The sequence below is a fragment of the Papio anubis genome, chromosome 12 (assembly GCF_008728515.1).
Source record: "Papio anubis isolate 15944 chromosome 12, Panubis1.0, whole genome shotgun sequence".
Taxonomy (NCBI): Eukaryota; Metazoa; Chordata; class Mammalia; order Primates; family Cercopithecidae; genus Papio; species Papio anubis.
The window spans coordinates 109,199,352-109,343,530 of NC_044987.1; the positions used below are offsets into that span (position 1 = coordinate 109,199,352).

General features: G+C 42.7%; 4 protein-coding genes across 15 annotated transcripts in view; 3 read left to right on the forward strand and 1 right to left on the reverse strand.

The window, feature by feature from the left end:
• FAM111B (family with sequence similarity 111 member B) overlaps positions 1–3,652 on the forward strand; it is a 21,274-nt gene extending 17,622 nt beyond the window's left edge. For all 4 annotated transcript variants that reach the window (XM_017948347.3, XM_009185964.3, XM_003909793.4 and 1 more), the window contains one exon: positions 1–3,652. This exon is cut by the window's left edge and continues 534 nt beyond it. In XM_017948347.3, coding sequence (XP_017803836.1) covers positions 1–1,584 — 1,584 coding nt within the window. In that variant the 3' untranslated portion in view covers positions 1,585–3,652.
• A 13,980-nt stretch (positions 3,653–17,632) lies between these two features.
• On the forward strand, positions 17,633–28,557 carry FAM111A (family with sequence similarity 111 member A). 7 transcript variants are annotated; one of them, XM_031653597.1, is made up of 3 exons: positions 17,633–17,740; positions 22,321–22,477; positions 25,265–28,557. In XM_031653597.1, the coding sequence occupies exons 2-3, from the start codon at positions 22,397–22,399 to the stop codon at positions 27,017–27,019; spliced, it is 1,836 nt and encodes a 611-aa protein (XP_031509457.1). In that variant the 5' UTR covers positions 17,633–17,740; positions 22,321–22,396; the 3' UTR covers positions 27,020–28,557. The 7 variants fall into 7 exon arrangements, with proteins under 7 accessions (XP_031509457.1, XP_031509461.1, XP_031509458.1 ...); XM_031653598.1 differs by having other exon boundaries at positions 17,639–17,740; positions 22,360–22,477; XM_021925712.2 differs by lacking the exon at positions 17,633–17,740 and adding an exon at positions 18,139–18,250.
• Positions 28,558–44,141: 15,584 nt separating this feature from the next.
• On the forward strand, positions 44,142–80,191 carry DTX4 (deltex E3 ubiquitin ligase 4). Of its 3 annotated transcripts, XR_004177562.1 has the most exons (10): positions 44,303–44,808; positions 53,760–54,483; positions 60,759–60,820; positions 61,185–61,346; positions 63,130–63,191; positions 64,137–64,289; positions 67,261–67,422; positions 71,699–71,788; positions 72,443–73,738; positions 76,709–76,810. XR_004177562.1 is itself a non-coding variant. In XM_003909789.5 (9 exons), the coding sequence occupies exons 1-9, from the start codon at positions 44,598–44,600 to the stop codon at positions 76,940–76,942; spliced, it is 1,860 nt and encodes a 619-aa protein (XP_003909838.1). In that variant the 5' UTR covers positions 44,142–44,597; the 3' UTR covers positions 76,943–80,191. The 3 variants fall into 3 exon arrangements, 2 of the variants coding, with proteins under 2 accessions (XP_003909838.1, XP_021781402.1); XM_003909789.5 differs by lacking the exon at positions 72,443–73,738 and having other exon boundaries at positions 44,142–44,808; positions 76,709–80,191; XM_021925710.2 differs by having other exon boundaries at positions 72,443–80,191.
• Positions 80,192–80,849: 658 nt separating this feature from the next.
• Positions 80,850–85,201, reverse strand: MPEG1 (macrophage expressed 1). The gene is made up of 2 exons (XM_009185963.4): positions 85,083–85,201; positions 80,850–84,992 (listed from the first exon to the last, which is right to left on the reverse strand). Exon 2 carries the CDS (start codon positions 84,930–84,932, stop codon positions 82,782–82,784), a length of 2,151 nt encoding a protein of 716 aa, XP_009184227.1. The 5' UTR covers positions 84,933–84,992; positions 85,083–85,201; the 3' UTR covers positions 80,850–82,781.
• Positions 85,202–144,179: the final 58,978 nt, after the last annotated feature.

The window sequence follows — 144,179 nt, forward strand, 5'->3', positions numbered from 1 at the left end:
GAAAAAGGAAGTAAACTTTGTATTTATGCCTTGAAGGGTGAGACTATTGAAGGAGCCTTATGCAAGGATGGCCGTTTTCGGTCTGACATAGGTGAATTTGAATGGAAACTAAAGGAAGGTCATAAGAAAATTTATGGAAAACAGTCCATGGTGGATGAAGTATCTGGAAAAGTCTTAGAAATGGACATTTCAAAAAAAAAGTTACAACGGAAAGATATCCATAAAAAAATTAAACAGAATGAAAATGCTACCGATGAAGTTAATCACCAGAGTCTGATACAGCCTAAGAAAAAAGTCCATGAACCAGAGAAAGATGGAGAGACCAAAGATGGAGAACACAGCAGAGAGCAAATTCTCCTACCTCAGGATCTAAGCCATTATATTAAAGGTGAAACTCGCCAGACAATTCCCAGGATTAGAAATTATTACATTCATAGTTTGATCCGAAAATATTGGCAAATAAACTCACAAGTTAGGCGGAGACTGCATCTGGGTAGGCAGTATGCTATTAATCTGGATGTCCAAAAGGAGGCAACTAACCTCTTAAAGAATTTTCAAATGTTGAATGAAGCCATAATGCATCATTATCCGAATTTTAAGGAGGAGGCACAGTGGATAAGAAAATATTTTCAGGAAGAACAAAAGAGAATGGATCTTTCACCATCTAAGCAATTCAAAATATATAAAAAGGACTTTGGAAAAATGACTCCAAATTCTATTCCAGTTGCAACCTGTGAACGGCTTACATATCATAGCAAGTCAGTTGGGTTCATGGAATGGGACAATAATGGAAACACAGGCAATGCTACTTGCTTTGTCTTCAATGGTGGTTATATTTTCACCTGTCGACATGTTGTACATCTTATGGCAGGTGAAAACACACATGAAAGTTTGTGGCCAGATATAATTAGCAAATGTGCTAAGGTAACTTTCACTTATAAAGAGTTCTGCCCTACTCCTGATGATTGGTTTTCCATTGAGCCATGGCTTTTGTCCAATAAAACTCTAGATTATGCCATTTTAAAACTAAAAGAAAATGGAAATGCATTTCCTCCAGGACTATGGCGACAGATTTCTCCTCAACCATCTACTGGTTTGATTTATTTAATTGGTCATCCCCAAGGCCAGACCAAGGGAATAGATGGTTGTACTGTGATTCCTCTAAATGAACGATTTAAAAAATATCCAAACGATTGTAAAGATGGGCTGGTAGATCTCCATGATACCACCAGTAATGTATACGCTATGTTTACCCAAAGAAGTTTCCTATCAGAGGTTTGGAACACGCACACGCTTAGTTATGATACTTGTTTCTCTGATGGGTCTTCAGGCTCTCCAGTGTTTAATGCATCTGGCAAATTGGTTGCTTTGCATACCTTTGGTCATTTTTATCAACGTGGATGTAATGTGCATGCCCTTATTGAATATGGTTATTCTATCGATTCTATTCTTTGTAATATTAAAGAGACAAACGAGAGCTTGTATAAATTATTAAATGATGAGAAACTTGAGACCTACAATGAAGAGAAAGGTAAACAAGAGTCATTACTTCAAGATCATCAGATTGAACCCATGGAATGTTAGAAAAAAGATACTGTCTTCAAGAAAATATGCCAATAATTACTGGCAAAGATTTCATGACAAAGATACCCAAAGCAATTGCAACAAAACCAAAAATTGGCAAATGGGACCTAATTAAAGCTTCTGCACAGCAAAAGAACCTATCAACATGGTAAACACAACCTACAGAATGGGAGAAAATATTTGCAAACTATGCATCCGGCAAAGATTGAATATTCAGAATCCATTAGGAACTTAAACAGATTAACAAGCAAAAAACAAGCAACCCCATTAAAAAGTGGGCAAATGACATGAACAAACCCTTTTCAAAAGAAGATGTACATGTGGCCAACAAGGATATGAAAAAATACCCAATATCACTAATCATTAGAGAAATGCAAATCCAAAAAAATGCCATCACACTAGTCAGAATGGCTGTTATTAAAATGTCAAAAAATAACAGATGCTGGCGAGTTTGCAGAGAAAAGGGAATGCCTACACACTGCTAGTGGGAATGTAAATTAGTTCAACCATTGTGGAAAGCAGTTTGAGGATTTCTAAAAGAACTTAAAACAGCTACCATTCAACCCAGCATATATATCCAAAGGAAAAAACTACCATAAAGACACATGCATATATATGTTCATTGCAGCACTATTCACAAAAGCAAAACATGGAATCAACCTCAATGCCCATCAATGGTAGACTGGATAAAGAAAATGTGACACATATACACCATAGCATACTACACAGCCATGAAAAAGAACAAGATCGTGTCCTTTGCAGCAACATGGATGGAGCTGGAGGTCATTATCCTAAGTGAACTAATGCAGGAACAGAAAGCCAAGTACCACATTTTCTTTCATAAGTGGAAGCTAAATATTGAGTACACATGGACACAAAGAAGAAAACAACAGATATGGGGCTTACTGGAGGGTGGAGGGTGGGAGGAGGGTGAAGACTGAAAAACTGCCTATGGGATACTATGCTTATTACCTGGGTGATGAAATAATCTGAACACAAAACCCTGGTGACATGCAGTTCACCTATATAACAAAACCACACATGGACTTTTGAACCTAAATAAAAGTTTATATATAATGCCAATAATTGAGAGTATTGGAGGCTGTTTCTTTAAATGAAATTTCCTACTTAGAAAACTTTGAGAATTATGTGGACATGCAAAACATATATTAGAGCTCAAATACTGATTTTGTTTATCTCAGCTTTTTAAAAATTTGGAAAACTCTCAAGCCTCACTTAAAATGTTTAGCTCACTTTTACACTTAAAAATAATTTGTTCTTTGTTATTCTAAATGCCTAGGGTGGTACACCTTCATTACTGGCAAGGTGGTTCTTGTTCTCTGCCTAACTAGATAGTGGTAAATACACTTTTAAATAAGGGAAAAATACATATAGTTCCTCTACAACCCCAAATCATTTGGTAAACATAATTTATTTCCTTCCATGCCACCTATGACATCAACCTCCATTGCAAATGGCAGTAGAAAATTCCAATTTTTCAGTTCTTTCTTCTAATTCAGCAATAGCTAACTCTTTTCTGGCAGATGAGAAGAGTACCTTGCTCAGTCTCCATCCCCATCCTCTTATGTTCAGAGTCTAGAAAGCTAGAAGCTATATATTTCAGACTAATTTGCAAGTAAGATTCTGAATACAAATGAGATTCTTCCAAATAGATACTGTTCATAAGATAAAAGTAAAGTGGGGATCCTCTTCCACTCCATCTTTTGGGAAGCTGGGTCATAGAAAAGTGAGTGTCTATAAAGAGTAGTGCTACTGACTACATTCAGTGTCAGTATCCAGTCATCAGCTTCATGGGTATCCACAAGTGGTTTCAGCAGTCGCAACAACCAGAAACAGTGTTGCAGTGTCCATTCATTTTGATGGAGTGGAGAGGTATTTCTGATGGTAATAGTTTCCTAATTCAGTTTTCTGATTTCTGGATTGCAGTTAAGAGAGTATGTTCATAAACCTAATAATTCCAGTATTGGCCTCCTGATTTTCACTGCTGTTATCATCCTAAAGATTTCCAGCACTTGATCCTAGTGTTCAATCTCTGTAACTTGCACTGAATCCTGACTGGTGTACCCTCCTTGATAACTTGCAATTGGTTGGACTTTCCAAATATGTGATAGTCTCAGTGGTGCAAAACCTATAAATCTGACCTACAGAAATTTTTCATTCAGAGATGCTAATCTTTATTCAAAAGAATACTGAATTTCAAAAACAACAACAACAAAAAGAACTTAGAAATTTATTTCTCACATAATAGTCCAAATGCACAGTCCTTTGTGGTCGTGGGAATTCCAACCAGTGAAGGTATTGTTTCTTCAATGAGGCTATACTACAGTCCACAACATGCAACATGGCCAGAACAGCTGCTAAACTAGCCAACACTACTACAGACAGGAGTAATTAGGAAGAAGGAGACAGCACCTCTTTCTATTAAAAACACCATCTGAATATGGCATATACCATGGCTGCTCACACCCAGTGTTCACAGTTCAGTTACAAGGCTCAGTTCACTGGAAAGGAGGCTGTGGAAGGTAATGCTTTTTCCAGATGACCAGATGCCCAGCCTAAATTCTATAACTGGAATAACGGGAAAATGGACATTGGGCAAACTCAGTCTCCCAAGAGAAGTAACCAGGAGTTACTCGCTACCCATCTCACCCCTCTAGTATATGTATGTCCTCTCCTTTCCACATATGAAGTGTACTTATCCACTTGCCAAGATGATCCAGATTTTCCGGGCAATGTATATTTCTCTTCAGCACATCTGAATGCAGCTCCTCATGGTGCAGAGACTTATCTCCATTCCCCCTGCTCCACCCACATACCCAATATACTATAGTGGAGTATGAACATAATCCAATAAGTTACATTTTTATTCAGGAAAAAAAGGAGAAATGGGAAATATAGCAGCCACAATCCTATGGCAATGACCAAATTCTGTTGTGCAGGAATTTACAGGATGTCCAGCTCTGGCAGGGGAGTACAATTTTTGGTTAGCTCATACTGCAAGTCCTGGCTACTTCTCTTTGGAGTTGCAATGTCCTTGACTATTGTCCTTCAATGCCCCCAGACTTTGTCCTGCAAGGTGTTCTCTTGTGTCTGTTTATAGTGGCCATTTCTTTTTTAAGTCTAGTTATACTGATCTAGTATTTATGTGCAGGAAAATTCATTCTTTTGGTGTACAGGTCTATGAATTCTGACACAGACATGTAGTTGAATAACTACTACTACAGTCAAAAAATAGTACTTTTTATAAAATAAAACTATAGTGCCGTCAACATGCTTACAAAAGTTTAATAACTTAAGTGTTTATCTTTCCCTAACTTCTAGATTTGTTCATTTTTGTTTTACATATGGATTGTTCCAGTCAGAATCCAAAAAGTCTATACATTATATTTGGTTGTGTGAGTCTCTAAAGTCACAATTTAATGTGTATATTTCCCTGTTTTATTTTTTCTAATATTTGCTTATTGAAGAAAGTCATGTTTTTTCTATGAAGCATTCCACATTCTGCACTTTACCATTCATCCATGTGATGTCATTTAATGTGTAGCCGTAAACCCTGTATTTCTTGTAAACTGGTAGTTAGATCTAGAGGTCTGATAATATTCAGTTTTGACTTTTTCCCAAGAAAACTTCCTAGGCGATGCCAAGAGATGTCCATCCTCCTACTTGCATTTACTGTGGGCCAATATCTGATTCACATTTGCATGAGCAACATTTATTATAAATACTACTGGCTTCCCAGGACTGAGTGTTGAATACAAAATCTCTGGAGAGTGCACCACTTCAAAAACTAAACCAAAGTCATGTTTCATCTTCTTTCATTAAGAAATTTTAAAATCCATTCCAAGTGTTTTTTGATGACAGAGTTTAGCAATTTCTGACAATGATCTCTACATACAACTTGTCTTTTCCACCTAACCATGTAACCAGGCTTGTGATGGAAGGGGCTGCCACTAAGGTCTCTGATATGCCCTAGAGACATTTTCCCCATTGTCTTGGCAATTAACTTTTGGCTCCTCATTACTTTTGCAAAGTTCTGTAGCCAGCTTGAGTTTCTTCCCAGAAAATGGATTTTTCTTTTCTAGCATATGGTCAGGCTGCAAATTTTCCAGACTTTTACATTCTCCTCCCCTTTAAACATATGTTCCCATTTCAAATCTTCTCTCTCAAGAGGTTCTGATATGGTTTGGTTGTGTCCCCACCCAAATCTCATCTTGAACTGTAGCTCCCATAATCCCCACATGTCCTCGGAGGGACCCAGTTGGAGGTAATTGAATCACAGGAATTGGTTTTTTCCATGCTGTTCTCATGATAGTGAATAAATTTCACAAGATCTGATAGTTATATGAAGGAGAGTTCCCCTACACATGCTACCTCTTCCCTGCTGCCACATAAGATGTGCCTTTGCTTCTGTTTCATCTTCCACCATGATTGTGAGGCCTCCCCACCCACGTGGAACTCTGAGTCCATTAAACCCCTTTTTATAAATTACCCGGTCTCAGGTATTTCTTCACAGTAGTATGAAAATGGACTAATACAGTAAATTGGTATCACAGAGAGTGGGGTGCTGCTGTAAACATACCTGAAAATGTGGAAGCAACTTTGGAACTGGGTGACAGGCTGAGGTTGGAAAAGGTTAGAGGGCTCAGAAGAAGACAGGAAAATGTGGGAAAGTTTGGAACTTCATAGAGACTTGTTGAATGCCTTTGCCCAAAATGCTGCTAGTGATAGTAATATGGATGATGAATTCCAGGCTGATGTGGTCTCAGACAGAGATGAGGAACTTACTGGGCATTGGAGCAAAGGTCATTCTTGCTACATTTTAGCAAAGAGACTGGGCATTTTTGCCCCTGCCCTAAAGATCTGTGGAACTTTGAACTTGAAAGAGATGATTTAGGGTATCTAGCACAAGAAATTTCTAAGCACTAAAGTGTTCAATATGTGACTTGGGTACTCTTAAAAGCATTCAGTTTTAGTCATTCACAGAGATATGGTTTGGAATTGGAACTTATGTTTAAAAGGGAAGCAGAGCATAAAAGTTCAGAAAATTTGCAGCCCATCGATGTGATAGAAAATAAAACCTCATTTTCTGAGGATAAATTTAAGCCAGCTGCAGAAATCTGTATAAGTAACAAGGAGCCAAATGTTAATCACCAAGACAATGGGTAAAATGTCTCCAGAGCATGCTAGAGGTCTGCATGGCATCCCCTCCCATCACAGGCCCAGAGGACTAGAAGGAAAAAAATCGTTTCATGGGCTAAACCCCAGGTCTTCCTGCTTTGTGCAGTCTTGGAACTTGGTGCCCTGTATCCCAGCTGTGGCTAAAAGGGGCTGAGATATAGCTCAGGCCATTGACTCAGAGGGTGCAAGCCCCAAGCCTTGGTGCCTTACACATGGTGTTGGGCCTGCAGGTGAACAGAATTAAAGAATTGGGGTGCCGGGTGCGGTAGCTCAAGCCTGTAATCCCAGCACTTTGGGAGGCCGAGACGGGCGGATCACAAGGTCAGGAGATCGAGACCATCCTGGCGAACCCGGTGAAACCCCATCTCTACTAAAAAATACAAAAAACTAGCCGGGCGAGGTGGCGGGCGCCTGTAGTCCCAGCTAATCGGGAGGCTGAGGCAGGAGAATGGCGTGAACCCGGGAGGCGGAGCTTGCAGTGAGCTGAGATCCGGCCACTGCACTCCAGCCTGGGTGACAGAGTGAGACCCCGTCTCAAAAAAAAAACAAAAAAAAAAAAAACAAGAATTGGGGTTTGGGAACCTTCACCTAGATTTCACAGTATGTATGGAAATGCCTGGATGTGCAGGCAGAAGTTTGCTGCAGGGGTGGAGCCATCATGGAGAACCTCTGCTAGGGCAGTGCAGAAGGGAAATGTGGGGTGTGAGGCCCCCACAGAGAGTCCCCCGTGAGACACTGCCTAGTGTAGCTATGAGAAGAGGGCCACCATCCTCCAAACGCCAGAATGGTAAATCCACCAACAGCTTGCACCATGCTCCTAGAAAGGCTTCATACCAGATTATAAGTTTGCCCAATGTCCATTTTCATGCCAGCCCATGAAAGCAGCCAGGAGGGGGACTGTACCCTGCGAAGCCACAGGGGCAGACCTGCCCAGGACCATGGGAACCCAACTCTTGCATCAGTGTGACCTGGATGTGAGACATGTAGTCAAAGCTCATTTTGGAGCTTTAAGATTTGACTGCCCTGCTGGATTTTGGACTTCCATGGGGCCTGTAGCCCCTTTGTTTTGGCAATTTATCCCATTTGGAATGGGTATATTTTCCCAAAGCCTGTACCCCTATTATATCTAGTAAGTAACTGACTTGCTTTTGATTTTACAGGCTCATAGGTGGAAGGGACTTGCCTTGTCTCAGATGAGACTCTGGACTTGGACTTTTGTGTTATGCTGCAATTAGTTAAGACTTTGGGAGACCGTTGGAAGGGGATGATTATGTTTCAAATTTTAAGAACACGAGATTTGAGAGGGACCAGGGGTGGAATGATATGGTTTGGCTGTGTCCCCACCCAAATCTCATCTTGAATTGTAGCTCCCATAATCCCCATGTGTCCTGGGAGGGACCCAGTGGGAGGTAATTGAATCACGGGGTGGGGGGAATGTGCTGTTCTTTTGATAGTGAATAAGTCTCACAAGATCTGATGGTTTTATAAAGGGCAGTTCCCCTGCACATGCTCTGTTGACTGCCACCATGTAAGACATGGCTTTGCTCCTCCTTCACCTTCCACCATGATTGTGAGGCCTCCCCAGCCATGTGGAACTGTGAGTACATTAAACCTCTTTTTCTTTATAAATTACTCAGTCTCATGTACTTCCTCGTAGCAGTATGAAAATGGACTAATAAAAGTTCAAAATTCCACAGATCTCTAGTTCAGGGGTAAAATGCCTCCAGTCTCTTTGCTAAAGCATAGCAAGAGTGACCTTTGCTCCAGTTTCAAATAAGTTCCTCATCTCCACATGAGAACACCTCAGCCTGTACTTCATTGTCCATATCACTCTCAGTATCTTGATCAAAACCATTCAGCAAAACCATTCTCTAGGAAGTTCCACACTTTCCCACATCTTCCTATCTTCTGAGACCTCCAAACTGTTCCAACCTCTTCCTGTTATTCAGTTCCAAAGTGGTTTCCACATTTTTAAGTATCTTTGTGGCAGTGCCCCAAACTCCTGGTACCAATTTCCTGTATTAGTCTGTTTTTACACTGCTACAAAGAAATACATGAAACTGGGTAATTTATAAAGGAAAGGTTTAATTCATTCACAGTTCCGCATGACTGGGGGGCCTCAGGAAACTTACGATCATGGAATTAGGGGAAGAAAATATGTCCTACCTCACAGGGTGGCAGGAGAGATAAAAGTGTAGTGGGAATAGCTCCTTATAAAACCATCAGATCTTCTGAGAACTCACTCACTATCACGAGAACAGCATGGGCCAAACTGCCCCCATGATCCAATCACCTCCCACCAGATTCCTCCCTCGACACTTGGGGGTTATGGGGATTAAAATTCAAGATGAGATTTGGGTGGGGACACAGAGCCAAACCATATCAGTGTGGCTCTTACTTTAGGGAAACCTGACAGCTTGGAAGAGATGGCTGAGTAGCTGACCAGACATTTGAGTTCGAATCATGAAGCTGAGGGAGGAAAAAGTTAGAGTTTAAAGCCTGTCAAGTAGTAGGAAACCTAGTAAATACCACAGGATTTTGGATGGGTAAAAAGTTGCAGTACCCAAAGAACAAAAATGTTCCAGAAATATCTCAGCCTTCACAGGGACACAAGTCAATTTTAAGTCACCTCAATCGTGATTAGGTTAATGTAATCTAGGACTATGAGTGACCCCCACCCAGTCGCTTGCAAAAATTAATGGTAAAGTCTCTTTGGAGAAAGGTTATATTATCCTGGGCTTCTAATTTTTTCTACAAGACAAAATTTGCTACAGAAAAATGAATGTCAATCTTTGACTTTTAGAAAAAGGTAAGGAACTTTTATTGGCAAAATCAATCAAGAAAGATGGTAGAAATGTAGATTTAATGACAAAAATGTGACAGTATTCTATCCAATACTAAAATGGAAGTTAAATATTTTAACTATAAGTATTTGCCTATAAGCCTATTCAAGGGCTTACAGAGCTCATTGAAGTGATCACCCTTCTTTCTTCATTACTACCTGAATAGTAGAGCATTAGAGTCATTCTTTCTCTACCAGACCACGTGAATTGACATTTCCTGTTTTAGATTGTATTGTAACTAAAAGAAACAACTGTACAACCAAAAGTGAGGTATAACTTTAACCAAAATAATACCTTCAGATATTTTCATAAAACCATGGGTCCTCTTATTAAATGCTGGAACCCAATACTACTCCTGCTACAACCACACACACTAAAGATTTCATATCACCTGATCCTACTATTGCAAATAAATCTCCACTGAGTTATTCATGTAAGTGTTTTACAGGATAAATCAGTTTTGAAAACTTGTTTTTAAATAGCATGCAAATAAAGCCTGCTCTTCACCGCCCCAATTCTGAAAGCCCTGTCATATATCACTGCTTGAGCTTACCTGCTGTATGACCTCTGCCTCCATCCCTCTGAACCAACGATGGGTTTCACAAGACGAACCAGAAACACAGTGGTTCCGAGTGGTTATAATACGATTCATTTGCCACCTAAATTTTAGGTAAAAATTATCACTGGAATGTTCAGGAACTGGGCACATAGACCCTGGAATTTTGCAACAGCAAACACATCTGAATTTGGAATCTATATCTCAAATGTTACCACCTCTGTGACAGCATCCCTGAAGCCCTCTCTGTGCTACCACTGCAGCCTGTTCACTTCGGTATTATGTTTATAACTCTGTTTTTAAATTTTTTTACTTTTACTCATCTACTAGATTGTGACTTAATGGATGGTGAGGACAATGTTAGATTCATCTTGGCAATCCCAATGCTTAACACTATATCTGGCATGCACGAAAATTTCCTCCAAAAAGACTGAATTAAATTTTTTTTTTTTTTTTTTTTTTTTGAGAGGAGGTCTCGCTCTGTCGCCCAGGCTGGAGTGCAGTGGCCGGATCTCAGCTCACTGCAAGCTCCGCCTCCCGGATTCACGCCATTCTCCTGCCTCAGCCTCCCGAGTAGCTGGGACTACAGGTGCCCGCCACCTCGCCCGGCTAGTTTTTTGTATTTTTTAGTAGGCCATTCTTTGTGAACAGAACTCACTGGTTTCTGCAGTTTTTTGTTTTGTTTTTGCTTTTGGTAAAGGTTGGTTACAGTGTTGAAGAAGTAAAAGACATCCACTCAAAATGAACTCTGGCTAATGATTCTGGACAGTCCAATCCTGTGGTTCAATTTCTTCAATGGCCAGCTAAGGGAAAAGGGACTGAGCATATAAATTAATTCCCAGGCTTCAAGGAACAGAAACGCCTGCAATTGGTTTAGAAATTGCAGTGTGCTTTTGCTCTTGTTGGCTATAAAAAGGCTAGGGAGAAAAACGAAAGTTAAGGAATTAAACTTCCTACTGTATATTGGTTTATAAGAAAAAATTTATATATATATATAAAGTTATTTATATTTAAACCTATATATTTTATATTTTAATCCTTAAGCCTTCCCCAGGAATCCCTATACATTTTCACAATAATCCAGGATACCACAAGGGACGGAGAGAAAACGTTTGAGATCTTGTTAGCCCTTGAGGTGGCCCCAAGGGGCTCACCAGCCTCAGTTCTAGCATCTTTAGACCAACAGATGGTTCTCAGAGGAGCACAAGGAAGTGAACGTTCAGCTTCCCAACCTGACACCCCCACTAACCACTCCAGCTTCCCCAACACTCAGTCGGGGAAATGCGGTTTCCCAGAAGGCTCAAGCTCTGTCCTACAGAACTGAGGACTGGGTAAACCAGGTCCACGCCGTGCTGCCGTTGGCATGAGGGATGTCGGTCCTCGCCTCGGCTCCGCCTTCCCCTTACCAGCTTTCCGCAGGCTCATCCTCTGTCGCCATCTGCTGGCAGCGCGCGGCACTCTCAACCCCGGTTAGGAAGAAATGCTTTTCCTGCTTGAGTTTTAGGGGCTGCTCTCACCTCTCACGGGAGCTGTCCTGAAGGGGAGCTGCCACGCTGGTCTCATTCTGTGGAGCTGCGAATTAAGGAGCACTGCGGGCGCCTCGAGGGGGTCTTGGAGGGTCTTTCGGGCGGTGAGGTCTGGAGGAAAGCGGGGCGGGTTTCTGCGTCCTGCGGTACAAGGAAGACGGAGGCCACTACAGATCGCGCGCCCCTACTAGTCCCTGCAGCCCGGGCGCTTGAACCTCCGGCCACAGCTAGGACGGGCGCGGTGGTTATTTCCTTTTCTGGAAGGAGGAAGGCTAGCAGCCTCTGGAGTTTTGATGGGGCGGACACCCCCTTAAGAGTCCAAACGGAGAGTCCTTATGAGGGCATTACCCTCGTAGAGGTTCTTTGCCTTCCAGGTCTTGGACTGAGCTGGAGTCTATGACCTGGCTCCTAGGAATCCCGATCTCGCAACACTTTTGACCTCAAGTTGAAATGAACATCACCTTTTCCTGCTAGTGGTTGAGTAATTTGGTAATATTTATCCAAAACCTAAAAATCATGCACAACCATCTAGACAAGTATACATCAAAACAGAGTAACATGGTAGTAGTAACAGAAGTAATAATGGCAAAGGCGCCATGCCATTTCCGGAGCATTCGTGCCAGGTACATCTCTACGACCATCCCATAGGCTACCTCATTTAGCCTCATGCCCTCTATGAGACAGTATTAGCGGGGGCATGTTCTTTACACGCAATGACAGAACCAGAACAGAGGCAAACAGAAAGATGAAGTGGCTTCCAATGTCGAGCTCAGCACAGTGTTAGTTCTGTCTACACTCTACTGCCCAAAGCCCAACATTGATGGGGTGGGGAGGAACTGCAAACTCACCAGGCAACCGGTGTGTGTACAGGGAAGGGGGAAGATCTGAGAACAATTTTCCACACTCGGCGACTGGTTCTTCCAATTCTTCAAGTACTTCAAACTAGATTAAACAGCAAACACGTGTATTTAACGTAGAATGTGTGTGCATTTTAATATATTGGATAGGCTATGAGATGTGACCTGGTAAAGCACTAGGCTTAGATACAATATTGCATTAAACTGCTCTGGGTCCACGAATGTGAGAATCATATTCATTCACCTCTGTTCCCCAATATTCAGTACAACACCTGGCACAAAGTAGTAATTAACATGTCTCTTAAATGAATGAAACCACTGTGGAAATGATATTATTTGTGTACCTTCTCTGTCTTCCCTATTTGAGGGCAGGACTCAACATTTTACCCTTCATAGAATCTGGCACCAGATCTTGTAAATTGCCACCAGAAATTTATACCTTGAATAGATGATTGGATGAATGAAAAAGCAGTAAAGTAGGAAGGAGTAAGCAACTGTGCCTTTTTGCAGTTAGATATGAGAGGCAGTCATCATTCAATAGAATAAGTTTGGCTTCTAGTTTCAGATGGGAGTACAAACGCTCATAAGGATGTTTCTGCACAATTATTTGCTAAAGCTTGTTGTGAAATGGTGAAGATAACCTCACCTTCCCCACAGGGTTACTGAGAGTATTAAATGAAACAGACACATGTAAATGCCAAACTCAGAGAGGAACTCAAAGCAGTATGGCAGCAGAGGTCATTTCCCTCTACACACTACCTGCTCCTTCCCTGGGCAGACGTAAGTGTTAGCCAGGCCAGTGAAAGCAGTCAAGCAGCCAAGTTGGACTTTGCCAAGGTATCCCACACCACCACCACCCCTTTTAAAAGTTACTACAAAAGTAATGATAAGAAAGTTTTATATATAATAACTATGGCATTTTTACCTTGATCACGCATCTTGATTTATCAAACAGGTATTGATTTTCAGTGCTTTCAATGATTAAGAATAAGTTAGGGCAACAAAAAAGGAAATCTGTGTAGAACATGATGAACCTGGAATTTTTGGTTTCATACATATGCGTGTGTATATATATGTATATGTATACATATATGTATACATATATACACACACATATATACAGAGCAGTAATGGCTTTTAAAATAAATTCAAATAATAATAGAAAACAAAACATCTTCATGCGTGATGTAATATTTTTCCTACAAGAAGGCCTTGCTTTAAAAATGTGCATAAGGTTATGCTTTTACATATTTTATATAATTTCTTAAAGGTACATTATCAAATTAATATTTTCCAGCCAGGGTATCATATTTAAGGGTGATAGCAAATACTCCAAACACACCAGCTGTCACAAAATTATTAGGCCTACGTCTATTATTATCTGTTTCTTGTAATAAAATTAATCATAAATGATATGAATTATTGATTAAAATTAGTGTTTATAGACTATAAACCTATGAAAAGTCAAAAGAGCATTATTTTTACATATTTTTCAAGAATTCAGATAACAGTGTAACCTTTGATTATAACAGAATTCATTTCTAGCAGAATTACAAATACAGCAATTATAAATATAAATGATACTCCGTTAAGTCCATTCTGCTTTTAACTGTGCAACTATTTACAGCAAGAGGCAGGAATAAAAAGGTGTGTATAGGTGTGGAAGAAAAATCACCCCATGCTGTTTTTGACCTCACATTGTAAAAAGTAATTTCTTACTATCAAAAAAGGCGTTTTCCCAAATAAAAGCAAACAAACAAGGAAACAAAAATACAGGAAAAAAAAAAAAAAAACCAGAAACAAAAACAAAAACAAAAAACTACTAACTGACTGTGACTTAAGTGTGAAGGAAAAAAACCCTTTGCAGCTAATGTTGGAAGAAGTGTGTCCCCTGTAGATTTAGTCTAAGAATTAAGAAATTGGCTGGGTGCGGTGGTTCAGGCCTGTAATCCTAGCACTTTGGGAGGCCAAGGTGGGTGGGCTGCCTGAGCTCAGGAGTTCGAGACCAGCCTGGGCAATATGGCGAAATCCTGTAGTCCCAGCTACTCAAGTGGCTGAGGCATGAGAATCACCTGAACTTGAGAGATGGAGGTGAAAGCCAAGATTGTGCCACTTCACTCCAGCCTGGGCGACATAGTGAGACTCTGTCTCCCAAAAAAAAAAAGAAAGAAAAAATAGCCCGTTTAATGAAGCACTGACAACGAACCCAGGCTATGATTATAGAATAGGAGCACAGTAATTGTAAGAACTCTGGTCCTTAGAAGACGAAAGTTAAATTTAATAAATAAGTTTAATGGCCAAAGTACCTTTTTAAAACTTGTTTGTAGACTTTAGAATGTGAATTTTATTTGGTTTAGATCTTACTAAGCTATATTTTGTAACTGAAATTAATACTTCATGTTTGCCGGAAATTAGTACAAAAAACAATAGCCAAAGTTTGCTACAGAGAAATAAATGTCAATATTAGACTTGTTTTTGGAAATGTAGGGAACTGTAATTAGTAATATACGTTAAGAAAATGACAAAGATGTCAGATAATGAAGAAAAAATGTGACAATAATCTTTTATCCAAAAAAAGGTTATGTTCCTATTGCCTAAAGCCAAAATGTATTTCATTGCAAATATATATAAAGTTTACGAATTGTTATTTTATGCCCTTTCCGCAGTAAGCCAACACATAACTTATCATGCCATAAACGTTTCTAAAAGAAATATGATTAAAATTATACAAAATGACAAAAATTTCAGAAAGAATGTTGATAAATATCTTGGTACATAGTAGGTTTAGTTGCACAGATATTAGGTAGAGGAACATGTTTTATATCTTCTATAATAATAACTTTTTATTATTTCCTTGTGCACTAATATTTTAATATATCAAAATCATTTGAATAACCTTTCTAGTAAATCTCAACTTCGTAGATTGAAAACTTTTTTAAAAACTTTACTTTTAAGTTTAGGGGTACATGTGCAGGTCTGTTATATAGGTAAACTCATGTCATGGGGGTTTGATGTACAGATTATTTCACCACCAAGGTATGAAGCCTAGTACCCGTTAGTTATTTTTCCTGATCCTCTCCCTCCTCCCATCCTCCACCCTCCGATAGGCCCCAGCATCTGTTGTTCCCCTCTGTGTGTCCATGTGTTCTCATCATTTAGCTCCCACTTATAAGTGATACTATGCAGTATTTGATTTCTGTTCCTGCATTAGTTTGCCAAGAATAATGGCCTCTAGCTCCATCCATGTCCCTGTATAGGACATGATCTCATTATTTGTTATGGCTGTGTAGTATTCAATGGTATACTGAGTTTTCTTTATCCAGTCTACCATTGACAGGCATTTAGGTTGATTCTTTGCTATTGTGAACAGTGCTGCAAGGAACATATGTGTTCATGTGTTGAAAGAATTATTTATATTCCTTTGGGTGCATACCCAGTCATGGGATTGCTGGGTTGAATGGTAGTTCTCTTTTTAAATCTTTGAGGAATTGCCACACTGTTTTCCACAATGGTTGAACTAATTTACACTCTCACCTAGTATATAACCCTTCCTTTTGGAAACAAATTTTATCAGTATATTCAATTGTTAACACCCTTGTTTTAGAATATTTTAAGCCTATTTTCCTTTAATCACCATTTGCTTACACATTGAAATGTAAAACAGGCAAAAGAGAAAGAAGGAAGAAAGGAAGGAAGGAGGGAGGGAGAAAATTGAGAGAGAAACAGAAAAGAAAAAAGAGAAGAAAGAAGGAAGGAAGGGAGAGAAAGAGAGAAAGAGAGAAAGAAAGAAAGAAAGAAAGAAAGAAAGAAAGAAAGAAAGAAAGAAAGAAAGAAAGAGAGAGAGAAAGAAAAAGAAAGAGAAGAAGGATGGAAGGAAGGAAGAATAAAAGAAAAAAGAGAAAGAGAAAGAAGGAAGGAATGAAAGAAGGAAAGAAAGAAAGAACGAAAATTGTCTCCAGAGTAGAACTCTTGGCTGCCATTGTTTGGATGCTGGGTACTAGCTGTGATTACCCTTTCTGAATGTAGGAATGCACAGATTCCAAAAGTGAGTATCACAGAAAAAGTCAGCATTCAAATGTTTTAAGTTTACTCTATCCAAACCCCAAAGAACCCACAGGAGATGAAGCAGTAATTTTAGCTTCCCTTGGTGTATTGTGCATGCATTTAACGCCAGTTCCTTCCTCCAAATTCCCACGCGTTTTGTAGTTACCAACACACCACTCAACCCTATCTGTTTATATACATCATATAGTCCTCTGTCGATTGCATAAAAGTCGTCCCCTTTGTGACTGTAGTCACCTTCTCCAAAACACATCTACCCAGAATGCAGGTTCTTAAATAGCACGCTGCCTTGAAAACCCTCTCCAGTCTTCTTTGATCATCAGCTTTCAGATGCATATTCCTAGAGCCCATATCATCTTCTTCATCACTATCATAAACGTCTCCACATATTGATGAACGTTTAGAGAATCGATTTATGACAAGGACGTTTACTCTTCCTGCATCCGCGGCTTCTTAGTGATTTTGTCCGAGTGTCCAGGCCTATCCCATCTGCTGGGGATGCCGCCCCCTGGGAAACCTGAATGTCCCCACTTACCCAACTAGTCTCAGCGCCTCCTGTGGGCTGCAGCAGATGGCGCGCTGCAGACCCCAGCCTGGTGCCTCCGCGCCTCCTCCCCAGCCATGATGTACAGGCGAGGACAGGCACATTCTTGCGCGCCGACTTCCACCTCCGCTTCCCGCGCGCGCGAGACTCAAGCTGCTACAGTGGCTCTGCCGCCAACGTCCCAGCTCCTCCCACATCTGAGTTTTCATTTCCTGCTCCCTCTGCAGCCCCGCCCAGGCCAACCTACCCGCGACTAGGACGCGTTCGCTTTCGTTCACGCTTTCCAATACTCGGGACTGGGGAAACCCGGAGAATAGAAGGAGGCAAGGACCGCCGTGGGCAGCGAGGTCAGTGAGACAGGGTCCTGCTTGCGGCGTCAAGGAGGGGCGCTGTGGATGCGTAGGATGGGCGCGCTCCCTCGGCCTTGCCTTTCCAACCACTCTTTTTTTGCATGCCACCAGGTATCCCCACCGCAGCCAATCGGCTTCCGAAGTAGGTGAGTTGCTGTCTAAAGAGAAAGACAAACTCCAGTATCTTTCAGTCCATCGGCCAGACAAGCCATTTCCCAGGTGAGTTGTTTTTTGTTGTACTCGTGGAAAAGAAAAGTTCAAGGGAAGAGAACAGGCTCAAGTCTGCTTCTCACGCTGGCTCTGGGGATTAGGAAGTTCAGAAAGTTTTGTTTCAGACTGGCAGTGCTGGCTGATATAAACACAGCGTCAAGTACTGCACGCTGCAGCTACCTGAGGCCCCCGAACGGCCAGTCTCCCCGCTTTTCCAGTGGTCCATAGAAGCAAAAGAAAGGAGAGACAGAAGAGGGGAGAGGTGCGTGGGAGGTTTAGGCGGAAGAGGCACGGCTGATTTAAAAGTGAAAGAAAGTAACCAATTGGTTCGCAGACAACCTTAAAAGGCTGGCGATTCAAACCCCTAGTCCCACCTGCTCCGTTTCCCGCCGAGCTGGAGCTCTGGAGTCTTTGCTTCCTCAAATGCGAGCGGGACGTGCACTGAGCGCTGGATTCCAGGCCCAGTGCTGGCGAGGCGCGCAGTGAGAGAGCACATAGAGCGCTGGGGTGCTCCACGGGGTACGGCGCGGCCGCAGCGGGCTCGAGTCCCGACTGGGAGGGGAGGGAGCTGGGTGCCCGGAAGTCAGGGACTGACAGCGCCACCCATCTGGGGAGCCGGGAGGACACAAGTTTTATTTTGGTGGTGCTGTAAGTCCCCTTGTGTGCGGGGTCGGGGGGAGGGAGCGGGGCGGCGTGGTAAGATTGGAAGAGGCTTAGAGTTGGCCTCGACTCCTGCCCTTGCCCCTGGAAAGGCAGAAAGTGGGGGTTGGGGTGGGGAGAAGCAGGAAGAGAGGGAGAGTGAAGGAGGGGAGGAGAGGGAGGGCGGCAGAGAGGGGGAAGAAGAGAGGGAAGGAAGGAGAGATTGAGAGAGAAATTCCTAAGGGGAGCTGTCAGGTGGGCTGGACATGGGCCCCAGGCCGCACTGCTTTATCCCTTTGCTGTAGGAAGCCAAGCAAGTCATTTAGGTAAGTAGAACCCTGACCTCAAGTATAAAACAAGGGTTGGTATAGGATAGCTAAGAGTTCTTTATATTTTGATATAATCTGATTCATCCTGGATACTGGAAACAATGTAGGAAAGAGAGGATATTGGAGTGTTTTCTTAACCTCTTGCCCCTTTCCACTGTGATTGCTCATGTACATGCAAAATTCATGTTTCTTTCTGCCCATTTTATTTTCTTTTTAGTCTGTGTCTATTAATCACTCCTAAAGCAGCTGGATCCTCTCTCAGACTTCATAAGATGAGACTTCATAAACAGACACAGTGAATCCCTAGATTTTCTTAATAGTTGGGCAACAAGTTCTTGCATTTAAGGATGTTGCAACATAGACCAGTTCCGCAATTATATATTTTCTATTTTTGTTTTCCTAGGTTCTCTGCTGTTTAAAAAGTACCCCTGTAGTGAGTGTATTGATATTGATAACATTTACATCACCTTTTTATTGATTATTTACTGGGCAACCTATTACAGGCAGCGTTTTAAAGGCTTTGCATGCTCTCTCTTTATATACATATATACACACACATACTATGTATAGATAGATTGCATATATATATGTGTATATATATATAGTGTGTATGTGAGAGAGAGAGAGAGAGAGAGATGGCATCTTGCTCTGTTGGTCAGGCTGGAGGGCAGTGGTATGATCTCAGCCCACTGCAACCTCTGCCCCCCAGGTACAAGCCATTCTCCTGCCTCAGCCTCCCAAGTAGCTGGGATTACAGGCACCCACCACCATGCCCAGCTAGTTTTAAATTCTTAGTGGAGACAGGTTTTCACCAGGTTGGCCAACCTGGTCTCAAACTCCTGACCTCAAGTGATTCATCAGCCTTGGCCTCCCAAAGTGCTGGGATTATAGGCATGAGCTACCGTGCCCAGACCACAATGTATTTCTTAATCTTCATAACAAGGTTGATTCCCATCTTAGGGTGAGGAAAATGAAGGAAGAATAGTTAATTAATATGCCCAAGGTCATGCAGCTAGGAAGTGGCTACCTGATATTTGAACTCAGACGGTCTTATAAGGTCTAACATTATTTTAGCACTTCCATATTCATTATCTCATTTAGAATCATTGCTTCTTTTTACAAACAAGAAATTGAGGCACAGAAAGGCTAAATGAATTTCCTTAGTCATTGATTGACAGTAAACTAGAAAGCCAGGACTCTTGCTCCGTAGTGGAATGGTTACGAGAGTAAACGTAGCCTTTAGATAACTTCCATTTGACAAGAAATACAGGGGCTAGATGAACAATGACATGAGGAAGCAACCCAGGAGGTGAACATTCTCTAGAGATAATTTCTCTGTTCTCTTCAACAAATCAATGCTTTTTCTAGAACAAAAGAGCTGTATAAGACATATAAAGGAAATTGTGTACTTCAGTTAGATCCTAGTATGAATAAATCAGTATTGTGATTATATAAGAAAAAGTACGTAATTTTTAGAGATGGGAAGTGACCATTAGCGTTTAAATGTCATGATGTTTCTAGCTGTAACATAAATCATCTAGTAAAATAAAAGGATGGTGTAAGGGTAGCCAAACCCAAGTTCAGCAACTCACACCTCAAAGCCAAACATCAGAGATGAGAGTTGGTGGGAGGAAAAGCAGGTTCCATCAGAGAGCCAGCAAACTGAAAAGTTGGCAGACTAGCATCCCAAAGTACCCTCTTAAGTGAGTACAAGTTTCAGGCTCTTTATGTTAAGGGCATGGGGAAGAGAAGGGATTTACAATCAAGAAGTGACCATTGACTGCAGACATCTGAGCACCGTCAGGGGTCCAAGAAGGTTGGGAATGTCTTTGTCCTGATGTTCCAGTGAGCCCAAGCATTCATTTGTTGAAGAGAACAGATAAGTTGTCTCTATAGCATGTTGATTTCCTGAGCTGCTTCTACATGTTGTTGTTTATGTTCTAGCCCCTGTATTTCTTGTCAAATGGAAGTTATCTAAAGATTATATTTATTCTCCACATCACAACCCTCCCATAAATTTTTAACGATGTGTAGTTGTTTACATACTTTCCCTTTAATCCCAGAGTTAGTTTTTAAAACTACGTGTTTTTGCATATTATCTCACTGCTCTAAAATTAACCTCCCCTCCATGCATGAATGGGTAAAGGCCCCGTGAACAAAAATAGAGTTAGTTATGTTAGTTCTTTTACTGTTTCACTGTTATATAAGTTGGCAAAAATGAACAATTGTTAACTATGTGATAGGTATGTACAGGTTCATTATACCATTCTCTCATTTTTTTCTCTAATAAATTTTTCATAATAAAAAGTCTTGAAAGTATATTCTCTGAGTTGTATGACCTTGAGTAGAAGTTTAAGCTCCCTGGGTGTTCCAGCTCTTTGCCAGTAAAATGAGATGATAGTACCTATCTCATAGGGTTGTAAGAATTACATGAGGTAGTTGATGAAAAGCATTTAGAAAAGGGCATAGTACACTGTATGCCTATTCCATTTGTTTATTGAATGTACCTTTAGAAATGTATCTTTTTCAAGGGCCTGACATGTCTCAGACATAGTTTTTAGATATTGAGGTACTAAGGACAGACACGGCTGCTGCCCTCAATGGTATTTGTTTTTCTAGCGGTATTTATTACTATTGAAGATGTCACTATTTTATTTAAAGTTTGTTCATCCTCTTCTAGGGAGACATCAGAGGAGAGATAGAAGGAAAAATACCTCTTTAAACAAAAAATCTAAAGCAGCAACCTAAGGTTTCTGACTATCATACCTGGCACAATTTCCAGATTTCTTTTTTTTTTTTTTTTTTTTTGAGACAGAGTCTCGCTCTGTCCAGGCTGGAGTGCAGTGGTACGATCTCCACTCACTGCAAGCTCCGCCTCCCAGGTTCAAGCCATTCTCCTGCCTCAGCCTCCGGTATAACTGGGACTACAGGCGCCCGCCACTGCGCCCGGCTAATTTTTGTACTTTTTTTTTTTAGTAGACATGGGGTTTCACGGTGTTAGCCAGCATGGTCTCAATCTCCTGACCTCGTGATCCGCCCGTCTCGGCCTCCCAAAGTGCTGGGATTACAGGCGTGAGCCACCGCGCCCGGCCCCAGATTTCTTTTTAAAATCTCATTCCAAGTTTCTTTCATCAGCTCTTTCCTCACCACTTCCCTGTAATTTTATCTTCCCTTGCCGTCTTCATCTTAAATGGAGACCAGATTTTAACATCAATGTAAGTAGAACACCTTTTTGAAATTTCCAACTGAAAATTATTATTTTATTTATACCTGCATTTGAATTCCATCTCTGCCACATAGCTCTGGCCTTGGGCAGCTCATCTACCTTCTCTAAGCTATACTTTCCTCATCAGCAAAGTGTAAATATACCTAATTTGCATAGTATCTATAGGAATTTGCAACTAGAGATAATTTTCATAAAGTGTTTAATATAATTTTCATGAAGTGCCTGACACGCAGTATTCTGGAAAAGGGAGCTTTTATTGTTGAGGTGATTATAGTTGGTGAATAAACTATCTATTTGCTAAGGTACCATCTCCAGGGAGAGCAAGGCTGGAGCTCAAGGGGAAAGATGGGACATAGGACACCAGCTAATCTTTTCCTCTGTACAATTAATGACAGCTTTGAAGATACTGCTCCAACTTGAAAATTTGAAATTAGTATTTCAGCTGAACCATCCATTCATCTTCAAGCCATCATGAGCTGTAAGAAGCAGAGGTCACAGAAGCACTCAGTCAATGAAAAATGTAATATGAAAATCGATCACTATTTTTCTCCGGTATGTCTGTAAATTCTACTTATGTAATCTAGTCATCCCTTGGTATCCATGTGGGATTTGTTCCAGGATCTCCCTTGGATACCAAAATCCATGAATGCTCAAATTATTCACATACCATGTCATAGTATTGGCATATAATGTATCATATCCTCCTGTATACTTTAAATCATCTCTGGATTATTTATATTACCTAATAAGAGGTAAATGCTATGTAAAATGTTGATATACTATATTGCTTAGGGAATAATGACAAGAAAAAAAGTCATGCATGTTTAATTCAGGCACACTAGTTTTTATTCCCAAAATATTTTCAATCTGCAGTTGGTTGAACCCATAGATACAGAACCCACGGATACTAAAGCCTGTTTACCAATATTAGACTTACCTATCCTTGGCATTGGGTTTTATAGTTCTTCTTGCCAAGAAATTACCTTGAGTGTTGGAAATGTTAAATAACTAAAATTGTCCTTACTTATTTTATCCTTTCTATTTTGGGGGTAGCAAGGGGAAGGGAGTTGTAATACAAATCTTAGCTATATCAAAGCAGTCTTTAATGAAAAACTATTTTAATATTTCTTGAATAACAAAAACTTCAATACAGTATGTTACAGTAAACTATGTAATAAACCAAAATTAATGCAATTTCATAGCATGAAAACATATACCATTCCAAATGTGGCTGATCTATTCAATCGTAATTATAACCCACGTTTGAATACAGTTTATAAAACAATTTTTTGATATATTTGTTCTTACCATAACCTTGTTAGGAAGTCAGGAAGGATTCTGACAAATCTTCAATTTGTTTATTGGAGAAGAGGGAGCAAGTGAGTTGTTGCTTAAGACAGGGATGAAGTGAAGACTTGGAGTTAAGTTTAATGACATGTAATTGGGCCTGTTTCTACTGATTGGGCTCTGTTATCATATCAAACCACTGTATCTTTCCCTGAGTCTAAAATGCTCCTTGAATTTATCAAGAAAAAAGTTGAAGAATGATAAACATTTGAGTATGCAGCTTACAATTTCTCAACTTGTTTTGTTTTGTCCTGGTTCTGGAAAACTAGAATATCCAAGTATCTAAAAAGTCTAAGGCAAACTTAGTTATGTTTTTCTCTATCCTATTCCATGACAGAGCTAATTACTATATCCTATTCCTCTTCCCCTTTCAGAGGTGTCTATGTCTGCCCAAGAGTCACTTTAATAAATAGGAAATTTATCATAGTACTCCAATAGGGTGTATGAAAAGATGTTTCTGATAGCCTTAGGCTGAAGGGATGCTCTTTGAGAGTTCATATGTGTGCCCAAGGAAATCTGTATTACCTTAAGTCCCTTTTATTTATTTATTTTTGATCTGGAATATTAGTATAAAGAAGAGAAACAAATGTTAACATGTGCTAGTCATTGTGCTAGGCATTGTCATACAATGATGCTACACTTAATCTTTACAATATTCCTGGCATTGTTATTCCCAGTAGCAGTAAGGGCCATTGCTGGCATATGGACCCATATCTGCTGGTACCCATGCCATGATGAATATGACTTGGGAAAAATGTGTTTTTTAGACATAAGAAACAGACACTCTAATTTTTCATCGAGTTTCTACTATTTGATTAATCCTCTTTATTTAATTCCACTCCCCACCTTCACCCCTGTTTCTTAAGATAATGCCCTACAAAAATGACAATCATAAATGCAAAGTTTACCAAAAAGAATATATACACTAGTCCAATGGAAAAAATAATTGGATTAGGAATTGCAATTTTGATACTCTATTTATTGGTTATCATGTGACCCTAGAAAAGACGTCTACAAGAAAAACTTTCAGTGCCTTAGTTTCTCCATCAAAAGGACAGATAAGTCATGTTTGTTCCTCCTTATTTTATAAAATTTGGGGATTAGTTGATGTAATAGAGAAAATAATTTGAGTTCTTTTCATGCTATATGCTGGGTGAATCAAAGTATTTATGTCACAAATAACTATATTATAACCAAATGATTAGTTAAATAATGATGATTTTGTTTAATATGTCATGCTTATAATAAATTGTAGTAGCCTATTGCTGAATTCAGTATTTCAAGAACAATTTTTTTGCTGTAATTTATCATTGTCCTCAGGAAATATAAAAATTATACAGCTGAAGATAATAAACAAGTCCTGAAATAAAACTATTTCAAATACTAGTGGACTTTTTTTGGGGGGGGGTTGATGGAGCAACTCTTGTTGCCCAGGCTAGAGCGCAATGGCTCAATCTTGGCTCACTGCAACCTGCACCTCCCAGGTTCAAGCAATTCTTCAGCCTCAGCCTCCCGAGTATCTGAGACTACAGGCGCATGCCACCATACCCGGCTAATTTCTGTATTTTTAGTGGAGACGGGATTTCACCATGTTGGTCAGGCTGGTCTCGAACTCCTGACCTCAGGTGATCCACCTGCCTTGGCCTGCCAAAATGCTGGAATTGCAGGCGTGAGCCACCATGCCCGGCCGCTAGTGAGCTTTTAAGAATCTCTGTTTTAGAGGCACCTGGGAAAAAAATTTGTTTCTTCCCTCATATTTTTCAGAAAAATAACACTAGTGTAGTAGTATCGAGAGTTCATCTGACAGATGTTATAGGAAGCTAAGCTTTCATTTTGGATCCCATGTCAAGCAGTGATTTAATTCTATTCACTGGCCCTTTTAGATTAGTTCCAAGTTTCTCATAGGAATTTTGTGAATTGCATACCTGAAAAGAGAAACAAAAGACGAGGGTTGCATTCAGAGTTTTAAAGTATCTTAACATTTATTTTTAGGTCTCTAAAAAGCAACAGAATAATTCCAGTACTTCTCAAATGAGGATGGAGTCTAGAAGAGGCCCAAGAGACGTAACTAATACCCAGGCTCAAGAATTCCATTCACTTAAGAAAAATCCAGAAGACCAGACTATGCCCAAAAATAGGATAATACTTGTTACCTTGGATGTAAACTACAGGAAAAACCAAAATATGAAACATGAGCTCACACATAGTGAGAATGGTAGCTTATATATGGCTGTCAACACTCTCCAGGCTCTCAGAAAAGAGATAGAAACTCACCAAGGCCAAGAAATGCTTGTGCGTGGCACAGAAGGAATCCAAGGGTACATAAACCTGGGAATGCCCCTCAGTTGTTTCCCTGAAAGCTGCCATGTGGTCATTACGTTTTCCCAAAGTAAAAATAAGCAGAAGGAAGATAACCACGTATTTGGCCGGCATGACAAAGCATCGACTGAATGTGTCAAATTTTACATTCATGCAGTTGGAATTGGGAAGTACAAAAGAAGGATTGTTAAATGTGGGAAGCTTCACAAAAAAGGGTGCAAACTCTGTGTTTATGCTTTCAAAGGAGAAACCATCAAGGACGCTCTGTGCAAGGATGGCAGATTTCTTTCCTTTCTGGAGAATGATGATTGGAAACTCATTGAAAACAATGACTCCATTTTAGAAAGCACCCAGCCAGTCGATGAATTAGAAGGCAAACACTTTCAGGTTGAGGTTGAGAAAAGAGTGGTCCCCAGTGCAGCAGCTTCTCGGAATCCTGAATCAGAGAAAAGAAACACCTGTGTGTTGAGAGAACAAATCGTGGCTCAGTACCCCAGTCTGAAAAGAGAAAGTGAAAAAATCAAGGAAAACTTCAAGAAAAAAATGAAAGTAAAAAATGGGGAAACATTATTTAAATTGCATAGAGTAAAGTTTGGGAAAGTAACAAAAAACTCTTCTTCGATTAAAGTAGTGAAACTTCTTGCACATCGCAGTGACTCAGTTGGGTACTTATTCTGGGACAGTGCAACTACGGGTTGCGCCACCTGCTTTGTTTTTAAAGGATTGTTCATTTTAACTTGTCGGCATGTAATAGATTACATTGTGGGAGATGGAATAGAGCCAAGTAAGTGGGCAGCCATAATTGGTCAATGTGTAAGGGTGACATTTGGTTATGAAGAGCCAGAAGGAAAGGAAACAAACTACTTTTTCGTTGAACCTTGGTTTGAGATACATAATGAAGAGCTTGACTATGCTGTCCTGAAACTGAAGGAAAATGGACAACAAGTACCTATGGAACTATACAATGGAATTACTCCTGTGCCACTTAGTGGGTTGATACATATTATTGGCCATCCATATGGAGACAAAAAGCATATTGATGCTTGTGCTGTGATCCCCCAGGGTCAGCGAGCAAAGAAATGTCAGGAACATATTCAGTCTAAAGAAGCAGAAAGTCCAGAGTATGTCCATATGTATACTCAAAGCAGTTTCCAGGAAATAGTTCACAATCCTGATGTGATTACCTATGACACTGAGTTTTTCTTCGGGGCTTCCGGCTCCCCTGTGTTTGATTCAAAAGGTTCATTGGTGGCCATGCATGTTGCTGGCTTTACTTATAACTACCAAAATGAGACTCGTAGTATCATTGAGTTTGGCTCTACTATGGAATCCATCCTCCTTGATATTAAGCAAAGATATAAGCCATGGTATGAAGAAGTATTTGTAAGTCAGCAGGATGTAGAAATGATAAGTGGTGAGGACTTGTGAGAATTCAGTCTGTTAGATTTAAGGGAATGACTTAATGGAGTTATTTCATAGGCATTGATAATGGTTCTCGAAATTCCAAAATGGTCATCTTATCAATAATAATAATAATGACCATTTTCTATCTGCCAGGCATTTTTCTAAGCACATGAAGAAATTAGTCCTAAAAACACTCTGAGATGGACTATAACTTGCCCAGTTTTTTGTTTGTTTCTGTTTTGTTTTGTTTGAGACTGAGTCTCACTCTGTCGCCTGGGCTGGAGTGCAGTGGTGCAATCTCAGCTCACTGCAACTTCCACCTCCCAGGTTCAAGCGATTCTTATGCCTCAGCCTCTTGAGTAGCTGGGATTACAGGCAAACGCAACCACACCCAGCTAATTTTTTTTTTTTGCATTTTTAGTAGAGACAGTTTCACCATGTTGGTCAGGCTGGTCTCGAACTCCCGACCTCGTGATCTGCCTGCCTCAGCCTTCCAAAGTGCTGGGATTACAGGTGTGAGCCACCACGCCTGGCCAACTTGCCCTATTTTAAAGTCAAGCAATGTGAAGAATAACAAGATTAAATAATAATCAGTTTCATGACACTAAAAGTCTTATAATCATTGGGTTTTTTCATCTTTCATATCTTTGCCTAAATTCATTTGCTACAGTGCAGGAACTAAAACTTGTTCATCTCATGATTCCCTACATCTGACATAAGGAAAATAAGTGCTCAGAAAAATGTGCAGGTCAATCAGTTGCAAAAGTTGGGGCTGCAGTTAATGCTTACGTAAGAGCTAAATGCTTGATTAGAAATGATCTCAAAATCTTTTAGAATTTTCAAAATCCTCATATTACTGAAACTGTCAGAATATATGGGTCCTGAAATTCAGATGATAGTCACTCTTCCCATATTTATAGGCTATTGAGGCAAGAGATATCGTAAACATCATATTACTTTATTTAGATTTCTACTATTTTGATTATTAATGTTATGTTTTTCTCATTGTTTTACTTCTTCATGGTATTATGAAGACTGTATAGATGATTCAACCAAGCCTGCAAATCTCCCTTATTTGGAATTCCACTGGACCCAATCTGTTTTCCATTGCCATTGCAATGCTACTAAAGCCATGCAATATCAAGCACCCTCCCTCTAGGTCCAGGGACTATAACAGAAGGTGGGCATGTAGGATTTTAACGGCTGGTTTCAAGGGGTGGAGTGTAGGAAAACAGCCTGTTTTATTGCAAGAGTGATGTCATCTTGAAGTGTAGCCGGCACGATGACTGCTGTTTGACTCCTGCATACCAAGATATTCTGCAGCAATGTCTTTAAACAATGCTGATAGTGCAGATAACCCCTCATAAAGATGCTTATCTAACCTCCCCAGTGGTCAAGTGTTTCACAAGAAAGTCTGCGATATGACCAGCTACACATGTTTTGCCAAAAATGCTTGCTATATAAAGGGTACTTTTGGGAGGGTGAGTGCCACCATTTAGTGGCTGCTAGAAACATTGCTTCTGTTTGTAAGTTCCTATTAAATGTTTCTTTCTGAGAAACCATATTTGTCAGCCTCTTTGTTTGGCCTCTCAGCTTCTTTGGTCTTTGGGGATAGGTTTGCACAGACCTGCTCACCGTGAAACACCTGGTGACTTTTAATGAAGAATGGTATTAGAAACCAAGATCTAGGCACTAGATATGCTCATCGCTGGTGGGGTGTTGTTTCTTTTAGGCCCCCTTAGCTGACAGGGCAAAGAAATATTTGTGTGTATATTTACCCATATATGTATATGTATACATATGTATATATGCCTTCCTTATCTGTAAATTCCAGCTCCAAACAGTGAGAAGCATGAGATGCCTGCCATCCCTCACACATTCACTTAATTGCTTAATCCAAGTATACATATATAGCAGTGTCAGAATTGTTAACCTCTACCTCAATGGGAAATAATTTTATCAACTAGAATACAGTGCCAACATGCAATTTCCTTGCTTTTAGTCTTACATATTCCATTCATTCCCAAAGTTATTTCAGTCACCCTCTTGTTTCTCACCTCCTTCAGTGACGTTTTATATGCTTATAATACAGTCATACATACATATAATAGTTAGATTTTCTTGTCATAGTTTGAATTCTTTCCTTTGACCCCTTGACCTCCTAAATGATATTTTAATGTGTATCCATTGATTCACTCTGTGCTGTAAAGTTCTATGGGTTTTATCATACAGAATAGTTACATTACCCTAGAAATGTGTGCTTCACCTATGTATCCCTCATATCCCTCCCCTCTCCCCTGAACCCCAGCCAAAAAAAAAAAAAACGGATCTTTTTACTATATGGTTTTACATCTTCTAGAATGCTATATAATCAGATTCTGTTTATATATTTAGTACATTTTCCACATTTTTCTTTTTTGTTGTTGGTGGTGACTTTTCTGCTTAAATGGGCCCCATTCATAAAACTGAGGTTCTGTCGAGTGTTCCCTAGCAACAGATGGCTCCGATATGCCTTATAAAGAAAATGTATGTATTAGATAAGCTTTTCAGACATGAGTTACAGCATTTTTGGCTGTGAGTTCAATGTTAAGAAATCAACAATATATATTAAATAAGATGTCTTTTTAACAGAAACACACATAAAGCAAGTTTATGTACTGACTTTGATGAAAATGAAGATAATAGGAATTTAACACTGTGTTACTCCTAAAGGCAATGCTTCAGTATTTGCTAATTCAGTATTTGCGGCATCTTTATAACTACCACAATAATGAGAATTGACTGTATCATTTCAAATATGGTTTCAAGCCTAGTGCCTCTCTAATCATCACAGAGACTTAAACTTATGTGACTTTACTGTTTATTAAACAATTTCTGACATATTTTCTCAATACCCATTAGAGCAGATATTATTATACCTGTTTCCTGTGTGAGAAGGAAGTTTAACTAAATTTTTGCCCAAATTGGTGGTACCTTGGAAAAGACTGGGACTTAATCTTGAAATGTAGCTTATTGTTCTTTCTCCTAACAGCTGGTTCATCAGATCCAGACACTACTATGGCCATTCTTGCATCTGAAGTACACCCACCTTGGATCACTTAAGAAATATTATAAGCATTTCAGAATGTAGCAAATACCTTTTTCTGATTTTCTCTTGTCCTAGCTCTACAGACCAGGTAGCTAGAAAATACAGCTTAGGCCTGGATTTATCACCACTCACTCATCCAATTCCTGGTTACAGAGCTAACCCACTATCACATTCTACTCCAGATCTCTCTTTGAAATGGTATAGTGGACTGAACAAAGTTGTAGTGAGTTTAACTGTGCCTGCCCAGGGCAGGCACTATCCTCACCCTATAGATCTGTAAATGTTACCTTATTTAGACAAAAATGCTTTGCAGATGTAATTAAATCAAGATTCAAGAGATGAGATCATCCTACACTTACTGGGTGAGCCCTAAATCCAGTAACGAGCATCCTGATAAGTAAAGAAGAAACACAGAGGAGAGACCCAGAAAGAAAGACCACATGAAGATGGAGACAGAGATTGGAGAGATACGTCTACAAGCCAGGGGTTGCCAGGGATTGCCAGAGGCCACCAAATGCTAGGAGAGAGGCATGGGACAGGTTCTCCTCAAAACCTCCAGAAGGAACCAACCCTGATAACATCTTGATTTCAGACTTCTGGTCTCCAGAACTGTGCTGTAAGAGAGTAGATTTCTATAGTTTTAAGCCACCAAGTTTGAGGTAATTTGTTATGAACTTGGTGGCTTAAAACAATTTATTCTCTCACAGTCATGAGAGGACAAAAATGTATAACCTGAAGTCAAGGTGCTGGCAGGGCTGTTCTTTCTCCAGAAGGTGCAGTGGGGGTAAGGGTGAGGGAATTAAGGGTCTCCCATTGACCTACCTGTTAATGAGTCTGTGTGGCCAGAGGTAGAATTGAAATAAGCCACCCAAATGATTCTTTGGTTGTTACTCATGTGACTTAGTCTCCTCTGGGCAGGACAGGAAGAGATGCTCTCATGACAATGGAGCAGCAAGCCCCATAGCCCAGCAGAAAAGCAATGTGGTTGTGACTACTGAGTGAAGAATCCCTGAAGTTGAAATACATGGTGTAAGCAATAAGGACCTTGCTATTTGGTATATAGCTTCAGGTGAACAAAAACGTTTGAAATGTATTTGACTGAATCCAAACTAGTCGTTCAAAACTAAAAATGGACGTAGCCGATTTCCTTTCCCTTTGCTCCCCTTTAACCTATCCCTTCCCTTCCCCCTCAACCTCAGCTGCTTTTAGAGACAGATAATTAGAATGCAACTGAGATCTCTGTCCCTAAATGGGATGGAGGCCATGCACACCTGTGTGCATATACTGGGGAACTTCAGGGAGGGAAAGGCTCAAGCTTATGGCTCTGTTGGATTCAGGTGCCCAAGTCACCATCCTATCCTGTCCTGTAAGAGAACAAGATGTTGGGCACAGGAATGGACAAAGGCACCAAGGACTAAAGGATGGAGCTGAGGCAGTGTACATAGGGGTAGAAAGGGATCTCTGGGCCTGGGTGTTCACCAAATACTGAGAGATGCATGGAAAAGAACTGACACTTGTGCTTAGATTCTGACCCTGGAGCAAGGAGCTAAAGGAGGGAAAAGGCTAGCAACCAAGTTTTCTTCCCTCTCTCTCTACTGTCTTCCATTTGCCACCCTAGCTGTCCTTTCCCTGTCACCCTGAACCTCCCTGGGCTCCTAGACAGGCACAATTCTTGGATCCTGATTTTCATTATGCTCCTATAGGAGGAAAAGCAAATGAATTCAACTGATGGAGTTTAGGTATGATTTGCTGTGGGAGAAAGAAAGCTAAAGTAACGTTATGGATGGAGCTCCTTGGGCGGATTTAAGATACCGTTGTTGCGGAATGATGTTGCGTGCCTTCACTTCCTCATCTCGTGTCAGAGAGAATCACCCTGTTCAGCAACTGCTTTCTGTGGGACATGTAGATCATCCTCTCGGTTTGTTTCCCCGTCGCCTCTCAGTAGTCTAGCAACAATATAGACTCTTCAAAAGAATGGGAAATCCCAGCTTTGCTTAAATACAGAAGCGCTCACAGGTCATTTTCTAGGACAATATTGCCACCTACTGGAGGCAGCCACAAATGCACACCAATAAAGGCAGCCACCACTTAACCGGCTGCCAAACCCTTGAGATCCACTGCCTGACTCAAGGAGGCCTCTTCCATCTGGCATCCCTTTTTGGAGATGGGTCAACTAAGACTCATTGACTAACAAAGGGAGAATCCAACAGTCAAAAAAAGCAGTTAAATGAAAATGATATATTCAAGAGCTCAGCTGGGGTGGTCTTGGCATCATATTGGTTTTACAAGAAAAGAAAATGTCAGATGCCTTTCTGGGTGAAGTGTTATCTCCTACTTTGTCACCTGAATTGTGTTATTTTCCTCCGATGAGGGTTTACTGTATCCTCCTGACACAGAGTGAAATCAGATCATTAAGATGTAATTGATAATCAGACCTCTTAATGATCAGATTTCAGTCATGGATAAAATCAACTTGAGACTCAGTTGCAGAACGTCAAGGCTCTGTCTACCTCTGGTTGGCTTCGCTTCTAGACTGTAGCCTGGAAGGGCCCCAGCCGAGGCCTTGGGATGTTTACTAGTGTCCTCCCACTTCCTGCCTTATCAAATTCAGAACTCCAATTTTTATCTCCTCAGCACTGTAAGTCTTTAGGGCACTCTGCTCCACTTTTCATTGGATTACTCCAATGGGCACAAGGCATGAAACTTAGTGCCATCTTTAAGGATGTAAAGGGTACAGAAATGATGCTCCCTGTCATGTATGCATTTAGTTCATCAGTTGTGGAGAATGACCGTTCACTATCACAACTAATTGGTGGGCCCAATTGCAGCCACCGCGCCAGATGTGGAATCTTTGCTAGAGCAAATGCACATTGACTCAGGTACATGGTATGTGGCCATCAATTGAATTAATCCATTCTCTTCTATCTCTATCAGAAAAAGGGATCATAAATAGTTCCACTCATATGGAATAGACAACAGTATACATGTGTATTTTTGCCCTAGGACTATATTAAATATAGTGTTCCTTTTGTTATAATATAGATAGAAAAGGTGTGGACTACTTGTACATCCTTCAGACCATCACACCTGTCTACTATATCGATGTTAACATGCTAATTAGACCAGATGGCAAGAAGTAATCAACACCTTGGAGGTGCCAGTACATGTGCATTTCAGGTGACAGGAAGTAAATCCTATGAGGAATCAGAGGCCCCCTAAATCAGGGGCATGCTAAGACAACCCATCCAAAGAAAAGGATGAATTATTGAATCTTGCATACCCCATGGAGAAAAAGAAAGTACACTGCCTGATAAACCTCTTTGGGTTCTAAAGGTAGCATATTCTACACATGGGTATACTGTTTCAGTCAATTTACAGGGGACACTATAGCCTACCAACCTTGAGTGGGGTCTGGATTAGGAAAGGGTCCCAGAAGATCCAAGCTATAGCGAAAACAGTACGGCTACTTGGACCGTGTGCCCTGGCTGACCCTCTGGTATCAGAAGTATCAGATGTGGGAAAAGATAGCATGTGGAGTTGATAGCAAGCCCAAGTGGGAAAAGTACAAGGCAAAGTTTTGGGGTTCTGGAGAAATGCCATGTTTTTGCAGTGGATAATTATATATCTTTTCAATAACAACTCCTTTTGAATTATATACTGTTTGAATATACCTTTTGGCCCCTGGTAGGAGCACCTAACCATGAGACATTAAGTGACTCTGCATCCAAATCTCCCCATTTTGTAATGAGTTCTATCAGATTTATCAAGTCATAATGTCAAGTGTGGCCAAAAAAACCAGTCTCTCATATAATGGAGTTGGAATACCTAGCATTGAGCAGCATGAGTAAGAAAGGAGACCACAAGTGAGTTGTATGAGAAATGTGAGGAGCAGGCTCCCAAAGATGTTCACAGCCTAATCCCTGGAATATGACTATGTAGGTTATATGGAAAAAGGGAATTAATGTTGCAGAGGGAATTAAGACTGCTAATCATCTAAGTTTAAGATAGCAAGGTTATCTTGGATATCTGGATGGCCTGATGTAACCACAATGATTCTTAAAAATGAGAAAAGGGAGAATCAGAGATTCAGAGGGAAATGTGACCATGAAAGAGGCATAGAGAGATGCAACACTGCTGGCTTTGAAGATGGAGGAAGGGGCCGTGAACCAAGAAATGTGAGTGAGCTCTAGGAGAAAGAAGAGGCAAGGAAATAGATTCTCTTCTAAATCCTCCAAAGAGAACTTCATTTTAGTCCAGCAAGACACGTCAGATGTCTGACCTATACAGGCGTATACTTGGGCCTGGGAAACAAAGGGTAGAGGCAGGAAGGGCCCTGCTTACCTTTATCTGTATTCCCAATAATACACTTAGGGAATTTGTGCTTCCTGTCTCTCTGTCTGCCATTCATGGCCCTGCCAGCCCCCAAGTCAGGACTCTGTAGGATGAAAGGTCCTGATTCCCTATGGGGGCACACTTCTGCCAGGGGACATGGAAAGAGTCCCGCTGAACTCTAAGCCATAGCTTCTGCCTGTCACTGCAAAGACTTTGTATCCAGAGACCATTATGCAAGAAGAGTCACTGTCTGGGCTCAGGCAATTAACCTAGTTCTTCAGGAGGAGGAAGTGCTTATGTGACCCAGTAAGGGCAGGGAGAAATATGTTTGCCACTCACATGATCCATTTGGACCCTACTTGACCAAATTTGATAGTAAACAGACAATTGCACCACCCTAGCTTGAAAATGGCATGGGAGCCAGGGTCTCAGACCCCTCAGAAATGAAGATTTGGGTCATGCCACCAGGTAAGACACCAATACTAGAAGAAGCATTACAGGAGACTGAGGGTAACTTAGAATGGACACCAGAAAAGGGAGACAGTAAAAATCAGTCACATCCCCTAAATCAATTGCTGTGAGAAAAAGGAGAATTCTCTCTGAAATTCCAAATAAAATAAATTCTCCCTTTTATTTATTATTTTATTTGAGAGAATTCTCTCTCAAATTCCAGCTGTGCATTGTACCAACTAGAATTTGAAACCAAAAACAATACCATTTGTTTGAGCAATTCCCCTCCTTCCCATCCAAACTAACTTGCTGAGATTTTGATTGCAGTTGCAATGAATCTATAGAACAAGTTGGGAAGAACTGAAAATGTGACAATATTGAATCTTTCTATAAAGGTACATTGAATATCTCTCCATTTATTTAGTCATTCTTTGATTTCATTCATCAGAATTTTGTAGTTTTCTTTATAAAGAGCTTGTTTTGTCTTTTTAGATTTATGCCGCAGCTGTCCCTTCCCAGTGGAGTTGTATAGATAGTGCTATTTCTCCCAGCCACAATGTGTGACAATACACATGAAGTATCGTCAACCAGGGAAGCTCATCTGAGCTTCAGTGTCAGGGTTTTTACTGGGGGCTAGTGATGTAGATATGGCTGACCTTAGTCTCCAGATCCTCCAGAAGTGGTGCTGATAATGTGTGGCCCAAGGCCACCACTATCAATATTAAATAAAATAGACTTCAGATCAGAGAAAATTACCAGAGACAGAGAGTGCTATTATATAATAATAAAAGGATCGATCACCAAAAAGACATAGTAATTACAGATATGCAAGCACAAAACAACGAAGTGACACAATATGTGAAGCAAATCCTGATATAATTAAAAGGAGAAATAGGCAAATCCACAATTATAGTTGGAGAACTCAACACCCTTCTCTCTCAACAACTTATGGAATAACTACACAGAAAAACAGCCTGGATATGGAAGAACTGAACAACATGATAAATCAATAGGATCTACTGGTCATTTATAGAACACTCCATCCAACAGTAGAGTACACATTCTTTTCAAGCACCCACAGAATGAATACAAAGATAGATCATATCCTAGGCCATGACACAAACCTCAACAAAGTTGAAAGAGCTGAAATCATATTGAATGTGTCCTCTGGGCTACAATGGAATCAAAACTAGAAATCAATAACCTAACAATAACAGAAAAACCTCCAAACATTTGGAAGCCAAACAGCACACTTCTCACTTCTTCTTCTCTTTTTTTTTTTTTTTTGAGATGGAGTCTCACTGTGTTGCCCAGGCTGGAGTACAGTGGCGCAATATCAGCTCACTGCAAGCTCTGCCTCCCAGGTTCAAGCCATTCTCCTGCCTCAGCCTCCCAAGTAGCTGGGACTACAGGCTCCCGCCACCACACCCGGCTTTTTTTTTTTTTTTTTTTTGTATTTTTAGTAGAGACGGGGTTTCACCTTGTTAGCCGGGATGGTCTCGATCTCCTGACCTCGTGATCCGCCTGCCTCGGATAATGCACAGGTTAAAGAAGAAGTCTCAAGGGAAATTTTAAAAGACATTGAACCGAATAAAGGTGAAAATAAAGCATCTCAAAATTTGTAGAACACAGCCAAAGCCATGCTGAGAGGAAAATCAATAGCACTAAATGCTTATGTTAGGAAAGAGGAAAAGTCTCAAACCAATAATATCAGCTTTTACTATAATAATCTAAAAAAACAGCAAAATAGGTAGCCAAATGAAGACAATAATAAAGATAAGAGCCAAAATAAACACTGAGTTGGTTCTTTTGAAAAAAAAAAAAATATATATATATATATATATATATAAAATTGACATAGTGCTTAGCAAGACTGGCAGGGAAGGAGGGAAGGAGAAAGGGAGAGGTGCGGGGAGAAAACCAACTTGACAATAACATCAAGAATGAAGCCATGTTATCACAACAGCCCTTGAAGATATCAGAAGTATAATAAGCACACATTATGAACAACTCCACACATAAATTTGACAACTTGTATAAAATGGACCAATTCCTTAAAAAATACAAATAACCACAACTCATCTGATATGAAATAGATAATTTGAATAGCGCTCTATTAAGGAAATTGAATTTGTAATTTAAAATCTTCTGAAAAAGAAATCTCCAGGGCCAGATGCTTTTACTGGACAATTCTATCAAACTCTTAAAGAAGAATTAACACCAATTCTATACAGTCTGTTTCAGAAAATAGAAGAGGGTAGAAAACTTCCCAATTCATTTTTATGAAGCTAGTATTATTCTGATGCCACCCCTCCCAAAATGAAAGAAAGTATTGAAAGACAAACTTTAGACAAATTTAATTTAACAGAATTTTACAGAGCAAAGAACAATTCTAGAATCAGTCAGCTCCCCAGAACTAGAATAGATTTGGAGACACTCCAACGCTGCCATTTAGTTGAAGATAATTTATGGACAGAGAAAGAAAAGCAGCTTAGAGAAAATGAAAGTGAGGTACAGAAACAGTAGCCTTGGCTGTAGTTCACAATGAGAGAGCAACTCACACATCTAGGATGATGTTAAATGTTCCCAAAAAAGGAAATGATAAATGTTTGAGGTGGACAGATATGCTAGTTACCCTGATCTGATCACTATATGTTATGTGTATCAAAACATCACTATGTACCCCATAGATATGTACAATTATGTGTCAATTTAAAAATACAATTTTTAAAAGTATTTTGCAATAAAAAGTTTTAAAAAGAAGAAGAAGAAAAAAGAAAAGTAACAGTTGCCTTGGCTACAGCTCAGCATTTACCTTGTTTGAACACTATTGGAACAGCTGGCCGCCTGTGAGTGGTTGAGGTATTGCTACTGTGATTGCCTGAGACTCAGGTACTTACTACAAAAGTAGGCTAGTCTGTTTCCACGTTCAGTTAGGTTATAGTTCACTATGTATTGAGAAAAGTTTAGGTCAAACTTAAATACGTAAGGAGGTAGCTTTAGGCTAAGCTTAATTTAACAAAAGAAAGAGAAAAGAAAATTATACACCAAGATTCTTTATAAATATAGACCACCCCCAATTTTTTTTTTTTTTTTTTTTTTTTTTGAGACAGGCTCTTCCTCTGTCACCCAGGCTGGAGTGCAGTGGCTCATGATAGCTCACTGTAACTTTGAAATCCTGGACTCAAGTTACCCTTGTGACTTAGCCTCTCAAGTAAGTAGAACTACAGGTATGCACTACCATGCCCAGCCCCCTGAAACCTTTAACAAAAAAAATACAGCAATATTTTAAAAGAATTATACACTATGACTAGGTGGGGTTTATTCCAGGGATGCAAATCTCATTAAATATTTGAAAATCAATCAATACAATCCACCATATTAGCAGTCTAAAGAAAAAAAATTATGATCATATCAATTGATACCAAAAAAGCATTTAATAAAACTCAATATCTATTCATGACAAAAAAAAGCTCTCAGGAAAATAAGAATAGAGGGAAACTTCCTCAACTTGATGAAGAACATCTAAAATAAACACCTACAGTTAATATCATAGTTAATAGTGAAAAACCAGATGTTATCTAAAATTAGAAACAAGGCAAGAATGTCTAGTCTCATGACTGTATTAAACATAGTACTGGAAATTACAGGTAATACAATTCTAAGTAAGGCAAGAAAGGAAATGAAAAGTGTAAAGATCAGAAATGAAGAAACAAAATTGTCCCTATCTGGAGATGACAAGTAAAATCCCAAGGAATCTATAAAAAAAACTCTTAGACCCAGATTTGGACTCCCTAGCAAGTTTACAAAATACTAAATAAACATACAAAAATCCATTGTATTTATATGTACCAGCAATAAGTATGTGGAAACCAATATTAAAAATAGAATGCCATTTATTAATATAATCACTCTGAAAAAATGAACTACTTAAGTGTACATTGAGCAAAAAATGAACTGGACAGGTATGCTTAAAAGTAGAAAACACATAAAACAAAGAATATCTAAATAAATAGGGAAGCATATCCATATCATGTTTATGGATTGGAAGACTTAACACAGTAAAAATATGTCAGTTCTCTTCAAATTGATATACAGCTTCAATGCAATTCCTATCAAAATCCCAGAGAGAATTTTTGCACATATAGACAAGATTATTCTAGTATTTATGTGGAAATCAAAGGATCCAGAATAGCTAAAACAATTTTGAAAAAGAATAAAGTGAGATGAATCAATCTACCCAATTTACAATATAAGACATTACATAGCTTATTAATACAGCTTATTAATTAACACTGTGCAGTACTGGCGAAGGGATAAACATACAGGTCAATGGAACAGACTAGAGAAACCAGAAATAGATCTACACAAATATGCCAGAATGATTTTTTTTACAAAGACTCAAAAGCAATTCAAAGGAGGAAGAAAAGCCTTTTCAACACATGGTGCAAGGACAATACATCTATAGGCAAACAAACAAATAAAAAGACACTCAACTTAAACCTCACTCCATACACAAAAATTTAACTCAAAATGGATCATAGATTTAAATGTAAGTTGTAATAGAATGAAACTTTTAGAACAAAACAGAGGAAAAAAATACTCAAATCTTAGGACTAGCCAAAGAGTTATTAAAATTAACACGGGAAGCAGAAGCCATTTAGAAAAAAAAAAAAATGATAAGTTGTATTTTATCAAATTAAAAAACCTTTGTTTTGTGAAAGACGCTATGAAGAGCATGGAAAACATAAGCTACAGATTGAGAAAAAATATTTTCAAACTATATATCCACTAAGAGTATTTATTTACTTATTTATTTATTTATTTATTTAAGACTAGGATTCACTCACTCTGTTGCCCAGGCTGGAGTATGTCACCATCACAGCTCATTGCAGCCTCAGCCTCCCAGACTCAAGCCTCAGCCTCACGAGTAGGTGGGACTACAAGCCTGCACCACCACGGCCAGCTAATTTTTGTATTTTTTGTACAGACAGGGTTTCCCCATGCTGCCCATGCTGACCTCCAACTCCTGAGCTCAGGCAATCGAACTCCTGACTGAGCTTCCCAAGGTGCAAGGATGACTAGCTTGAGCCACTGTGCCCAGCCCAATATTTAGAATATAAAAAAGAACTCTCTAATTTCAACAATGAAAAACAAAAACCAGCAAAAGACCTGAACAGATATCAAAGAGCATATATGGCAAATAAACACAGGGAAAGATGTTCAACATTATTAGTCAATAAGGAAACAAATTAAAAGCACAGTGAAATAACACTACACACCTACAAAAATGGCTAAAATAAAATATACTGACCAAAAAATGATGGTGAAGATATAGTGACCAGATCATGGCTCTATTGCTGGTGAAAATGTAAAATGGTGCAGCCACTTTAGAAAACTGGCAGTTTGTTAAAAAGCTAAACATGCAACTACCCTGTGACCTTGCCATTGTACTCCTAGGCACTTATCACAGAGAAATGGATACTTTATGTTCACACAAAAACCTGGATGAGAGTGTCCATAGCAGCTTTATTCATAATAGCCCAGACTAGAAACAACTTACATGAACTTCCACGGATGAACAGTAAGATGGTCCATGGATACTAGGGAACACTACTTAGCAATAACAAGAAACAAACTTCTCTTGATACACACAATTTGGATGAATCTTTCGATAATTATGCTGAGTGGAAAAAGCCAATCTTAAAAGATTAAATGCTCTATGATCCATTTACGTAATATTCTTGAAATGACAAAATCATAAACATGGAGAACATATTAGTTATTGCCAGGAGTTATGGACAGGATGGTAGTGGGGAGGAATTAGTGGGTGTACCTTTTAGGGCAACATGAGAAATCCTTGTGGTGTGGAAAATGTATATTGTATACAAAATGTATATTGTATAATGTGTGACACAATGGTATTGTATCAATAAAGGAGCAGAATTGTAACCATTCTGAATCTTAACCGTGTCAATATCAGCAGTGGTATTGCACTATAGTTTTCCTAGAGTATTATAGGATGCTGAGGATACACAGGCTCTGTCTTGTTTCTTATAACTGCATGTGAATTTACAATTATTTTAAAATAAAAAAATTAAAATGCAATGCCTCTTCTGCCTGGCTCTTTCTCTTGCCTCTCGTTTATTTGGAAACTAACTTCTGCGTTGTAAGAATGCCAATCAATAACATGGACAGGCCATGTGTAGGTACTTGGGCTGATAGCCCTAGCTAAGTGCCCAGATAACAGCCAGTATCAAGCAGTAGACTTATGCATGAGCAAGCCTACAGATGATTCCAGCCACCTGTTTTCCTGAGAGCTCCCTTGAGCTAATGCTGTGTGGAGCAAAGACCAGCTGTCCTTGGAAGCCCTCCCCAAACTGCAGATGTGTTTGAAAAATAAATGCTTGCTGCTGTTTTTAGCCACCAGTTTTAGGGTGGTTTATTACATAATAATAGGTAATTCAAAAAAAAAGTGGGGGGCTTTGTCTATGAACATTCTACAGAAAAAGAGGAGAAGTGGCTTTTTCACTGAACCTTTGTGTTAGACAATAATGACCTTTTTTGAAGTATCATCAAATTGTACCTTTGAACAGTTCAAAACTGGCTTCATAGTCTCAATTAGTGAGGTTTTATTATAGCCACCATATGTTCAAATTAAAAATTTGGAATATCATTTGGTTAAAGATTTTTATGCCACTTATGGGTACAGAAGGCAATTTGGGGGATATAGTTTGGATACTAAAATGGAATGTTGGCCGGGCACGGTGGCTCATGCCTGTAATCCCAGCACTTTGGGAGGCCAAGGTGGGCTGACCACCTGAGTCCAGAGTTTGAGACCAGCCTGGCCAACATGGTGAAACACCATCTCTACTAAAAATACAAAAATTAGCCAGGCATGGTGGCAGGTGCCTGTAATCCCAGGTACTTGGGAAGCTGAGGCAGGAGAATCGCTTGAACCCAGAAGGCGGAGGTTACAGTGTGCTGAGATCGCGCCATTGCACTCCAGCCTGGGGGACAAGAGCAAGACTTTGTCTCAAAAACTCATACAAATTAGTATGAGTTTATTTAGGTGCAAAAGAAAATTTGAACTACCTGCCTAGTTTTTTCATAATACGCATTTTCCATAAACTTTTAAAGACCCCTCTCATGTGTGGATATGTGTACGTGTGTGTGTGTGTATTCACTTCCTCTTGCAAATGAATCAGACTACATACAAACCTTCTCACAAGTCGTAAGATATTTTTATTCTGCTGTAATACTCTGTTGTGCTTAACATGGAAGATACAAGAAGACCAGATACAAAATTAGGCTGGACATAGGCAGGTAGGCGTCAGTTTCCTTCGACCTTCCATTCGTCTTTCAAACAGTTCATCTAACATTTGCTAGCAGCCCTCTTATCTAGTTTAGACTTTTTTCACCTGGGAATTTCTGGCTTAGTTGGTCAGGTACTATATTTTCGCTGGTTCTTCCAATATGCCCTTGAATCATTACTCTTCCCTTTTTGATTCATATTTACCAAGACTGTAAGAAAGTTTCCTGAGTTTTGATACTTTCCATTTTTATGACTAGAAATAAAACTAGCCCAATAAATGTTTAAATTACTTTTTTTTTCTGTTTGACTTTTGTTTCTTTTCCAGAAAATTCTACCACCATTTTCTCCCTTCCCTTCTTTCACACTGAGACACTTCTACATTGCCTGTTTTTGTGCCACCTCTGTGTCATATAGGACATGCTATGGAACAGGCATTTTCTTTTGAGTCAGCCCAACTAAATTTTGAATACTTGCTTCCCCTCTAACTAGATATGTAATCTAGGGCAAATAGTTTAAATTCCTTAAGTCCTGTCATTTGTAAAATGGTAATAATAATGGCCTATGATAGAATTAATTGAGGTATCCTTAGCTTGTTTTCTTTTTGTTCTAATTCTGAAACTCGACATTTTAATGAGTGGTGGTGTTTGGGTTGGATTAGGAACAGTCCCCAATTAAGGGAGAGGCTGACTAGGCATTTTGGAGGTCAAGCTGTGCAAGAAGACCAGAAAGAACAAAGCTCAGAGGTCCCTTGAGCCTGGTGCCTTTAGAGGCCTGAAGAAGAACAGATCTCACACTTTTTCTTTTGCTTTGTATTTGAAACTCTGTTGGGAGAAAGATAAAGGCTAGAGGGATGGAAAATTCTAACAATGGGAGAAAGGACAGCTGTAAGGAGAGGGAGGGGGAAGCAACTCTTCTAAAACATAAAAGGGTCTTGGGATATTTATGAAAAAATTGATTATTTCAAAAGACTCACAATCCCATTCTCTAACACATAATCTATTTTTACTTTCCCACATCCTATATCTTGGATCTTGATAGACTCAATTCGTTTGTTTTATGTGGTTTGCAATCTCAACAAAACAAAATTTGTGTTCTTTGACAAGGATAATGCATAATCCTGACTTCAATATTCCCTTTTAGTCAGAACCTACCTATTTAAAGTTATTTTCCATGTTAACTATTGATGGTCAAAATAAGTTTAGCCTGTGTTTGTCCTAGTGTTTCATAATTTTAGTTACAGAAACGATGCAGATAAAACTAATTTAACATGCGTCTTCCTGACTCTAGTACGTTGAATCTGGCCAGAAAAACCACATTTGCTCCCTACATAGGTAATAGAAATCCATCATTAGCCAAATTGCTGCATCCCTTTGGACTGGGTCTATTAGCAGAGGTTGGAGTGGCCATTGGCCGGCACACGACACTTTAGGCCAGCAGGGGGCGGGTAAGCTCCAGGGCACTCGCCCGAGCAGCAGGGGGCGTGGCTTCCGCTTCCTTGACTGACAGCTAAGGATGCTGGAGCGGATGAGGTAATAGGAGCCGGGGCAAGGAAGGCGTGGGGGTGCGCGCGCGTGTCTGCGACTGTGAGTGTGCCAGTGCGTGCGCAAGCCCCGAGACAATGCGTGTCTTCAGTTTGCGCTGCGGACACTGATCATGCTCCATTAAGGGGGGAAAAAAAAGAGAGAGAGAGAAAATTACGTTTTGGGGAAGGAGGCTGCAAAGTTGCGGCTGGGCTACAGTGGTGGTCCTGGGGCCGTGTCATGGCGGGTCGCTTCTCTGCATCAAGGAACCAGGGAAACACACGCGGGCGCGGGTTTGCCTTAGCGCCCCGCTTGGGAGGGGCAGTTCATTCTGGAAGGGACTGAGCAGAGCCACAGGGAGGGGGAGCTCTCCCCGCGGCGGCTACTGCAATTCGTGCGGTGAAGGGGTGGGGAGGGAAAGAGAGAGGGGAGGGGACCAGAGCGTGCCATTCCGAGCGCGGCAGTGCGGCGAGATCCCACCCCGGCGTCTGCAGAGCCCGAGGCGCAACTGGTGCGAGGGCTGGGTCCTCGCCTCCCCGTCAGCCCCAGCTCGCGGCCGCCGGGGCTCGGTCCGCGCGCCCGCCGAGTGGCTTTTGCAAGGCGGGGGCCTGTTTGCAGAGAGCTGGACATTTGCATGAAGCGACTCGACCCCACGGAGCAGCGGCAGCAGCGGCGGACCCCGGTGGCGGCGGCGGCGGCGGCGGCGCGCGGTCCCAGCCCGGTGGCCCCGGTGTCCCGGACCCGGTGGATGCACGGCTGGGGAGGATCCCATGGGCCGGAGCTGAGGCTGCCCGGGGAGGGGGAGCGCAGGGCAGGGGGCGCGGTCGAGGCCCGGAGGCGGCGGCGCAGGAGGAAGCGGAGGAGGTCTGGCGCTCGGGCGGCAGCCCCGGGCTCGCCATGCTCCTGGCCTCGGCGGTGGTGGTCTGGGAATGGCTGAACGAGCACGGCCGCTGGCGTCCCTACAGCCCGGCGGTGAGCCACCACATTGAGGCGGTGGTCCGCGCCGGCCCCCGCGCGGGGGGCAGCGTGGTGCTGGGCCAGGTGGACAGCCGTCTCGCGCCCTACATCATCGACCTGCAGTCCATGAACCAGTTCCGCCAAGACACGGGTAAGCCAGCTGCCCCTGCCCCTGCCCCGCTTGCTCCCACCTTCCCAACCTGCCAAGGTACCTCCCTCCCTGTGAACCCACCTTGGCCACCTAGTCGTCACCTCTGTGCAGTAGTGTCACCAAGAGGTGGTGGGAGGCGATTCACTCCCCTGGATTCTCGCAGAATCCTCTCTCCCCTCTAAACGTCCATGCAAGTAGTATTGGTGTTCTGATTTTGCAAACCCAGCTTCCACCTAGTCGGTAAGAATCCACTCCCCACCCCCTTTCATGCCCCCCCCCCCCTCCTTTTCAGCACTTGGTGGCCCTAAGTCTTTCCATGTAGAAATTCTAGGGTCGCCCCAGACTACAGGCAATTCCAGCCCTTCGCAAAGGCGTCCTGCCCTCATCCCGTGGCGGCCGGCACCTCGGCTGACCTGACCCTCTTTTGCCTCAGGCACGCTGGGGCTTGCCACACATCCCCTCACCCCCGATCTCACTGCCTCTGCGTCTCCTGTGTGGGATGCCTCCCGGCAGCTGGGTCCTGGATGTGGGAACTGGGGGAGGAGGAAGGGATTCCCCGGAGGTTCTCGCTGCAGTCGGGTAAGGGAAGCGCCGGGCTCCCTGGGAGGAGAGACTGGGGCTGGGGTACCCCGGACGCCGTGGCATTGGCGAATGCCTCTGCTACACACTACAAGCGCGGAAGCAACAGGCCGGAGCAGATGGAGAGAGGAGGGGGAGGCTCGGGGCTTCGGAATGCATGGCAGGGAAGCCGCTCCCTTTGTCTGTGGAGGAGTAGGAGGCAGATTCCTAAGGAGAAACTGTCCCCACTCTTCCTCTTAAAACCATAGCCCGTAAGGAACCCTTGGTCTCCTGGAGCGCCAAACTACTATCTTTTCATGAGAATCAAGTTGCCACTGTAGCCAGCACAAACCCGCTTCCCAGCTGACCTGCCTTTCCAGGTCAGAGCCAGGAAGGGAGCCTCCAGGATGGGGTCGTGGGGGGTGGGGAGTGAGGGTGCTGCCCGAGGGAGAGCAGAACTGCCCCTCTTTGCTCGGTGCTTGCTTAATCGATGACCTGGGAAGAGTTTCCGTCTCCTTCGGTGACAGGTGGGGAGGGGGCCATTGTTTCTGGAATTCTGGCTCGGCTTTCCCAAGAGTGTAACGGAGGAGCCTGGAAAGGCCGGTGTGCTGGGGAGGAAGTAGAGAAGATGACTGAGAGGCCCTCCCCAGTGAACAGCTGTTTGAGCAGAGTCTCTCCGCTTCCTTGGAAAGCCCCCACATCCTGTGTGCTAATTAGGATTGTCATGGGAAAGGGGTATCTTTCCACCCTCATGTCCCCATCTTTAGTCATAACTCCCAGCAACCCCTTTGCCAAGGACTCTGCGGACACTGGCTGATTGAGGAGAGCTTTCTGGGGAGAGGATTCTGGAAGTGTTAGAATCTAGAGGGGCTTAAACGGTGTGTGGAGCTGAGGGAGACTGGGAGGAGGAGAGAATAGAGAGGAATGTGGGGAGATTGAGAAAGAGGATTAAGTGTGGCTGAGGTAGGGGGAGAGAACGTTATTGTGCAACTTGGGTAAAGGTTGTGGAGGTGAGGGTGGAGGTGTGGAGGTGAGGATGGAGGGGGTGTGTGTTGTGGGGAACTGAGCTGTGGAGGTGGAACCAGAGAGAGAGAGACCAGCAGTTAAAGCACCTGACAGGGGATTCCAGTCCCGGAAAAAAAAAAAAAAAAAAAAAAAAGCGAGTTTTAGCTTTTCTATTTCAGACTAAATCTCTGCAGCATTTGGAAAACCACCCTTGTGACAGAAAGGTCTCAGCCCCTTTCCCACATTTGGGAAGGGCAAAGGTGGAATCTGGGTTTGGTGGGACTTAGGATAGGCAAGGTATCTACAAAGGTTCATGACCCTTTCTACAGAAGTGAAGTTGTAGAGAAAACTGGGTGGAAGGAAAGAAGCTACGTGTCCCAGGTCTGATCACTCTTACCTGAGGACAGGTTGAGTACTGCCTGGTGATGAGCAATTTAGTCAGAGGATGGCGCTCCCTGGACTTTAAACCTCAGGCAGAGAACTTGCCCTGAATCATTTTAAAGGCTGCCCCAGGGTGTGTTTATCATCAGACTGCTGTGGTTTCATCCACTCATTGCTAGAGTCAGTCAGCCATCCTGAGTACCTCTCTCCTGTGCGCCAGGCCCTGTGCTGGGTGCTCAGACACTGGGCTGAATTCCCAGAAAAGCTGGGTCTGTCAGGGCGCTTGTCAAAGAAGAATAAAAGAATCTCTGGGTTTCTGAGCTCTGAGCCTCCTCCTCTCCCTTCTCCACCAACACACACATAGTTTCTCTCAATCTCATTGATGAGGCCATGACAGGGTAGGAACTTTAAACCAGTGGCTCCCAGGCAACCTCGGCCAAGCCCTTGCAATGTTTAATTAAATTACCCACCATCCTTAAGCCATAATTCAAAGCTGGGAACCAGAAACATCCCCACAAACAAAAGAGAGCTGGAAGTCCCCTGCCCAGAGGCGATTCCTCTCCTTTTTTGTTGCCTCCTCTATATGGGGACATTTCCTGACATGAGAGCTTTGTCTTTTTAGAAGTTGCTTGCTCTGCTGCTGAGAGAGTCCTCAGGCTCTCCGCTTGCCTGGGCTCCTGACCTCATCTAGCCTGTCTCCAGGGAGATGGCTGGGAGGTTGCAGACACCCGTCTGCCCGCCTCTGTTTGCCCTGGGCCCTTCTCCTTCCCCAGACCACCTAGGGGTCTGTTCTTATTTGCATTCTATGCCAGTCTCCTCTAGGCATTTTGGGCTAGAGAATCTGGAAGAAGGGAAGAGATGGGGTGAGATAGATGGGACTGGCTCTTGGCCATTTCCAAAAGCCTCGGTGAGGCCTTCTCCACCTGCCATCATTTACCTTGACTGGGTTGCCCTTTTTCTGTTGTAGGGCAGTGACTGAAGAACTTTACTTCAGCATCACTTCCCCCTGTACCTTTCAACACGCCTGATCCTATCAACTCCAGGGTTTCAGTAGCAGGATGAGGAAGACCCAGGCTGAGGGTGGGAGAAACAACTGTGGCTCTCATTCCAGGCTCACTGCTTACTCCGTACCCCTGAGCAAGTCTCTAAATGGTCAGGCCTCATTTTTTTTTCTTTTTTTCTTTTTCTAGAATGAAGAGCAGCATTAAGATTTCTTTTTTCCCTCTTTTTCTTTCCTCCCATCATGCACATCAACAGATGAATGGGATGGTCCCTGTGCCAGTGATGATACTGATAAGCACAGGGTGAAGGAGAGTTATTTCCAGCTCAGAGTTTCCTGTGCAAGTGTTGCCTTCTTTATGTCTTTTAAAGTGGTAAGAAGTGTCAGATGGAGAGAAAGAGGTTGGGTTGAATTAAATGATTTGACAGAAGCTGAGTTTTAGCCACCCCTGACAACGCCCCCTACGCTATGTTAGCATAGAAGTGGAGGAGGCAGGCATCCTGATGACCACATGATAGTTACAATGTGCAGGATGCACCATGTGACTGCATCATGCCAAGCACGTTGCACACACTATCTGGTTTAATCCTTACAACAGTCTTATGAAGAACCTATTATTATCCCCATTTTATAAGTAAGGAAACAAATTGAAAGTGATTAAGCTGCTCAAGGGTTTACAACAAGTCAATGGCAGGGCTGAGATTCTGAATGAGGTGCCCTATGTCCTATTTCTTCATTCAGTGAATAGTTATGGAGCAACTGTTTAGCGCAGGCACTGTTCCAGACATGTGGGATATAGCAATAATAGCGCATCCAAATGTTTCTTTGTCCTTGTGGAAAATTCTGGTGGGCGTAGGGGATGCTGGTAAGAGTGGCCTGAGACTACTTGGACATAGTGCCTGCCCTGTAGGCAGTGAGTCACTTACATAGATGTGTGTAACATGTCCCAGAGACCTCAGTGCATGCCTGGAAGGCATTGCCTTCCACTTCCCAGAAGCCGAAAGATTTTGGGTGCTTTGTAACGCAGGTGGAAAATCAGTAAAAAACTGATTTTCTTTCTCCTTCTTCATCCTTAGTTTATGAACATCCTCAATCCCTATCCTACTGGAGCCCTTTTCCTTGCATTACTTCACAGATTATCTGGTTTATAATCCTGATTCTAGAAAAGCTGAGAACCAGCGCATCCAAAATAAGGTGGTCTCTGAAAATAATCAGAGAATAAAATCCCACCATGTCTGTTGTCTCAACACTTTGGTTCTGAGGTCTGCATGTTATCTCTGACTCTCCTCTAGCATTGAATTGAACTCAACAACTTTCCCTCCAAAACCAGCTCTTCCTCTTGACATCCCTCTGACACCATTTTACCACTTTCCCATGGTCCAAGCCCAGGATTCTTTGACTCATTCTGTCATTTAGAATCTTATTTGGGTACCTAATAGGTACAGGCACATAGATCCTGTAGCCCAGCAGCTGAAATTTGAGTGTACCTGTCCACCGCTCAAGGTGGCCATTCACATGCAGATTCCCATACCCAGGCCTGGGAGATGCTGGCCTGTAGGTCTCAAGGGCATTGCTGATTCAATTCGTACCCCTGGAGATTCTGAGGGAGGCAATCTTCAAACCTCACTTGGAAAGCATTTAGCTACTGATGATCAAGTCTTACCCATTTTTTTCTCTGTAAGGTCTCTCCAGTTTGTCACCTTCTTTTCATTTTCTATGCCAACACCTTTCTACTCACCTGGAGCTAATGGACAGAGTGGCTCTGGTCTTGCCCCCCTTTTCTTAACAAACTTTAGTGGCTCTTCGTTGATTACAAATTAAATCTATCATAGCCTGCCATTTCAGACTTTCCATACCCTCTCTGGCTCTAACATATCTTTCCAGGATTGTCTTCTTCTATGCCTTATATTTCCCTCCAATCTGCCAAACAGAGGCCACCTCTATCCTCATGCATTCCTTTAGAGTTCTCTGACACCCTTCACTCCACAACTAGCCTTGAGGTCCCTTCTTCTGAAACATTGTCCTTTGCCATTTTTACCTGTCAAAATTATTTTTGTTATACGAGCCCATGCCATTTGTTATTCATTTCTTAAAATGTTCTCCACAGCTTGAAATGCTTTCCAAACCATCGTTACTTCATTTATTGAATCAATATTTCGGGGTGTCTAGGACATGCAGGCATAGAGAATACCACTATGAGCACACGCCTTGATGCCCATTCTCATGGGATTGGGAGTCTAGTGAGGGGGACAGATGTTCATCAAATTAGACACATAAATACATATGTAACTGCACATTGAGATGAGCGCTATTAAATTTTTTAAAAGGAATGAGAATTTGACCTGGCCAGGACTGCCTAGGGGGCTTCCTTGAAGAAATAAGCCCTTCCTGTAGGAAGAGCTATGGAAAAGATGCCAGAGAGTTTTGGGGAGGAACCAGCATTGTGAAGAGGCCCAGAATCAGAGAAGCCTAGCAATGAGGAGAGATTGAAGGCCCGCGTAGCTGAAATGTGGGCAGAGTTAGGCTATGAGGGGGCCATGTATGTTGGTGGGTAGGGGGGATTTAGATTTCAACCTAATGGGAAGTCATGGAAGGGATTTATGCAGGGAGGGGACGTGGTCGATTTTCCTGCCAACATGCATTTTGTTGGCATTCTCCTTGTGAAGCGTTCTGCCTCATAAATAGTCATTCACACACTTGTCTTCCAACCCTGTTTTAGACTGAAAGCTACTTCAGGAATGCTTGAATCTGCATTCCCCATAGCAGTTAATGAGTACTCAGTGATATGTGATAAATGATTAAATATTAAAGTAGCCAGAAATCTTCAATCAGTCTCAGCAGTTTGTGGAGCCCTTGCAACTGCCAGACACTGCATTAGGCACTAAGAATGCAAAGAGCTCCACAGTGGCATTCCTGCCCCCGCTTAAGGCAGGCTGGTATGAAAAGTGTTGCTGAAACATTGGTGCACATCAGCATAGTCAAGCTACACAGCTCAGGCTTCCTGAGGGTGGAGCCTGGGCTGGGAGAACATTTTAAGAAATAGTTGGAGAATGGCTTAAGACCTGAATGGTAAGGAGAATTTTCAATGGGTAAAAATGGCAAAGGAGGCCATTTCAGTAGAAGGGACCTAGCGAATTGTGGGGAAGGGAGTCAGAGAACTCTGGGGGAATGCACGAGGATAAAAGGGGCCTCTGTCAGGCAGGAATAGAAGAAAACACAGAGACTGAGGAAAACAAACCTAGAAAGGTATATTATAGGTCCATGGCGTAGCTTCCAGAAGTTCTGGGACAACTCTCAGGCATCGCCAGGATTGATAACGGTATTGTGTTAAAAAAAAAAAAAAGTCTTTTAGGCACATCTATGGGGGGATTAAATGCACCGTCCCTGCCACCCTGGAGAGAATATGAAATAGTGCCATTGAAACTCTCTAAACTTAAATTCTTCATTTGTGAAAGGTATTTCTAGGATTGCTATGAAATTTACATGGGATATGTGAGGTGCTTTGTAAGTAATAAAGATTGTGCAAATACCAATTTGAGAGCAGCAGAACGCAGCCAAATGACTAGGCAGATAGGGGCAGGTCTCCAGTGAAACCCTACCTTCAAGCCAGAAACAGCCTGAAGGCTGAAAGACTGGACTGCTGGTCCAGGATGAAACCCGCAACCCAGCGTGAGAACTTTTGTTCCTGTTTCCCTACCCTTTCCCAATTGATTCTTTCTGAATAATGCCTTTCAACCAATCAAATGTTGCCTTTTCCAGTACTACCTACAGCCTGCCCCTCCCCTATTCTGAGCCTATAAAAGCCCTGGACTCAGCCACATTGCAGGGACTTTCCCAATTTTGGGTAGGGGGACCACCCCTAGGTCCCCTCTCTGCTGAAAGCTGTTTCATCACTCAATAAAACTCCCCACTTTGCTCACTCTTCGATTGTCAGCATACCCTCATTCTTCTTGGGTGTGGGACAAGAACTTAGGAACTGGTGTGCAGCCAAACTTGGCCCAGGTGGGCAGAGTGAGCAGGGCATCTCCTGCCATCTCCTGCAGCAGGCTGTGTGGCTGAGTGAGGCCTAGGCAGGTTGTTGCCGGCCAGAGGTCCCTGGCTTGCAAAGTGACCGAGAAGAAAATCCTGTGTCAGTTATATAGAAACTTTCTCTCTCTTTCTTATACCCCTCTACCACCCTACACACACACACACACACACACACACACACACACACACACACCCTGAGCTAAACCTTCCCCATGGCTTCTCCATCCTGCTTAGACATAAAATAGAAAATAAATTACAATAATAATCACCAACTTTCATTGAGCTCTTGCCATGGTGACAGGTGCTATTTTTGAGTTTTATATTCATTTCTTCATTTAATCCTCAAATCCACCCTTTGAAGTTGCTACCCGGGGCCCAAACAGATGAGGAAACTGAGGCTTAATCACACAGCTGGAAGGGACAAAACCATCCCTGTTGGCTCCAAAGCCCATACTCTTTGCCCCCAGCAAGCTGGGCACTTAGGAAGGAAATGGAGACAAACCAGGGAACTATCGCCTCCCCCTCCTTTGCTCCCCCATCCAGATACCCCCATGTTCCCCAGCAGAGGCCCTGGTGATGAATAGGGGATTGTTCTGCTTCTCCCTTGTGCCTCTGAATGTTGATGTTTGGGTCATTAAGGGGCTTGGAGTTGGGGTGGGGGGCGGGTTATGACCCTGGCAAAGGCCTGAATAGCCATTGTTTCTTTTCTTCCCTCCTTGAATGGGATTCTGTCCCCAGTCTTGGTATATCCCTCTGGGTTGGAGGAGGGGTGGGTCAGAGGCTGGTGAAGGGAGCCTTTTCTCACCACTTTGATGGATAGAGCTTAAGCTGACAGATGCAGAGATTCCAGCATCCCAGGGGCCCTCCCCAACCTCCCCACCCTACCCTGAGCCAGGCATCTGTAGCCTTAATGTTGATACCATGAAATGAGCCCTGGTTGAGAATGGGTCAGGATTCAGGTTTTGAGTGGGGAGAAAGAGGTAACAGTTACAGGTTCAGTTCCCTTGCAGTCCTGACAGTTCATATCTGCTGTACCATTACCGTGTAATAACCCCGACCTCTTCCTGGCCCCAAAGTGAGACTGTCAAAATTAAGACAATCCTATCTTTAGGAGGGTTTGAGCTTCTTAAAGAAAGACATCAGATAAATATAAAATTATTCTCATGACCATTGAGAATGTTACTTTTGCTGCTGATATAAGACTTAATGTTGGGAAATATGAGAGAGTTTTCCCAACCTGATTTCCCGTCTCCTCATAGTAACACACCATTTTTTTTTTTTTTTTTTTGACAGCATTCATAAATGTATAGAGATCCAGCTCCCTCACAGCCACTTCTGGGCAGCCTTCCCGCGTGGAGGCAGAGTCTTCCCTCAGTCCTCTAGGCTTCCACAGCCCTGCATTCTTTTCCTTATGACTCTTGGCACAAGAGCATTTAGAGGAACAGAGGAGAAGGAATATGATCATTATGAGCACCTACTGTCTGTCAAGGGCTTTACATGCCTTAGTGCATTCATAGGGTTCACATGAAATCCAGAACCTGGCATGTACAAATACATATTTGCTGAATAAATAAGTGAGTCATATTTAATTTGTACAAAAACTCTAAGAAGGAGTTATCCTGTTTCCCAGGAGGGAAAGGGAGGCTAAGAGGTTCTATAATAGCTAGTAAATGGAATGAATTTGGCTGCAAACCAAGTTGTCCTGACTACAAACCAGGAGGCAGTCTTTCTGCTACCTTACACTGCCACCCATATCCTTCATGTCATAACTCATCTGCTTCTACCGTGGTTGGACTGTAGACGTCTTAAAGGGAGAAATGAGTTTCATTCAAAGCTGGCACTTCAGGCAGTGTCATGCCCAGTACACAGTAGGACTTGTTTAATGTTTGCCATTATTGCAATGGCATGACTTGTTAATGTCATGCCATTCATGTAATTGCATGCTGACTCTGACCTCTCCCCTATCCCACCCTGGCAGGAACTCTCCGCCCAGTTCGCCGCAACTACTATGACCCCTCCTCAGCCCCTGGGAAGGGCGTGGTGTGGGAGTGGGAGAACGACAATGGCTCCTGGACGCCCTACGACATGGAAGTGGGCATCACCATCCAGCACGCCTATGAGAAGCAGCACCCCTGGATCGACCTCACTTCCATTGGCTTTAGCTATGTCATTGACTTCAACACCATGGGCCAGATCAACCGTCAGACCCAGCGCCAACGCCGCGTCCGCCGGCGCCTCGACCTCATCTACCCCATGGTCACGGGGACCTTGCCTAAGGCTCAGTCCTGGCCAGTCAGCTCCGGGCCAGCCACCTCGCCCCCCATGTCCCCCTGCTCCTGTCCCCAGTGTGTCTTGGTGATGAGTGTTAAGGCAGCTGTGGTCAATGGCAGCACTGGGCCCCTACAGCCACCAGTGACCCGCAAGAACTTGCCCCCTCCTGGAGTGGTCAGGCTGCCCCCACCACCAGGCTCTGGGGCCAAGCCACTGGACAGCACAGGCACCATTCGAGGCCCGGTGAAGACCGCCCCATCACAGGTGATCCGGAGACAAGCCTCCAGCGTGCCCACTGGGACAACCGTGGGCTCTCCTGCCAGCCCCCCAGGACCCAACGGCAAGACCGGAAGGGTGGCCCTGGCCACCTTGAATCGTAGCAACCTGCAGCGACTGGCCATTGCCCAGTCTCGGGTGCTGATCGCCTCTGGGTAGGTGCTTCCACAGCTGCCTCAGAGCATTTACTCACAGCAGAGATAGGCTACAGCAGATCTTCTGGATCAGAAGAAGGAGGGGCTGCCAAGACTTAAGCTTCTCCTCATCTTGTGCTGACCCCTGGCTGCAGGTGAAGGCAGCATGGTGTGGTGGATGAGGGAGGGTTTGATGCTCAGCCTCTGATCTGGACTCTGGTTGAGACTGGCTCTTACTAGTCATATGATTTAGGACCAGATCCCTAACATCATGGAGTCCTAACTTTCTCATCTGTAAATGCTGGCAGTAATACTCCTGTTAGGGTGGCTGTGAGGCTTAAAGAAGATTGTGGCCAGGCGTGGTGGCTCATACCTGTAATCCCAGCACTTTGGGAGGCTGAGGCTGGAGGATCGCTTGAGTCCAGGAGGTCAAGGCTGCAGTGAGCTGTGATCGTACCACTACACTCCAGTTTGGGTGACAGAATGAGACCCTGTATCAAAAAAAAAAAAAAAAAGAAAGAAAAAATAAGATTGTGCCTACTAAGCAATAATAGGCAACATTAATTGAACTCCCACTGTATTATAGTTTGGGGTTTTATCATCTCATGTAATCCTTGCAACAACTCTATGAAGTAGGCAAGTAGGCATTACCCCATTTATGGGTGAAGACAGTAAATGTTCACTTGTTCAAGGGTACATAGCTAATCATTGGCAGAGAATGGGATTCAGACTTTAGGACATCTGACACTAGAGCCCATATTCTGACTCTGCTGTGCTCCTCTTCTACCAAGTACCTACACAATGCCCAGCGTTCAGTAGGTGCAAAATGAGAGTTTCTTTCCTGTAGTCTCTCTGGAAGCCAGAGAGGTGACTCCAAATTGAAATACTGGCCTCTTTTTAGTGATGACTTACTATGGGCCAGGCACTTCCCATACATTGTCTCAGTTATTTCTGTGACAACCTGTTGATGCTGTGGGTCCTGTTTGTATTGCTTTTTATGTTCTTGATTTTCCTGATCATAAAATTGAAGTGACCCAGGTTCATGTGGTGGCTGCAAGCTTTGCCTGCCAGCCCCTGGTGTCTTAGCATCTCACAGCCACCCAGTCTTCCCTTCCTGTCTCCAGAGAGGCCTGGCTCTCCTTGTTGCCCCTGATCCCAGCTGATCAGGATGGTTTTTGATTGCATTGGGTGCTTAAGTCTGAAAGTCCAGGCCGCCCTAAGAAGGTTGTTTTGATACTCGGCTGGGTCCCTGCACACAGAGGTTTGGTACTGGGAGGAGGAATGAAGGAGGGTACACCATAGAGTGGGAGGAGTGCTGGATTGGAAATCCAGAGGCCCAGCCCCTACTGCTACCGCTGTCACTGAGGTAAGCCACAGAATCTTTGCAAGATCCAGTGGCCTTACCTCCTCCATGGAGTTATCGTGAAAATCTCCACTAAGGGAGTTGGCCGTTGGCAGTGCGTTCTCTTACTCTGTGATCTAAGTGTTACGCACAGACATCCTGCTCAGAACTGATTTCCCAAGGAGAAACACAGAACTCATGTATTATGCAGTAGGGGTTGGAACCCAGGTTTTGGTCTCCTGATCCACTGTTCTTTTGGCTAAAGCCCAGCTCCTCATTGTACGCGAAGGCAGTTTATAAAAGGCAAAATGCTGGCGAGATGCATGAGATTTTCATGACTTCCCCTGAGATGGCAGAAGTGTTTGGGAGCGGGGAATGGATGGCTAAACCTTGCTACTGCTTAATTTCTCCCCAGTTTCACACAGCACCATCCTGGGGGCCTGTGCTGGATAAGAACACGTCCTCCAGAAACTAGGACTGTCTGGGCTCGAACCCAAGTGCCTTGCTGTGTCACTTGGGGCAAGATTTGCATCCCCTGTTTTCAGTTTCCTCACCCGTAAGATGGGATAGTAATAGTAACTTCCTTTTACAGTTGTCATGAGGATCAAATGACATGCTAAGTGTATACACTTAGCACAGTACTTGACACATAATAAGAGTTCAGTCAGTATAGGCTGCTGTCATTGTGATTGCTGTTATTATTGTTAACAGGTATCCATGTAGTTGAAGTCAAAGCTAAGTAGAGTCTGACATCCCACCTTGTCTCTGGTGCCCTTGACAAATGCCAAGTGACTTCATGCCATCACTGAGGGAGAGGCACCCAGGTGGCTTTGAATCTTGATGAGGGAGTGGAGTCAGCAGCTTTATCTATCTTCTTTATTTCCTCTGCCCGCTAATAGAATTGGGGCTAGAGAATGGGTGGAGGTCTGGGCAGCACAGTTTCAAATGGGCTAGAGAAACAAGTTGTTTCTTTTTCTCTACTCTGTTTTCCTGACGAGGGAGGCCCCCGCTTACTCCTCTCGATCTTCCAGCCCTTTGCTTTTCACCTCTTACCACCTCTCTCACCCCCACTCCCATCTTCTCCTCCAGCCTTTCTTGGCCATTTAATTAGCGTGTTTATTCCCTTTGTCTGGCATTGCCATCAACCTTCTGTCGCTGCAGGGCCCCTGTCCCCCTCCTCTCTCTGCCCATGACCTCTTCCAGCAACTTTCCCACGGAAAAAGGAAGACCAGGGAGGGCGGGAGGAGTGGGATGAAGAGAAAGGTTTGGGGGCAGGAACAAAAGATCCTGTGAATTATTCAGAGACAGAAGCAGGGGGTTTCTAAAGGGAAGCAAGAAAGGGGCTGTGCAGTGGAGGCAAGCGCCACCCCTCTAGCCCCCTCCTCTAGAGCTGAGGATTCTCTGTCTCCAGCTAGGCCTCAGTTGCCGTAGAGACAAGATCCTTGTCCCGCTGGAGGATTCCTGGGCTGGTGCATAACTCCGAGAAAAACACTGCTTCTCGTTGTGGTGCCTGCAGCGATATCCTCCCTCCCTCAAAACTCCTTTCTCTGCCACCTTGCCAGCTCTCTTCTCTTGTCTTAGTTTTATGTTTTAGCGACAGAAACAAAACCTTGGACCCTGCATATCGGGGAACAGCCCAACTGAATGGGGGCAGAGAGTGTCTTCTGATTGGCCAAGAAGGGGTTAGCACAGACAGTTTTGGCTGATGGAGTTGCCTGAAGGATGTGAGATGCATGCCTGCCGTTGGGTTGCTGTTTTCTAGGAGAACTCAGGCTTTTGTAGCTGGGGCCCCAACTGGGTGTGACCAGATGGGACTTGATGGGCTGTTCTCCAAGGTTTAACCAGTAATAGTGGGGGAGGTGAGATCAGGTGTTGTCAACTCAACCATCTCCAGTACTACCCAGCACTCAGCTTTCTGCTGGATACCCATGACCTCAAGAATCAGAATCAGAAAATTGGAACATTAGAGCAGAAAACGTCTTTCTTCAGCCCAATGCCCCTTTTATACTTGGGAGGTAAAAGCATAAACAAGCACCCAAACTTGCATAGGGCTCAGCTGTTTACACAGTTATTTGACCTAGTTCCTAAATCCTCACAGGGCCCCCGTGGGGCAGACATTTAGGATGCCCTGTTCCCAGCTGTGGTAACTCAGAGATGGTCAACAAAACGCAGAGAGGCTGTGTGGTTCTCCCAAAGGCAAAGCAGGTCATTGCTGAGCAGGGCTAAAACAGACTCCCTGACGCCAGTGCAGAGCTCCTTCCATTACACCGTTCTGGATTTCACAAGCAAATATCCCCCCTTCTCCCCAGGCCCCTCCTTCCCAGAGCCCAGTGACAAGCCCACCTACCATGTCATTCCTCTCCTCAAGTGGCAGGGACATGTATCTCTTCCACCTATTGAACCCACAGTCTTCTTGTGTGTCCCAGGTGCGCATGCGGGCCCTTCCCTCCCTCTCTCCAGACCTTGCCCCTGAGTTCTTGAGCTGCCTGAGACGTGTGGTGTTCCGGGGATTGGATTATTTCCTGGTTCGCCAGATTGGGTGTGGAAACCTGCCAGTCCAGTTTATGGGAACAAAGGTGGCTTTTGTCACCCAGATCACAGCTACTTATCAGCTGGAGTGGGGGGTTTGGAGATGGCGAGGGAGAAGGCAGGTGCACGACTGAGCCCTGAGTGCTGCCCCCTGCTGGGGAGCTGGGAGCAGGACACAGGAAGCCAGGTCTTTTCCCAAAACCTCTCCGGAAAGAGCTGGGGAAGGAGAATCTGCCGTAAGTGGGGGACTCAGGGCTTGGGTGGCCACCTTGTTCTCAGATATTGAGGTGGGAAGTTGTCAACCAGTTTCCCTGGCATCTTCTAACCCAAGACCCTCACAGTTTTACAGATGAGGAAATTGAAGCTCAGAAAAGCTAACTACCTTAGCGAGAAACTCCCGTCAGGGATGGGACTTGAACCTGATTTTCCTGACTCCCCATCCACCATACCATGCCTGGCCCTGGGGAGCAGGTCACAGAGTCCAGAAGCAAGTCCGTTCTTCTTTTCTTGGCCCAGTTGCCCTTGTTTTGTATTCAGCTTTCTCTTCCATCCTCCCATCCTGGTTTGATTTATCCTGGGGACAGTTTCAGAAGAAAAGTGGCTTTGGGTGGCCTGGTGAGACAGAAACATTCCCATCCCCACATCTGTTCTTTCACATCCATCTCCCAGCATTGGTGCACATGTCGTCATCCCTGGGAAGGGACAGAGCCCCGGGCAGGCTCACAGTAGCTTAGAGCTGGGGAAGCACCTCCCTTACAGACATGAGGGGAAGAGACAGACCCCATTGCTTGGCATGGAGGTCCCGTTGCAGCTTTCCCCATTCCTAATGGTGGGTTTATTCATTAGGCTCTCTGAGTTTCTGATCTATGTTTGCAGTGTGGGATGTTACAAGGATTACATAAACACAAGAGCGTGGCATAGTAAATGGGCTCTGGTGCCAGATTTTCTGGCTTAGCTGTGTGATCTTACCAAGTTTCCTTAACCTCTCTGTGCCTCAATGTAGTTGTCTCTAAAATGGTGTTAATAAGTGCATCTCTTGCACAGGATGTTGGAAGGATTAGACAGGTTTGTATGCTGTGAGCAGTTGGAGCCAGTCTTCGGAGGAGGTGAGCTCTGTGAATGTTGGCAACTATAACATGTGAGTGAAGAAGGGCCATGAGCTGTGTGTTCACTCCTGACCCCCAGCATTGGGAATAGCCAACAGCACAAAGTAGGGCTCAATAAATACTTTTTGGATGGATAAATCAATACACAGATATTCTTTTTTCCCTCCTCTTGCTTTCCCAGCACCATCCTGCCCCCACAGCAGAGCTGCTGGCTTCACAGGCTGTCTGCCTCCTGGAGTCATCTGTGACCGGGTCCATTAGCCTCTCCAAGCCCAGCTGCAGGAGTGTGGGTGGCAGAAAGGATGGCGCAAGACCCAGCCCCATGTGTCCCATATTTTCCGAGTCAGCGCTGTGGGGGGTCGTGCCTTTCCCAGGCAGCTGCGCCATCTCCTCTCCAGCCTGGCTGGAGTTGCTGGGGAAAAGGATAGAAAGGGGAGGAGGCTTTGCCTCGTATTTATATATGTCTCAGGGAAAAGGAGACTTGACAGCTGTTCTAGCAGTGGTTCCAAATGTTTTGCTGGGGATTACTACATCTGCATCCTCTCAGGAGCTTTGGGAAATGCAACTTCTTGTGCTCCACAGGTGGATATTCTGGTCTACATCTGGGACTCTGTCCTTCTAAAAGCGTCTTAGGTGACTCTTGTGTGTACCCTGGTTTGAACTTGCTTCTTTGTGTTTTCATTCCTTCAACAAATATCAGTTGAATGCCTGCTAGTGTCTGGCTCTGAACAAAACAGACAAAGATATTTTGCCCTTGTAGAGCCTGGATTCTAGAAGGAGGCATAATAAGCAATAATTTCCTTTAAAGGATCCTAAGTAGAGCAGGAGTCCTGGCGTGGGATGTAGGGGTGGGTAGCAGTATTCAATACGATGGTCTCAGGAACCTCACCTGGTAGGTAGGATTTAAGCCAGGACTGAAGGAGTTGTAGGAGGAAACTAAGCAGTTGTCTGGTGGAAGGGCATTTTGGGTACAGGGAATAGCATATGCAAAGGCTCTGAGGCAGGAATGCACCTGGCTCCTCGACAGCTGAGTGACATGAGAGGAAGCAAGATGAATAAGAGAAGCTGGGTGGCAGTGTTGGCAGATCGTGCCGGGCTCTGTAGGCCTTGCTAGGACTTTCGCTTTGACTCTGAGTGACCTGAGGAACATAGTTCTGAGGTTCTGAGTGGTGGAGTGACACGGCCTGACTTAGGTTTTGAAGATGCCACTTCCTGCTGTCTGCTGTGTTATGCACTTACTGCATTTTATTCGAATTAAATACTAGTCCATTTTGTTCCACATGTCAAAATGACATTGTATCTGCTCTTTCCTTTCACAGGGTCCCCACAGTCCCAGTGAAGAACCTAAATGGGTCCAGCCCTGTCAACCCTGCCTTGGCAGGTAAGAGAAACCCCAGGGTGTTCTGGGTTAAGGTAGAGAAATCAGAGTGATGAAATAGGTCATGAGCATTTGTGGGAAAAAAGGAGAGAATCTGGATATTAATGAAAGAAATGGTGATTTTAGGAATTGCATGGGAAGGGTATGAAGAGTTTGGAGAAGAACTTATTACTGAAAGGAAAGCATGCAATTGAAGATAAGTGAGTGAATAAATAAGTTTCTGGGGAAAGTGCAGGGTAGAGAATCCAGGAATTATGAGAACTTTCTCCTGGAAAGGAGGAGAGTAGGTTAATGGGGAAAGAGGAATTTGGGGAATGTTGAGAGCTAAGTCTCCAGTCCTTCCTCACCCATGCCCTGCCCCTTCCAGGAATCACTGGGATCCTCATGAGTGCAGCGGGGCTGCCTGTGTGTCTCACCAGGCCACCAAAGCTGGTCCTACACCCACCCCCCGTCAGCAAGAGTGAAATAAAATCCATCCCAGGGGTTTCCAACACAAGCCGCAAGACCACCAAAAAACAAGCCAAGAAAGGTACCAGCCTCTTGTCTTATGGGGTACTGAGAGTCAAAGACTTGGCTCTCAGCCCTGACTCTGCCTCCACCTCCCAGGGTCATAGCCACAGCTTCACCCTCTGTGCCTCAATCTCTGCATCTGCTGAGTGGGCCTAACCAGTAAACGCTGATAATTATACCAAGGCTGATTGTGTATGGATCATATAGAAACACCTTGAGAAATAAAAATATATAGTGCAAAAGTGTAGAAACATAAAAATATAAGGTGTGGTACAAAGAAAATATGTTAGAAGAGAAAGATGACTTTGGCATTGGAACCAACATAGACTGGAGTCAAATCGTACCTTTGTTTCCTGCAAGTTGTGTGACCACATGGAGCCCCTATTTTCTCATCTTTATAATGAAGTAAAAATAGTCACAACTGGTATAACTGGTATCCAGCAGGTATATCCTGGAATGCATCAATGACAGGATATAGTCACTGTCCTGTGTCCCCCTAGAATGTACAGATGCTCAGAAATCCTCCTTTAGGAACCCCCTCCTACCTGCACACAATCCGGCAAGTAAGGGGTCAATATCTGTACCTTCCTAGCATTGCAGGACCCCAGCTTAGCTCTGTGGCTGGTCTTTCTGGTCACTGGCATTAGTTGTTAAATTTGACCATCTCCCTAAGCCCCAACCTTGCAAACTTGTGAAGTTTAAATTGGATCATATGTGTGTGGCACTTAGCCCAGGGCCTGGCAAGAAATAGGCTCTTAATTACTAGAGCTTAATTCTTACAAGAGAAGCAGGGCAGCCAGAGGAAAGGGCCTGCATCGAAGCTTTTGGCTGTTGCATGATCCACTTCCTCAAACCCTTGTCCCACTTTTCCAGTCTATCAAGATTTCCCTGCTTAAATGAGCTCAGTTGCCTTGCTCATAGTCTTATAGGAAATAACAGCATTTTACACTTTCCCACTCTTCCTGTTATTATTAGTAGTGCACATCGGGCCCTTATCTGGCAGAGAGCTAAAGGGCATTACATCCATTTGCTCATTCAATTGTCTAAGCAACCCTTTGAGGTAGGTGCTATTGCTCATCCCCATTTCCTAGGTGAGAAAACAGAAGCTTAGAGAAATTAAGGGAGTGGCCCAAGGTGGCACTGATCATTTTTCAGGCTGTATCATCCCATCCTCTACCTTCAGGTTGGGCTACCTTTTAAGAGTCCAGTCCCCCCAAAAAATCCCTAAATCATTGCAGCCCATCAGGATGCTTCCCAGAGGATCACCCTTCCCCTGCTGCAGGGCTGTGCTTGCTGGCGGTGACAGTGTCATCCACAGCCAGGAAGGATTGTTCTGGAGTTGTGGGTCGTAACTTCCTTGTTTCCCATAAAAATAATCTCACGTTGACACCACATTATAAATTGAGACTATACTTAGCAAATTGTAAAATGAAGGTGGTAAGACTGCCTAACGTCTATTTAACGTGTAACCGTTTACAAAGTGCTGTTATCAAATCATTTGATTACAAGGAAGAGAAACCCACTCAAACCTTCTCAATTAAAAAAGTGGGTTTGTTGAAAACAGGCAGAGAGATGTCAGAAAAGGGACTGCAAGAAGTAAAGCTTTCTCTTCAAACCATCTTACTTGCTTTTGCACAATCCATACTCTCTTCCATGTTCTCAACTTCCATTGCAGAAGGAATTCCTCCCCTTTTTGCTTTTAACTTGCCTAATAACTTCCCCCTCTGTCATGCCTAGCATGGCAAGGCTGTTTGATCTCTTACCTCTGCCTTGGTGACCCACTGAACCTCCTGTCTCTGCAGGTAAAACCCCAGAGGAAGTGCTAAAAAAATATCTGCAGAAAGTCCGGCACCCACCAGATGAGGTGAGTTCAGAGTTAGGAGAACGGGATTCACCTCTCCATCACCCACACGCATTTCCTCTGCCGTTGTCAGTTTCTACGGGATATGGCAGAGGCTTCATTCCAAGCTCTGATGGGTACAGAACTGGTCAGAGCTGACACTGAGGGTTCAAGGGCCATGGTCCAGAGCTGCAGCTGCACCTCAGTCTCTCCCGCCTCCCCCTTCAACCTAGTGCTGGTTGATTTTAAGCTACCTTAACATGGCAGTCTCAATTTCAGAAAAGCAGTATGGTAAGCCACAAGAACTCACCTTAAAATGGGTTTGATACAGAACAGTGGTTCTCAAACAGAGACAATTTGGCCCCTGAGGGAACATTTGGCCATGTCTGGAGACATTTTTGGTTGTCATTATTCTCAGGAGAGGAGATGTCACCAGCACCTTGTGAGCAGAGCAGAGGCCAGGGATGGTGCGAACCACCCTACAATGCCCAGGACAGTCCTCACAGCAAATAATTGTCCTCCCCAAAATGTAAATAGTTCTGAGGTTGAGAAACCCTGTTGGACATTTATTTAAATAGCAGTCCCTCTGGAACAGTTAAAACACAATTCCTTTACATTCCTTTACAGGTTCACCTCAAGTAAAGCTCGTCAGTGGGCTTGTCGACAGCATTTGTTTCCTCCATAAGCCATTGGAGGACAAAACAGAAGGACAGTGCATTGTCATGGCCCTCATGATTATGATAATTTAGATAATGAGCCCAAGTTAATCAGTACCAGGAATTATTTCAGGACGTTGTTGTGTAAAATAAGATAAAACGATGTTTAGATTCCAGAAAGCACATACACCCTGATTTGTGGACGTTTTAGAAGAGAAGTGGTAAGAGCTCATCTGACCTCTGAGATCATGTGGAAATCTCCCAGGCTGGGTGAGAGCTGATGGCCTCTCTGCTGTGTCTCCTCCCTCCCCAGGACTGCACCATCTGTATGGAACGCCTCACGGCCCCCTCAGGCTACAAGGGCCCGCAGCCTACAGTAAAACCTGACCTGGTAGGGAAGCTGTCCAGATGCGGCCACATCTACCACATCTACTGCTTGGTCGCCATGTACAACAATGGAAACAAGGTCAGTGCCAGCCTATGGGGCTCCTGCCACCCTTCACAATGGGCTGTGGAGTAGCAAGATGGTGAAGGCCCTATAGGGCCCTTGCTCAAGTGATCTGGGAAGTCTTAGAGACTTCCCAGAGACTTCCCTAGGCAAGAGTGAGGATCTTGGCTGTTCTCAGCAGGATCAGTTCTTTACTAAATTACAGCGCTGGTAAGACCCGTCTTCACCTTCCCTTTTGGGCTGTGCTATCTAACTCTCCATCTTCAGTGTCAGATCTAAGAGGGGGGTAGGTTTTTGTCCATGAGGGTTCTGAGGGGAGTGGCCCATTGTCATGGCCTATTGCTAGGTGAAGTGTGTTCCCAACAGTGAGAGAAAAGGAAGTTCTTATCACAGCTCTAGACCCTTGGTGAGTATTCATTCATACCATTGTAAATAGGTTTCCCAATCACCCTTTCTTCTCCAGGGATAGTGATTTTCAGCTACAATTTTCTTTGGACAGTTTCAAAATACCCTTGATTGGCCCTTCAAAGGTACTAAAGACTGTTGCCAAAGTACACCTGGTAATCCCTGCCCTAGAATCCCACTGTTGGAAGAGGGGAAGGCTGTTTTGGATGCTTATTTTGACTATTATCTGACAATGCAATGGTATCTCCTCATTAGAGCTGGTTCTTTGGAGTCTGGAAGGCTCCATAGGTGATGATTCTCTCCTTACAATGTCTGAGCATTTCCTAAGTCATTGCCTCATGTTCTTTCCTATGCCCGAGATAACTTTTACTCCCCATCTCCATGAGTTTAAATACTACCTCTTTCTTCATGCCAAGCTTAGATTACATGAGAGTCTGAGATATCCCTGATAGCTCCCAACCTCTCACTAAGCAAGAAGTTTGTCTGGGTTTCAGGGTCTGTTCTATACGTCTGTTACTGTGGGAAAGAAGTAGAGGCAAGAGAGGTGGGAGACCTGAGCTTGAATCCTGGCTTATTAGCTGAATGACCTTGGGCAAGGTTTTCCAATCTCTTTGAGATTTCATTTTCCATCTGGAAGATGGAGATTAAAACTATACCTACTTTATGGGGTGTTATGCTATTATTATTCAAATTGATATCACCTTTGTATTAAAGGCTGTAATTTTTTCCTTCATCTTCATGTAGCCTATTTGATTGAAGTTCTCAAAGCACTTTCTTGGTGTCCCTGAGAGACATGCTTCTAGTGGTGGGTGGTCGGTCATTGATGGGGGATGCAAATCTGGATCACTTGCTCACTTTCCCAACCCTGGGCTAAAAGGTTTCATTGGGATCTTGCATTTCAAGAGGTTATTTTGGGCTTAAAGGGGTTCCTTAGCACATTTGTTCCCTATTTGATGTCTATATTCAAGAAGAATATGGTAACTCTACTTTTATTTCCGTGGGGCTTTCAAAAATGTTTCTCAAGAGTCTATGCTTTATTCTCTTTTGCACTAATACTTTGAAGCTTGTGTTTTTATTTGATCAAACACATGAGAGAAAAGGGCCCAGGAAGAAGGGAGTGATTCACCCTAGGTCATGAAGCAAGTCAAGGCCAGAGCAGAGAGTGGGAGCCTGGTTTCAGAGAATAGTAACCCTGAATACGAGCTATTGCTTTAAGTGAGTAGACTGGAGAAGTCCCTAAATAGCTCAGCAGAGGATCCCTGTCTTCCTGAGGAGATGGGGATGTCCTGGCAAGCTTTCATTCCCAGCTGCACAGCAGCACATTTTACACACATCGCTCCCAGCCCATGCGCCTTCCTTCTCTTCGCCCCTCCTTTTTGCGAGCCTGGGAATAGGATTTGGTGTCCAGGCCCTCCTCCAGGCAGCACCTCACCAGGCCCTGCAGTGAGACCATACATCCCTGCATCCAGAACTGCCTCTTCCCACTAATGGAGCCACTGAGTTGCAATGCAAACCTGGGGGTTTAAACAGACCCCACCCCCTGACAAGCAGTAAGTCCTTTAATCTTGCTGTGCCTCGATTTTCCTCTCTATAAAAAGGGACTAATAATTTCTTCCAGGCCAGTGTCAGAAGCTGAGGCCTAAATGAAACAAGAAATGTTAAACTCTCTTTATAGTATGATTTAAAGCACTATAATTACTGGCCTCATTCTCTCTTCTGGGTATTTGTGCAGACCTTACACTCTATCCTTCTAAGCAAATTCATAGCTATTCTTCAAGGACTGTTTTCTTAAAGTTATCCTCACTTACTCCAGCTCTTAGTGGCCAGTTTCTCTTTTCATAGCAGTAGTTTCCAAACCTGTATGAGCATCAGTCTTTCCACAGAAATTGCAAAAATGCTGATAACATTTAGATACACCACATGCTAAAAGCTTCCTATAGATTATCTCATTTAATTCTCTCAACAACCCAATGAGACAGATATTTTTTATCCTTCTCCTATAAGGGAAACTGAGACTCAGAGAAGTTAATTAATTTGTCCAAGGTCACACAGCAGGCAGATGGCAGAGCTAAGAATTACGTCTAGGCAGCCTGATTTTCGCATTCACAGCCTGAACCACTACGCTTTGCAGCTTCCCAGTTCTTACTCAGTGGACCTGATGTGGGGCCCACGCATCTGTATGATTAACAAGCTGTGTGGGTGATTCTGATGCTCAGGAACTGGGCAGTTGCTGCTCTCCAGGTCTTGCTGTCTGTTCCACCCATTTGGCACTGAGTAGCTGAATAATGACTCCCTGTGTCTGCTCCTGCCCTAGTGAGCTGGTCCCCTCCTCAGGGACAGGGGCTTCTCTTACATATCCCTCAGTGTGGAGCATGGGACCAGTTGTGGAATTTACCTCCTGTTACTTTGAAGACAGCAGAAATGGCCTACGTGACTGGGCTGGGGGTGACAAACTAAGATCTATCACTCATTAGGGCACACTTTGTCCCCCTGGCCCTTTATCTCTGGTACCTTTTGGGACTGGGTGGGGAAGTTATTGCCAAAACTGTTTCCCAATCTGGCTCTTCTGGCCTTGGCCCCTCAGGATGGGAGTTTGCAGTGTCCAACCTGCAAGACCATTTATGGGGTGAAGACAGGCACCCAGCCTCCGGGGAAGATGGAGTACCACCTCATCCCCCACTCCTTGCCTGGCCACCCAGACTGCAAAACCATCCGGATTATCTACAGCATCCCCCCTGGCATTCAGGTGAGCCTTTCTCTCAGGTGAGCCTTTCCCTCAGCCCTTGGTTTTTATTGTTCTACATGTTTGTAGGTAAAATGTTACATATGAAGAGTCTCCTTCCCACACTTGTCCTCCATCTACCCAGCCTCGCCCACATCCCCTGACTTCATCGCCATTGTTCTGACTTTCCTATGTATCCTTCCAGGATTCTTTGTGCACACGCAACAGAGAACTGCATCCACCCCTCCCTTTTTTTTCACAAACAGTGCCATTTAGGCACATTGTTTGGCATCCTGCATTTTTCAGTTAACTATATAGTCTGTAGATCGTTCCACATCCGTATAGAGAGAGCTTCCTCGTTCTTGTGTCTGTGTAATCATCCATTGTATCAATGTACCACTATTTGCATTCAGCAGTCTCCATTTGATGGGCATATGGATTGTTGCCAGTCTTTGGCTACAACAAATAACGCTGGAATGAATAACCTTGTACACATGTGAATATATCTGTAGAATAATTTTCCAGAAGTGGAGTTTCTTTGTCAAACGGTATTTGCACTTGTCATTTGATAGCTATACTTGGCTTTGATTTTGGTGGGCATTACTTTCCTCTTTTGATGCTTTGAAAGACAGTCCTGAAGAACAAATTTGAACACTATTCCTGCCAGTAAATCCAAATGTGGCACCTTCCTTTACACAATGAAGCTTTTTCTGAGTGTTCTGGGGCATTGACTGTATGCATTTCTTTAGCAAATATTAATTCCTCTTTTCCTCCCCCTAGTTTTCTTCTTCCATTTTGTCTTTTATTTAACAAACATGTGAGTGTGGACTATGGTCCAGACATGTTCTAGACATTGGAGAAGCAATGAGCAAAGTAGATGAAATCCTTGCTCCTTGAATCCCCTATTCTAATGGGGCCAGGAAGGCCATAAAGGAAACAAATGAATAAACAAGGTACTTCCAGATAGCGATCATCGATGTGGAGGAAATAAAACAGGAAGTTGTGATAGCCTGCAGAAGAAGTGAATAAATCGTGGTTCTTCCTGGAGGGGCTTACCAGCCAGTCAGGGGAAGATAAATGTACATCACTAACAAAACCTCTGAGATGCAATGTAGACAAAGTGAGAACACAGGCCTTCAAAGTCCAACGGACTGGGTTCTACTTCCCGGCTGAGTCTTTATTAGCTGGTGCCTTTAGCCCAGGGGTTCCCAACCCTCAGGCCACAGAAGAGGCTGCATAGCAGGAGGTGAGTGGTGGGTGAGCCAGTAATACCACATGTGCTCTGCCTTCTCCAGATAAGCGGCAGCCTTAGATTCTCATAGGAGCACAAACTCTATTGTGAACGGTGCATGTGAGGGATCTAGGTTGCTCACTCCTTATGAGAATCTAATGCCTGATGATCTGTCACTGTCTCCCATCACCCCCAGATGGGACCACCTAGTTGCAGGGAAACAAGTTCAGGGCTCTCACTGATTCTTCATTATGGTGAGTTGTATAATTACTTTATTATATATTACAATGTAATAACAATAGAAAGAAAGTGCGCAATAAATGCAATGCTCTTACATCATCCCAAAACCATCCCCCACCACCCCGGTCCATGGAAAGGTTGTCTTCCACAAAACCAGTCCCTGGTGCCAAAATGGTTGGGGACCGCTGTTTTAGACAACAGGCTCTTGACCTTTTGGAGCCTGATTTCTTCACCTGCACAGCCAGGAGCCCAACTGGCAGAGGTTTGGTGAGAATGGGAGATAACGTTTGTCTATGCGTATTGAAGGATGAGCACAGTGCCAAGATGCTCCACACCTGCTTGTCAACATTATTTTAGGTCCTCCTTGTCATGGTAAAGAGGAGGGCTTATGTCTCTCTGTCTGGGAGGCTCAGAGGAGACTTTCTAGTGCAGGGAATTCTCTAGTTGAGTCTAGAAAGACATGAAGAAATGGAGGAGAATGTTTTTAGTGGGAGGAGGTAAGAGGGTTGTAGAGGAAAAATTTGAGTATCAAAGGACAAGAAGGAAGGGTTTAATTTGGGGCTCAAGACTTGCAAGGAAGTACAGGGAGGAAGCATGAAGGAGGTGCAGGGAAAAGACTAGGCCATGAGCGAGGTTGCATCCAGATCATAGAAGGCGTTGAATACCAGGGCGGGGGTCATGGATTTTACTCAACAGCTCTTGGGTGTGCAGTTAGGAGTATGGACCACTGTGTGATTGCAATTATGCTCTAGGAAGGCTAGTCAGGCAAAAGAGTCGGGGATGGCCAGAGGGAAAAAGGCCAATTAAAAGACCACTGCCACAGTCCAGGGCCTAGGAATGGGGCTCGAAGAAGGGAAGGCCAGGATAAGGAAGAGAGAGATATGGTTGGATATGGGGTCAGGTGAGACTTCTCGAGTGTCTCAGAGGCAGTGAGTCAAGGTGATACAGACACGAATGGAAAAAACAGGACTTGGGAGAAACAGCCAGTGATCTGGTGAGCAGTAGAACAGACTGAAGCTTGCAAAGACAAACGTGGGGCTACCATTTCCTCCAGGATTAAAGAGCAGAGAACCCACACTAGGGGATAGAGGTGGCGCATGCTGCCTTGATGGGTGCCGTGGTGGTTCCTCCTGAAAAACCCAAGCTCGTATCAAGAGAAATGCAGCTCTCCACTGTTAGGATCTACATTCATCCCTCAGTGTAAGTAGCAGGACACTCAGTGCCATGTCACTCAAGTTTCCAGGCACCACACAGGCATGCGCTTCTGTGAGGAGTCGAGACCTTCAAGCTCTGCATTCACTGCAGAGAACCACTCCCTTGGGGAGAAACTCTGGGTTGGGCTGAGGCAGAGTCGTGACTGCTCCACTTAGCAACGAGCTGGGAGGGCACAGCCGTGTTGGGTCAGTGCCAGGCAGGCATCTGAGTTGGCCACACAAGCAACAGTCCCAGGCAGATCAGGAGCAGTCAGAGCTGTGGTTAGAATTGGCCTTTCAGTCAGGCAACTTGATTTAGAAACAGCCGGGGCCATGGGAAGGTTGTAAATTTGTAGTGATTTCCTATGAATGTAAAATTCATAAATGCTGCATTCTGCATCTCCAAGAAGGTGTTGTTGCTTCTTTCAGCTCACGGTGACCTCTCCCTTCTCTGAGACCCCATTGCATTTACTGCATCAAACCATAGGTGATCTTGAATCAGGTTAACTATTTAAGAAAATGGAAAACCACAGAATTTCTTATCATTTTGGAACCATGGTCCATAATAAGAGAGAAAGAAAAATCTGGGGTTTTTTCTTCCGTTTTTTCATTCATTTGTTCTTCCACACTCATTCATTTATTCAGACAGGATATATTTGCTGATCATGTACATGACAGCATGGAAGTATCAGTTTTATACTGGTTGAATCTAGAAGGGATTTTTAAAGAGGATTCCATCCCTGAAGGGGTCAAGGATGCTCAGAAATCATAGACAAACCTTTGTATGGGGAGGGAGAGATTTGGTCATTGTTACCGGGAGAAAATTTGCCGCTTTTCATGAGCTTCTCAAGGGGGCCTGTGGACCCATTCTGGGCACTGATTAGGAAACCTGTTGTCACTCAATTGTTCTTCAGTTTTTTTTCTCACTCAGTGGCCTGAGACTGCCTACTTAATAGGGTATTGGGTGGCAATAGCTGAAATGCTGTTAGAAGATTTTTAGTCCTGACTATCCCAATTCCTATTGTTAAAGAAGAAAACAAACAAAAACCCATAAGGACAAAGGAGAAAATCCACAAGAATCATTCAGAAAATTCTTTTGGCATGCCTCGTAGCTTGGAGGCACTTTCTTTATTCTGAGTAGTTAAAAATCCAGAGTGTGCCTCAGGAAATCTGGGCTTCAGTTTTAGCAAAGCCGCTAATGTTACAGAAGCCACTTATCTTCTCTGCACTGCAGATTTCTTCTTTTGTAAGACAATAGATGATGAAGATGATGGACAATGATGTTAAACATTTACTGAGCTCTTACTACTCATCAGGCACCGCTCACTTAACATTTATAACAGCCCCATAAGGGAAGGACTCTGCATCATTCCTGTTAGAGAGATGGGGAACAAAAGCCCCAAGGGAGGGTTCCAGCTAACACAGTGGGAGGTAGCAGCTCTGCATCCAAACCCAGGTCTAAGGACACAGAAACATGTGTTAAATGAGCACTCACAGTGCTTTCCGGGTCTGTTCTCTCTTGAGGCGCTGTGGGAATTATTATTATCATTATTATTGAAATTAGTCACAGCCTAACCCGCCTCTTATCAGAAATATTTTGAAAAATGCCATTTGCTTGCTTGCTTTCTGCTTTCAGGGACCAGAACACCCGAATCCTGGGAAGAGTTTCAGCGCCCGAGGCTTCCCACGACATTGTTACCTTCCGGACAGCGAGAAAGGGAGAAAAGTAAGACCGGAGGTTTCCACACAGAACTAGGTTTTAGAATAGATCGGGCAGTTTACTCCTATATCAAGGCCTAAAGTTTTACTTCTTACAATGCACAGACCAAAGAGAACTGTGTCTCTTTTAACTCTAGATGCACACAGTAGCAAGGTCAAGTTTGAGTCAACCATAGGTGGGGTGGCTACGATTCGAATTTTTTTTCTTTTTTGCAGGTGGGTGGGAGTGGGACATTTAGTTTGTGTTATTAGCCTGTTCTCACGCTGCTAATAAAGACATAAATGAAACTGGGTAATTTCTGAAGGAAAGAGGAAAGAGGTTTAATTGACTCAAAGTTCCACGTGGCAGGGAAGTCCTCACAATTGTAGCAGAAGATGAAAGGCAACTCTTACGTGGTGGCAGTCAAGAGAGAATGAGGGCCAAGTGAAAGGGGAAACCCCTTATGAAACCATCAGATCTTGTGACACTTACTCACTACCACGAGAACAGTATGGCGGAAACCGCCCCCATGATTCAATTATCTCTCACTGAGTCCCTCCCACAGCGTGTGGGAATTATGGGAGCTACAATTCAAGATGAGGTTTGGGTGGGGTCACAGTCAGACCGTATCAGTTTGTTTCCTCTCTAGGGTATTACTGGCAATAATTTATCTATTTTAAGATCCTGTGTCGAGAGTCCTGCTGCTTAAAAGCTAGTCCTGGAACCAGCACCAGTGGCACCCCAGGAGCTTGATAGAAATGCAGAACCAGAAGCCACTTCATCTTAACGAGATGCGTAGCTGATCTGACAACACCTTGAAGCTTGAGAAACACTGGTCTGGGATAGGGATCTTAACATGTAGATTATTTTCTTTTTATGTACTTTCATATCATTTGAATTTTTCCCAAAAGGGCAGAGAAAACAATCATTGGATTTCTGGATTCTTAGTGATTCATGATTAGGCGTCAGTGGTTCTATGAACTCTAAAATTCGAATAAAAAAATGTATGTTTGTATTTCTATGGATGAGGCCAGAAAATCGTTGGATTTTCAAAATCTTTCCTGATTTCAAAAGGAGTAGGAACCATTGATCTACAGGGAGTACTGGGGGAAATATTGGACAAGATGTATTTTAGTGAGCTTTCTCTCCAGATTTCCGCAGCTTACTTCAACAAGTGTTTATTTGTCATGCACTTTGCATGTCAGCAGCTATGGCTATGTTGTTGCTGTGGGTCAGTGTCTTAGTCTGTTCTGGCTGCTGTAACATAGTGCCATACACGGGGTGGCTTATAAACAATAGACACTTACGTCTCACAATTCTGGAGCCTGAGAAGTCCAAGATCAAGGCGCTGGTGGATTTAGTGTCTGGCTAGGACTTCTTCATATGAACCCATCCTGGTTCGTAAATGGTGCCTTCTCACTGTGTCCCCACATGGTAGAAGGGGGCAAGGGGTTTCTCTGGGGCTTCTTTTATAAGGGCACTAATGTCATCCATTTAGGGTTCTGCTGTCATTACCTAATCACCTCTCCAAGGACCCACCTTCTAATACTGTCACCTTGAGGGTGAGGATTTCGACATGGCAATTTGGTGAGGACACATATTCAGACCATAGCAGCAGCTTCAGTCGGCTCCATGTATCTTCCTGTTCTGGAGCCCAGGTGGAAGGAGCAGCCCTTCTGTGGCCCATGCCCTTCCCATGGAGGGGACAGAGGACAGAGAACCCAAGTGGAAGTGTGTAATCCCATTTAGAGCTCCTGGATGCTTGTTACTTCCACTCACCCTTCACAGGCCCCAACAAGTCCTGGGCAAGCCAGATAAGGGGTGGGACGGTGACCTTTCTACAGGGAGGCCCTTTGGGTTTCCTGTCAAAGGGTATGGATATGGTCTCCCCCTACAGGTGGGAAGCAGGTATTTTGGAAGAAATGGAAAATCAACCACACAGAGAAGACGTGCGAGTGCAGTGTCCCCAGATTAGGGGTGAGGACCATCCCTGATACTGTTTACCTTGAAGAGCCAGATTTCTATGCTTGAGCCCTGGAGCTACATCCCAACTCTTGGCGAAATGTCTCTACTCTAAAGTCCTGCATTAAAACTAGAATCCTGTTGCCAAGAGCTGCTTTTCTTCCAGGCCTCCCTCTTTATGTTAATGACATACTCAGAGTTCCTGGTACCCAGATGGGCACATGAACCTGTTCTTATCCACCTGTTCTTATCCACCGCATCCATTTAGCTCATTCCTCCCTGCACTCACTGCCTTCCAAACCACTAGACTCCTCTTCTAACCCTGCCACTGCCAACATAGATAAGACTTCTTCATCTTTTACCTGCTGCCAGGTTAGTTATCTCAAACAGTTTCTAGAATCAAGCTTTTTGTGTGTAAAAGAAATAAAACAAAGAAACAACAAAGTGCAGTCTTCTCAGCTTGACATATAAGACCTACTACAGTGTGAGTTAAACCTTCTCCTCACACCAATTTCTCATCCTTATCCTTCACATCTGCTGTTCCAGGAACCTAACATTGGACTTCATTGTAGATTGAGGTATAATTAGAGGATGGGCTTTGGAGCCAGACCAGCCTGGGTTCAAGTCCCATTTCGGCCATTTACTAGCTGTGGGAACTGGTTGGCTTCATGTCCTGAAGTCTCAGTTTCCTAATCTGTAAAACAGTGGTGATAATTTCCATCTGTATGGACAGGATGTTGGAAAAATTAAATGAAAATATCATTTGTAAAATGCACAGCACAGTGACAGCAATTGTAATTTATCCGTGCCTTAGGTTTATATTTGTTTACTAGGTCTGCACATCCTTCTCTATTAATATACCCCAAATCCTTCCCTTCCTTTACTACTCAGCTCAGAAGCAACCTCCTCCATGAATTCTAGACTGATTCTCATCTGAGAGTCAACAGAGTGGTGATTCAGACCATGGGCTATGGAGTCAGGCAGTCCTGAAATCAATCCCTTAACCACTGCCCCCAGCCACTTACTAGCTATAAGACCAAGGCAAGTCTTTTACCTTTTGAGCCTCTGTTTCCTTGAGAGGGATAATGAGAGTCCAGTTTTCTGTCATTTAATGGCATGGATATCATTATTATTAGACAGCTTCATCATCATACAAACATCATAGCGTGTACTCACACAAAACTAGATGGAATAGCCTATTACACAGCTAGGCAATATGGTATAGCCTATTGCTCCTAGGCTACAGACCTGTACACCATGTTATTTTATTGAATACTATAGGTAGTTGTATAATGGTAAGTATTTGTGAATCTAAACATTGAAGACTTATAGTAAAAATACAGTATAAAAGATAAAAGTGCTATATCTGTATAGGGCACTTACCATGAATGGGACTTGCAGGACTGGAAGTAGTTTTAGCTGAATCCGTGAGTGAATATGAAGACCTAGGACATTGCCGTACACTACTAAAGACTTTATAAACACTGTACACTTAAATGACACTAAATTTATACTACTTTTCTTTCTTCAATAATAAACTAACTTTAGCTTATTGTGACTTCTCCATTTAAACACCTTTTACTTTTTTTAACTTTTGACTTGTTTGTAACAACACAGCTTAAAACACAAACACGTTGTACAGCTGTAGAAAAATATTTAATCCTTATTCTATAAGCTTTTTTATTTTTAAAACTTTTTTTTTTTTACTTTTGAAACTTTTTGTTTAAAATGAACACATGAACATAAGCATTAGCCTTGAGCTACTCAGGGCAGAATCAGCAGCATCACTGTCTTCCACCTCCATATCTTATCCTGCTGGAAGGCCTTGGGGACGGTAACAGGAATGGTACTGTCATCTCTTATGATAACAATGCCTTCTTCTGGAATACCTCCTGAAGAAACTGCCTGAGGCCGTTTTACAGTTAGCTTTTCTTTTTGTAAATAAGTAGGAGTGCACTCTACAATAATGATTAAAAGTACAGTATAGTAAGTACTAGGGCAGTAGGAATTCCTCAGCTCTATTGTAATCTTGTGAGATCACCATTGCATATGAGTTCAGTCATTGACCAAAATGTCACTACGTGTGGCACATGGCCATACCTATATCATCTGATTATATGTAACAATTACATGTCCCAATGTCCAGCACTTAGAAAGTAAACACTCAGGAAATAGCAGCTCATATTTCTAATGTCTGCTTTTATTACTAATACTATTATGGTTTCCTCTCCTCCAGCCCATACCATGTTTACAGTAGTTCAGTTTTGAACCCACGACATTTTCATTGGATGCTTTTCCTTCATGCTGGACACTACTCTGACGAAGGCCTGGAACAGGGCATTAGGCATTGGTCTTGCTCAACAAACATTTTTTAAATTTAACTGATTTAGAACATTCTGCAAGCCCCAAAACTTTCTTTGAGCCTCAGTTTTCTCACCTCAAGAAAGTCAAAGTGCTCCAAGATATCACTAGAGAAATATCACACAACTTCAGCTTTGGGTAAATTAATACTACATTGAGGTAGTGGTGGTGGTAATGAAGGGCAGAGCTTCAGAAGTTCTCAGATCATAAGCGCCTTCAACTCCTAGATCCTATCTTTCAAAATGCAGCTGTTATGTTGGCAGATAACATTTATCAATTAGCACGCTGTAGGCACTGGTGCGAAAATACTTTTCATGTAGTGTCCAGTAAGATGTTCACAACATTTAGAGGCAGATTGTACCATTGCCATTTCATAAATAAGAAAATTAATGTTCAAAGAGGTGCTATAACTTCTCCAAGGTCACACAGTTATTCAGTGACAGAGCCGGGACTCAGCCTGTAGCTCCCAAACTCCAAGTCCAAATCTCTTTCTTTCCCCTGTGCGCTTAGGGTATCATGATGCAGGAAGGGATGGGGCCCTTGGGAAGATTCTCTACCATCCAAGGGATAGTCTTTGACTGCCAATTAATGTCTGCTTTTCATAACCCACTTTTGTCCCTCTAGGTTCTGAAGCTGCTGCTCGTGGCCTGGGATCGCCGCCTCATTTTTGCCATTGGCACCTCCAGCACCACGGGGGAGTCAGATACTGTCATCTGGAATGAGGTCCACCACAAGACAGAGTTTGGCTCTAATCTCACTGGCCATGGCTACCCAGATGCCAATTACCTGGATAATGTGCTGGCTGAACTGGCTGCCCAGGGCATCTCTGAGGACAGCACTGCCCAGGAGAAGGACTGAGGCCAGAAAAGCTTTGAGGTGGGAGGGGCCGTGGGGACTGCAGGACAGGAAGTGAGGAGAGTGAGTCAATGTAGAAGAAGTTGGTGTCCTGCCCTCCCAACTTTCTATCCTCCCCTCCTGCCCTGTGTCCACCCCTCATCCCTCCCAACCACAGCGGGAGCCAGACTGAATATAGCGACATCATTCATAAACCTTATCCAACACAAAGGGAGAGGGGATGAGGGCCACCCTGGGTCTGTTCCCATGGAGTTTTTGGTGCTGGGTAGGCAAGAATCCCCTCCCTACCCCACCTCCCAAGTAGGGGCATGGTCAACACACCTGGGGTATGGGCAGTGCCTGGGCACTCCATACCCTGGCTTTGGGAAGCCGGGGTTTCTTGCCTCAGCCGGCTTCTTGCTACTTCCACTCTGCTTTGAGAGTGGAGTTTCTGCTATTCTCCCTCTGCTGGAGCCAGGGAGCTCTCACTGTGCAAGGTTCGGGGGGCAAAGGGGTGAACCACTAAACTGCTGTGACATCAGAAACAGATGCCTTGGTGTAGAGCGAGGAAGCACTCCTTCCCAAGAGGGTCAGAGAAGGAAAAGCCTCTGGGAGCACATTCCGCTCTCATCACAGTCCTTGGCTTCTCTGGGCCCTCCTCTCCTCCTCACAGCTCTGACCTGTCCAAAGAGGCATCTGGTTCTCTCATGTGGATGGATGGACTCTGGGGTTCCTCTTTGGGGTGGCATCCCATGATGCTGTTTCTAGCCCCTCTCTGATCAAACCAGAGCCTGCATCCCACTGAGCATCTGAACTGTCCTCAGGGAGAGGAGCCCGCAGCCTTCTTCCCAACTCATTCTAGACCAGCTCAAAGATTCCATGAGTTTCATCAAGTCACTGTGAGTGGAGCCCATGCTGGGCTCTGTGCCCTCTGTGTCTGTGCATGCGTGTGTGTGGGGGGTGGGGGAGGGGGCGTGTGTGCATCGCTGGGCCAGCTTGATGGGAAGGCCCGTCATGTCCCTGCACTCTGTTTTGCAAGATGCCAAACCCCAGTTCTGATGGGGCTCCAACAGCCAGGCTGTGGTCCTTTGATGTTCCTCACCTGTTGCCAACCTATCCCACAGAGAACTGAAACCCCAATAGAGACAGAACTGTGCCTGGGGAGATGCAATGAGGTGAGAGTTGGACTCATCCTTTTATATTTCTTTTCGAGATTGTAGCAGAGCTCATCTCCATCCAGTCTTGTTTCTATGAAGGCTTCAATCTGTTTCCATGCAAATTTGCTCATCAGAGCCCAGAGCTGCTGGGTCCCTCATCTCCTTCATCTATTATAGATTGACTTAGAGCAGGGAGAGAACCTCTTTAGCTCATTCCTAATGGGGTTGGGACCACGGTATGGTCTGGTCCAATCTGCATCTTGGTTGTGTCCCAAAACCCTGTCTCCTCCCCAACATTCTTATTGCCTTTGGCTCCCAGTAAGGAATGAATTGGGGGCCAGGGAGGAGAAAAGGGGGGATCAAGAAGGGAAACCGAATTCCCCCTTTGAAAGTGGGTTCTTTGAACTATGTGTTTGGGGGAAGTTCCTCTGGATACTAATTTGTATTTATATACCTCATGTTTTGGGGGTTTGACGTATATATATATGCATATATATTTCATAATATTTGGAAGGTTTTTGATGCTAGAAAAATGGAAACAAGAAAACCTTCAAAAATGGTACTTCGATGGGAACCGGAGGCCAGGCTTTCATAAAAGCCAGCCCCATAGCTGCTTGCTGTTAGGCCTCCAGCCATTTTGACGTGGGTGTGGATAGTCGATTCACTTGCCTGTCACCCAGTTCTGTGGATGTGCTGGTGCTGAGCCTTTGCTCTCTTTCCAAATGGCTACAAGGGATGTTGATCAGCTCCACCAGAGGGAGCTCTGATGGGAGGAATTGTTCTGCCATCCTTGTCCCCGTGTCTCCTGTCAGCAGGCAGCCATTATATCTCACCAGCAGACCAGGAGACTGGTCCCGAGCTTACTGCACCACAGGGCAATTTCCTGCCAGAGTCAGGAAGGAAACCCCTGAACTAAATGGAAGAGACATCCCTGCGGTGTTTAATGTCACACCCATGCCCTTTGTCGAGTTACCATGTGCCAGAGATTACTTGGAGAGCCTCATGCCGTCTCTGCCTTCAGCACACTGGTCAAGTATCTGCTGAGCTTCTTGGCTGCAAGGGTGCAGAAATAGGCTGAGGGTTCTTGGGAAGAAAAACACGATGAGGCAGTAGGAGGTGGGGAAGAAAAGAAGACAGACTTTCACAATGGAATTAGGCAGTGGGGAGAGATCAGTTTCCCCACGTCAGGGAGAACAAGGGATAGGTGGGGAAGGGGTGGCCAGGAGGAGAAGGAAGAGGACTCAAGATGGAAAGGGAGCCGCTGTGCATGTGGCAATACCACTTGGAGAGGTCGTCTTCACACCTTCAAGCCTTTTCCCCTGGGCTTTTGATTATGTCTGTGCCCAATTTCTTGTCCTCTCTGCAGATGCCCAGTAGGGGCTACCTCATTCTCGTGCTGTTCTTGTGTGGCTTTCTGGGCAGTAGGGATCTTGAATTTCCTTTCTAACACTGTGCCAGGCAAGGCAGGGAGCATTCCTCTGCCCTTTCTCTTGTGCCAACCTGGTAAGGTGCAGTCTAGATTTCAGCGAGAACCCTGCCAGCCGAGCCCTGTGCATCCACTACCTTAACACAAAGTGTTTTCCCACCAGAAGCCCTGCTGTGCTCTCCGGGCCCAAGTAGGGGATTCCATGCCTTCCCTTTCATGCTCTTAGCGCCAGCAGCCTAGTTTCTCCCTTCCAGAGTCTCCTGGGATGACAAATTGGATTGGAGACAAACCTCATCGGATGCTCATCCCCTAAAAGGTTAAGTGTGTATTTGTGGCTGCGTGTGCCTTTGTGTTTTCATTCTCTTTCCATTTTTGTAAAATTGGGTCGTCTCTGTGGTTTTATACTTGGTCAAAAGTACTCATCTTGGTATTGCACTGTTGTATGCATGAGAAAACTGGGGGAAGGCTCATGTGGTACAAGAAAGGACGCCTGACCCATTTCCTTCTCTGTGGTCCCCGGCATTAGATTGGGGGTTCTGGGAGAGGCAGGTGAATGTCCTAAGTGAATTGTTCTGTTTGTAACTGGAGTGTTTTTGAAGTCTTTGGTGTTGCTCTGTGAGAGGACATCGCCACCTGGTGCTCATGAGGTGTCTGTGCAGAACAATAAATGGCAAATGAACAACCACAAAATTGTTGCTGTTGTTGGCCTTCTGCTTTTTGTAGATTAGTGCACCTATCTGTGAGGGATTTGGGTTACCTCCCTGAGTCTGTAAGCAACCACAAGCCCTTCCACTTGATAGGGGAAGCCCCTCCCCCACCACTTAAAAACAGATTTTCCACATATTACCCACCCACACATTTGACCTGGCTAGACTCTTCGTGAGACTAAAGGAACAGATCACACGGCCGGGAAAATGAGTAAGTGAACGTGTGGGAGAAAAAAAAACTTTTGAAATCACGAATATTCACTTTTAAAGGTCCCTTTGCCTGACTACAATATAGTATGTGTTTAAATGGTTTACAGGCTGCTGTTTCTCAAATAAATGTTTGATATTAATCATCCCCAAACTGACAAGAACACAAAAATAAAATGCAAATGCAGAGCCACCTTTGTCACCCAAATCTGTGTCTATTTCTGATAGTCCATGGGATGAGGTTTTCTTGAAAGCCAGGGTTGGTCTCCCCAAAGACCCCAGCCTAAGACCACCAGTTAGGAACCCAGGACTTGGAAGGCAGAGCCTGTGAGCTCTTCCATCTGGGATCTGACTCTGCAAAATGATTTGATGAATGCAACCGGCAGACTCCCATGTTCTAACTTCACATGCATGAGCTGTTGGACAGAGGGTTCCTTAGTACATATTTTAATGTATATTTATGTGCAATCTTGTTGGTAGGAATATAGGTTTGTAAGGAACTTTTCATTCAATACACGGTTAGCGCATTAAAAGCCTGGGAATTTGGGGCTGTATTTTTCCTTTCTGACTCAATAATCTTCAAAGAATTCATAGGAAAGTCACTATTTGCAGACAAGTGGTTAACTTGGCTAAAACGTACAAAACACCCAGAACCCACAAAACACTCCGAGGTTTAGGAGAATGTTTTAATGCTTAAGAGGCAGGATTAAGTGAAGACATTAAAGAAATCAGTGTCCCTGGCTGGGCAGTCAAGAGAGCAGGGCTCAAATTCTGTGACTCACTTCTCTGTGTCTCAGTTGGAAATGAATGGGGATCCTGGTTCCCACCTTCCCACATGCTGTGATGCTTCAAACTCGTTGGTGAAGGGCCTCTTCTCAGCCCAAGATTTTGATTGTGAACATTAACAAAGAGAACAGTCATCCTCCACAGAAGATAACTCATTAATGACATTTGATTCAGTGAATAAATGTATTATTTTTTAAAATATTGTAGGGGATCATGAAAGTAGTGGAGGTAATTGCAATCAGGAGAGATTGATATTAAAATTGAGCAAAGTCCCAACTATTGCCAGATGACAATTATGCATCCTGCTAGATGCCCCAGGGCTCTCAGCCTGAAACTGAAATAAATGGGTTACAAGTGGTACTGGATGACTTTTTGATCATGTCAGCTCCCTTTCTGCTGGAAAAAAAACTAGCTTGCATAATTGGTGTTAACTACTCTGTTTTGATTCTATAGAGTAATACTTAAATGTGGTCTTACTTTAACTTCTTGCCTGTTTTACCCCCAGAACAATGCAGACTTACTGAAATGTGGAGAGTGTGTGTGTGTGTGTGTGTGTGTGTGTTCATATAACAGGAGGACAGGAATAGTAAGGACCCGGAACAATGCAGACTTATTGAAATGTGGGGTGTTTGTGTGTGTGTGTGTGCGCACGTGTGTGTGTGTTCATATAATGGACAAGAAAGGTAAGGACCTAGAACAATGCAGAATTACTGAAATGTGGGGTGCATGTGTGTGTGTATGTGTGTGTGTGTTCATGTAACAGGAGGACAGGAAAGGTCATGACCATCCATGGAAGATGAAGCGGTAGTACTCAGCACCGGAATTTTTTCAGTTTTTACCCATCTTTCATTACTTCTTGTCTCCAAATCATCCCTTCCTCTTTGACCCACTAATAGTTTACAAGTTAAAATATTTTCTGAGGACTTGATGACACCAGTCAGAAGTCCACGAGTGGTCTGGTGTGAGGGAGTGTTCATCAAGGGGCAGCTGGAAAAAGTGGAATCGGCACAGGCAACATCTTTCTTTTCAGATGTTTGAGGTGGCTCTGAGTAGATAACAGTCTGTCAACATAGAGCCCTCACAGTTAAAAAGCAGTAACCAAGCAAGACTTGTGTCTTTTCGGGACTCTTCTGGGCTCTAAGAGTGTGAAATTCAGACAGCTTTTAAAAAATCAAAATAAAGGGAGGGTAGTTGTTACAGGCAGAAACTCTTAGAGCTCACAAATTGGAAACAACTGCAAACTTCAGAGTAAATTCATGGCTTCCAAATCCAAATGTTAGCATTCTCCCTCCTCTATTTTTACACAAATGCATTCAGGTGAAGACAGCGACACACACTGGGAAAGGGCATCTGCTTCCTATTTTAGTCCCAGAATGGCTTTTGCTTCTACTCCCAACTGTTCCCTCTCCCCAATCCCACCCTTATCCATGTAACAGTGTGAATTTTCTGGCCCAGAGACTTAAACAAGAAGTCACAAATATACCTACTTTTGGTTGCACATGCCATTTCAATGTTTAGGAAAACAGAGTGGTCAGCAGTGACCACACTGGAGATGAGAGAAACCATTTTCGGGGAGAGATTTAAGCTGGACTCTGCCCCTGCTCTTCGTGAGGTGTGTCTCCAGTTGCTGCAGTGCCTGGAACCAAACTCTGCCTTTCCCCAATTTCCTGATATGCTTTCTTCTTGAACTTCCGGGTGCCGTAGATGGCCAGGGTGATAGCAAGAGCCAGAATGGTGGTGACCCCCACTGTGACCCCAGCTGCAGCCCCTCCTGACAGACCACCACCAGCCCCATGGATGACATTCATGGCCCTCCGCAGCTCTACCGGCTCTCCCAGCCTCCACTGGTGGGTCTGGGAGTCTTTAATCCAGGATCTCGCATTCTCAGAATTGGTCACTATGACAGTATTGGTGGCAGCCTGACTCATGAGGGGTGGCCGGGTGAAAGGTGGGAGCCTGGCAGGGGGCAGGGACCCTCCTGTAAAAAGCCCGGATTTGACACAGTAGGACACTTGGCATCCATCGCTGATGAGGGCTAGGTGCTGGCTGAAGCCCCCAGGGCACTTTTTCAGGGAAGGTGCCTCTAAATCTCTGGATATAGCAGGATCTACCAGGGGGTTCCCAACTGCGCAGCTAAAGAACCCACCAAAGGGGACCGCAAACCTGCTTCCCAACTCATAGTCCTGAGAAACACATACCTTGAGGTTTTCAAAGAGTCTCAGTGGAAAGTAGCCAGCTGGGCATGACTGCGCATTTGTCATGGGGTTTATGCTCTTGCTGCTGAAGAGGCCTCCGAAAAGCAGTCCTGAGTTCTCAGGTACTTGGCTACTGGCCACACACCAAAAAGCCCTGAATTCAGCCTTTGCCACCTGGAACACATCTTCACACACGGTCTTGCAGAAAACGAGGAGAGTGCACTTTCGATGACACTCCAGGTGGTTGTAACCCTCCTCGTGGATCTGGGATAGCAAGTGCACCGGGGAGTAGCCAGAGGGGCAAGAGAAATCACCAGTGAGTGGATTCTTCTGCTCCAACTTTTGGCAGAGGAGGACATCCCTACTCCCTGAGAGCTGAGTGCATTCCTGATAAACCCCACCCAGAGAGAAGTTGGTCATTTTCCCCTCGCAGGAGCCATCATCCGTGTTGGCCTGAAAATTGAAGTTGGGAGAATTGAGATCGGTGCAGCCAGGGTAGGTGTTGAATGTGTAATAGCGCTTCACAGCAGTTTCCACCGTCTTTGACACCTTCCTCACCAGGGGGCCTGGCAAGTCAGGCAGCATGTTGGGGTTGACGAAGAAATGCAGTGGCAGGCCAGAGCGGTCGATGGCCACCAGGTGGTTGGTGATACCTTGCTGCCAGACCTGGAGGGTGATGCCTGGGTAAAAAGGAACCCCTCCGATGCTCTGCACCCTGGAGTTGGTTCGGTTTGAGAGGTAGCTCTTGGTAAGGACATTCTGCAACGTATAGTTTTCCTCAAATTTGAAGTTCACGGTGTTTTGGAAGGCAAGTCCAGCAGAGGCGGTCACGGCACTACGACTGCTCTGGCTGTCTTGGAGAAAGGAGGTCTTGATGTGGTCCTCCTGAATAAGAGCAGCCCCAGCGTCCACACTGGTGATGACGTGGGTGCCATAGTTGAGGACCAGGAGTTCTGCCAGGTAGGTGGCCATCCTCGTCTGGTTGTTCTCTAGACGGTCAGAGATGTCAAGGAGCTCCTTCCTGAAACCTGAGCTTAGTGCTACAGTTGGGTTGATTTTGACTGTGTAGACGAGGTTTCTTACCTGAACTCGGGTAGTTATAGCTTGGTCCTTCACTTGGAGGGTCTTCATCCTCTGGAACTCAGTGGAAAACTTGCCATTGACTTTGGAATAGAGAGAGAGATCTGTGTTGATGGAGTAGGAGGTGCTGCTCTGGTAATTCGCCCAAGATTCCAGGATTTCTGAGTTCATCTCCAGGTTGCTCTGTTTCTGGGGAATGGTGAAGATTTCATCAGGGGTGATATACTGTCCATCCTCAGTTGTCCTGCAGTTGGTGTAAGTCAATTCCATAACCCGTCCCATGTCCACATTACGCAGATTGTCCCAGCCCCCTCCAGGTAGGACTTCCAGGACAGGCAGTTTCAAGGCATTTTTGCATTTTTGAACTCCAGCTTCATCTGTCTGTCCCAAAGGCTTGCCTGATGTAGCCCATGCTGCCACTGCCCAGAAGAGGATGGTGGCCCTGAAGCTGTTCATGGCTCAGACAGCCCCGGCCACTCGCCAGCCCTACACAGCGGCCAGCAAGCTTTGGGCAACCTAAAATGGAGAAAACAAAAGCAGATGATGAAGCAGAAAACTCATCAGTTCTCTAAAAGCTACCAGTTCCTCTTTAAGTTAATTTCTTACAAAATGGGGAAACGAGAGTTGGTTGAAATACTAAAGACCGTCAGTTCTTTGAAGAATTTATGCCATACTGAAGATGCAAACACAGCGCTACATGCCTAACAGTTAACTATCCTAATTTTCCCCCAGCCCTGACTGGTTACTCTGCTGCAGGGGCGTGCACTTACAAAAAAAAAATCCTGACCCCACACCCTACTGCTTCCTCCGCCAGAAAGTTTGGCTTTGCTTTTTGCTCACTCTCTTAGACTTGAGGTTTCATATTTTTCCTGACTGCTGTCTCTTGGAACTCCAATACCAGTTTCCTTTTACTGTATATGCAGAGGCAAATGACCACACCACCCTGAGGGAAACACCCTGGCTCCACCATACCTGTGCAAGCTGTTAGTCAAGGCCAACCCTGGGGTTCCTCTTTGCCTGAGGGTGGAGGCTGTTTCCACAAAAGAAATGAGTGAAACTCTTGGACACTTGTCCTGTGGGTTTCACTGTTATGAACCATAACAGTTCTGTCTTAGGGGATGGCATTGTCTGGAGCAGAGCTGACGGGGCCTGAAGAGGATTCGGTTGCAATATGCTGGGAAACCCCAATTTGCATTGTCCTAAGCATTCAGAATGAGGGCAAGGAACCCCTACAGTGTGTTGTTTTCATTCAGATAGAAATGTTCAAGACAAAACCACACTATAATCTATATTTTGATTTGCCAACAGCAGGCAGGGGCCAAGGAACACATGTGTATGTCTACACACATTTATATATCCTCTGCGTGTGTGCATTTTACATGAAGTTGGTACCTGTTATACCTTTAATTTTTCATTCCATTGCTAAGTGTGTGTAATCAGTTTAGGTGCATAAAAAAGAATGTGGCTCCTCATTATCCAATATTTTTTCTAAAAGCAACAATTCATTTGCTATATCATTAGGAGAATATAATTACATCAGCTTCTTTTCAAGTTCCAATGCCAACTCTATTACAGCCCATAATTTAAAACAATGGTGCCAGGTTTGGTTGAAACCCAACTCTGTTAATTCTTTGGGATAATTAGGCTGTGTCTTAGTATGCTTAGTGGTAGCCAGGGAATCCAGAGGACTTAATGAAGCTCCCAATCGCATCCTTAACATTCCTAAGATTATACCATGAATTAGATACAATACTGAGACTGAAAAAGTCATGTTGCAATTCACAGGTATCACTACACCATCACCTGTATGCATCCTGAAGGAAGGTTCCAAGGAATTGAATTTCTCTGTTGGTTATTAATGCAGCTAAGAAGTGTTTTTAGAAAGAATGAGGCTAGTTACCTTCCTTCTCAGGCTGGGCTTCACCAGTTATTATCAAAACCATGATGGTGTTCTGTAAATCTAGAAATACTGCATTCTGGGTCTATTTTTTTTTTCCAAGACAGGGTCTTGCTTATTGCCCAGGCTTGAGTGCAGTAGCTATCCACAGACATGGTCCCACGACTAATCAGCATGGGAGTTTTGACCTGCTCTGTTTCCAACCTGGACCCATTTACCCCTCCTTAGGCAACCTGGTGATTTGCTCCAAGGAGGTCACCATATTGATGCTGAACTTAGTGCAGACAACCAACTGGCATAGCACGCTACAGCCCAGAACTCATGGATTCAAGCAATCCTCCCACATCAGCCTCCCAGGAATCTGGGACTGCAGTCATGCACCACCACACCTGGCCATTCTGGGTCTATTTGTGCCACAGTTAACATGCTTCTGGAAACTGACACCAGCCACCCAAGAGGGATTAATTTATGAACCAGTGCCCAGTCTATATTTGACTAGAGAACCAAACCTTTGCACAGGATGTTCTAGTTAATTTATAAATCAGTTAGCTATAAATTTATACCTCAGCAGCATGATCCCAGAATTAGAAAAGTGAGAGTTGAATGCCCTTGAGTACTTCCAATGAGTCTGTTGAAATACCTACATACTTCTCTTAAAACTATTTCTAGAATGGTTCATCAAAATTAGAATACTTTCACACTGCTTTGGAGACAAGCTGACAATTTGTTACCCTCTCCTTTCTCTTTAGTAGACCCTGTTGAGAGCTCACTCTCCTGAAATGAGAATACAAACAAGGTTGATACAGACAATTCTATATTCAGGTGTCCCTGTGTCTCCAGATGTCCAGTCACTTTATTTTTATTTCTTCTACAGCTTTTGTCTTCATTTTATCATAGGAAAAAAAAATTGAAAATAGCAGAAAGGGCCAACAAGGGTAAAATTACATTGTACCCATAAGACAAAATATTTTGTAGCCATCACAATTATTTAAAACAATTTTAATAACATGAGAAATGCTTATGCCATAATGTTACTGGAAAGGGTTTCCAATGCAGACCTCAAGACAGAGTTCTTGGACTTTGTACAAGAAGGAATTCAGGGCAAGTCCACAGAGTAAAGTGGAAGTAAGTTTATTAGAGAAGTAAAGAAACAAAAGAATGGCTACTGCATAGGCAGAGCAGAAGCATGTGCTGCTTGACTAAGGATACTTATTGTTATTTCTTGATTATATGCTAAACAAGGGGTGAATTAATCATGAGTTTTCTGGGAAAGAGTTGGGCAATTCTCAGAACTGAGGGTTCCTCTCCTTTTTAGACTATACAGGGTAACTTCGGGAAATTGGCAGTCATGGCACTGGTGGAAATATCTTTTAGCATGCGAATGTGCTATAATTAGCATATAATGAACAATGAGGATGACCACAGTTCACTCTTGTCGCCATCTTAGTTTTGGTGGGTTTTGGCTGCCTTCTTTACTGCATGCTGTTTTATCAGCCAGCTCTTTGTCATCTGTATCTGTATCTTCTGCGTCCTTCTATCTCATCCTGTGACTTAGAATACCTAACTCTCTGGGAATTCAGCCCAGCAGGTCTCAGCCTTCTTTTACCCAGCCCTTATTCGAGATGGAGTTATTCTGGTTCAAATACCTCTGACAATAATGTTATGAAAAAAAAAGAAAAACATTCAGCATGACCCCAACTATGTACATAACTAGAGGGATGTATGCCAATGCATAGACAGTAATTACATCTGGTTGGGAGGTTTTTCTAAATTATTTTAATTTTTTCCTCTTTTCTGTGTTTTTAGAGTTTTCAACAATGAACATGTATTTATTAACTTGAGAAATTTGTATTCAGAGCCTATTAAGTACCCAACAATGATGGGTGTTGGGTAATCATCACTTTTGTGCTCAGGAAAATAACCAATGCACACCATGTAAAAAAAAAAAAAAAAAAAAAAAAGGAAAGAAAAGAAACAGGCCAGGCAGGGTGGCTCATACCTGTAATCCTAGCACTTTGGAAATCCGAGGTAGATGGATCACTTGAGGTTGGGAGTTCAAGACCAGCCTGGCTAACATGGAGAAACCACACCTTTACTAAAAATACAAAAAAAAAAAAATTAGCCAGATGTGGTGATGGCACATACCTGTAATCCCAGCTACTCGGGAGGCTGAGAGAGGAGAATTGCTTGAACCCAAGAGGCTGAGGTTGCAGTGAGCTGAGATCGCACCACTGCACTCCAGCCTGCGGAACAGAGTGAGACTGTCAAAAAAAAAAAAATTATTTCTGGAATTTTTATATGCCTGAAATGACCCAAAGCCTATGGATTCTGTGACTGCTGTGCTCAAGGAAGTTTTCTTTCCAATTCTCTGGGAAACAGTGAAAGGAGAAGTGCAAATGATGGGAAATTTGGCTTAACTTAATTTTACATACCAGGAGCAGTAGAACTGCTCATAACAGTCACATATGAGGAAGTGGTGACCAGTGCATTTTACCCACACATTTTCTGGTTTATTCTGTTCACCAGAAATTTCCTTTGCTTTTTCTTCTGCTAGAATGCACATGCAGTCACATAACCTCCCCAGATGGCCACACTTGAGGAGTAATGGCCTGTGGCTAACACTGATCTTTGATCTCTAAAAGAGGCATCTTGTCCACAAAACCTTTGCATCTGCATTGCTGAAAGGCGATTTCACTTCCTCCAAAACGAGGCAAGAAGGAAGTCCCACATCTGCTTTCTTTCTCTGTTTGATCCCGTGCAACCTTCTGACACCATCTCGTCCAGAGCCAAAGCATGATTCATGTCTGAGGTTCACTCCTGTGTGGGCTTGGAACTAGTCCAGGTGTTTGCTACTTCTGCATTTCACCTGTGACCTCAAATGGGGAGGAAAGTCTAGTTGCATTTGCTGGGACAATTCCCTTTCAGCAGGAATCTAGGAGAACAGTGTGAAAACTGATAGTTAAATAATCACTAAGTAGATCGGAGAACTATGGCTTTTATAGACTTTGGAGTGAACTTTGTTATGGAAAATCTGGAAGGTCTCAGTGAACAAAGTGGCAGTATTTTCCTTCTGAACAACTGATTCCTAACCTGATGTTTTAAGAGTTGCGTTGTCAGCTTCTTCCCCTCAGAGGCTCTTTCCACCAGGGTCATTTGGGTATTGACCACAAAACTAAGAACATAGTGATTTCATGACTCCGTGTAATCTGGAGGGTGAAAACAGAAGGCCCATGTGAAATGTTGCATATTCCCATTAAAAGCTAGGCCAGAATTTGATGGCCTAAGCCATTTCATTTCTGTTCTCTATTAGCACTCTTTTTCTTCCTCTCTCTTCCATTTTCCTTGATCCATTTTCTCATCTTCAGTTACTCCCTTTCTGTTCTTTTTTTTTTCCTCTTTGGCATTTGCAAATTTAGATTTGGAGGACACATGTCAGTGTGGTACTTCCACTGGACTAAAGAAGAGCTGGTTTGAGGGTGTGAGCCTATAGTCTCAGCTATTCAAGAAGCTGAAGCAGGAGGATCCCTTGAGCCCAGGAGTTCAAGGCCAGCCTGGCTAACATAGTGAGACACTGGAAAAAAAAAAAAAGCAAGAAAGCAAGAAGAAAGGAAGGAAGGAAGGAAGGAAGGAAGGAAGGAAGGAAGGAAGGGAGAGAGGGAAGGAGGAAGAAAAAAGAAAAGAAAAGAAAGAAAGAAAGAAAAAGAAAAAGAGAAGAGACAAGAAAAGAAAAAGATAAAAGAAAAGAAAAATAAGAAGGACACCCTGATGTGGCAAAAGCTTAGCCTTTTTAGCCTGTAGGCTTCCACACTCCTATTCCATGTCATGGCAGACATCACTGAGCTGTCATACCCTTGATTTCCACTGAGCCCTAAGGCTGCCTCAACATCATTCTCAATACAGTTCTCTAGGACATTCTAGTGAAGCCCAATTCATCAATCCATTAAATAAATACTCCTTGAGCATCTGTTATTGGTCATTTGAAGAGTCTAGGAGACAGAATAAGCCCTGAGAGCCATTATTTCCTCTCCATCTCTCCTCCAAGCTATGCTCTACAAGGATTGAGCATTAGGACCAACTCACTTCCCCTGCCCATCTGCCTTGAGGCTTCCAAATAACATTAGCCTAACATAAAAAGTACCTCTTGCATTATCCTTCAGCTGAAAACAATTTAGTATGAAGAGCTTTGCACACATAGGACTGGAAACACAGTGAAATTTCTCTTATGTCCTCATTTCTCTGTCTCTACTTCTTCCCTCTCATGTAACTTCCTTCTTAAGGAAGATGTGAATAAAAGCAGTGATGGAGTTGCATTTGGTCTCTCTGGATTAACTGCTGTCAGACTTCATATTTCTAAATTTGTTTCATTATTAGGTAACATAAAACCAGTCTCACGTTCAATCTTTTCTTCCTTTATGCTGGGATATTCAGATAAACCTTGAGAAGAAGCAAAGTAAAATTGCCACCATTTTTCTTTCTGCCTGAAATAGCCATGAATAAGTTAAGGTGGAAACAAGCAATTTAAGTGAGGTGATTCTTCTATCACAGACTTATATAGAATTTGGAGCTTTAGGTCCTCTATTGAAATGTTCCAATTGGCTCTTCTATTTATTGGTAATCTTAATATGAGATTAAGAGCAAAGCCTGGATTGTGAGTCTATTTAGTCCCTAAACTTTGTTCTTGCTTTGCTAGTCACTCAAATATCTCAACTGCTAGACTGACAAATATAGATGGAAAATAGAGGTTTCAGAATTGAAATACAGGCAACATTCTGGCTCAATAGATGATTTTGTGCAAGTTCTGGAGTTTCTCTAAGCCTTCATCTTCTCAACCGTGAAACACAAACAATAGGATCTTCTCTATACAGTAGATGAAGTTGCTAAGAGGATTGACTGCAATCATCCCTGTAAATCTCAACATGGTCCAGGCAGGAGCTCAATGTATATCAGCTCTCAACTTTGCTTGCTGTACAGTCTTCAGGATGGGAATTGGAGGAAAGGCATGTTAGAGCATCTCAGAAGCTTGACTTTCCTCCCCAGTTATGGATTTGACAGTGTGAGAAGTCATATTGACTCAGAGAGACCACTTGACTATTGTTTACTAATGTCCTAAACAAAGGTATGAATCTCTTTAAGAAAAGCAATCTAATTGCAATGCCATCTGGATTAATGGCATTGGTAAATGAGAAGTGATTGGTTGCTTTATCAAAAAATTCATTTTAGGAGTGCTTTACAATGCGGTTGCCAAACTTTTTTCTATAAATGAGAAGCTAGTAAATATTCTAGGCTTCGCAATCAAATGATCTCTGTGGTAACTATCGAGCTCTGCCACTGTAGTACAAAAGTAGGTGATAGGAAAATGAATGACCATGAGTGTGTTCCAATAACTCTTTTAAAAAATAAGTTGAGGCTGGATTTGGCCTATGGTCTGTAGTTTACTGACCCTCAATTTAGAATGATAGAATTATAGAATCCCATAATTGAAAAGGACCTGTCCTCCCAGCCAGTGATTTAACATCCTCCAAGAAAGTCTGACAAAGTGGTCATCCATCCAGAGCTTGAGGGCTCCCTAGCTCCTGTGAAGACAGTTCTGATCTTAAAACACTCCTGCTTCAACTGATCCCAAATGGTCTGTTTGATCTTCTGGTGGCTGAACGCATTCTTCTTCTATGCTGTGGCTGTCTTGGCAGTGATGCTGTACATTGTATCCAAGCAAAAGAAGATGGTAGCTTTAGATGACCATGAGCCGAGAGGTCCTGTGAGGATGTGACTGTATCTATCTTGTGTACTGATTAATTGGAATGAATGAGGACCACAATGCAAGGGTCCCAGAAGCCTCCTGTTGGGTCAATTTTTTTTGTTGTTGTTACTGGATTGTGGAGAATTTCAGTGGTTTTCAGGTCAGAGATCAAGATGAATAAGGCAATTCATGTGCTTGAAGAAGCACCAGTTAACTTTCAAGAAGAAAATATTTCAATATTTCCACAATCCCTCAATGTGGGGATTTTTGTCTGAAGAGGTCCTATATGACCCAGAAGAGTCCTGCACTACATGATAACTGTGAGGCAGGAGATGCCCAATTTCCTGGGAGAGCCATGAGGCTTTCCTCAATTTCAACCTAAGATAAGTGGGAAATATTTACAAACTTAGAGACAATTTAATATGTAAGAAAATTTTGCAGTGAGCATTAGGAAGTGTTGTAGAGGCAACCTTAATTGAAGAGCTATCTTTTGAGGGGCAGGCAAAAAAAAATGGGTGGGGGCAGTGACTCAAACCTGAAGTGCTCTCTCTAGAGCCTGGGCAGTGCATGCTGTTTATCTAGATTGGGCTACGTCCTAAATTCTCCAGGCTAATTTTTGCTTGCCCTCCTATTTCAGTTTAAACATGATTTCTTCCTAGAAGCCACTGTTGAATCCATAGGCCTATGTTGCAAGATAACGATTTATGTGTCTCCCTAGATTCCATCAGCAGCACCAGCTTCCCAAGCCCTTGGCTACTCCCTCTGTGTAGATTCCCAGGCTGTCCTCCATCCCCTCACCTCCAAAACCACTTGCCTCTCTCCCAGGAAGAGGCCTGGGCTCTGGTATAGTCTCCCCCTCCCCAGTGGTTCCTATGCAAGTCCAGCAAGAGTAGGGCTGCTAGATTTAACAAATACAAATTCAGGACACCCAACTAAATTTGAATTTCACATAAACAATGAATATGTTTTTTAGTATAAAAATGTCTCATGCAATACTTGGGGAATAAAAAACTTATCCATTGTTTATCAAAAATTCAATTTTAACTGAGCATCCAGTACTTTATCTGAAGACCCTAAATATGAAGGACCTCCAGAGACTCTGGTTTCTCTCATCATGTCTGAACTCCACTGAAGCACCGAGTCATTGCCTGTGGTGTCTGGCTTCTCCAGTGGCTGGCCAGAGGTGCTGCACAGCCCAGAAGTTAAGAGGACTTAATTCCATAGGGCAGTGAACATTGATGAATTAGAGCTGAGATACAGGAGAGAAAAGAGATCCTCTCCTTTCTTCCTCCAATGGACTGTGCCAAGCCCTGGTGGTTACATATGGTCTGGTTAAAGATATTAACCACCTGTGTTTTTCACTGAGCTACAGTCACCTCAGTAATATACCCCTTTAGATTTGCTTCCTCTCCTTCTCTACCTTATCTCCCTTGCTCCCTCACATTTGCTGCCCTTGGATTGTACCTCCCAATAAAGTGTTATTAAATGATAGGGCATTAAATAATACCAGAATCTTCCTCTTACATGCTCCAATAGCACCTCTTGCATTATTACTGTGTATTTCAATTGACTTTTTGTTTGGGTCTCTCCTCGAGTGAATGTAAGCTCTTCAATGGCAGAGGACTGTGTCATTGGTTTATCATTCTCTTCTTGGAATGTAGCAGTGTTTGGTACATAGTTTGCTTATATTGAATGAATAAAGACGTGAATAAAAGAGACAAATCTGACAGTTTTTCTCAAACATTTCCCTGGAAAAGCAGGCCATGACTCATTGAGATGGAATACTCAAGCTTAAGTAACATTATTATGAAGTTTTTGTTTCAATTTACTTCAATATTTTTGAACAGTTACCCTGGGTCTAGTTTGTGCTATATTTGTGTTTCTTACTGTAAAAGAATTGATTTTCTGGTCTGAAGTTATATCCTTGATAAACCTGGGATGGTGGGGATGGTGTAAACCTGATGTCTTATATAATGAATTAATTACAAAGCCTAAAGACAGTGCTCCTCTATGCCAAAACCTTTGGCCTTATTTACATCTGATCTGGTCTTCGAGGCTGTGGCCCTGCACGGCTGAACCCATAGCCAGTTCCATACCCACCTTGCTTCCCATCTTTGCCTGCAGCTAGTGAGGCTGGCCTACAGGTACCTGGTCTTACCCCTCTCCCTGTTCCTAACCCTCCTACATAGATATAGAAGACAGAGATTGGAAAGGAAGGAGGAACTATCACAGAACCAGACTTGCCCCAATTGTATTAACACTTTCATTATGCCAACAGCAGGAGAAGGACTAAGTAGGGGAAAGCTAGGAAAGAGAACCAGGTCAGCATAACACAAATACAAGACACAAGGCATTTATTTAAAGTTTCTAGTTATTAGAGAGCCAAATAGGAGCTTTGCTAATTAGAACTAGGGTCCTCACTCCAACTTTTCCTGGATCCTGGGTAGGTCTTTCTGTCCCTCTTTTCTACTGGTCCTCTCTTGAAGCTAGATTTTTAATTTTTACCTTGAGAAATCCGGGCCTCATGGGACAGAAAAAAGTAGCACAGGGCTAGAAACCTGGCAACTTTGATTCTATTCCTCTTTTTCCCACTAACCTAAGGGTGACTTTAGACAAGTCACTTCCCCTCTCTGAGTCTCTGTTTCCCCATCTGTAAAATAGAAAAAAGCTTGTTGAGATTCTTTCCAGCATCTGAATGACATATGGTCTATGATTCTGCAATCCAGTGATAACAAACTTCTTCCACTAAAAATTATGATCATGATGTTTTTCTCAGAAAAAAAAAAAAAAAAGAATATCTTGTTGAATCCAGGTCATGGTGTGGAAATTTTCCTATTTTGTTTCTGTTGATACTTCCCCTTTGTGACTTGCTTCCTTGTGTGGTTTGTAATTTCTGAGTCTTGAGCTCCATTTCCACTGGGGTTGTTTGCTGTGGAGGCTGGTTTGCTCTGGTTTATGGAACTGTCCCTACAAGATGGTTTTAACTTTGCCTCTACTGAGGCCTACTCTGCCAGTATATGAGGCCTTAGACTCAATATACTGAATAAACTTATACTGAATATGCTGAGTATATGAGGTCTTATGCTGAACCAGCATTTATGATAATTTCTTGGTTTGGGATCAATGTGAACAAAAACGTCACACCTATGTGGTCATAGGCCTTCTTGACTCCCAAAACAGTTCCATCACCCCCTTGAACCTTGTACACAGGACCAGCAGCCTAGATCCCCACCCACAGCACTTAAAGCCCCAAGACTCTGCCATTAAGTCTACATAAGGCCCAGCAAGCTCCTTAGCCGCAGGGCTTCAGCTCCCACTTATTGCTCTGATTTTGAGTTCTCTCTTTTTGGCCTTCAGATATTTCCCTTTCTTGGTTTTGAGCTTGAATCTTTGTGTTTGAAGAAATGTGTCAATACCTGAGTATATGCAGGGCAGGGTTTCCATGCGTCAGCTCACCCAGCCAAATTCTCTTTTGTTATAATTATTTTGTAATGGTTAACTTTTTCATAGATATAACAGGTGGCCATGCATGTATTATGGTTTCAGGGCTGTGGGAAACAAATCTTCCTGCTGTCACACCCCTGCCCTGAATAAAATAATACTTTCACAGAAGTCTAAAACCCTTTCTTTCCGGAGGTAACAACTTTCTATCCATAGGGAGAGCTCAGGCTGCAGATGTAATCTGCCTTCCCTCTCCCTGAACCGCTAGAATAAAGATGAAGAACTGCTATTTCTTCAAAAGATGAGAACAGAACCTTTCCTGAGAGTCAGGAGAGGGCAAAAGAGCAGCTGGTGATTGCATCAGTGAAGTGGAGAGAGAAAAAGACAGAGAGAGCTGAGGTCTTGGGGTGGAGAAAGGTCTGGAGACTAACTTCACTGGCAGTGGGATGTTAACAAGAGCCAGATCTCTGCAATGTTCTTCTCCTGTACTTTCATGATGGGTAAGAGAATACGAAGGAATTTTTCATAGAGAGGCAAGGTTATGGTCAGGACATGAGGAGTCAGGAGCAGTCGGCGTGAATCCTAGCTCTGCCACCATCTAGCAAATTGCTTCCTTTCTCTGGGCTTTCATTTTCTCATTTACAAAATTAGAGGATTATGTTAAATTTGTGGATTATAAGCATTATTCAGCCGTAGAGCCTTTCTTTTCCCATGTAAGCTTACATGGAAATCAAAAATATTATACATATAAAAGAGGAGCTCCCTCGGTTGAGTAGGAAGCAGGGTGCCAAAGCCCAGAGGTTCACTTCCTCCTCACCTCTCAGAGCAGGCCTGGGATCCCCGGAACACAATTGGAAAACTGCCAGTCGATATATTCTCTTACGGTTTCTTCCATTTAAGGCATAATAAGTATGATGAGAAGAAATTTCCCAAGCTATAAGATTCATGGGATAGAGCTGAAGTAGCATGATTTCCTTGAAAACAGGAAATCAGAGTCGCCAAAGAGTGGAGCAAGGGTTTTTAGACCATACTGCATTCTTCCTTCTAGAACCTTTCACCTCCTGTTGGGTAAGTTGTCAACAAGCAACACCCAGCTGTTGTGTGATAAGTGGAAAGATTGCTGGGCCAGAAAAGAGTGCTTTCATTAACCAGCTGTGAGACATTAGCCAATTATTTCCCCACTGGGAGCTCCAGTTATTTGCTTGTAAACAGAGGAGAGTGGGTAGACTAGTCACTAGGAGATCACGGATAGCTCTAAAAACGTTGTGAGGTACAGTCAAATTAATAATGTACTCCTCCCCAAATTTGTTGAGCAAATACTGAGTCAGGCACCACTTGCTTTGTCATGAAGATTAGAGTCATTCAAGGACAGACATTGAGCAGGATGCACTATGCAAAAGGGAGGTTCAAGGTGCTGAGAGAACATAGCAGGGACCTCAATGTGACCCTGGGGATCAGCATGGCCCTCCAAGACAGATGGAGAGGGAGATGGAGATTCAGCGACAAAGAGAGCCACACATGGAGACAGAGACAGAGAAACGGAGTGAGAGAGAGACAGACAGAGATACAGAGAGGAACAGAAACAGACACAAAGAGAGAGAGACAGAGAAAGAAGAGACAAAAACAGAGTCAGACTATCTTTGTCATAGAGATATAGAAGAACAGAGAGAGAATGACAGAGACAGAGACAGAAATAGACAGATATATAGAGATAGAGACAGAGATATATACAGAAACAGAAAGACAAAGAGATAGACATAGAGACAGAGAAACAGAAACGGAGAGGGAAAAAAGAAACAGAGAGACCACGGATAGAGACACAGAGACAGGGAGACAGAGATAGAGAGAGTCAGAAATAGAGACAGAGAGATAGACAGACAGAAAGGCAGAGAGAGACACAGAGACAGACAGATTGTTTTAGGCCATTTTGCATTCATGTAAGGGAACATTTGAGGCTGGGTAATATGTAAAGAAAATAGGTTTCATTGGCTCAGAGTTCTGCAGGCTTTACACAAAGCATGGCACCAGCATCTGCTCCTGGAGAGGCCTCAGGAAGCTTTGAATCATGGCAGAATGCAAAGGGGGAGCAGGTGCATCACACATCGCATGGCGAGAGTGGGAGCAAGAGAGAGAGAAGGTGGATGTCCCAAACTCTTTCAAACAACCAGCTGTCAGGTGAACTAACTGGGCGAGAACTCACTTATCGCCAAGGGGATGGTGCTCTTCTATTCATGAGGGATTCGCCCCCATGATCCAATCACCACCCACCAGGCCCTACCTCCCTACCTCCAACGTTGGGAATCCCATTTCAAAGGGAGATTTGGAAAAGACACATATCCAAACCATATCACAGATAGAGAGACAGAGATTGAGACATACTGAGAGAGAATGGAGATAATGATGGGAAGTCTAGGATGACTACAGATTACAGAGGTGGCTGTGGTTTGAGCAGAGACTGGAGAGACAGGTAAAGGAGTGGATTTTATCATACATTGTGTATAATAAGAATTGGGGACTTCAGCAGTTAATAAAAGGTTTTATTCAGGAGAGTAAAATGATACAATTTCTCTTTTATAAGATCCCTCAGGATGTTCCATGGGGGTGGGGGTTGGGGTCATTTTGTGGATCATTGCAGTAGGTTCCTATGGCTGTCTCAACAAAGTATCACAAATTTATTTTCCAAGTATCAGGGATTGGGGGAGCAGTTAATAAGACAAGGGATGGATGTTTTAAAGTCTACTCCTGGATTAAGCCAGGTAAGAAAAGTCTGACTCCCAACAGTGTGCTGGAGGTCCGAAGTCTAAAATTAAGGTGTTTTCCGAGCTGCATTCCTTCTGGAAGCTTCAGAGGAAAATCTGTTTTCTTGCCTCTTTTGGCTTTTGTATTCTTGTCTTGTGGTCCTTTCTCCATATCATTCCAACCTTCTGCTTCTGTTTTCACGTCCCCCATGACTGACTCCTTTATACAACATAAGGTAGCACATTCACAAGTTCTGGGGGTTAGAATGTGGGCATCTTTGGGAGAGGAGGGCTTATTTTTCAGCTGACCACAATCATGATTGAAAGGTGACGGTCAAAGCTTCAAACACATATGCCCTTTAGTGTCCTCAGAAGCATGGATAGTAGGATTTCCTGTGATTCTTTACAAATAACAGTGATAATACTTGGCAGTGAAAATAAATATGAAAAGTTGCCTGGAATGTCCTCTAAGACCTGCTAACTCATTCCACATTGTTTATGGAGCCCATACTGTATTCTTGACTCTCACTGTATGTAATTTTCCATTTCAAATAATAATCACCTTCACCTTGTATATTCTCTTCCTCAGCAAACTGTCAGTGAGAACAACAGTATGATATGGTATTTTTATCTCAGCACATTGAAAAGTAGTAAAATAACATGTTTTTATTTTACTACTATTGTTTTATTCTTTTATTCCTGACTCTACTTTTATTTTACTACTATTGTTTTATTCTTTTATTCCTGACTCTACTCCGCATCTCTATAAGCAAGAGAATGTGTTGGTTTCATTGAAGGTAAAAGTATTTGTTGAAGTGTTTGTCAAAATCTGTTAAACTGCCATTGAGCAATTGATAAAGGGAAGAGGGTCTTCATTTGCTCCCTTACAATTTGATTTTATGCTTTGATTTAGGGATGGATTAAAGGACTTAGTATTTTTCAGCAGATATTAGAGACCAAGTGTGCTCATCTTCATTAGGAGTTATCTCCATAGGTTTTCGGATTTTTAGCAGTTTATCTTTCCCTGCAGTTTTAGCAGTTTTCGTCACAAAAAGGGAGCTGTGGTCCAGTTAAAATGATCATAAATAGAAGTACTAAAGTCATAATCTTGATAGAAAGGGGGCAGTTCCACATTACATGAATGAGTTACCAAAAATTAGGTTATGATGCGGTTCTGTGGTTTCTTTTAAAAAATGGTTTTCCTTCTTATTTTAATCGAATCCACGAAACCACAAAATGTAGAGAGATTCAAAACACACTTGAGGGTTCACTTTACACATATTAGAAGTTTCATTGATTTCATAGTTCACAAAATTTATTTTACTTACATTATTTAGTTTGACCCTCACTCAAACTTGTACGGGTAATTCATATGATGGAAGAACAGCTATTAATATTTCCATTATATACATGAAGACACTGGGATGTCTATTTTATCTAAAAAGACCCAATTTGAGTAAGAAACCAAGCACAATTCTCCGAATTCCTATCCTAATTGACTTTCTAACGTGGGTATTTATGATTTCTTTTCTTCTGGTGGCAGTGGATTGACATTTCTGATATTTGCTACCAAAAGAACCATGACACATCCTCTTTCTGATGCATCATCTTTCTGGGTAAAGCAAAATCTTGGACTTTATTATACTCTACTTTGCTCCAAAATGTTTAACCAAGCATCCTGCAAAGATATATAAAATATGCAAAATACAAAATTTAGGCCAGGCTCAGTGGCGCAGGCCTGTAATCCCAGCACTTTGGGAGGCCGAGGCGGGCGGATCACGAGGTCAAAAGATCCAGACCATCCTGGTTAACACGGTGAAACTCGGTCTTTACTAAAAATACAAAAAAAATTAGCTGGGCATGGTGGCGGGTGCCTGCCATCCCAGTTACTTGGGAGGCTGAGGCAGGAGAATGGCGTGAACCCGGGAGGCAGAGCTTGCAGTGAGCTGAGATCACGCCACTGCACTCCAGCCTGGGCAACAGAGTGACACTCCATCTAAAAAAAAAAAAAAAAAGTGACGAATGATAAAAAAAACAAAAACAGAGAGAGAAAAGCCAGGAATAAGAATAAAAGACTGGGCATGGTGGCTCACTTCCTGTAATCCCAGCACTTTGGGAGGCCGAGGCAGATGGATCATGAGGTCAGAAGTTTGAGACCAACCTGGCCAACATAGTGAAACCCCATTTCTACTAAAAAATACAAAAAATTAGCTAGTGTGGTGGCGGGCGCCTGTAATCCCAGCTACTCAGTAGGCTGAGGCAGGAGAATAGCTTGAATCTGGGAGGCAGAGGTTGCAGTGAGCTGAGATCACACCATTGCACTTCAGCCCAGGCAACTGTGGGAGACTCCATCTTAAAAAAAAAAAAAAAAAAAAAGTGCTCGCAGAGTGACTAAACTTCTTGCTACAGATGGGCCACAAATTTCACTCAAAACTTGTTAGTGACCAATGTGGAAAGAGTTTATGTTTCCATGTTCAATGATACAGTATAGATTGTTAATAGGATGAATACAGGAAAATTGTAGTGATGAGGACAGTTGTCAGAGAGTCTATTTCTTCTAGAGTCTTTCAGTATAAATCGTTCTTTGTGGATTCTGATGCAATGTCGTGTGGCAGTCTTTTCGTACCTGGCTTAATCCGGGGGTAGACTTTAAAACATCCATCCCTCTCTTTATTAACTGTTCCCCCAACCCCTGATACTTGGTACGTTGACACTTAAGATGGTTTTCCTTTGCTAGAGGCTACAAGCACAGCTGGTGAGTCCTTTAGCTGAGTGTAGACAGTGGCTGTAAACTGGGTAGAGCCTCCTTGCTATCATTAACTTTGGAAAGCATTACTTATTCATTATTAATTCAATTCTGTTTATGTTTTAACATTTTGGTTTCTTCCTTGTTTTATGGCCATTTATGAAAAAAAAATTACAAAGTTTCTCCATTAAGAAATTCATTACTTTTGAATAATGCTATGTTACATGCAGCTCATCACTCCTGGTAAATAACTTAGGTGGCGATCTTATTAAAACTGATTCTATTTTGCAGAAGCAAGCCAGTTCTTCTTTCTCTTTCTGCACTTACATCACGCCTGACTAGAGAAAATATTTAGCAAGTTTTTGAAAGAATTTGCTTTAATATTTTCTTCTTTGTCTCTGAGTGGTACCAAGCATACAAGTGAAAAATGTGTATTTTCAATGAATGACCCTGATGTCATGTGAATATGCACTTGAGATTTTCTTAATTTATTAGTATATGTCAGAGTATAGTTTACTTCACCTCCTTTCCAGCCTTATATATCTTATCTCACATAAAAATGATGAAAATTTCTATCTCATAGTGTGGTTGTGAGAACTGAAAGAGAAATAGTGTATGTGAGGAGCCTTTCTGTCATCTGTAGTATGTTGTATGTAGATGAGGAAAATAAACAACCCAATCTAACAGTACTGTTTCAAGGATTAAAGGGATACATATAAAGAGCCCATCAAAAGAGAGTAACAATATCATTCTTCCAAAAAGTGTAAGGTGATTGGTGCCCTGTTACATAGATGGGTAGACATTCCCTAGAAACAGCAATTCAACCTCTCAGTTTCTACCATAAAAATTGCATATTAGGGCTGAGAGCGATGGCTCAAGCCTGTAATTCCAGCACTTTGAGAGGCCGAGGCAAGCGGATCACGAGGTCAGCAGTTTGAGACCAGCCTGGCCAATATGGTGAAACCCTGTCCCCACTAAAAATACAGAAATTAGCCGGGCATGGTGGCGCATGCCTGTAGTTCCAGATACTCAGGAGACTGAGGCAGAAGAATCACTTGAACCTAGGAGGCAGAGGTTGCAATGAGCCGAGATTGTGCCACTGCACTCCAGCCTGGGCAAAAGAGCTGGACTCCATCTGAAAAAAAAAAAAAAAAAGAAAAGAAAAGAAAGAAAGAAAAAACATTGCTTATTGGCATAAAGCAGCATGTTCAATTACTGTTTGTAATAAATTGGTAAAATCTGGAAACTACTTAAATATCCATTAATGGGTGAATAGGTACATAGATTTTATGTATCAATTCTATGAAACAATTTAAAAAGACCGAGGTAGATCTATTAACACAGAAAGAGCTCCAAGAAATAATATTCAATGAAAAAAAAAGCAAGGCGTGGAATGATCACTCAGTATGATACCATTTATGTAAATACACACAGAGTCACATAAAATAGTATTATTTATTTTCAATTGGTACATATACATGAATGTGAATATGCAGAAAAAGTCTAAATTTACATCTCAACTCTTAATAGTCATTACCTATTGGGGAGCACAGAAAGAGATTGAAATTGAGGATAAAGTCAAATAAGCATTTTCTATTTTCAAATAAGCAAATTCTCTGAATTTTTTCAAACAAGGAATCTGTGTATATGTTATAGAATTGAAACACAACTTTAAAAAACTGCTGTGCACAATGCTTGACATATTATAAGCATCTAATAAGTGTTAATTCCCTTATTGTAGAATAAAATCTCTAAATTTCCTACCAAATGAATTTGGATATATTTATTCATTGTCCAATAAATATTTATTAAGCATATAGTTTGACCTACCCATGTTCTATGCTTTGGGGAAAGAATACAGAGAAGTTTAGAAAAGAATGTTAACAACTCTGGAAGAAGACAGTAAAACAAGAAAAATAACAAAATCTCACATATGCTGATAGATGAATCAGAGGATGTAGAAATTGCAAGGGGATTAAGGAAGAATAGTTATGGCCAAAACAGATGTGATTTAGGGTTGATTGTGATGATTCACATGGTTTATACACACAACCATTAAAGAAGCAAGTCTTCAGAAATGTTTGTCTTTTGCTCAAGATCCATCATATAAAATGGGCTCAAAGATATGGGCGCATGCCTGTAGTCCCAGCTACTCAGGAAGCTGGGGCAGGAGAATCGCTTGAATCTGGGAGGCGGAGGTTGCAGTGAGCCAGATCACACCATGCACTCCCGCCTGGTTGACAGAATGAGACTCCATTAAAAAAAAAAAAAGACACCTGAAAATTCTGTAACCAGTTCTCTTGAGCCACTTGCCTGAGCCCACTCCTGCTCTGTGGAGTGTACTTTCATTTCAATAAATCTGTGCTTTTCTTTCATTGCTTTGTTTGTGTGTTTTGTTCAATTATTTGTTCAAAAACCCAAGAACGTGGACATCCTCCACCGGTAACAGATTTTGGGGAGCTTGCCAAGAGGTAATCCCAAAGGTTGGGGTTTATTTTTCTTCTCTTTTTACCTTTTCCTCTCTCTTCCATATATGGGAACATTTTTTCTACAGCTGCCCTGCCTGGAAAAAGGAAGAGTCTTCTATCTTTCTGGTTATAGTCCTGACTGTTATGTGTGACACAAGCGGCAGCTGCAATGCAGCTTGGGAGCTCTTCCATGGTGAATACACACACTTCAAGTGATTTAAACCTTCCTTTCTTATGCTAAAATTTCCTATAGGGTTAATCCTTAACTACAAAAGATAATGTCTTTTAGGTGTTTTGACCTTCTTTCTCCAGCCTCCAGTTCCTATCATTAAAGTTCATGGCTATCACTCTAGTGGAATAGGGAGCCTGGGAAAGTGTGGCCTTATCAAATTACAAGGATGCTAGAAGTCAAAGCCTTCATCCAGGGACAAAGGGAAAGCTCATAGTAGGCCATTGCCTCTGGAGAGAAAACATAAAAAGTGACACCAGGGCCCACCTAAGGTCAGAGATATCTGACACTCTAAGATTGGACCCCAAAGGGGGATTTCCCAGGGGATCCTATTCCAGACCTCAACCTCTCCAAAGGGGATGTCCTTGGCAGAAGTTCAGAGGTCTAGTACTAAGCTGTCCTTAGAATTTTCTCTTGCAGATGACAATGGGACAGTTTGGGCATTCGTGGGGCTTGTTTGTTGCTGCAGCAGTTGGACTGTGTTCTGGTGATTATTTGTGTGTCTTTGATATAGTCATAGGAAATTAGAATTTGGTAAACTTGATATTCTTTTACAACACTGTTTGACCCAGTTGAATGGGAAACTGGGTTGGAATCGCATGTACCCAGGCTTTTGTGCTGCAGTTCTAAGCAGAGTCGGGCCTGGCTAATATGTGATATTCTCCTGTGGTGCTATTTGTCCCCTTTGTTCTTTGAAGTCTGAGGAAGTTGGCCTTTAAAAATCTAACTGCCATGGAAACTGCTTTACCCAAGATTTTGGTTCACAGCCTTCATTGGATTACCTATTGGGGCAAAGAAAGTAAAACCAGTGAACTTGTATTACTATCTCATGGCTATCTAGGCAAAAGCTATTGGATCTTCGTTTGTGTGTGTGTATACATGTCTAGATGTGTTTATTTGTATGCACTTACTCTTATACACTGTGTCTACAAATTGGCTTATAAGTAAAAGAGCACTCATAGTTAATAAATAAGTCCAAGCAATTTTCAAGTTCACATGACAAGTATAACTTTACTAAACAAGCTGGCTTTAAAATTATTGGTAAAATAAAAGTAGAAATGCCTTCAAAATTGTCAGCATACATTTTCATCTGGATTTCATATTTGTCTTTTGTAGATATTTTGAGGTGTCAGGGTTTGGCATAGAAGGTTATAAAAATATAAACCTAGCCAAAACAAAAAGATCTTTGTGCAGATTTTTAAATAAGTAATACTAAATATGTTATTGGTTTAATGAAAACACCTGAGGGGAGAGGGACCAAGATGGCCGTGTAGGAACAGCTTCAGTCTGCAGCTCCCACTGAAACAAATGCAAAGGACAAGTTATTTCTGCATTTACAACTGAGGTACTTAGATCTTCTCATTGTGACTAGGCAGTTGGGGCAACCTATGGAGAGCAAGGAAAAGTAGGGTGGGGTGATGGTTCACACAAAAGCTGCTCAGGAAAAAGAGACCTCCTGCCCCAAGCCAAGGGAGGCAGGGAGGGACTATGCTACCTGCCTGGGGTACTACAATTTTCCATGGACTTTTGCAATCTGCAGATCAGGAGATTCCCTCGTGAGCTTACACCACCAGGGCCTTGGGTCTCAAGCATAAAACTGGGCAGACCCATGGCAGCTGCTCCAGTCGGTGGCTGTTCAGGCAGGCACAGAGCTGTAGTTTTTGCATACTCTGGTGGTTCCCAGAACTCCAGTGAGGCAAGAGAACTCTCCACTCCAGTGGAAAGGGGGCTGAAGATAGGGAGCCAAATGGCCTCACTCAGCAGGTCCCACTTCCATGGAATCCTGCAAGCTAAGACCCATTGGTTTGAAATCTTGGCTGGCCAGCACAGCCTCCTTGAGTCTGCCTAAGATGACTGAGTTCCTGGGGTGAAGGGTGACTGCCACGACAGGCAGTTTTCCCCTATAAGTGCTAGGGACATTGGGTGGTCTGGACTGGGTGGTACACCCCACATCACAGCACAGTGGCTGTGACAGATCATGGCCAGGCTGCCTCTTTAGGTGGGACCTGGATCCATCCCTCCTCACCAAGCAGGGCCTCCCTACAGGAATTCCAGCAACTCCATCTAGGGGTTTACAGACAGAACTCACATCTCCCTGGGACAGAGAACCTGAGGGAAGGGACGGCCACAGTCTCAGGTTCAGCAGACTTAATCTTTCCTGCCTGCTAGCTCTGAAGAGTCTGCATAATTTGGACAAGGGAGATTTCCCCAGCACCATGCACCAGCTCTGCTAAGGGAGAGCCAGTCTGCTTCCATAAGCAGGGCCCTGATCCTATGCCTCCTGGATGGGTAAGACTGCCCAACAGGGGTCACTAGAAACTTCATACAGGAGGGTTCTGGCTGGCATCAGGTTGGTGCCCCACTGGGATGAAGCTTCCAGAAAAAGGAACAGGCAGGAATTTTTACTGTCTTGAAGCTTCCACTGGTGATACTTAGGTGAACAGAGTCTGCAGTGAACCCCCAGCAAACTGCAGCAGACATGCAGAAACAGGGCCTGGTTGTTAGAAGAAAAACAAACTAACAGAAGGCCACAACAACAACAATATCAACAAAAGACCACACAAAAACCCCATACAAAGATCAACAGCTTCAAAGATCCAAGGTAGATAAATCCCTGAAAGTGAGGAAAAATCAGTGCAAAATTCCTGAAAATTCCAAAAGTCAGAATGCCTCTTCTCCTCCAAATGATTGCAACACTTCTCCAGCAAGGGCATAGAATGAGGCTGAAGCTGAGACAGATGAACTGACAGAAGCAGATGCCAGAAAGTGGGTAATAACAAAGTTTGCGGAGCTAAAGGATTATGTTCTAAGCCAATGCAAAGAAGATAAGAACCATGATAAAACATTACATGAGCTGTTATCTAGAATAATCAGTTTACAGAGGAACATAAATGACCTGATAGAGCTGAAAAGCACAGCAAGAGAACTCCATGATGCAAACACAAGTATCAACAACCAAATCAACCAAGTGGAAGAAAGAATAACAGAGCTTGAGGACTATCTTGCTGAAATCAGGCAGTCAGACAAGATTAGAGAAAAAACAATAAACAGGATCTAACAAAACATCTGAGAACTATAAGACTACATAAAAAGACCAAACCTATGACTGATAGAAATACCTGAAAGAAACGAGGAGAATGGAACCAAATTGGAAAATGCACTTCAGGATATCATCCAGGAGAACTTCCCCAACCTAGCAAGACAGGTCAACATTCAAATTCAGGAAGTTCAGAGAACCCCAATAACATACTCCACAAGAAGATCAACCCCAAGACACATAATCTTCAGATTATCTAAGGTCAAAATGAAGAAAAAATGTTAAGGACAGCCAGAAAGGCCAGATCACTTAGAAAGGGAAGCCCGTCAGACTAACAGCAGACCTCTCAGCAGAAACCCACAAGCCAGAAGAAATTGGGGGCCATTCAACATTCTTAAAGAAAAGAATTTTCAACCTGGAATTTCATATTTGACCAAACTAAGCTTCATAAGTGAAAAAGAAATAAAATAATTTTTAGACAAGCAAATGCTGAAGGATTTCATCACCACCAGGCTTGCCTTGCAAGAGCTCCTGGATGAAGCACCAAACATGATTGGCAAGGGGAAAAATACCAGCCACTACAAAAAGATACTGAAGTACACAGGCCAATGGAACTATGAAGCAACTGCATTAACAACTCTGCAAAATTTACCAGCCAGCATCATGAGGACAAGATCAAATTCTCACATAACAGCACTAACTTTAAATGTAAATGGGCTAAATGCCCAATTAAAAGACACAGAATGGCAAACTGGATAAAAAGACAAGACCCATTGGTGTGCTGTATTCAACAGACACATATCATGTTCTCAATGAGAACACACGAACATGGGGAGGGGAACAACACACACTGGGGCCTGTCAGGGGAGGACACAGATGATGATAGCGTTAGGGAAAATAGCTAATACATGCTGGGCTTAATACATAGGTGATGGGTTGATAGGTGACAGCAAACCACCATGGCATACATTTACCTATGTAACAAATCTGCACATCCTGTATATGTACCCCAGAACTTAAAAGAATAACATAAAATAAAATAAAACAGCTGAATCTTCTCTGTTATTGGTGAGAATGTCTATGTAATTAACTTTAAGGTTCTTATTTCAGTGAAGATCTGATATTCATAGATTATAAAATGGTTAACAACGTCTGAGTTTAAATGATGGTGTCTAATATCTCAGTTTTCAGAAGTAACCTAAATAAACTGTTAAAAATGAAAGAGTTGAGTACATATAAATGGGATAAATGTTTTAGGTAAACTTTTTCTGTAATTTAAAATTTGAAAATTATTTTTGATGCTCATTGAATATCTGGATCATTTCCAATTAAGAAAGGGTTGTGCTATGGGGAAATATATTTCTAAAAATTGTGGAATTGTTCTTATCTATAAAATGCTTATATCTGATAGTTCAAGATTTCTTGCTTTTTAGGGTTTCACTAAAAGTTAAGGCTACTAAGGACAAGAATTATAGTTAATATGTAATTATATACATAAAATGTGCCAAAAAGATGTGTTATTAGTGGCAAAAATAATAAAAATTAAAAGTTATTTCAAATTACATATTTGAGAAAGTTATTTATGACACAAGGTAGTAAGAAATCTGTAAGTAGGGCAAAGAGTTATGAAGAAAGTTATGCTTATAAAAACATATTTTTGGTAAGGAAGGTTGTAAAGAAAAGATAATAATTTTCATGAGAAAGTATCTTGTATGGTAAATTATTTTGGCCTCGAGTAAAATGACTGGTTATCTAAAGAAGAAGAAGAAAATCTGGGACTGAACAGAAAGCTCAAGCATGTCATGGATTGTCTATGTAAGTCATACGTAATTTTTCCTGTTTCTTTGTGTGTCTGTCTTCATACAGATAGAGTGAAAATAGAAAGCTGAAAACGTTTACATAATAAAATATTATTTAAAACATGATAAGGATTTGTAGAAATTTGGCTAATTAACATTTTCGTATTTAAAACTCTTAGTCTTGATTCAAGTAAAATAAGAAATATTGTAAAGAAATGCATTGGCAGTTTGGTGATTCTTTTTCAGTGCAGATAAGCATGAAGCCAGATTTAGCGTAGAACCAAATTTCACGTATCTGCTTGCATTGCTTCATACTATGTTTACTGTTTTGCATGAATATTGCTGGCACTGGAGTATTTACTGATCATGTACCTAGAGTGAATTTCCTGATTGCACGGGATTTATGGTGATATTGGTAGACTTAAAGATATTGAATTGTGTATCAGGAATAAAATATTCATTATATAGGTTTTTAGGCTCTAGGTAACATGTTAGCTTCTAAGATAAACTGAGTAGGAAAAATTTAGGGTTGGTTTTCTGTTTATTTGTTTTTGCTTCTAAATTTTCATTTGTTTGCTGTTTTTTTCTCCTTTGGGTTGGCTTGTGTATTCATATATATAAAACCATTGTGGTTTTTTTTTTAATTAGTTTCTGGTGGAAGGCTTTTATTTTGTTCTGTGAACAGTTATTTTGTTTCCTGTGCATTTCTAGCAAGTCATCAATTGTTCTATTTATCTGAATTCCTAGGCTACATTTGTTGGGCCTGCAGGAATTGACAGAGCACAACAGCCGTTTAGAATTCACTTGGTTTTACTTGCCTCTGATGATCTAGAGAGCTATGAGAGCTTTAAGGCTCCAGGCAAAAGAAAATTGCATAAAAGGCTTTCTAAATAAGTTCTGAACAGAAATTGTACATTATTTATTATTTGAAAAAGTAGGTAAGAATAAAAATGTTTAAATGATGTTTATTTCCAAGGTAATTCAATTCAATTAATAATTTGAGTAGGTTTCACATCTTTCCCTTTAGGTAATGAAGAAATACTATGATATGGCTACGAAGTTTTAACGTTCAAAAAAGATTGGCCTTGTCATTAAATAAATTATATTGATTGGGATTTCTCTCAAACTAATCTGGTTGTATTGAACATTACTAAAATTAAGTGACACTCACTTAGATTATGTAGTAATAAAAATGTGAGACTTTCTAGTGATTTTTTTTATCCCAAGCCATTTACTACTGATGGGCCTTCATGTGTGTGCTTGAAAACAAAACATGTGCAAGTGTTAGACTGGTTTGAAGATTTGGGTGGTGAAAGCTAGCTAATTAGATGTCAGTGCTCTATCTAGAAGCCAATCTTGGAAAGATGTGATAATGCCCTTTTAAAATAGCTGAAAAGAAATTATTTTGTGTTTGTTTTTACTTCATTCTTGTTTCGTTGTATAGTATTTAAGTGAAAGGAGAGTTTTTATCCTTATACTGGTATTTGCATTTACCATTTTTTAATGATGGAGAGAAAAGTTAGTTGTCTTGCTTTGATATGTTTGGCATAGGACCTATGACACTTTTGATGTTTTTCGTCACAGTTCTGTCACTAGAATGCTAGCAATTAGATATATGCAATGAGCAACCTAACTACTTTAATACAATGGTTCGAAATACCGCAGGCAGTAACTCCTAAATGCCAAATCATAGTGTTTTAATTTGTAACATGTTAAAGAGAATAATCAGACTTTCTGTAGTGTAAATATCTTATTAACTAATGCTTGTGCTGGTAAGTTACAGGGCTTTGACTCCTGGGTTGGAAAAAGGCAATGACCCCTGCTAAATTATGAGCATTAACACCGGTTGAAGCATCATCATCACACTCAGGAGAAAGGGGTCAACAAAATGAACTGCTTTTGTGAAACACAAGACTAGAAATTAAACTATTTGATCCCTCTAGGCCCAGGGACTATCATGGAAAAGGTGGGCCTGTGAGATTGTACGGGCCCATCTGATGGACTAGATAAGTTCAAAGATTTTCTGTAATTAAACATTAATATAAAAAGGACACTAATGAAAAACCAGAATCAGGGCATGGATTACAATAACAGGGCTTTCTTAGAGCATTGATCTGATGTTTAATAGAAAATTGAAAACATTGATAAAAAATTATGAAATCTTACCTTGTGGTCAAACTGATTAAAATTAGATTTGTTTATAAGGTTTTATTAAAATTAGCTTTAACATTAGTAATGCACTACTGGAAGGTAAAATTTTGGTTTTTGCTTTTGAACAAAGTGTTTGGAGAGTATTAAGAGATAAAAAGTTTTTGTTTACCTTTTGAGTGAACTGCAGGGAGAAAATGGAGGGGGAAGAGACAGATTTAGTTGGCCTCATGCTGTCTTAAGTATTAGGTGTTACTGTTTGGGAAACTGTGTTTCCTCTGTATGGAAGAGTAAACGTTTTTGTATTATAATTTTGGCTACCTGAATGACAATTTTATAGTAACTTGTGATCTTATTTTGTGATATTGAACGTCAGTGAGACCTTTGAAATCTGATAGACTTTTTCGAGTTTTAAATTCAGTTTTCTGACCTCAAATTTTTTGGATCTTAAGTTTCCTGAAGTTCAAAAGAGACATGTTGGGCTTGCTAGGCTTATTTGTAATGTTAGAATTATAGAGGAGGCATTATCAAATCTGAGATGGTATTTAATTTCCTTTGAGTTATATTTATATAGATGTGTTATTAATATGTGTTCCAGGATTATATGAGATTCCTAAAATTCTGATATGTCTTAATATAGGTTGTCAGTAATATATGATTATTATGTTATATTGTTGTATACCACAGAAATAAACAAATTTCCTTGTCAATTATGTCTTTTATCTATGACTGTCTTAAGACTTTTGTCATCCATCATTGATGTTTTACTTTGTTCCTTCTCAATAAATGTGACTTATAATAAGCTACAGTCCAATGCTTGCTTCTCTGGAGGAAATCATGAAAAGGACTCTTGAATACAAGTTTCTGATAGCTTTGGAGATTGTGTCATTGAATTAGAGAGAAAACTTCCAGGGTACCAATTGAAAGGCTGATGTGTTCATAAAGATTGCTAACCTAATATGAAGTAGAGCAGGAGTTGATTGCATGGATTGAACTAATGGAAGACAGAAATGATTTTTATGGCTTTTATTGTTCCAAATATTGCAGATTCTTTTTGTTTTGTGTCTAAAGTCTGGAGAATCTTTTTCTTTTGAGTTATTTATAGCCTCAAAATATACTTTAAGTGTATTGAGTATGCTTTTATAAACAGAATTTGAGTCATTTCCCTCTCTCTGCCTAATTTCTCCCAAATTTGTAAACTATTTGTGAATATCATTAATTCATGGCAATGTGTTTGTTTGCATACAGTTAATAACCACATGTTTTCTTTTGTAATGTGACACAGTTGAAGGAAATAGTTATTTTCTCAGGGCTTTGACTGAAATGACCTTGTGAGATGTTCCAAGAAAGCCAGTTTAGGAGAGTCTATATGGGCAATGATTCTTGTTGCACTTCGTGTGGGTAATCAGGACAAGTATATGGGACTGAAGCTTATTTTGCAGGTAGATTGGTTCTTCTGTGATTTGTCTTTCGTGGAAGTGGTGGATTGAAGAGAGAACTATTGTATGTCTCAAAATTAACATAGCTCCCAACAACCAACTCCTTATTATACCTTTAACTGCAACCACCAGATACAAATGAGCCATCCAATTCATACCCCACTTTGTAGGACTAGTAATAACAGCAGGAGTAGGACTGGAAGTTAGCCAGATTGCAACTTCCTTATCCTACTACCAATGTTTGTCCAAGGGTTTTATGGAAAGCTTGAATGGCATTGCCCAGAGTATTGTAACATTATGAAATCAAATAAACCCCTTGGCAGTGATCACTTTGCAAAATAAAAGGAGACTAGATCTTCTAACTGCTGCAAATGGTGACTTACGTCTCCTTCAGGAATAATAATCAACCAGGATTAGTAAGAAATGTCACCCTAAAGCCTGCTGACTGGCCTCCAAAATAATGACAACAGCTACCGAGTCATGGGGCTCCTGGTAAAGGACACTAAACTGCATTTCATAGCTCCTTCCCTTGGCCAGCCCATCATTAATAATACTTGCCTTGGTTTTGAACCATGTTTGTTAATTTTTTTTTTTTTTTTTTTTTGAGATGGGGTCTGGCTCTGCCACCCAGGCTGGAGTGCAGCGGAGTGATCTCGGCTCACTGCAAGCTCTGCCTCCCGAGTTCACGCCATTCTCCTGCCTCAGCCTCCGGAGTAGCTGGGATTACAGGCGCCCACCACCACGCCCGACTAATTTTTTGTATTTTTAGTAGAGACTGGGTTTCACCGTGTTAGCCAGGATGGTCTCCATCTCCTGACCTTGTGATCCACCTGCTTTATCCACCCGCTCCATCCCGGATATCCCTATCTGAGACCAGTGAGTTCCACCCCTACCATTCTGTTGAAATTGCACTGGGAAGACCACACCTTCCTTCCTTCTTGCCAAATCAATGGCCTTCTGTTTATATTTTTCCCCTTTGAGTTCCATGCCATGTTCATTAAGCATCACTGAGCGGTGACAGCTTTGAGGATCAGGGTAAGGAATTTGGATGTCATCAGGCCATCAGTGAACAAAAAACCTAATGAATGCTCTTGAGCAAAAAATGACATGATTGGATCTGTGCTTTAAGCAGGTCCAACTGCAGGTTGAGGAGGAAGGATTGAATTGGAGAGAATCTGAAGGCAAATTATGAACAACCAGTTTAAAATTGCTTGAATCCCCGTCCACAAAAAAAATTTCTTGGAGTTGGAGATGACATGAAAAGAGGGTTCTATTGATTCTACCGATAATATTTCAAGTAGTATAGAAGAACAATCCATTCTGAAGGCGGGAGCAAGGGAGGCAGGAATTGTAAAGCAGCATAGTCTTCTAGTTTACTATCCTTACACCGTTCAGTCTGCAATAAGGTATTAAAAAAAGAGGTTTCTTTAGGTTTGGGGGTTTTTTTTCCTAAAAAAAGATTTAATTATAAACTACTGAATTGGCCATAGTAATTATTTCCCCAATATCTAGCCTTAGAGAGAGATCCCAAGAATGTAGGCATGATGCCCAGAGCTGGGAACTCGAGGAGGGGGTATAATTTGTTTAGCTTCACAGCAGGAGACTCTGGCCCTGGCAGAGGAGAAGCTGATGGGGTTTTGGGTGGAGAAGGGAAACTGTAACGTATTTTTCTCATCTGGATGCAAGTTGAAGAGTTGCCAACATCAACAGGGTGTGGCCACCATCTTTCACAAATCCTTGAAAGAAGCTGCAGTGTCCTGTGGGTTTACACAATGCCCACTTCCTTCTGTTTCTTGTGTGTCCTCCCCAAGACACACAAACAGACTTCAAGTACTTTCAAGATGGATATTTGATAAATCAAAAACAAAACACATACATGAGGGAAATCTGGCCTTAGTCAAACAGTAAGAGGTTATTTTTCTTTTAAATTTCCTGCCCACTGATCTTTTGAAAGATAAGTGTTGTCAGGTGATTTTTTAAAAAAAAAATTGCCATCCATTTCTCAGGTCCTTATAGGGGCAGTGGTGTATGTAAGAATGAAGATATTATGTAATAAAGTGTTACAAGAGGCCCTATGCACACAATCAAAAATGTTAGTACATGTCAATCTCCTCTCTTCTTTCTTTTTATTTCACAGAATCAGAATCTCAGGATTTTAAGGAGCCCATAAGGTCAACTAATTCAGATTGTCTTTTAAATCTTAAATCCTGTCACTGTCAAGCATACCATCTTCTCCTTACACACTTCCAGTGATGAGAAATTTAAAGCTTTCTGGGCTATCTTTTCTACTTTTGAACTATAGTATTGTTTTCCTAAAATTCTCTGTCTATCTGTCTTTGTCAGAGGGGTTCTGTAAAACATCTAGTGCTTTACAAAGGTAACTGCTATTGTCTGAAATCATCACATATTTTGGAGCCAAAAACCAGTCTCAGATTGCACTGACTCCAGGGATACCTTATCAGAACCACACCAGGAAAGAGAGAACCAGGAAAGAGAGAACTGGCCTCTCTTTCAACCCCCATCAAGTCCTTCCCTTGGACTTGGTAGCCAATTTAACACAGGTGCATCCAAACAATTTTTACCTCTTTGTCCAAAACCTGTACTATGGGTGCTAGCAGAGATGGGTTTCATTCTTTCTCCAAGCATCTGATCTTCGCCATCTAACTGAAATGCAGAGTGTAAGGAGCTGTAAATGAGTCTGCCCCTTTTTTTCCTTGGAATCATTACTGCGGAATCATGGAAACACAGAATGGGAGAGTGACAAACACTCTTGAAGGTGGGGAAGTTGGAGCAAGCAAGATGCTGCTCCTGCTGCTCTGACTTTAACCAGAAAGGTTGACTTTATCTATTTAATATTCTGAAATTCTGAAGGAAAAATTTGTTTTTAAGTTTCTTCCACATACAAACAGAAGTAAGGAATAAAGGAATGTGGACTAGAAAACACTGATCTAAACTAATCCTTTTATTGTCCATACAAGAGATGAGAAGATTAAGATTCAGACAGGGAAATAATTTTTCCAACAGTCACGTTATAAAGAAGCAGGAGAACTTGAACAAGCATTTTTTTTCTTTTAACTTTCAGGCTACTTTTTTTTTGTATTCTAGACTCATGGGTATATGCAAGTGTATATCTGCAATTTTTGAAAAATCATCCAGTTTACTTGGGGTCCTCTCTAGCTACCTTTGAGACTCTAGGTTTTAGAATAAGGTAGAGCAGAAAGAGCTGCTCTTGAAGATATAAAATATAGATGCTACTTTTTATGTCTGGTACCAATAAATGGTACATTACTCCATGTCTTTTGGCTTTAGTTTTATTACCTATGATGAGAAAGGCTAAGCTTGCTGGTTTCTAGCTCTGATATTGCATTATTTTAGTGTTTTAGATCTATCCCAGAATTTTCTGGACATCTATGCAATATTTTAAATAGGGAAGGCCCCCTGGTTTTAGGATTAGGACAAGTTTACAGTATCTACATAGTAATAATTTGATAACCCTTTTTTAAGCAGTGAACAAGCTATTCATTGGACACACGTAGTGTGCCAGGCACTGTTAACAGAGGAGGGGACAGAAACGATCAAGGTAGACAGCACATTTCTTTTCCTCATGTCAGTTTTTCTAGATTTTCTTCATCATACCCTAGAAAATCATCTGAACTATAAATGCCCACCACACTTCAAATATAGTGTTCATCTGGGAATTACCACATTAGAACTTCATTCCTCTTTATCTTGGTATGTGGCTCAACCCTGCTAAAATGTAAATAGCCCTGCTGAGGTTGAGGACAAGAAAACTCTCCACAATCATTTTCAGAATTCAGATTCCACAGAACCAGTCTTGTCTAGTCACTTGGAATGGGAGAAGAATCATATATATTGCAGTTATATCTTTTCTTTTCTTTTCTTTTTCTTTTTTTCAAGATGAAGTCTCACTCTGTCTCCAAGGCTGGAGTGCAGTGGCACAATCTCGGCTTGCTGCAACCTCCCCCTCCTGAGTTCAAGCGATTCTCCTGCCTCCGCCTCCTGAGTAGCTGGGATTACAGTGCCCACCACCACACCTGATTAATTTTTACATTTTTTTTAGTACAGATGGAGTTTCACCATGTTGGCCAGGCTGTTCTCAAATTCCTGACCTCAAGTGGTCTGCACTCCTCAGTCTCCTGAAGTGCTGGGATTACAGGCATCAGTCACCATGCTCGGCCATTGCAGTTATGTCAATAACATAGTCCTATTGTAACCAATGGAGGGTGTCCAGTTTCTCAACATTTAGAGCAAAGAATTAGGCAAAATGCACAAACAAAGCAATGAAAGATAATTACAGATTTGTAGAAATGAAAGTACACTCCACAGAGTGAGAGCTGGTTAAAGCAAGTGGCTCAGGAGCACTGGTTACAGAATTTTCTGGGGTTTAAATACCCTCTAGAGATTTCCCATTGGTTACTTGGTTTATACCCTATGTAAATGAAGAGGATGAAGTGAAATTAAAAAGTTATTGACTTGGTGTATACCCTATGCAAAAGAAGAGGATGTTTCCTGATATAGCTGAAGTCAAGTTACAAAGTTATTTACTTGAGTATAGAAAGTTGGGGTTTCACTCTCTGGGGACAGGGCATAGCTAAACAAAAAGCAATAAAAACCTCAGCAGAGGTAAATGCCCCTGTCTGACAGCTTTGAAGACAGCAGTGGATCTCGAGCACGGAGGTTGAGATCTGAGAATGGACAGACTGCCTGCTCAAGTGGGTCCCTGATCCCTGAGTAGCCTAACTGGGAGACATCCCCTACTAGGTGCAGATCGACACCTCACACCTCACATGGTGGGGTACACCCCTGAGATGAAGCTTCCAGAGCAAGAATCAGACAGCAACACTCGCTGTTCAGCAATATTCTATCTTCTGCAGCCTCCGCTGCTGATACCCAGGCAAACAGGGTCTGGAGTGCACCTCAAGCAAACTCCAACAGACTAGAGCTGAGGGTCCTGATTGTTAGAAGGAAAACTAACAAACAGAAAGGACATCCACACCAAAACCCCATCAGTACATCATCATCATCAAAGACCAAAGGCAGATAAAACCACAAAGATGAGGAAAAAGCAGTGCAGAAAAGCTGGAAATTCAAAAATTCAGAGCGCATCTCCCCCTCCAAAGGAACGCAGCTCATCGCCAGCAATGGAACAAAGCTGGACAGAGAATGACTTTGACGAGTTGAGAGAAGAAGTCTTCAGTCGATCAAACTTCTCAGAGCTAAAGGAGGAACTACATAACCAGTGCAAAGAAACTAAAAACCTTGAAAAAAGAATGGATGAATGGATAACTAGAATAATCAATGCAGAGAAGACCTTAAAAGAACTGATAGAGATGAAAACCATAACATGAGAACTACGTGACAAATGCGCAAGCTTCAGTAACTGACTCGATCAACTGGAAGAAAGAGTATCAGCGACTGAAGATCAAATGAATGAAATGAAGCGAGAAGAGAAGTGTAGAGAAAAAAGAGTAAAAAGAAATGAATAAAGCCTCTAAGAAATATGGGATTATGTGAAAAGACCTAATCTATGTCTGATTGGTGTGCCTGAAAGTGATGGGGACAATGGAACCAAGTTGGAAAACACTCTGCAGGATATCATCCAGGAGAACTTCCCCAACCTAGTAAGGCAGGTCAACATTCAAATTCAGGAAATACAGAGAACACCACAAAGATACTCCTCGAGAAGAGCAACTCCAAGACACATAATTGTCAGATTCACCAAAGTTGAAATGAAGGAAAAAATGTTAAGGGCAGCTAGAGAGAAAGGTCAGGTTACACACAAAGGAGACCCCATCAGACTAACAGCAGATCTCTTGGCAGAAACTCTACAAGCCAGAAGAGAGTGGGGGCTGATATTCAACATTCTTAAAGAAAAGAATTTTCAACCCAGAATTTCATATCCAGCCAAACCAAGTTTCATAAGTGAAGGAGAAATAAAATCCTTTACAGACAAGCAAATGCTTAGAGATTTTGTCACCACCAGGCCTGCCCTATGAGAGATCCTGAAGGAAGCACTAAACATGGAAAGGAACAACAGGTACCAGCCATTGCAAAAAATATGTCAAAATGTAAAGTCCATCAACGCTAGGAAGAAACTGCATCAACTAGTGAGAAAAATAACCAGCTAATATCATAATGACAGGATCAAGTTCACACATAACAATATTAACCTTAAATGTAAATGGACTAAATGGTCCAATTAAAAGACACAGACTGGCAAATTGGATAAAGAGTCAAGACCCATCAGTTTGCTGTATTCAGGAGACCCATCTCACATGCAGAGACACACATAGGCTCAAAATAAAGGGGTGGAGGAAGATCTACCAAGCAAATGGAAAACAAAACAAAAAAAAGCAGGGGTTGCAATCCTAGTCTCTGATAAAACAGACTTTAAACCATCAAAGATCAAAAGAGACAAAGAAGGCCATTACATAATGGTAAACAGATCAATTCATCAGGAAGAGCTAACTATCCTAAATATATATGCACCCAATACAGGAGTACCCAGATTCATAAAGCAAGTCCTTAGAGATTTACAAAGAGACTTAGGGTCCCATACAATAATAATGGGAGACTTTAACACCCCACTGTCAACATTAGACAGATCAACAAGACAGAAAGTTAACAAGGATATCCAGGAATTGAACTTAACTCTGCACCAAACGGACCTAATATACATCTACAGAACTCTCTACCCCAAATCAACAGAGTATACATTCTTCTCAGTACCACATCACACTTATTCCAAAATTGATCACATAGTTGGAAGTAAAGCACTCCTCAGCAAATGTAAAAGAACAGAAATTATAACAAACTGTCTCTCAGACCACACTGCAATCAAACTAGAACTCAGGACTAAGAAACTCAATCAAAACCACTCAACTACATGGAAACTGAACAACCTGCTCCTGAATGACTACTGGGTACACAACGAAATGAAGGCAGAAATAAAGGTGTTCTTTGAAACAAGTGAGAACAAAGACACAACATACCAGAATCTCCGGGACACATTTAGAGCAGTATGAAGAGGGAAATTTATAGCACTAAATGCCCACAAGAGAAAGCAGGAAGGATCTAAAATTGACACTTTAACATCACAATGAAAAGAACTAGAGAAGCAGAGCAAACACATTCAAAAGCTAGCAGAAGGCAAGAAATAACTAAGATCAGAGCAGAACTGAAGGAACTAGAGACACAAAAAGCCCTGCAAAAAATCAATGAATCCAGGAGCTGGTTTTTTGAAAACATCAACAAAATTGATAGACTGCTAGCAAGACTAATAAAGAAGAAAAGAGAGAAGAATCAAACAGATGCAATAAAAAATGATAAAGGGGAGACCACCACTGATCCCACAGAAATACAAACTACCATCAGAGAATACTATAAACACCACTACCCAAATAAATTAGAAACCCTAGAAGAAATGGATAATTTCCTGGACACTTACACTCTCCCAAGACTAAACCAGGAAGAAGTTGAATCCCTGAATAGACCAAGAGCAGGCTCTGAAATTGAGGCAATAATTAATATCCTACCAACCAAAAAAAAGTCCAGGACCAGACAGATTCACAGGAGAATTCTACCAGAGGTACAAGGAGGAGCTGGTACCATTCCTTCTGAAACTATTCCAATCAATAGAAAAAGAGGGAATCCTCCCTAACTCATTTTATGAGGCCAACATCATCCTGTTACCAAAGCCTGGCAGAGACACAACAAAAAAAGAGAATTTTAGACCAATATCCCTGATGAACATCGATGCAAAAATCCTCAATTAAATACTGGCAAACCGAATCCAGCAGCATATCAAAAAGCTTATCCACCATGATCAAGTGGGCTTCATCCCTGGGATGCAAGGCTGGTTCAACCTCTGCAAATCAATAAATGTAATCTAGCATATAAACAGAACCAAAGACAAAAGCCACATGATTATCTCAATAGATGCAGAAAAGGCCTTTGACAAAATTCAACAGTCCTTCTTGCTAAAAACTCTCAATAAATTCAGTATTGATGGAACGTATCTCAAAATAATGAGAGCTATTTATGACAAACCCACAGCCAATATCATACTGAATGGGCAAAAACTGGAAGCATTCCCTTTGAAAACTGGCACAAGACAGGGACGCCCTCTCTCACCACTCCTATTCAAGTGCTGGAAGTTCTGGCTAGGGCAATCAGGCAAGAGGAAGAAATCAAGGGTATTCAGTTAGGAAAAGAAGAAGTCAAATTGTCCCTGTTTGCAGATGACATGATTGTATATTTAGAAAACCCCATTGTCTCAGCCCAAAATCTCCTTAAGCTGATAAGCAACTTCGGCAAAGTCTCAGGATACAAAATCAATGTGCAAAAATCACAAGCATTCTTATACACCAGTAACAGACAAACAGAGAGCCAAATCATGAATGAACTCCCATTCACAACGGCTTCAAAGAGAACGAAATACCTAGGAATCCAACTTACAAGGGATGTAAAGGACTTCTTCAAGGAGAACTACAAACCACTGCTCAGTGAAATAAAAGAGGACACAAACAAATGGAAGAACATACCATGCTCATGGATGGGAAGAATCAATATTGTGAAAATGGCCATACTGCCCAAGGTAATTTATAGATTCAATGCCATCCCCATCAAGCTACCAATGACTTTCTTCACAGAATTGGAAAAATCTACTTTAAAGTTCATATGGAACCAAAAAAGACCCTGCATTGCCAAGACAATCCTAAGCCAAAAGAACAAAGCTGGAGGCATCATGCTACCTGACTTCAAACTATACTACAAGGCTACAGTAACCAAATCAGCACGGTACTGGTACAAAAACAGAGATATAGACCAATGGAACAGAACAGAGCCCTCAGAAATAATACCACACATCTACAACCATATGATATTTGACAAACCTGACAAAAACAAGAAATGGGGAAAGGATTCCCTATTTAATAAATGGTGCTGGGAAAATTGGCTAGCCATAAGTAGAAAGCTGAAACTGGATCCTTTCCTTACTCCCTATATGAAAATTAATTCAAGATGGATTAGAGCCTTAAATGTCAGACCTAAAACCATAAAAACCCTAGAAGAAAACCTAGGTAATAGCATTCAGGACATAGGCATGGGCAAGGACTTCATGTCTAAAACACCAAAAGCAATGGCAACAGAAGCCAAAATTGACAAATGGGATCTAATCAAACTAAAGAGCTTCTGCACAGCAGAAGAAACTACCATCAGAGTAAACAGGCAACTTACAGATTGGGAAAAATTTTTTGCAATCTACTCATCTGACAAAGGGCTAATATCCAGAACCTACAAAGAACTCAAACAAATTTACATCAAAAAAGTGGGCAAAGGATATGAACAGACACTTCTCAAAAGAAGACATTCATACAGCCAACAGACACATGAAAAAATGCTCATCATCACTGGCCATCAGAGAAATGCAAATCAAAACCACAATGAGATACCATCTCACACCAGTTAGAATGGCGATCATTAAAAAGTCAGGAAACAACAGGTGCTGGAGAGGATGTGGAGAAATAGGAACACTTTTACACTGTTGGTGGGATTGTAAACTAGTTCAACCATTATGGAAAACAGTATGGCGATTCCTCAAGGATCTAGAACTAGAAGTACCATATGACCCAGCCATCCCATTACTGGGTATATACCCAAAGGATTATAAATCATGCTGCTATAAAGACACATGCACACGTATGTTTATTGCGGCACTATTCACAATAGCAAAGACTTGGAATCAACCCAAATGTCCATCAGTGACAAACTGGATTAAGAAAATGTGGCACATATACACCATGGAATACTATGCAGCCATAAAAAAGGATGAGTTCGTGTCCTTTGTAGGGACATGGATGCAGCTGGAAACCATCATTCTCAGCAAACTATCACAAGAACAGAAAACCAAATACTGCATGTTCTTACTCATAGGTGGGAATTGACCAATGAGATCACTTGGACTCAGGAAGGGGAACATCACACACCGGGTCCTATTGTGGGGAGGGGGTAGGGGAGTGGGATAGCATTAGGAGATATACCTAATGTAAATGACGAGTTAATGGGTGCAGCACACCAACATGGCATATGTATACATATGCCACAAACCTGCACGTTGTGCACATATACCCTCGAACTTAAAGTATAATAAAAAAAAAAGAGAGAGAGAGAGAGAAAGTACAGCTTAAAAAAAAATACCACTATCATTCTTCACAGAATTAGAAAAAACAATTCTAAAATTCATATAGAACCAAAAAAAGAACCCACATAAAAACAAACAAACAAACAAACAAACAAAACGAAGAACCCAGAATCAGGATCAGGATGAGAAGTGCTTAAAGAGGGAGGTGGTGGCAAAGAGGACAAAGTTGTAGAATTTTATATTTTTGTTTAAAGCAGGTCTTGTCTGTCTTTGTAAATAGTTATTTTAGCTCATTGAAAGTAACATAAACATTCATTTATTTATTTTGCTGTAACCAGAATAAATAGATGTTCTCTGAAATCTGTTCTCAGTCTTCAAATAGACTTATAAACCAGCTTGGTAAAACCTAGAAAATAGTTGCCCAACCACATCTGTAGGGCATCTGTGGCCTTTCACCCATAGTGCCTGCTGTCTGTTCTTTGAAGAGACTCTGATTCTTTGATCCTGCTTGGAGTGATGCGGAGGATAGGCCCTCTTCTGGGAAGCCATAATAATGTGGTATTCCCTGCTGAGAGAGCCCACCCTGAGCTTTTCTTTAAAAAGCTTTCTGAAACCAGGAACATGGGCAAGCATGGAGTCATTGGGAATTATGTATCCTATTGACTCTTGTGCATTGCAACATCAAGTTATCCCTTAAAATAGACCTGGAAATAGCTCTGAAAATCATCCAGAGCTGATGTGACTTGGGGAAAGTATAATTACCCTGAACTTGCTTGATCTCAAAAGTGGCATTTTGTTGGCAGGTCTTGATCTCAAGAAAGAGAGGCAGTTGTGGCTGGAGGCAGTCGGTTAGGTTGATGAATGTTCACTGGAGAGGGCTGCTCAGCTGCTTCCCAGATGCTGGGAAAGACCTCATCTATGCGAGGCCATAAAAAGCCACACAAGTGAGGACACCTCAGTCTATGTGGATGTTGATGGTTTGGGGAAGGGAAGAGTTGGGGCAAAGAGGAGGGAAAGCTATAGGTCATGATGTATCCGTTTATTTTATTGAATCATTAATTAGTCCTGAAAATCTAAAATTAGTCTTGAAATTGTCTCTGCCAGATGAGGCAAGATGACAGAAAAATAACAAAAACCAGGTTGTTTCTGTGCACTGCCTACATTATATCTTTGGCTGAGGTCTCAAGACATCACTCTTCTCAAGTTGCTCACCAATTAGTTCAATCAATTTAAAAGCAACCACACCTGGCAAAGAATGCCTTCTTACCCATTTATTGCCTCTCCTCAACACCAAATTTCAATATCCATAATGCAGAAAAAAAAAATCTAGATTGACTTTATCTCATTGTGATTATTTCACTTTTCTGTATGCCTCTCAAGTCAACATTTATTTAGCCCTCTATGTTTAATGGTGCTGTGCCAGGTATAGTGGCAATGAGAAATATGCATCAGACAATGTTAAGGTTGATGTCCCTCTAATGCTCTGGCTATACATTGTCTTGATTTCCATACCTCACCAACTTCAAATTCTATGCCACCCCAGTCACATGACTTGGCAGCCCCATTCCAGCCCTCACCATAATAGAAAATTGCTTAATTCTAAAATCTCAAACTCTAAAATTTCCCTTTACTAAAGCTGCCTGTTCTACTCTGCAACTCCCAGCCAATCTATTCTTGGTTTTCATGAGTTCGTGCTTCTCAGGCTCTCCCAAATTCCTAAGCCCATTAGCCCAGCCCTCAGTGAATCCCACCACCATCCCTCACCATGTTGGTTTTTTCCCATGATATCCATAACCTTAGTCAGGTTGCTGGTGGGCTTAGCTATTTAAATGAGGCCTCTTTTCCCACAAGGACATTCACTGCTTCCTCAAATTTTTTCTGAGCTTCTTTTTGATTTCCTATCCTCTTCCCCACAGCCACCTCAAGACAACCTTTCTTGACACCCTCAGCTGGATATGATTTCTCCCTTTTCTGAACTCTCATAGCTTGTACTTGTTATACCCTCATGGTTCTCAGAACTTTCTGACTCAGATAATAGTCGTGTCTATTTGTGTAGTTTCTCTTCGAGGTCTTTTAGGGTTGAAGTTCTTATTCGTCTTAATTTTTTTTTTTTTTTTTTTTTTTTTTGAGACAGAGTCTTGGTCTGTCGCCCAGGCTGGAGTGCAGTGGCCGGACCTCAGCTCACCGCAAGCTCCTCGCCTCCTGGGTTCACGCCATTTCTCCTGCCTCAGCCTCCCGAATAGCTGGGACTACAGGCGCTCGGCCACCTCAGCCTGGCTGTTTTTGTATTTTTTAGTAGAGACTGGTTTCACCATACAGCTGTGATGGTCTCGGATCTCCTGACTCCTGATCCGGCCTCGGCCACCCCAAAGCTGGGATTACAGGCTTGAGCCACTGCACCCGGCCCTTATTCGTCTTTATATTTCAGTGCTTAGCACAGGTGCCCCAGCACTGCAAGATGCCGAGTGACTATTTTCTGAATTGAATTGGACAACTTTTCTACAAAGGAACTTTTAAAAAATAATAGCTTCACCAGGATATCAGCTGCAAAGTTTGGAGGGAGTAGCTTTAAAAAGAAGCATAATAAAATGCACACTGAGAATTATTAGTTTTCTATTGCTGCATAATGGATTAACACAAATTTATCAGCCTAAAACAACAGACTTGTATTATGTCATAGTTTTGTAGGTCATAAGCTCAACACAGCTTGGATAGGCTCTCTGCCTATAGTCTCCCTCCTGAACAGGGTGAGGACATTGAGGTTGTTTAGCTCCACCCACCTTTTCAAGCAGAATGTCACCTCTTTCTGCAACTTGTCAAGTAGAAAGAGGACATTTTAACATTCCTTTTGCAGATGAGAAGTCATAGGTTGAAGTTACTTGGAAATAACTTTCTGCTTACTTCAAGGAGGAATTTTTCTTAAAGTCAAAAATTTTTTATATTTATCCAAAGAAAAAAGGGACTGACTTGAGCGGTTGCAAACCCTTGGGATAAAGACAACTTCTGGAAACAGAGCAGAGGTGGATTTATTCAGCCTTTTTCAGACATTCATGCCAAGATATTTGTAGGGATAATCCCAGCTGGAATGTCAACTAGGAAAAAGAATATCTTGTTATGGCCATTGCAGAAATGTGTTAACATTCTGTCCCCTTGAGTGACCCTGGTGCTGAGGCATGTCTGGGCCCTCCTCTGCTGATCATTTGCTAGGTCATCTTCAGCAAATGCAAGCTAGCTTGTACTCCCTCACCCATCAGATGTGGGCTTATAGCCAGGCTGTCATGAAGACCGGATGTTGATGGATATAAACTTTAAAAGAGTTACGCCCTTGAAAGGCAATTTTATCATTACCTCTAGTCACACCACTACCTTTGTGTTAACTTTTCTGTTACTGGAGCATCTTAGGATGGACCTCCCTCTACTGATTGTTGAAAAACTGACAAGTTTTACGTTGTGGTATCTCATTTTAGGAGACATCCAAACACATACAATACTTTGTTCAATTCTACAGGCCACCTCATATTCATTGGTTAATTTGTTTCTTCTTGGGTAGGTGCTGTGGCTCACACCTGAAATCCCAGCCCTTTGGGAGACCAAGGTAGGTGGATAACCTGAGATCTGGAGTTTGAGACCAACCTGGTTAACATGGCAAAACGCTGTCTCTACTAAAAATACAAAAATTAGCCAGGCAAGGTGGCATGCATCTGTGGTCCCAGCTATTTGGGAGTCTGAGGCATGGGAATTGCTTGAACCTGGGAGGCAAAGGTTGCGGTAAGCCAAGACCACACCATTGCACTCTGGCCTGAAGGACAGAGCGAGACTCCATCTCAAAAATAAATAAATAAGTAAATAAAATAAAATAAAAATGTCTTCTTCACAGCCATGTAACACAATCCTAACAATTCATAGAACTCAAATCCGTACAAGTCAAGCCACACTTTGAATGCATAAAAAGAAATCGCTATTACAAAGAAATGTGGTGAATTTCTTCATCATACTTCTAAGGGGCTGTCTTTCTTTCCTTTGTCATTTGACTCAGTTCTGTCCCAAGAACATGGAGTTACTCACTACATGTCTTGTTGATGAATGATATATTTGGACCATGCCACAGCAACAGGTGGGGAATGGCTGGAATCCTGGCAGTCTTGGTTCATCATGGCTCTACTGGAGCTTGAGGTCTGAGACTGTGCAGGGTTATGCAGGGACCACACAAGGACATGGGGTTTGAATAGTGTACTAGGTTTCTGAGTTTAAGGGTGCCTGCTTTCATTGCTATCAGAAAAAGAGGGGGTTTTTGTTGTTGCTGTTGTTGTTGTTTATGGTGACTTACTCAGGAACAGAGATGAGGTAGTATTTTACTAGATTTTAAAATTTTTCTAAGGACGTTTAATTTCCATGGCTCACTTCCTTTTTCCCTTTCATTTAAAAATCTCTAAGGAACATCTACCTCGGAAACGGTGCCTTCCCATGTAGCAGGACGAGCCACAGACAAAACCCCTCAGACAGCAAGGTAGTGAAGGGAGTGGCTTTAATCAGTTGGGAGTATCGGCAGGCTAGCGTCTTAAAATACGAGCTCCTCAGGTACTCAACTTCTGTCTCTTTTAAGGGCTCACAACTCTAAGGGGGTCCACGTGAGAGAGTCATGATTGATTGAGCAAGCCAGGGGGTATGTGACAGGGGCTGCGAGCACCAGTGGTCAGAGTGAAACACAACCGAAAAGGAGGTTTCACAATGTCCTTCCATACAATATCTGGAATCTATAGATAACAGTTGCTCGGTCAGGGGTTGAATTTTAACTACCAGACTTAGGTCAGGCAGGCCTAGGCCTGGTTTTGGGTCTGGTTCCTTGGTTTCGGGTCTGGTTCACAAATGGGGGCTACCTGCGTTGGATTTTACTTCTCTTTCCTTTCTGAGTATAAAACAGTATAAAACAATATAAGAGGTCTCTCTCTTCCTCATTTCCCCCTTTGAGACTCTCACTTTTATTAGTGGGAGTTCTCACTCTTATTTTCCTTTATTCATGTCTGTGCTATGGGTGTGGTAGACTACATGAGTACATTTGTGTTGAAGCATTCTGGTGAACTAAGGTAGCGATGAGGCTTTTTATCATTTGAAGAAGTACAGGTAGCAAACAAGGGAGCAGTAAGCAGGTTTCCTATTACTATTATAACTCTTATCATAAGAGTTTTAAATCTTCTTAGTGCTGGGAACCAATTTCTAAACATAGCCTTAGGACCAAATCCATGCCACACTTGCATGGGCACATGTGCTAGTTTTGTTATATCTTTAACTATGTCTTCATCTACTTACCCCTGATCATCTATGTGTAGACAGCAATTAGTAAGGTTAAATTTCTTACAAACCCTTCCTTCAGCTGCTAGCAAGTAGTCCAGAGCTAGTCTATTTTGATAGATAGCATTCTTCATCTGAATTTCTTACCGGGCTAGAATAGTCAAGGCTTAACCAGTTTTATTAGTGATGATTTCTAAAACAGCTTGCAACCATATGATTCAGATGAGCATGTAAACGGGGGTCCAGTATCCCCATGAGCCATCTTGTGTCTAAGTGGCAGGCCTATAGTATTGTATAATTTTTTTAAGAGGCCATTCATCATCTTTTTAATTATCTATGCCTACGTTTCACTTTTTGCCGGAAGCATAGACAGGGAAGCCCAGGAGTTCACGTGTTTTTTATGGGTAGTAGGAAGAAAGATGGTTTAATAGTGCCAATAACACAACTACCTGTCCACTGGTCAGGCAGCTTAGCGTAGGTTCTATGTCCACATATCCAGTATAGCCTAGTGGGTGCCATCTAGTCCCAGTGGGATTCTGGGTGGGCTTAAACAGTCTGCAACTTTGGAAATTTACTGAATGGATTTCTATCTGTGTGGTTTGAACTCCACCATCTAACTGCTTTTGTGGTACCATTATACAGTTTCTGTCCTAGGCAACTAAGTCATCCTACAGAATGAGCGAATTTTTTCCTTTTTCTAGCTATGCAATATTGTCCAATAATTGAGACTTTAGAACCTAGAAATGATCAGGGTGATTCTTTAGGGCCAGGAATTCGTCAGGAATTGGGTCTGTAGGCACTAATTCTTGGGCTTCTTATGGCCATTGATCTCCTATTACAGTTCTTTCACAAACATAACATTGAGAGACTGGAGCACATACCTTGGATAGAATAGCACTATACAAACAAGTTTCTTTTAGAGTCCTGGTACACTTATAATAACCATAAAATAATAGGACTGTAACAATCTTTTGTCCTACCTCAGTGACTTGATGTATACACTGGGAACAGTCCTCAGTCTGAGGAAGGTCAGTTGAAGTCCTTACTGTACAAGTCCAAATTTTAAGGAAAATGAGTCCTGCGATGAGTTCTCATGCTTTGGCCATGCATGCACCAGTCAGCTTCTGGGTGTGACTGGAGCAGGGCTTGTCGTCTTTTTCAGAGTGACTTTGCAGGGGTTGGCAAAGCTGCTCCCATCCATGTACAGCTCCCAGTCTACTGATATTTAAGGATGGTCTCGGAGGTTGGGCCCACTAGAATAAACTGAGTCTAATATCTCTACACAGTTATGTTTAACTGGGCTCTCTGACACCAGGAGTAAGGTGGCAGGGTTTAGAGTGTTACAAACTTCAATGGTTATGTGGGGATTTTCACAGAGCAAGCTTTGGTATCTAGTTAGTCAAGCATTCATTAGCTAATGGTGTCCTTTGGTATTTATTAAAGTCACCACAGCATGGGGGCCAGCCTTTGGAAACCCCGTCTAGTTGTTTCGAGAGACAGGCCACTGGCCTTGGACAGGGCCCTACAGTCTGGGTTAAAACTCCAACTGCCATTTTTTTTGACATGTAGAGTGTAAAAAGTTTTGTCAGGTCAGGTAGCCCCAGGGCTGGGGCCAACCTGTGTTTTTCTTTTAACTCATGGAAAGCTTGTTGCTGTTGGTTGTAATAGATGTAGTTTATCTAATTTATATTTTTATTAACTGTCACCCACTAAAATATTGAATTAAGTCCTGTAGCTATTTGATTTCAAGCTTTAAATTGATCTGGTATTCCTTGCAGGGCTCCAATTGCATCTAAACAGATGTGAGAGTTGAAAGACCTACAAGGGGCTTCTCTCACTTTACGATGTCTTTTTTTTTTCTTCCTCTGGTTGATGAAATGCCAGGGTGAAAGGGATAGCCAAATGGACTAAAGCACAAGTGCCACTCTAGTTATTCATCAGAGTGCCCAGTAAAGGTCCACCACAATACCACCACACATCTGCTCGGGGATGAACAAGGGCTGACTGATTGATAAGCTCTTGAAAATTCTTAAGCTCATCACATCCCTTCAGGTCTCCAAGGAATGCTAAGTTTCCTCCCTGTTGTGAGAGACACAAAGTGAACTTAGTGTTGGGAGATGGAGGCTGGATGGCCCTCGGGGGCTGACCCACAGGTTGCCAGACTTTGGGACATAGCAGGGAGAGCTTGGCATGACTTATTACTTCAGGCTGTAGAATCCTTGAAAAGAGCTACTATGCAGCCCATGCCTGGTCAACTGGAGGACCACCTTAGTGGAAGGCGAGCAATCAGGGCCTCTGGCCTGCCATGTGCACAAGCATAACAATTCTTTTGTTTAACATGCAGATGGAATATGTGATCCACTCCAACCAGGCATTTGCTTCTTGGTATGCTGTCTTAATTGCCAAAGTTTGTTTTAAGTCTTTAACTTCTATGATCCTCTAGTAAAATGAATGTTTTCTTTAGCACCTATTTTTATTAGTTTTTAGACCAAAGAAAGCCAAATACCATTTTACATTTAACAATGCTTTTTGTATGATTTTTATACTAGATAAGCTAAATTTTACCTTTATATTAGTGTGTTATTAATGTTAAACTTAATTTTAATAAAACCTTGTAGACATATTTATCCAATTTTTCATGCTTGACCATAAGGTAAGATTTTATAGACTCTTTTTAACCTTTTATAATTTTTGTTAAAGAGCAGGTCGGTGCTTTCAGAGAAACCTGTTGCATTTTTCCTTTAGTGTCCAGTTCACAGAAAAACTGGCTGATATCTTTTTAACTTTAGTTAATATGTTTACACACAGAATTTTCTTTACAATTGACATTTTAAAACTTTCTTAAACTTTCAAACAATTTTTTTAACCTTTTAATGTAGGTAAAAATCCACATTTTTATGCCTCCTTATAATCTTTTTACCAAAGGTATATTTTACTTTTCTTACACACCTTGCACATAAACTGTTTTTTCAATAGTACTTAGAAAGCCTTATTATTTTTAAATGATATGACATTTTTTGAATAATTTTTTATAACTTCTTTTTCTTTCATGACTTTCACAGACAATTCTTCGACATGCCTCAACTTTCTGACTTATTGCAAACATTTTTTTCTTTAAACAACCAGTTAATTTATTTCAGGACAAGAATCTACCATATAACACTCCTTTTACATAAATACTGCCTCTCCCTTTTTTTTCCTTTTTTTTATCCTTTTTTTTTTTTTAAGATAACCATTCTCTTTTTTTTTTTTTTTTTTTAAAAGCAAACTTTCTTTATGTCTATGGACTAGACTGTCTAAGGCCACAAGATTGGAAGTTACTATAATACATGTTACACTGTTAACTTTTAGCAAACTTTACTTTTATTGAAAACCTTGTAAGTTTGGGATTTTAATTATCCTTTGCTATTAATAAGACCTTGTTTAGTCTAAATTAACTTAGAGTTGGTATAGATGGCCTTTTTTTTTTCTGTTAGCAAAGCAGCTGCCTCTACAGATTGAATGCATGTGGGCCATCTGCGGGTTACTGAGTTAAGGATTTTTGATAAGAAGGCCTCAGTGCTTTCGGGATACGCCCTTGTTTACACTGACAAAAAAGTGGTATTACAGTGTTACAGGGCTACTGAGAATACCTTTAGTTATCAATTATAGATTTTAAATTTACCTTGGCTTTTAAAGGAATAGGGTATACTGTTTTTTTCTTAAGTACTTGTATATTTCTCTTCCTCTTTTTCTTTCTCTCTTTGACTTTCTGTCTCTGTCTCTCTGACTTTCCTTTTGCCTCTGTCTCTTCCTCTCTGCCTCTCTCTTTCTCTGTCTCTCTCTTTTCTTGACTCCTTCTTTGTCTCTCTCTCTCTTTGCCTTTTTTTCTCTCTGTCTCTTTCCTTTCTCTCTGCTGGTCTTTCCTTGTCTCTGCCATCCACTTATGCTGCTGTTCTCTTACCTACTGTGGTGGGGAAGGGGGTCTAAAATCAACTATAACTGTCTATGTACAGAAACTGATCTGGGTGCCTTGACTTACAGGTTACCTTGTGCCATACTTTTGAAACAAGGGACCTGTCTAGGCTTCCTTCTGATGGCCAACCCACCTCTAATGCTGGCCAGTCTATTTCACACAAAGTTCTAAGTTGTCCTAGTGTCATAGTAACACCATAATCTCCCTTAAATCCTTTCTTGAAATTTTTCAATATAGTTCCTAGTGGGGTGGGCTTATTTGTGCCTGACCCATGCTTCTTCGAGACAAAACACCACTCTCACACCGTACGCACACCACAAAACAAAGAACAGGTAAAAAGGCACACACACTTTTGCAGTTTACACCAAACCAAAATCAAAACCAAAATCAAGTATCCAGAAATCCAAGCCAGGTCAAAACCAAAACCAAAGTATCAAGCAATCTAAGTCAAGTCAAAAACAAAAACCAAAGTGCCGGTACAGGCACACCCTGGGTGATCAGACCACTCTTCCATTCAAATGGAGTAGGCAAGTTCCCAAGACCAGTCCTGTCAAGCAATTCAAGCCAAACCAAAACCAAAACCAAAACCAAAACCAAAGTGCCAATAAAGGCACGCCATGGGTGATCAGGCCACGCTTCCACTCAAATGGAGTGGGCAAGTTCCTAAGACCAGTCCTGTCAAGCAATTCAAACTAAGTCAACACCACAACCAAAGTCCTGATAAAGGCACGCTGTGGGTAATCAGGCCACGCTTCCACCCAAATGGAGTGAGCAAGTTTCAAAGACTAGTCTTACCAGGTTTTAGATGTCTGGACTCCAAGTGCCAGCTTCTTCCCGGTGTTCAGCCACTGCGTTGATCCTCCACCGGGGCCTGCCACACACTGCTCTGGCTAGGCGTCCCATCCAGGCAAATGCCTACCCAGGAGCGCTCTCAGGATCCCTGTGGGGCTGGTCGGAGTCCCCTGCAGGGATGTTCCACAGGTCAGGCTAAAGCCGCCTAAGGAGCTGCCTGGATCATCCGCCAATCACCTCGCTTCCGGGTCAGGGAACCAAGAAATGTAGCAGGACAATCCGCGGACAAAGCCCCTGACACCAAGATAGTGATGGGAGTGGCTTTAATCAGCTGGGAGTATCGGCAGGCTAGCGTCTTAAAATACAAGCTCCTCAGGTGCTCAACTTCAGTCCCTTTTAAGGGCTCTCAACTCTAAGGGGGTCCACGTGAGGGGGTCCACGTGAGAGGATCATGATCCATTGAACAAGCCAGGGGGTACATGACTGGGGCTGTGAGCACTGGTGGTCCCAGTGAAACAGCACTGAACAGGAGGTTTCACAAAGTCCTTGCATACAATGTCTGGAATCTATAGATAACAACAGTTGCTAAGTCAGGGGTCAAATTTTAACTACCAGGCTTAGGTCAGGCAGGCCCAGGCCTGGTTTCCGGTCTGGTTCCTTGGTTTCGGGTCTGGTTCCTAGGCCCCGGGTTACCTGCCTTTCATTTCACTTCTCTTTCCTTTTTTGAGTATAAAACAATATAAAACAATATGAGAGGGTCTCTCTCTTCCCTCACCCAAGAATGTCACCTTTGGTCCGGTGTACTTTCAAGTTTCTTTCTTTCTTTCTTTTTAAACTTCTGTATTGAGGCATACTTCATATATTATAAAAGTCACCCACTTAAAGTGTGCAATTCAATGGTTTCTAGTCTATTCACAGTTTTAAAACCATCACCAAAATCTAATTTTAGAAACTTCTATCGAAAGAAATACCATACTCTTCCCAACCGGATCTCAAGGCAGCCACTAATCCTCTTTCTGTCTCTAAATATCTGTCTATTCTGAAGATTTCATTGAAATGGAATCTGACAATCTATGGTCCTTTGTGAATGGCTTTTCCACTTAGCATGAGGTTTTCACGGTTCATTCATGTTGTATGTGGCATGTGACAGTACTCTATTCCTTTTTTATGGCCAAATAATATTCCATTTAACAGATATGCCATCCTCTTTCTTTTGATTAATCAGCTTTCCATGCTCTGAGCCACCAGATCTCTTACCTATTCTCAGTATTTCCCTCTCTGGGGAGGCCATATCTCTTTCTAGGGGAGATTCGATCTGTGTTTTGCTATAACTAGCCCCAACTGCCTTGTTGCTTTTCATAATTATAGTATCTGAAGGGTTTGCAGGTCTGTTAATATGGCCTGCTTTTTTCCCTGCTGATTCTCAGTTACAGGGGCTTGACTCTATATGTTTGCTTTTTTTGTTAACTATAACATTTTTCTTGTTTGTTTATTTTGTTGAACATAATCTATGGGAATTCTTGCTTATTTATAGTGAAGATATGGCCCTCTGGGCTTTCTCTGCAGGTTACCTTCAAGATTACCTGGGGTGTTCCTTGAACCTGATCTTCTGGCCCTCCGCCACCCACATAGTCTACACAGCAGGAGCTCCAGGTCTCCAGCTTCAACAAGACTCCCAAAAATGAAAGCCATTTTTGGCCCTTGTTTACTTCCCTGGTTTCGTGGTTTCACATCATTGAGGGCTTAGCTTATTCCTCATTTTCACTAAATGGAAATACATATTTAAGATGATTTTGTTTCAAATCCAGCATGTCAGTTGTTTCAGATAGGAGAGTCATTTAGATATATATAATTCACCATTCTGTGAGATGCAGGAATCCTTTGTAAACCTCATTTTCTTGTTCTTTTAACCACATTTTTCATTCCCCTCCTGACCGTTTTTGTTTTGTTTTGTTTGAGACAGAGTCTCTCTCTGTCATCCAGGCTGGTATGCAGTGGTGCCATCTCAACTCACGGCAGCCTCGCCCTCCTGGGTTCAAGTGATTCTCCTGCCTCAGCCTCCTGAGTAGCTGCGACCACAGGTGCATATCACCACACCTGACTAATTTTCTTTTTTGGTATTTTTAGTAGAGATGGGGTATCACCATGTTATCCAGGATGGTCTTGATCTCCTGACCTCGTGATCCACCCACCTCAGCCTCCCAAAGTGTTGGGATTACAGGCTCTGATCTTCTTTTTTTGACATGTCAGTAGCATCTATTTCATGATTTAAGACAATTGCTTTTCCTGATGTCTTTATCGGTCTGATATTGCCATGCTTTCTTGGTTTTCATTCATAAGATCTTGTTTCCTTGAATACTTGGAGATTTGTGTAACCCGACTTTCCTTAGAAGGTTATTTGGGAGAATTGTTTTGAGTCTGGGTTTAAGATTCTTTTTTAAGAATTTGGAGAGAATTTGCATTTGCTTTGACTAGCCTTTGAGGGAACTTACAACCTGGGACTTTAAAATAAGTTATCAGCTAAAGATTCCTTAAACTGCATGTGTAGCATGAATTAAGACCACAAACCTCCATTAGGGCTTGCAATTACAAATTTGAAGATCCTTACTCTCCCTGTAGGATCTTTACTTTAGAATGACAAGGGACATCGCCTCCAGGATCAGATATCCTAAACCTGCCCTGCTGCATTCTACCTTCTCTGCCCCGCAGGAAGTCCAGACCAAAATGCGTGCCAGCGACCCCAACTCCTTTATTTTCCTCAGCAACATGGCCATGCAGACCAAGACCAAGGTGAGCAGTGCCCAGGGCACAGGACGGCCAGTGGGAGCAGAAACACGCCCTGGGGGAACACGTGCAAACACACACCATTGCACAGTCCTTTGGGCCTCAGCCACTATAGCGATGCTGAATTCCAGGAGTTCAGGATTCCCAACTATGCTCCCTGCAGAACTCAAGGCAGCCTTGTCCCTGTTCCCAGGTATCACATGAATTTGTTTTGTGTCCTTTCATTTAGCTAAAATTTTGAATTTCTTTCTTTCCTTCTTTCATTCTTTCTTTCTTTCTTTTTTTTTTTTTTTTTTTTTGAGATAGAGTCTCACTCTGTCACCTAGGCTAGAGTGCAGTGGCACGATCTTGGCTCACTGCAACCTCTGCCTCCTGGGTTTAAGCAATTCTCCTACCTCAGTCTCCTGAGTAGCTGGGATTACAGGCATGCCCACCCCCCACCGGCCCCACACCCAGTTAATTTTTGTATTTTTTAGTAGAGACGGGGTTTCTCCATGTTGACCAGGTTGATCTCGAACTCCTGACCTCAGGTGATCTGCCCGCCTCAGCCTCTCAAAGTGCTGGTATTACAGGCATGAGCCACCATGCCCAGCCAATTTTTTTTTTTCCTTTTCTGCTTTTCTTACCAACGCCGTACTAGAAGGAAAGTCATAGCAATTTTCTTAAAGTTATAATTAATGTGGATATTATTAAACAATGGAAATGAATTTTGTACATTTCTGATCTGCAGCTGTGTTCCAGGAGCTGCACCGGGTGGGTGCCTTATTTATGTTTTCTCATTTTTAATTCTTACTGGGAGGTAGCAGTGCTAATCCTTTTAAAGATGAGAAAAGACCTTCTCTTCTTTTTTTTTTTTTTTCTTTCTTTTTTTTTGGAAAGGGAAGATAAGCATCCATTTGCTAGTTTTGTTTTGTTTTGTTTTTTTCAGTCCCACAGGCCCACCCACCAGTCCGTCTACATGGTGCCAACCCCTCCCACAGGGCCTTGCCTGAGCCTCTCCTATGACTGCTGCTTTCCCTGCCCAGCCTCTGGGCAGTGCCCTGCCAAGATAGAGATCCGTACCTTCGCCCCAGCATTCATCTGCTCCTTCTATACGATCCCACGTTATCCAGTTAAGAATCTGCTCTGGAATTCTCCTTGGGAGGCTGAGGCAGGAGAGTCACCTGAGCCCCAGAGGTCAAGGCTGCAGTGAGCCATGATCGTACTACTGCACTCCAGCTTGGATGGCAGAGCAGAGACCCTGCCTCAAAAAAAAAACAGAAAACAAAAAACAAACTGTGACCTTTGTACATCAGAGCTTTCTCAAACGCTCGTTGAAAGAATGTTGAAGGAATTCTGCCAATCTTTGCTGGCTTTTATTTTTCCCATCTCTTAGCCCTAATTACACCATGATTATCTTCAATGATTCCTAAAAGTCATTTTGTCAGTTTTAGAATTTTTCAGCTCCTAAACGTTGCCTGTGTTTCAGTGGCGACCTGCCTGCAGGCCCTTCCTACCTGCTCACTTTTGGTGGGTTTTGCTTTCCCTTATTGCCTTATTCTCATGCCTTCTTGTTCTGCTTTCCACGGTGGAGAAGGCAGAAGCCGGTTGGGTTGGGTGCTGCTTTTCTGTCCCCTGTTAACACCGCTGTACCTGTCTGAAAGAGCCGGCTGCCCTCCCTGCCATCTCCTTTCCTCTGAGGACGACTTACTTATCCTTTCTCTTTTATTTATTTATTTTTTTAGAAACGGGATCTTGCTCTGCCACCCAGGCTGGAGTGCAGTGGTACAGTCATAGTCCACCGTAACCTCGAACTCCTGGGCTCAAGTGATCCTTCCACCTCAGCCTCCTAGGACGTTGGGTGCATGCCACCACACCAGCTAATTCCTTAATTGTTTTTGTAGAGACAGGGGCTCACTATGTCTCACTAATTTGCCTAGGCTGGTCTTGACTTCCTGGCCTCGACCTCCTGGCCTCAAGCAATCCTCCTGCCTCTGCCTCCCAAAGTGCCAAGGCAGGAGGATGTCCCAAAATCCTCCCCCAAGTTTCAGTTCAATTAGTGCTTTGGCTTTCCCAACTCTAGTCTGCTGTGTCTCTGAGGATGTGGGAGCACAAAGCTAATCTGCCCCCCGCCTCTCCTGCCATGAGCCCCATGGTAGCTCGTACTCAGGCTTTGCAGGAAGGAACAAAGGTGGGGCTGCCGGCTGTGCACCTTGGCCTTTCTGTGGTCCAGAATCTAACAGCACTCACACCTTTGGCTTCCCAGAAGCTCTCTGCCATGTGTCTATTTATATCACTCCCCATTGAGGTTCTGGTCCTTTTATAGTCTGGGCCAAGCCTCCTCGGTCTTCATGGGCCCCTCGAAGGCGAAGCGGGTTCTGAATGGCACCCAGCCTGCCAGGAGCCCACACAGCTCACCCGAATGGTAGCCCTGGGAAACTAAATGCTCCCAACTAATGGCAACGCAAGAAACTCACACACCGTGGTGGCAACTGTGGGGTTGAATGCGCTGTTCACAAGAGGTCCCAGGTCCTTCACCCTCTGAGGCCCAGAGGGCACCCCCTGGCAAGGAGGAGTCACTCCCACTGAGTGGCTGAGAGGCTGGAGATTAATCCAGATGACGGCAAATGTTTATTCATAGCAAGAAAGCGACCAGTCGGGCAGAATTTTGACTTGTCAGTGCCAAGCCTCAAACCGACAGCTCAGGCCCCAGCTCCTGGCCATAAAGCCACCTGACCTCTTCCTAGGTCTTCCGCAGCTATTTGGGACCTTTGCCAGCTGGGCCCAGGAGCCCTTCTGTGGGGCTGGGATTTCCCCCAACCCATCCAGACAGTTGAAAAGATGCCCTTAGGAAGCCTTCAGGATTTCAGCTGATTAATTAAATTAACATGTATCATCCACTTCCTGCGAAGGTGTGGACAGCAATGGGCAGAGAGCCAGAGCATCTTGCCCTAGAACAGCAGGGCGGGCACTATCTCTGCGTCCTGCCGGCTCGGTGTGAAGTCCTCTCTGTGCATGGACCGGCCCCTAGAATCCTCCCCAGCCCGGTTCACAGATGACAAACCTGAGGCAAGAAGGCTCATGGGTCTATGCAGCCAGGAGGAGGCTGAGCTGAGACTTAAAAGCAAAACTGAGTTGGATCTTCCTGAATCTATCCTTGGAGATGGTCTCAACCCACAGTCCCCGCAGCCACCTGAGAACCACTAAAGAGGCTAGTTTAAATGCACGTTTCATCTCCACCTGCTCCCTGGGGCTGATTCCTTAGGTCTCAGGTGGGGCCTGGAAATCTGCCTTCCTGGCTGTTTTCCAAGGCAGTGAGCCAGCCCCACAGGGACCCACTGGCCGACTCTAACCTCAGAGGTCTAGAGAGGGGAACCTGTGGCCAACACCATACAGCAAGACAGACCAGAGCCTGGATCCCCTCACCGAGGCTGGGCTGCCTGCTTGCTTGGGTTGAGGAGGCACAGCTGGCACGGCAGGGCCTGGCTCTGTACCCCACACCCGGAGGTAAGCCAGGCTGTGTTCTCCTCTCTCCCTGGCTCCATCTTACTCTGGCCCACTGCAGCCCTACAGATAGGAACTGTGTTTCTGATGTTTGTAATTCTAAAAATACGTTTTAGAAAGCTGGAAATAAGAAACAAACCCTCTTTTTCACCAGCACAGAGAAGGACAGGCTGTCAGCCAGCAGGCCCATGCGCAGATCCCACCATACTCACAGCCAGGCCTGTCCAGCGGGGGGAACAAAGAAGGTCCTGCCGGGGTGGAGCTGACATTCCAGTGGGTGCTGGGTGATGAAGCAGAGAAACAGGGGGGCTGAGATGGGGGCTTTCCCCAGGGAGGATGTCTTAGTCCATTCTGGCTGTTGTGACCAAAAAAAAAAAAAACAAAAAGCATAAACTGGGTGGCTTATAAACAGAAATTTATTCTCACAATTCTGGAGACAAAGTCCAAGATCAAGGTGCCAGCAAATTTAGTGTCTGGTGAGGGACCACTTTCTGATTCTCTGTGTCCTCACATGGCAGAAGAGGCAAGGGGGCTAAGGTCTCTTACAAAGGCACTTGGTTGGGTGCAATGGCTCACACCTGTAATCCTAGCACTTTGGGAGGCCAAGGCTGGAGGATCACTTGAGCCTCGGAGTTCAAGACCAGCCTGGACAACATGACAAAACCTTATCTCTACAAAAACAAGTCAGAAGAGAAAGTGGGAATTAATTCCTGTCCTTAGAGTCCTGAGTGGGGCCTTCCAACAGAGGCGGGTGGGTTCGAGTCTTTCCGCTCTCTCCTTCCCTTGCCCTCTGTCCCAGAGGTTGCTGAAAGCTATTGCTGCCCCCGGGCAGGTCTGAGGCCAGAGGCATAAGCGTGCACCCACTGGAAGGGGACCCCACAGCTGGACCTGGCTGCAGGGGACATGGAGCAGCCTTGAGGGACCCGCAGCTGGAGGGAGAAGGAAAGTCAAGGGGCACATACTGGGCAAATGTTAGGTTTCAAAAACCGGGGGAAATCCAGATACTGCCCAAGAAAAGAGGTTCTAGAACCAGGATTTTCAAATTTAGAAAATTCAAAACATAAAGTGGAAAAGAAGATTGTTTCTGGGAAACAAAGGCCTCCCAGAAAACCAGAAACACAGGTGGAAGTCACGAAAGAAAAGATAGGCTTGGTGGATGTCTTTTCATCTACCTGTGAATGTTAGGGTCTTGGGAAGGAGAAAAGGAAGCAGGTCTGGAGATGGTGAATATGATCAATAAATAATAGTAGAAATTTTCCCTGAGCAGAAGAGGGCATGAGTTTGCACATTGAAAAGGTTGGTAGAGTTCCAGGCAGGGTTACATTAAAGAAAAAGATACACCCTTGGCATCTCCTGGTGACATTCTTGAAATCTACAGATAAAATCAAAGAGACTTCCCAACAGAATAAACAGATAATTGACAAAGGAGGAAGAAAACACACACACACACACACACACACACACACACACACACACACACACATTGGCAGCAGATTTCTCATCTGCAGCACTGAAAGCCGGAGGGCTTTGGCTGGACTGGGCCCAGGAAGCCTCACCAGAGCATTCATACCATTCACTGACCAGACTAAGAAATACATTTTGCAGACGAGCAAGAGGAATTCAGAGGATATTTCCCGCTTGTGTTACGTCTGAGGGAAATCATCAAGAAAGGCTCTAATAAAATGGCAGTTGACCAGAGTAGAGACCCCAAGATGGAAGGAGAAGGAATCATTGTTAGTTGAGTCTCACAGTTTATAGCAAAATATCAGTGGAAGGTGGCAGGGATAAGAGCCTTCTTGGGGTAGCTCTTACTGGGGAGGGTAGGGCAGAAGGAAGCAGAGACAGTCCTAGGGGGAGGCAGGTGCTTACCCTGTTTCCAACAGACTGGACTGAACCTTCCTCCCTGGTTTGTTTATAATGTTTCTATATAATGATTAGGAAGCAACCCTTGGCTGAAATGACAGACTGAGAATTAGAAAGAGAATAAATAGTAATTTGCCCAAACCATCAAAATTATGGAAAAAGGAGTAAAATAAACCATTCACATAGAATAAAGTGACATAAAAATGTCAGATCCCTCAGTTGTTCTAACAAAATCTGAGACTGCTTTAGACTGGGTTAGAAAACAAAATCCAGCTATAGTTGTTTACAAAAAAAAATCTGAAACAGGATAGTAAGAAGAGGTTCAAAATTACGAATTGGGTCAGGTGCAGTGGCTCACGCCTATAATCCCAGCACTTTGGGAGGCCAAGGTGGATGGGTCGCTTGAGCTCAGGAGTTTTGAGATCAGTCTGGGTGACATGGCAAGACCTGTCTCTACCAAAAAAATTACAAATAGTTAGCTGGGTGTGGTGGCTCGTGCCTGTAGTCTCAGTTACTTGGGCGGCCAAGGCAGGAGGATTGCTCGTGCCCAGGAGGTGGGGGTTGCAGTGAGCCGAGATCGTGCCACTGCACTCCAGCCTGGGCAACAAAGTGAGATCTTGTCTCACTAACAAAAAAAAACAAAACAAAACACCCAAAATTAAAAGTTTAACAAAAGCATACCTGGCACATGTAACCAAAAAGAAAGAATTGGCAAAGTTAATATCTAAGTGGGTTTTAGGGTCCAAAGCATTAAAAGGATGAAGAGGACATTGGGTAAAGATAAAAAGTTCAATCTGTGGAGAAGATGAATAGTAACTTCCATTAACCTTTGGACCTCAGCTCGAATGATAACCAACTCTAATGGAGAATGAGAGGTGATGGCTGAGGAAGGCTCTGGGCCCAGAAGGTCTAGGTTTGAATTCCCGCTCCACCCACTGATAGGCATGGCGTGGACATTAATTCTCTGTGCCTCGCCTTCCTCATCTGCAAAAGGGGTTGCTAATCCTTTAACAGGCATTAAGTGGAAGAGTTAATGCAGGTTGTAATGTGACTGTTACTCAACAGATGTGAGCTATTTTAATTATACATAAACACTACTGGCAGTAAAAGGAGAACTTTAACAGATGCACACATGAAACTCTAGGGAGTGAAGTGTGGGAAGCAGAATTAGTTACTTGTCCTCGCTAAGCCTCAGTTTCTCCTTCTGTGAAACGGGTAAAAAGGGTGCCTTACTCACAGTGTTGGCGGGACTCCCAGCGATGTTTACCACCTGCACAGCAAGCAGGACTGTGAGAAGTGTTTGTGAACTATTCTGGAGGGTTGAATCTTTGTCCTTTGAGAGGGGCTGGATTTTTGGCTGAACCTGAAATAATAAGTAAACAAGCCTCAATGCAAAGTCACAAGCTGTCATTGTGGGCTCGAGATGACTCCCATTAGGGAAGGGAATGGAGGTATCAGCTAGTGCATCAGGACCGGGATGATCACTCCCCAGAACGCCATTACCGTGTTCAATCTCCATGAATACCCTGGGGGAGGGAGATAAACCTTCACAGGTAAGAGGAGTGAGGCTCAGAGACACTGAGTCATTTGTGAGGTCGCTGAGCTGATGAGCAGCTGAGGGAAAATTCAAATCTGGGGAGGGTCTTACCGCATAGTCCAGCATCCCTGGAGCCTCTTGTCCATGCCAGGTGTTTGGAGCAATGGGACATCTCATAAATAGTCCGTGCAACCTCCCAGGGGACAACTTCTGGTGTCAGCTGCCCAGACCAATCAACTGTAGAGAGCAGCAGCCCGAAGATAGGACACCAGCGTTGAGTTGGACAGATGCTGGCTTGACCTTGGGATGTCACGTGCACACACATAAACACACACACAGACACCCCTAGTGGACATGAGGATTACAGAAGCTCACAGGATGTGCCTGGTGCCCAGCAGGTGCATGGTCAATGTTCCTTTCCCCTCCAGCAGCTCCTGCCTACTCTTCCTTGCCAGAATCCCCATCCTATCCATTACCCTCCACTGCAAGTTTCTGAGCCACTTTAGGTCACGAGTCCCTCTCTCCTCTTCCAGGTGAGGCAGGTATGCTTGGGGGACACCCATGTGACACAGTCGAGGTGAGTCTCCTCACTTGTTTTTCTTCTCAGGCATGTACATTGGAGAGAGGCTCACAGAGCTGGAGTGATTGGAAGCCCGTTTCTATATACAACTCCAGGTGGGCAGCTGCTTTTCCAACAGACCGAATTGAACCTTCCTCCCTGGTTTGTCCTGGCAAATTCCCGCTGGGGCTGAACCACACGCTGGGTTCATGGCCAAGTCCATCCTCAGCTTGGCCAGTTGGGACCAAGATGCTAAGGTGTCCTCCCACCTAGAGCAAGGGCACCCACATTGTTCTAATGCAGGACTCCCCGAAACAGTTTCTTAAAAGAAACAGAAAAGTCAAAACTTGTCAGTATATCCATGAACATGATCTTCAGAACAGCAATCATCATTTCAGAAAAACTGGGTCATTGTCTCCCAGGTGCCAGTGTGCAGCTGGGAGGTGTCTGTGCCAGAGGCCTGAGGAAGGGCCCAGGAATGTGGCCTGTTCTTGAGAACTGAGGCACTGCGGCTGGCCCCCTGTGAACTGCTTCCTCCTCAATACACCCCACACCTCAATGAACTAGAGTTCCAGGCTCTCAGATGCCCCAGAATGGAAACCAAGAAAACCCATGTCCTTCAGCTGGAAATTCCCAAATAAGTCCCTTCACCCTTTCCTTGTGTTTGGGGTTATATGTTCTTAAACAGTGGGACCCTTCCCTGCTGTTTTCCCTGGGCCCCAGGGCAAGCTGTAAATAGTGGTCACCAGGCCAGTCCTGTGTTTGCTGGCAGTACTGAACTTGGCCCCTTTTCCCACTGAGGGAGGGCAAAGCTGACTGCAAGGCAAGACACATCAACCTGAGCTGGGTTTGTGGGAGGCTTTCTGTCTCCTCTTTTTTCAGTGAACCCAGGTGTTGTCAGAGGAAGTAACTTCTTATTGTAGGGTTGGGATTTCATCCAGCACAGGCATAAGGGCCCAGCCTTGGCCTTAAAATGTTCTGTCCCTAGGGTTCCTCTAGGTCTGGGCCCCTCTGCCAGCCAATTTTCTGCATGACCTTGGACCGGTCACTGTACCTTTTGTGAAAGGAGGCAGTTAGGGGCTGGCTAGGCAGGTAGAGATGGAGAGTCTCAGGAGAGAACAACACCCACAAGGAAGCATGTGCACTGCCCCTGTTACGTAGCTAGCAGGTGGAGATGTGGTTAAGAACTTCCTCTTATACCAGGATGTTTGCTCAGAATGGACTGTCCCAACTTAGGCACAAGCACAATAAATCAACTAAATGTCCTTAATTTGACCCAGCTTATTATAATATCATGAACATGACATCTACATTGCAGTTTTACCACCACCACCCCTAATTGGGCTTTTCTGTGGTGCCTATGGGTAATAATTACAATGGAGTAACTGTGGACAAGAATGCACCTGCACAGTGAAAAGTGGAACTAGGAAGCAACTTGGAAGTAGGAGGTTATGTAAGATGCAAATGAGAAAAACATCCCTAGAAAGAAGGGATAAAAACCTTTGGATGAGCTGGTCAGCAGCAACCCACTTTCAGGTCCCCTGTCTTTACTGAGAGCTGTCTTTCTGTCACTTAATAAAACTCGACTCTGCCTTACCCC

Excerpts from the sequence above, each read along its gene's own strand:
- DTX4 (XM_003909789.5), top strand. The coding sequence starts at position 44,598 with ATGCTCCTGGCCTCGGCGGTGGTGGTCTGGGAATGGCTGAACGAGCAC. Across the intron at positions 64,290-67,260 it reads TGTACAACAATGGAAACAAG|GATGGGAGTTTGCAGTGTCC; the intron begins GTCAGTGCCAGC and ends TTGGCCCCTCAG. Across the intron at positions 71,789-76,708 it reads ACAGCGAGAAAGGGAGAAAA|GTTCTGAAGCTGCTGCTCGT; the intron begins GTAAGACCGGAG and ends TTGTCCCTCTAG.
- MPEG1 (XM_009185963.4), bottom strand. The coding sequence starts at position 84,932 with ATGAACAGCTTCAGGGCCACCATCCTCTTCTGGGCAGTGGCAGCATGG.
- FAM111A (XM_031653597.1), top strand. The coding sequence starts at position 22,397 with ATGAGCTGTAAGAAGCAGAGGTCACAGAAGCACTCAGTCAATGAAAAA. Across the intron at positions 22,478-25,264 it reads TCGATCACTATTTTTCTCCG|GTCTCTAAAAAGCAACAGAA; the intron begins GTATGTCTGTAA and ends ATTTATTTTTAG.